The sequence below is a fragment of the Choloepus didactylus genome, chromosome 19, assembly GCF_015220235.1.
Source record: "Choloepus didactylus isolate mChoDid1 chromosome 19, mChoDid1.pri, whole genome shotgun sequence".
In the NCBI taxonomy this organism is placed as follows: Eukaryota; Metazoa; Chordata; class Mammalia; order Pilosa; family Megalonychidae; genus Choloepus; species Choloepus didactylus.
In genome coordinates, this window is record NC_051325.1 from 34,264,649 (window position 1) to 34,384,451 (window position 119,803).

General features: G+C 40.2%; 1 protein-coding gene across 4 annotated transcripts; it reads left to right on the top strand.

Moving 5' to 3' along the window:
• Positions 1–21,707: 21,707 nt before the first annotated feature.
• Positions 21,708–108,603, top strand: CSNK2A1 (casein kinase 2 alpha 1). Of its 4 annotated transcripts, XM_037811387.1 has the most exons (14): positions 21,708–21,834; positions 73,068–73,275; positions 75,132–75,243; positions 79,702–79,803; positions 80,324–80,374; positions 81,618–81,677; positions 83,152–83,235; positions 97,082–97,192; positions 98,251–98,352; positions 99,530–99,630; positions 100,403–100,551; positions 101,720–101,806; positions 105,642–105,790; positions 107,967–108,603. In XM_037811387.1, the coding sequence occupies exons 2-13, from the start codon at positions 73,175–73,177 to the stop codon at positions 105,755–105,757; spliced, it is 1,176 nt and encodes a 391-aa protein (XP_037667315.1). In that variant the 5' UTR covers positions 21,708–21,834; positions 73,068–73,174; the 3' UTR covers positions 105,758–105,790; positions 107,967–108,603. The 4 variants fall into 4 exon arrangements, with proteins under 4 accessions (XP_037667315.1, XP_037667313.1, XP_037667314.1 ...); XM_037811385.1 differs by having other exon boundaries at positions 105,642–108,603; XM_037811386.1 differs by lacking the exon at positions 21,708–21,834 and adding an exon at positions 64,438–64,457 and having other exon boundaries at positions 105,642–108,603.
• The last annotated feature ends 11,200 nt before the right edge of the window (positions 108,604–119,803 follow it).

Genomic DNA, 119,803 nt, shown 5'->3' on the forward strand with positions numbered 1-119,803 from the left:
CTGTTCCCCGGCCGGCGAGGGGAGAAACAAGGGATGAGAGAGAGAGAGATGCAGACCACGCAAACTGACCTGGCTGGAAGTCACGACTCGAGCCACACGGCGGTTGCGAGAGCAAGTCTTTTACTGAAGCTAGATAAGCATTCTCTGTTACAGGTTTCCACGCGGGGCAGAGTGCCTCGCGGGAGAGCAGCCTCGATGTGGCCGTCAGGTACGGCTCCTAGTGGGCTGTCTCCCCGAGGTTCGCTTGGGCAAACTCTTAAGTACTCTACTCATAACCAATGATCTAGCGCCGCGCATATGCACTCAATTGGCAGATAGGAATAGTGAGTGTGCACGTCATAAGCGGAAGCAGGATATGGGCGCCATCTTGGCTCATTCGATGGGCGGGGGGACTTTGGAGCAGGTTTACAGCGCATGCGCTATGCCCGTCCCGGGAGACGGCTCTCCACATCTCCCCCTTTATTATTTATTTTTGACCCAGTGTCTCCAGTGATGAGCGTGCTCCCATGAACCCAAATGGTTCACAACCTCTTTGGTGCTTTGGGGAGTCTGGACTAGGTCTCAGCCATTTAGCGGCGGAGCCTCTAGCACCGACCAGAATGCTCACCTCATATGGAGACAGGAGAGTCCGTGAGCTGGAAACAACATGACTCTCCCTGCAGTGCTTTGCCTTGCAACTGGGGGACAAAGGCGGGGGCAGGGATAGCATTAACCAGAGTCGGAGGCGTCACTAGGCGTCCCTATGCATTGGCTAGAGTCAAGTCTGGCCACAACTATGACTCTGCCTTAGGGACCTACCTGAGACAAAAATTATGACTGCTGGCGTCGCCCGTTATACCCGGGACACAGCTGCGCGCTTAGCTACAAACCTCGCTCCCGAGTGCCCCGCCCGAGGCGGCCAGGATGGGGTATGGCCATCAGAATGGTCGCTGTTGGGGGTATCAAAGGTGGAGGACATAGCCATCATAGTGGTAACACGGTACTGCCGCGCTTGAAACAGGCGTTCTAGCAAAGATTTAACAATGACTAATCCCACCAATAGTCCCACCATCAAGAGAATCCAATTAGTCAAATTGGGCCAAGAGAACCAAGAGGTGACTTGGTCCCACAGATTTTTTACAGTCTCGCCCAGTGTGGAAAGGTCGAAACTAACAGGCTTCAATTTCCTAATGTTCTCAAGTCCCTGAAGGTCGGATTTCACTTGGTCGGAGAGATTGGTGAAGTTGGGGAGATAAGTGTCCTTGAGCCACTCGGCGACATCTTGCTGCTCCTCTGTCAAGTTCACCCTAACCGGGGTGACACAAAGCCTCCCGAATAACCATCGGGTATCACACGTCTGCTGGAGAACTCTCCAGAGTCCATCTATTTCTAGTCCAAGTTCATCTATCTCCGCTAGGAGTTTCTGAATGGCCTGGAAATTTAAGTTCAGCATCTGATTGTGGCGGCGTAGCACGTCTCGGGTAAGGTATGCCTCTTGGACGCCGATCCTCTTTTTGGGCAACCGCGGGGTGGTCAGTCCTACTATTATCGTCTTGTCGGTCGTCGCCATCATCAGCAGGGTCGGAGGCTTGGTCTAATGGTTCAGGTTGTATATTCGTTGGCGTTTCTGACAGCTGTTCCTTGGATTCTTCAGGTGATGTCACGGTTCTCACCAGTCTTTCCGGAACCCACACTGGTTGACGTCCTGGTTCCTGGGGAAAAACACAAACAGAGCCTCTGGCCCAGCTGAGCACCGGGTCAGGGCCTGTGTACTCGGGCGGGGGGTACGGCAAAGGTTGCCCCTCCCCTGACCGGCCCATCGGGGTTTCCGGGTCTGGCAGCAAAGGATAATTACATTTACTGGGCATGGCCACTAGAGGGAGCTCTCGGCGAGGTCCTTTGGTGGGACCGCCCAAGGCGTCAGTTGGGAGCTGGGGTGTCCCTGGGGGTGCAGCGGTAGACATTGGCGGGGCGGAAGGCCGCACGGGTGTGGTGGGAGGCTCCTCCCACTCAATTAGCGGGGATGCTTCCGCCTCCTCGCCAGTATCGCTATCTGACTCTGAGTCAGAGTCACTGGACTCCGGCGGTTTGCCCTTATAGGAGCCGTCCGCTGACGAAACTGACTGGGTTTCTTGGAGCGCGCACCGTGCTTCTTGCAAGGCAGAGGACGGGCTTAGGCCGGCAGCCGATTCTAGTTCAAGGACCGCACGGACGGTCTCCCATATGGGTACTAGAATCGGGTCCATACACACGCCCGTCTGGCGCGCTCGGTCTATGTCGCGACCGAGCTTCATCCAAGAGGGTAGGCTAAGGCTGCCGGTGCAGGCAAACCAAGGGGCAAAAGTATCAACATCATCAAGAAAACGCTGAAGGGAGCTTTTCCTGACCGAGATACCCCGTTGTTTCAAAAGGTTCTTTAAGGGAGCTAAGAGAGGTGAACTTCCGGACTGCCCCATGATTGCAGTCGGCACTATACTTCAGTCACTCGGAGAGCTCTTCCGAGTCCCCCGGGGTCACCTGAAAACCCACGGGCCCTAACTATCATGTAATAAGACGCACTCACCTTCTCGCGTTGATCAGGCGCGGGAAGTCCGCCGTAAGCTCGATGCGCAGCGCTGCTCTCCTCACAGAGGGACCGTCGAGAGCGAGGCAGGAGGAGGAGCGTTCCCCGTACGGGCCACCACTTGTCCGGCGCCGCCCCGCTCGACCCCTGTTCCCCGGCCGGCGAGGGGAGAAACAAGGGATGAGAGAGAGAGAGATGCAGACCACGCAAACTGACCTGGCTGGAAGTCACGACTCGAGCCACACGGCGGTTGCGAGAGCAAGTCTTTTACTGAAGCTAGATAAGCATTCTCTGTTACAGGTTTCCACGCGGGGCAGAGTGCCTCGCGGGAGAGCAGCCTCGATGTGGCCGTCAGGTACGGCTCCTAGTGGGCTGTCTCCCCGAGGTTCGCTTGGGCAAACTCTTAAGTACTCTACTCATAACCAATGATCTAGCGCCGCGCATATGCACTCAATTGGCAGATAGGAATAGTGAGTGTGCACGTCATAAGCGGAAGCAGGATATGGGCGCCATCTTGGCTCATTCGATGGGCGGGGGGACTTTGGAGCAGGTTTACAGCGCATGCGCTATGCCCGTCCCGGGAGACGGCTCTCCACACCCCGCCCCCTTTAGGGCTCAGACCTTCTAAGAAGGCAGTTTGATGCTGTCACCTGGAGGTGCCTGTAGAGGGCTCAAACCCACCCCAGGCAGCCCTCTGTGGGGTGGAGTCCCCATCACAGCTCTTCCATCTTGTCACGTTTCCTGGGGCAAGTTAGTCTCCTCGTCCTGCCTCCCGCCTCCCTGTGTTCACCTGCAAAATAAGGATGAAAATACTATCTACCTTAGATGGGCACAGCATTTTGTGGTGATGAAAATGTTTTGGAACTAAACAGAGGAGATGGTTGCACAATATTGTAAATGTAATAATTACTACTGAATTGTTCATTTTAAAATGGATAATTTTACGTTATGTGAATTTCACCTCAAACATCAAAAGAAAAAAAAAAGTCTGTGCAGGCACAAATAGACATATGCATTAAAAAAAAATGCTATCACCCTAAAAGTTGTAGTAAGGATTAAAAGGGCAGGAAATATCAAGCACTTAAAATAGTGCCTGACCCAAGAAAGCGTGCAAGAGCTATTTTTATTTCCATTGATATTTAGCACCCCAGAGCCTTGCCCAAGCTGCCACCCTCACTGCCAGCTGCTGCGCCAGCCTCTGCGCTGGGTTCCAGTTTCAGCCTTTGCCTGTGCCCCCCTCCCAGTGTCAGCTAGAGGGAGGGCGAGTGCCTGTTAGAAACCAAGTCTTCTGCTCAAAACCCTCCAGCCGCTCCCCATCCCACGTGAGTGGGAGCTAAACACCCTACAGCAGCCGGTGAGGCCCTCCATAATATGCCCCCTACCCCACCCCCCTCTGCCGGCCACTCACCCTGCTCAGGCCCCCTTGCCTTCCCCACCCCATGCAGGCACCCCACTTCCGCCAGGAGCACTAGCCCCCAGGTTCTCACAGCTGCTCCCTCTCCTCCGTAAGGTCTTTGCCCAAACTAGTCTCCTCAGAAGGACCCTCCCTGACCACCTTCCATAAAAAAGCTCTGCTCCAACCACCCATTACCCCCACAACCCAGCCTGGTTTTTTGTTTTTTGTTTTTGTTTTCATTTTTTGATAGCACTCATGACGGCCTGTTGTTCTACTGTACACTGATTTGTTTTCTGCTTTTTGTCCTTCTTCCCCATGAGATTGGAAGCTCCTTGAGAGGGACTTAGTCTCTCTTCAGAGGGATTTTGTTCCCTGCTGGGAGCCCAGCCTGGCACATGGTAGATCCTTATAGATACTTATTGAGTGAATGAATGAATGAATGAATGAATGAATTTCCGGGACAGTGCCCAGTGACCCGTCAATCATTCAGCAGGGCTCAGAGTGTGTGAGCCACAAGGGCGGGGGGTGAGGAGGGCTTGGGATGGCCCCAGTGGCCCCAGCATCGCCTGGCACAGGAGGGACAGGGCATCTATCAAGGGGACTTTTGGCCGGTTCAGGGTCCCACCACTTGCCGAGTGTGGAGTGTCTGGGTCTGGGGCCAAGAGCCTGGCCCACCTCCTCCCCACCCCACCCCCAGCCCTCTCCCTTGGGACTCTGGACTCTGCTTCCTCCCCTTGCAGCTGCTCCTTCCGCTTCCAGCCTCTTCCTTTCCTCCTCATCTTGGCTCTAAGACATCTCCTCGGGCCTTTATCTTCCCTCAGCTGCCAGCGGGCCGCCCACCCCCTCCTCCCTCTTCTTCCTTGCCTTCCTGGCCTCGGGCCCTAAAGCCCCAGCACCCCATCCCGGGCTCTCCCTCACCACCAACTACCTGGTGGGGGGCCTCGGGGAATGGGGACCAAAGGGGAGCAGCCCGAGGAGCCTCATGTCCCTCCAAAGGCCTCTCAGCCCCTGACTCCCTGTGTGACCTCAGCAAGACCCGGCTCCTCTTTGGGCCTCCAGAGCTCCAGCTGTCCACGCAGAGGCCACCTCAGAAATCAGAACACCTGTGCCCCAGTCCCAGCTCTGTCACTCACCAGCCAGGGACGCCTAGGCAAGTCTCAACCGCCCTGTTCCTCAGTTTCCTCGGCTGAGAAATGGAAGTCAAGACAACACCTACCTCAAAGTGTTCCTGGAAGTGTGAAACGAGGAGTATGTTCTTTAACAGTGCTTGACCCACAGATAATTTGTCTCAGCAGAGGATGCAATGTAATCACGTAAATGGTTGAGCCCTAACCACCCTTCGCTGTGTCATGTTTCTGCCCCAACAAACCCAGAACTCTGAGGGATAACCTCCCGGTGGCCTCTAATCTTTCCCAGATTTATCTACAATCGTTATCGTTAACATTACATATTCTTTAATGTCCTCAGGTTCCAGAAAGGCCACACGGTCAAGAGCCTATCTCCTCTGAGACAGGGATAAGGTCTCAGAGAACACTCCAGAATAGTACCCTCCAGCTGAGCCCACTGTCCCTCAGGGGTCTTGTGATAATCCAAAAATGGGACGAGTCATTCTTTTCCCATTTTATAGACCTGGCAGCGGGAGCCCAGAGAGCTTCAGGATGCCTGACTCCAAAACCCAAGCTCCATCACTGCCCCTGGCTGGCAGACGAGGGTCTCTGTCAACCTTCTGGACCTGCGCCCAGCTGAGAGCCTCCTAGGGACTTCCTTTGAGCTCCCCGACTGGGGGAGGTGATTCCCCTCCCCAGTTGTTCCCAGGGACCTGCCTATCCTTTCAGGTTGGGGACGGCTAATATCAGATCAACTTCACCCCCTCCCAGATTCCAGAATAGGAGAAGTTGGTGCACCTGAGCGTCTTGGGGAACAGGTAGCCCCAGGCTCAGATTTGCCTGTAAATATTATCAACAGCTGCTCATGGGAGGGGCCCTTACGCCCATTTAAAACTGTGGCTCGGAGGGCTCAGAGAATTTACTTAACCAAGGGAGTTGACTTGCCCGAGGTCACATAGCCAGGAAGTCGAAACTCCAGGTCTGTCTGAGTGCAAAATGCGTGGTGTCAGTCTTTGAGTAGCTGGGTACCTTTGGGTGACTTTGTTCCCAGCTCTTGTCCTTGGTTTCCTCATTTCTAAAATGGAGATAACCTTCATGGGACGTATTGAGTGGTGAGGAATAAACTGGAGGAGTGTTTAAGGAGCCCAGCCCAGCACTGGGCACATGTGTGCGGCATCGCTGCAGGACTGGGGGCTGTGAGTTCAAACACACCGGGGTCAAGTCCCAGCTTTGCCACTTTTGCTCATGACCTCAGGCAATTTTTCCACATTTCTGAGCCTTGCCAGGCCCATCTGGGAAACGGACTGTCAAGCCCTTTCTCACAAACACAGTACTGGTGCCAAAGCTTAATTTTTAAATTAAAGTTAAAAGCATGCTTCACATGCAAATAAAAAGTGAGAATGTGCCGAAACTGTATGAAGCTCATTAGCATTAACTCATCACAGGATGGTGAACTGATTCTAAGAATGTAGGAGGGTCTGAAATGTGAATAGTCAATGAAAGACAAAATGCTGAGGTAAGACTGTGAAGTAAAACACAAAATTTGTTGATGTCCTACCTTTGAGGTGATCTTTTCTACTGGAAAAATATCATTCGCACACATAACTTCTCCATGTTTGGGTCCTAATAAATAAGTAAATGGCAAGTCAAAGATCCATGCCCCTAGAGAGTCAGATAACCCTTGGGTGGGCCTGTTGGACAAGGCTCCGGCACGTCACTGAAAGGACATGCAGTCCCCCTTTTGCATTATTTCCTAGTTTGGGATCATTTTTTTCCTAACCTGAGGATGCAATGCAATAATGAGGTAGATGGGATTTATAAATTTCAAAGCCCTGAATGCCCCTTGGCTTTTTATTTGTGCATGGTCTCTGCCCACCAAACCCAGAACTCTGAGCAAGTCCCTCCCAGCAGCCCCTCACCTCTCCAGTTGAGATGGACAGTGAGCTAGGAACACTATTTGCAGAAATGGTCTTATTCATCTTTATCTTCTTCCAGAACACCTGAACTTCAGGAGCGGGACTAGGGTGAGGCTGCCAAGTCCCAGGCTACTGAACAGCACACATCCCTCAGCACCCTGTATATGGAGTTCCTGTTAATCTACTGACTATCTCGGCAGGTCTTTAGTTTCATTTATTCTACAATTGTTTCCTGAGAGCCTACTTGATGCCAGGCACTGCACTGGCACTTGGGATAAAATAGTAAACAAGGGAGACCCAGTCCTGACCCTTGAGGGCCTGGAATCTAAAGACAAGTCCAATTATTTAACCAAGATAGAGATTAAATAATTACAAATCATGATAAGCACTAAAAAGGAAAAGAGCAGGGATTCATGTAAACGGAATTGCCTGTTTTAGAGAGGGCTGCCAGGCCAAGCCTCCCTGAGGATGTGACATTTAATTTGAAGCATGAAGACTGAGTGGATGCCAGCCAACAGAAAGGCTGAGGGAAAAGGCATCCCAGGCAGAACATACAGCATGTGCAAAGTCCCAGATGCAGGAACAGGCTTCAAGGAACAAAGAGAACAGTGTGGCCATTATTTAGAAAGTGGCAGGAGATGGGGTGGGAGAAGGAAGCAGGGAATGGGGGGCGGTGGGGGGCAAGAGACCTGGGTTTTATTCTAAATGCAATGGGAAGATATTGAAATGCTTTGAGCAGAGGCCTGTTTTCCCACCTGTGAAATGAAGGAGTGTGGTGCTAGTTTCTACCTCAGGGCTCCAACCAGGGGCTCTCAAAGTGACATCCCTGAACTAGCAATATCACCTGAGACTTGTTGGAAATGCAGATTCTTAGATTCCTACCACAGAACTACACATCAGACACTCCAGGAGTGGGGCCCAGCCATCTGTGCTTTATCCAGCCTTCCAGGTGGTTCTGATGTGCCTCAAGTTTGGGAACCACCCCTCCAGGAATTCATAATCCACAATTTAGAAACATGACCCAGTATTGCCACCTGGTGGTGTTTCCAGAGAACTACAGCTTGGCCCCTGCGTTCAAAGGCAGTCCCTTGACTCCAAGGAAAACAGAACACTTTCTGCCCAAAGGCCCCAGACCACGTCATGGATGGAGGGTGGCCTTAGAGTGTGTCCATACCCTTTTCTCACATGCAAGGACATAGACACAGTAGGGCTTCCCCAGTGAATAACTCCTGCCGCATCGGGGATAAAACCCAAGCTCTGGACACGTCTGAAGTCTCCTGACCTCTTGCCTCTTCCTCACTCCTTTGCAGCCACACTGGCCTCTTGCTGTTTCTCAAACACACCAAGCATGTCCCAACTGCAGGGCTTTGACATTTTCTGTGCCCTCTGCCTGGCATGCTCTGCCCTCAGGTACTTGCACTGCTCGCTTCCTCCCACCATTCAGATGTCTGTTCAAATGCAACCTCCTGCCGAAGCCATCCTTGATTGTACTGTCCAAGGATCCCTGTCCTTGTCTCTTTCTATCGATGACCTTGCCTTATTTTTCTTCATACCTGACATTATCTTATATATCTATTTGATTTTTATCTATCTCGCACATGAGACGGTGAGCTCCAATAGGGCAGAGATGTTTGTTCTTTTCACTGCTGTAGGTGTTCAATAAACATTTACTGAGTGAACAAATTCCTTACTCTGTGCAGCAGGTATTATCACCCCCTTTCCCATCGATGGGGAGACTTGAGCTCGGCAAAATGACGTGACTCACTCGGGTTCCCACAGTAAGTGAGTGGCTGGGATCAAGATTTGAAGTAGGATTTCTGGAAGCTGAAGTGTGAGCTGTGCCCACTCTGGCACCTTGAGGTTTCCTGGGGCTGGAGAGACTTTTCAATCAGGCCACCACGTCTCCATACCCAAGATCAGCGAAAGTTTGGCTGCGGGTTCAAAGGGACCAGAGATGTAGGGTGAGCCCCAATCGTGGGGGATGGCGGGCTGGTATAGAGAAGAGAGGAGCAGGGTGAAGGGATGCAGACATCCTGCAATGCATCCCACAGAGTGTTCAAATCTCCCTTTGATAATTCATGTAGGTGAAAACCCTGTTTATGATGATCTGAGCCAAGGTCTGAATTCCATTTTACATGTAGTCACAAAGCAGGTCTTGCTTGGTTTTAATATATGGTGTATCTTCAATGAGAGAATTTATGTCCACATAAATTGGGGACAGTGTGGATTGTGTTTGGTTCAGAACTTTACCTTGGAATTTCACGGCCACGTGGTCTTACCTGGTCCTTGAGTTGCCGATGCAGCCCCCCTGACACCGCCGGCGGGCACGTGACTCCACCGAGAGCCGCGCCTGCGCACCACTTCCTTATGTCTTCTCCCGTATTGTGCCCGAGAACCTAGGTAATAATTTATTCTAAATTACTTTCATTTTCGTTTCTTTTATATTACAAATCGAGTATTAATGATCCTTAAATTATGTGTGATGGAGGTTTTTATTATTATTATTTATGGATTTCACTTGAGAAAAGGAAAAGAAACATTAAAACTATTGTTAAAGGGAGCCTCGGGTCCAATAGGTGTTCATCCCACTATTATGCTGCATGATAATCACAGCAGCAGCAAGCTCCGATGAGGGGCTGGCCCCTCAGAAGGCATCGTGTGAGGTAGATGATGTCCATGCATGACTGCGTGCACAAATCTTACATCTCACAGCTCCTCTACAAGGTGTGTAGAGTTATTCCCAGTTTACAGACAGGGAAACTGAGGTTCAGACACAGTAAGACCCCTCAGTGGGGCTAGAATTTGAATCCAAGCAGTCCACACTCCTAACCACTCAGCTACCTAGCCTTGGAGCTCCTGGTGAGTTCAGCATCCCCAGGCAGGCCTGGAGAAACAGGGCAAAAGGGGGCAGGGGGCAGTTGGTGGAGCAGAGGGTTTGGGAGCCCTGCCTCGAGGGCTAGAAGGGCTGGGTTCCAAACCTGGCTCTGTCATTTACTTGTGTGTCATTCTGGGCCAGTCACTCCCCTTCTCTGAGTCTCAGTTGTCTCAGCTGAAAAATGGGGGTGATGTCACCAAAGTCCCTCCCCATGTCACCAATGAGGAAGCTATGACAATTTGTGCAGGGTTAAATGGTATGTGTGTTTGTGTGCGTGTGTGTGTGATGGGATGATCCTCTAAGGACACTCCTTCCAAGCCTGGGACTCACAGTTCATCTGGGAAAGGCCAGGGTCACCTGCCATGATTGCCCACTTCCCAATCCAATGCCAGCCACATGACCCCACAGGTACAGAAACATCTGAATACCCCTGATAGGCTGGGAGAGCTATGGGTCTGTCCTTGGAAGCATGGGCCTCAGTTTCCCCATGATGGACTCCAGCTCAGAAACAGGCCTGAAATTTATCAACTCCTCTCCATCTCCACTGCTTCCCTCCTAGTCCAGTCACTGATGCCTCTCACCTGGACCACCCACTACTTCCCTCCTGCACCCCATTCTGGCCAGGTTATTTCCCCATCCAAGAGCCAGAGAGAGCTTTTATAGTGCAAAATCACATGAAGTTGCTCCCCTGCTTAAAGCTTCCATGGCTTCCCATTGCTCTTATGCCAAACTCCTCTACACGGTGCACAGGACCTGCCCACCTGTCACATGCTCTCACCATGTCCCCTTCAGTCCCGTTCGGGCCACACTGGTCTTGATGTGCCTTTAATACACCAGGAACTTCCCCATCTAGGACCTTGGCCCCAGCTGCTCCTCCTCCTGGGCCTGCCCTCCACACCACCCCTCCTGCCCCTTCACTGGGCAAACCAGACTAGCTTTCCCTGCTATGCTCTCTCCTGTCCCACCCACTGGCTTCTCCTAGCTCTATTCCCGGTTTCCAGTGATGGATTTGTCTGATTAGCTTCTCCCCACTTGACTGAGCTCAGAGAGGCCAGGGACACTGACTCCTTTCCTGCCTGGTGCTCACAGCAGATAGGGTGTCTGCCCCAGAATAGGTGCTCAGGACACACCTGCTCAATGGCAGACTGCAGGTGGGAATGGACGGCCGCCTGCAGGAGAGGGACAGCCCATCTCCTCTGCCCAGTGGGCTGATAGCCAAGGCAACTTGAATGGAAGGAGAAAGCTGGGAATAAATGGAAGACAGAGGGATGCCCAGGCACAATTCAACGCGCTGTGCAACATGAGCCTTCCGGGGCCAGACACCACGCTATGTGCGGGAACAGCGGAGGTATGCTGGGGCCGTGAGAGAACAAACTCCCAGCCACACTGCCCAACTCACTGCTCACTTGCTGTGTGAACCTGGGCAGCCACTAAACCTCTCTGAACCTCAAGACCCCTGACCATAAATCAGGCTAATGACTCCTGCCACCCTCTTCCACTTTTAAGAACCCTTATGATTACGTTGGACCCAACCAGATAATCCAGGATAATCTCCCTTTTTTTTTTATGAATGAGGGAATTTTCCAATCACTTAGAAATGGTACTAGTAGATTCTCAACAAATATTAGACATTATTTCATTAGCAGAGTTTTAACTATAAACATTTCTATTAAAATTATTTTTAATGTTTGCCTCCATTAAAATTAGCCACTGTTTTATATTGGTTGTATATTATTTTAATCTACTTCAATGTAAACATCATGTGCATGTGAGTGTACTAGTTATTTTCTTAATTCTATTTACAAACATTCCATATCCACCAAACAAATCTTTCTATTTTAAGATAAGAGTGTAAGTGAACCTAATTCCATCAGCAAACTTAATTCTCCCTTCCCATATAACATAGCCACAGGTTCCAGGGGGATTAGACATGGATGTCTTTGGGGGGCTACCACAAGGCTCCTTGTAGATGAAGCAGCAAGAGAGCACTCCCAAATGTTAACTGATATTTGCATTCATAAAAAAATAATAATGATTACAATAGTTACATGTGTAAGAATGCTATAGAGGAGGAATTGAGGAACAAACAGGGAGGGAGTAATCTGGTCTGGAAGAGTTATGAAAATATTGAATTAAGATTCAAAGGATGCAAAGGAGTTACCCAAGTGAAGAGAGAGAGACAGAGGAATCAGCATGTGCAAAGGCCCTGAGGTCAGGGTGCGTGGACAGAAGACGTCCTGGGACTCAGCATGGGAGATAGGTGTGGGGTCCTGGAAGTCAGGCGGGCCTGGCCCCTCGCTTACTTGCTGAGTGTTCTGACTCGATCTGTCTGGCCTCTCTGAACCTTAGTCGCATCTGTCCAAAAATTTTGAAGTCACCTTTCACTTCTTTCTCTTGCGTCCCACATCCAATCCATTGGCAAATCCTTCAAAACATATCCAGAGTTTGACCACTTCTTACACCTCTGCCACTGCCACCTGCTCTGAGTCACCTCCATCTCTCCCCTGGATGACTGCAGCCTCCTTCCTGGGCTCCCTGCCTCTACACTACAGTCAAAGAGACCCACCTGAATGTAAATCAGACCCAGTCCCTCCTCTTCTCAAACCTCTGCCACGGCTCCTGTCTCACTCCAGGGTTCTCCATGATCGGGCCCCTCCTCTGCTCTGACCCACCACCCACTTCTCCTCTCTCTGTCTCAGCCACACTGGCCTCCTTGCTGCTCCTCCAACTTGCTGCTACCATCCTGCCACAGGGCCTTTGTCCTCTGTCCTTTTGCCTGGGACAAGCTCCCCTGGATGCTCCCATGACTTCTTCCCTCACTTCGAGGATGGCCCTGCTCAACTGGCCCCTCCTCGAGAGACCATCCCTGAGCATCAGATCCAAAGTGGCTCTGATTCGCACACGCCACCACCTGTGCTCTAGCCCCTTTGCTGCTTTATCAGTTCACCCCTTCCATGTTTCAGTCCTCTATTAACCCGCATGGCCCCCCACCTTGTCTTGAATATGTGGCTCCCGGCTTGCTTCCTATCATAATTCTTGGTGGTCCCAGCTCCCTTCTTCCCCCAGGATCATGCCTTTTGCCTGTTCTAAAATTAGTTTCTCAGTTCTCCCAAGGATGGCACATAACTAGTGCCATTCTAGATGCAGAGGAGAGAAGTTAGGTCATTACAGACCACAGATGACTCAGGGCATTGGGGTTCCTACTCCCTGTAACCCCGAGGAAACTGCAATTCTGTTTGGTTACCACTGCTGCATTACAAGTTACCCCAATATTAAGTGGTTTAAAACAATCACTTCATCTTGCTCATGATTGTATGAGTCTGGAATTTGGGAAGAGATCAGCTGGCAGTTCTTGCTTGGTTGCAGTCTGACGCTGGCTGTGGCCACAGCCATCTGAAGGCTGGCTCCCTGGCCGGCTGTTGGCTGGGCACCTATGCATGGCCTTCCACTGTGGGTTTTCAGGGCTGTCCAACTATTTCCTTCATTACTTGCACCCCCTCAGTGATCTCAATTTGAAGTAGTCAGCTAGATGACCATCACCTCCTATCTTTCCCATTCATTCTCTCCAGTACCCCAACTCCAGCAATCCTCCAGCTCCACTGGGATCTCTAGTCCACTGACCACACCATCTTTTCCCTGTCCTGCACTCCCCTCAAGCCCTTCTTCCCTCCCCACCCAGATTAGAGCCCTTGGTGTATCTTATCTCCATTGTGCTGCACACCCCCAAGATTCCCCTGCCCCTCTCTGGCTAAACACCCACTGGTTGACTCCCACCCTCTATCTCTCTATGCTCGTTCCCCTGCAGTAGAATGTGGCTGGGGGAAAACCCACCACTATGTGGCTTGCTCTTACTTTATTAACGAGACAGCTGGCCTCAGTGGGGTCATCACAGTGCCTGACAATTACACTACAGTTCCCTTGGCCCATTCATTCTCCCCAGGCAATCACTTCCTACCTTCTCAAACCTCCATCACCTCCTCCGCCATTCTCACTCTCAGAGGAGGACCTTGCTTCCTATTTCACAGAGGGAATTGTAACAATCAGAAAATATTCCCACAAGCTTACCCCTCTACAGCTACCCACTTCCCCACATTGGTGACCGAATACTCTGCCCTCTCTTCAGAGACCATAGACAAGCCACTGTGCTTCCAGCCACAGTCATATCCTCCACTTGTGTGATCCCATCCTTCTCTTCAGGGACTTCGTTTTAGCCCCTCTTCTCTTGCATCATCAATTTTTTTCCAATCTGCTGAATCACTCCCATCAGCATAAAAAACATGCTAATATTTTTGCATTTAAATGAGAAAACACCTCTTGACCTCATGTTGCTCTCCGCCTACCACCCCATCCTCAGTTGACAGCAAAACTCTCAAAAATTGTCTCTACTCACTGCCCTGGTGTCTCCTCTTCCTCTACTCCCATTCTCCTTTTTTAGACTTTATTTTGACATAATTTCACTTACAGAAAAGTTACAAAAATAGTACAAAGAATCCCCATATACTTTTCACCCAGATTTTCCTCACAACTACTACCTTTGCTTTGTCATTCTTTCTATCTCTATCTCACTATCTCTTTCCCTTCTGAACACTTTTACAGTACGTTTCAGATATGATTCCCCTTTACCCCTAAAAATTTCAGTGTGTATTTCCTAAAAGCAAAGACCATCCTCTTCTATAACCATAGTATAATAAGCAAAAATCAGAAAATCAGGTTTTTTTCATTGATAAAATACTATTATCTAATCTATAGACTTTATACAAATTTACCAGTTGTCCCACTAATATCCTTTATAGTAACTGAAAACAATTATTTTTCTGGTCAAGGATCCAGTCCAGGATTTTCGTTGCATTTAGTTGATTCAGTTGTCATGTCTCTTCAGTCTTTTTCATCTAGTACTGTTCCTCAGTCTTTATTTGTTTTTCATGACCTCAACATTTTTTGAAGAGCACAGGCCAGTTATTTTGTAGACATAGACCTCAATTTGGGTTTGTCTAATGTTTCCTCATCAATCAGTTATGAATCTTTGGCAGAAATAAAATTGAAGGGATGCTGTGTCCTTCTTGGAGCTTCATATCAGGCGGCAGATGATGTCAATTTGTCCCATACTGTGATCACTTGGTTGATGTGGCATTTCTGGATTTCTCCACTATAAAGTTTCTATTTTACCTTTTGTAATCGGTAAGTATCTTGAGGGCAGATACTTTGTGACTATACAAATATACTGTTTCTCATCACACTTTAACCACTAGTTGTAGCATCCATTGAGGATTCTTTTCTGAAACAGTTTTTACTCTGATGGTTGCCAAATGGTAAGTTTTGAATTCTTCTGCATTTGTTGCTTGGCTTCCTACTCTAAAAAGAGCTCTCCTTTCTCTGTTTGTATGTATGTGTATATGTATGTATGTATTTATACCCTCTTGTCCTCTCTCTTAACTCTCTCCATTCAGGTTTTTGCTCCCACCATCTAAACTCTTCCTACCAAGGTAAAAGTGCTCTCCACTTTGCTATCAGTTCTCAGATCTCATCTTCCTTGGCCTCTCGGCAGCTGATCACTTCGCCCTCTGAAATGGTTTCTTAGTTCCCAGGACATTGACCCCACAGGCCACTCCTCTTCAAGTGCTTTTGCTGGTCCTTTGTCTCTCCCACCTCTTAATGTCAGACGCCTCTTAACATCGGCTGCCTAGCCCTTGGTCCTCTTCTCTTCTCTTTCTGCATGCTCTGTCTCCCTTGGGGATCTGATCAGTCTCATGGCTTTAGAAACCATCTCTCCATTGAGGACTCCCAAAACTGCATCTCCAGCCTGGACCTCTCTGACTCAGTCTCACATATTCAACTGCTGACCTGGTATCTCTACTTGGAAGTCTGATGGGCAACTCAAGTTTAACAAGTCCCAAATGGAACTTCTAATCCCCTCTCCCACCCCTGTTTCTTCCACAAACAAACAAAAATATTCTCTTCCTACAGACTTCCTCATTTGAGTTAACAGCAAATTCATTAAGTTCCTCAGGGACTGAAACCTTAGAGTCATCCTTAATCCCTTTCTTTCTCAAACACCCCATACCAACCTGCCAGCAAATCCTTCTGGCTTTACTTTCAAAATATCCCCCAAATCTAACACTGGTTCAAATCACTACCATCTCTCATCTGGATTATTGCAGAAGCCTCTTACCTTGTCTCCCTGCGTCAGCCCTGGTTCTCTTGGCATTTATTCTACATGCAGCGGCCAGAGAGATTCTGTGAAGACACAAAGCCGGTCCTGTCCTCCCTCTGGTAAAAACCCTCCAGTATCTCCCCATCTCACTCAGAGCAGAAGCCAAACGTCCTTTCAATGGGTTGCAAGGTTGTGTAGGACCTAGCCCCTTGTGCATCTCTCTGGCATCGTCTTCCCCTTGCTTATTCAGCTTCAGCCACCCTATCTCCTAGCTGTTTCTTAAACCCACCGGGCACATGCCCACTTCAGGGTCTTTGCACATCCTGTTCTCTCGACTTAGAACAATCTACTCCTGCACACCCTCAAGCCTCCATGCCTCGCCTCCTTCAGGTGTTTGCTCATGTTTCAGTAGTCTTTCTTTGATCAACCTTTTTAGAATTGCACCCCAGCACTCCTGTCTCCCTTCCCTGCTTTATTATTTCCCTCCTTACTGCTCATGACCATGTAGTATACCATACATCTTTCCTAAAACCTGAGGCCCATGAGAAGAGACTTTGTCTCTTTTGTTCACAGCCACATTCCCAACAATAAGAGCTCACATTGATTGCACACTTGCTACATGCCAGCATAATTTAAGAGCTTTACTGAATTCATTCATTTAATCCTGAGAAAAGCCCTATGAGGCAGGGATATTAGTTAGACATGTAATGATGTTGCATAACAAACCACCCCCAAATTCTGGTTTACAGCAGCAAACATTGGTTTCTCCCTCTCTTATCTGCAGTTGGCTGGGGTTTGGCTGATCTCAGCTGGGCTCTGCTGGGCTTGGCTTGAAGCCACAGTTTCAATTCAGGTCTGTCACGTGAGGCTTTCATTCTTCTGGGACCATGCCATTTGATGCTGGAGATTTGGAGCTATTGCTTTCCTAAATTGAGACAGGTCATTCTCTTTCTACAGGTTAGCTTCCTGTCATTCAAAAGAGATGCAGTTCATGAAAAACTACTATGTTAAATTTAATACAAACCAAACATCAAAATGCATAAATACAAAACTCTTCTTAACTTAGACTTGCCTACAGCAACTTTGATTGTTGGGACTCTGTTTCAAAAGATATAATTCACCAGTGACAGCCCCACCCCTCATGGAAGAGATCAGAAATTCCAAGCGGAACAAGCGGCTACAAGAAAGACCTCTCAAGGCCTAGGCTGGAACTTGCACATTGTCACTTCCGTCTACATTCCACTGGCCAAGCAAGTCACATGGCGAAGCCTAAAATCAATGCTGCAGTCATGTATCAACCTCTCTGAAGGGAGGAAAAAGTGAATAGTGGCTGAACAGTAATTTAATTTAACACAGGGTATGTAATGCTGTATCATAATTGTTTGCTTAACTATATGAGGAAACTGAGGCTCAGATAGGTCAAATGACTTGTCCAAGGTTATACTGCAGAAATGGAATCCAACCAACTTGGAGTCAAATTTATATTCACCCTGTACACTAGGCCAAAGAGTTTGGATTTCCCCTGCAGGTGATGCAATGCCATTGAAAACTCTTGAGCAAGAAAGGGACATGGTGGTTTGTGAACTTTCCTCCAGTGACAGTGTACAGGATGCACTGGAGAGGGAGGGAGGAAGGAGAGGTCCCCAAGGTGGTCACAAAACTTCAGGCCAGAATTGATAAGGCTCTGGATTAGGGTGATGTAAAAACAAAACAAAATGAAAACAATCTAAGTAAAAACCAAACATGAAACAACAACAACAACAACAACAAAAAAAAACAGAAATGAGGGACAAGTATTGAAGGACATTAAATTTTTTTTTTCTTCTTCATGGGGCTTTGAAATAAAATTTCACAATTGTGGTAAAAATTCAAATAATGCAGGCAGAAGTGTTTAAAGTAAAAGCTCCCTCCTCTTCACCTCTTCAGAGATAAACTCTACTAATAGTTGTGGTAGATCCTTTCTGACCTTTATCTAAAACTATGTAACACATATACATCTACCCATTTTTTAATGCATTCTTTTAATGTGTTTCAATCAAACTATTGTTTTGTTTCTTGCTTTTTATTGTGAAACCCTATCATCCTTATTCTTCTTAATGTCTTTGCCACTCACTCATTCACTCGCTGTGTGACCCCAGACAAGTTGTTTAACCTCTCTGAGGCTTGGTGGGCCTAATCTCTAAAATGGTGATAAATGTGTATCTTTGATGCAGGGTTGTTGTGAGAATTGAGTTTAAATATATAAGAAACCTCATACAGTGTCTGACACATAAGTGCTCAAATAATATTCATTTTCATTGTTACTAGCTACATGTATCCCATGTATAGCTATACCATAATTTATTGAACCAATTCCATAAAATGTAATGCTTACTTAGTTATACTTAGTGTGGTATATCATTGGCAAAAATGGCCACAATTCCCTTGATTCCTGTACACATGCCTCCTTACAATGTGACTGCTGTTTTTCCCATCAAGAGATAGAGTCTATTTCCCCCTCTGACTCTGAGCTGGCCATGTGACTGGCTTTGCTCAACAGAAATTCCATAAAAGTGATGCTACAGCTCTTCTGAGTCTAGGTCTCAAGAGGTCTTGCTGTTTCATTCTCTTCCTTTTGGAGGCCTTTGGGTGAGGAAGCCTGGGCTAGCTTCCAGGGAAGAAGGTTCTTCTCCATGGAGGAGAACCAAAGTACTCAAGCCAATGGCACCAGCCAACTGGTGGGCACATAAATGAGGTCATATAGGACTAACCAGCCCCAGCTGACTTGCTAACTGACTGCAAATGTGGGAGTGAGCTGGGGAAAGACATGTAGAACAGAAAAGAGCTGTCCCAGGTGAGATATGTCCAAACTGCCAATCCACAAAAACAGAAGCAAATAAATGATTGTTGTTTTAAGCTACTATGTTTCCAGGTCATTTGTTACATAGCAAAAGATAGCTAACGCACTTGGGTTCTTAGTGCTGTGATTAAGACCCTAATGGCCCGGGTTGAATGCAAGCTTTATCACTGGCGTGTGACTTTGGGCATGTCCTGTATTTTCTCTGAATCTCAGTTTCCTCCTTGGTACAATCGGATCCTTTTGGCTCCTACTTTATTAGGTTGATGTGAGGATTAAATGAAATGATGAACACTCAGTGTGCAGCACAGGGCCAGGCCCGGGTCAAGTACTCTCAACATCTTAGCTGTCGTTATTGTTGTTTGAAAGAAGATTAGCCTGAGAGTTGTTCTTGGAGGGGGGAAAGGGAGGGTGGTGTCAGGGAGATTAAATGTTAATGATAACAGAGATATTCAATGGAGGTTTCATAACTGAGAGAACATTGGGGGCTGGGGGCTTGTTGGGACCAGAGACCTAAACCAGACTGGCCTAGGAGATGCAGGGTTCAAGTCTCAATTATGTGCTACTTGAGTGTGAAGACTGTATGAGTGCACCTGGGCAAGCCCTCTGGATGAGACCATGGATGAAGGCTGGAACTGATGGAAGAAAGGCAAACCGATCCAGTAGGAGGGCTGAGATCATCGGAAAGGCACGAGGGATAAGCCTTCAGAAATGTCCCTGCTCCACTCAAAGGAAAACCCATACTCCTTACCATGGCCCAAATGCCCTTTACCATATTTCCTACCGTTTTTCCCCTCACAACGCTTCAAACTTATCAAGCTTTCTTTCCTCAGGACTTTGTACTTGCTGTTCCCTTCTCAGAGGGACTTTCTGAACCACTCAAGCAAAAGTTCTCCCCACTTTTGCTCTAATTCACATCTACTTGATTTTTCCCTCCACAGCACTTACTGATACCTGAAATTACTTTGCTTAGTCATTTGTTTATCTGCACATCATTTGTTTCTCACTCTAGAAGATAAGTTCCACAAGGAATGGGTGTCTGTCTTGCTCGCGCTACATCCCCAGCACATAGCACATTGTCTGGCTACTAAACAGCGAGTAATCAATAGCTGTGAGTTGAATGAATGTGAAAAAAAAGATGCTGAAAAGGGAGGAATGAGAGCAGAAAAGTCACGGTCCGAGAAGTAGGTGGAAGGTCAGTCACTTCTTGGAGGAGGTGCTTCGCAGAAACCTTGAGTTCATCTTGTCAAACCTCTTCAGTATCCAGATATGGATACTGAGGCCCAGAGAGGGAGATTGACAAGCCTGAGGGCACCCAGAGGGTCATTGCTATGGAGTCCCAGACCATTGGGTTAAATGCCAAACCCATCTGACACATTGAGGCCCTGTAAAGGTCACAGCCACCTCCCTGAGGCCATTACTATATTTCTGTACTCTCCTCCCTACCCACTCCCCATCTCCCAGGGGAGGACTGTTGTCTCTTTGGGAACAGAGGTGCCAGTCAGCTGACAAACTGTACAAAGAGGGCTGGAGAGGGTGGGAAGGCCCATCCCTCCACCAGACAGCTATTCAGAGACACCTGGGATAATGGTTGGTACCAAAATAACCCAGCCTCCTCACCTTTGTTCCAGCCCTCACACATCTGCCCCACCAGAGGTGAGGCTAACCCTTGAATTCCTCTCTGCAACACTTATGCACACCAGCTTTTAGCAGTGCCTGCAGGAGACAGGGTGGTCATCAGACCCAGCTCACAATCTGGTGGTGGAGGCACACCTAGGTACCAGTCAGGTTGCTGAATGATGGTGCTTGGGTCTGGGGGAGCTCAAAAGAGAGAGAATTTCCAGAGAAAGGACCCCTGAATGAGTTCAATGGACATACAGAAGTTAGCCATTGACGGTGGGGAAGTCATTCTCAGTAACAGAAAAAAATGAAAGTGCAAAGGGAAGGAGGCAACACAGATAAGTCCAGGGATAGTCTGCAGTTTTGGTGGGTGGAAATATCAAAGATTCGAGATGGGTGTGGTAGGTAGAATAAGAGGCTGGAAGGGGGGTGAGGGGAAATTGACCTAATTATGTTGGTCCTTGAATGCCAAGATAAAGAACTTGGGCTCTCTTTGGTGTGCAAGAGAGCCTGAAGATATTTCACCGAAAGGATTGCACGAGTAGGTTTGCACGGTAGAAAGTGACTTCTGATTGCTTTGGGGAGGTCGCCTGGGCAGTGAGGAGGGTGGACCAGATCGAAAGGAAAAAGCCCTTTATTCAGGATGGGCAACTCTGGATAGGACTCCCATAGAAGACAGGAATTGGGCCTTGGTCCCTAGAGGGCTTGTATTGTCACTTCCCAAACTCCTTCCCCACGCCCCTCCCGGGGTCCAACTTTACTTTCACTTCTTCCGAACTCGAAGTTTGAGCAGAAAAAGGTGCTGCTAGAATCATAACCCTAGACTAGGAAACCGAACAAGAAAAACTTCAATTCCCAGAATGCTTAGCGCCTCAGCTCTACAAGTCGCGCATGCTTATTTTCAAGAAAGGTGGGGCCGACTTGTAGGCTGCTGGGGTCTCTTCGGTAGAGAGAACTGCGGAAAACCTGGGAACCGCCATCTTAACTTAGGTCAAACCAATTGTATACTTAGTGGGAGGTTCGTATTTTCCCCCCAATAAGTTCCTACAGGTACTGAAATGAAATGCACTTAATTATTGCAAATCTTCTTATTATGGTTTTATTCGAGAACTCCTTCCATTTTACGCCTAGTCCGCAAATGAACCCTCAAGGAGACAATAGGACAGCCCAAGCATGGCTGCTCTCAGTGAGATTCGGTTGGGGCGGAGTCGGAAGTGGTCCTGACCCGCCTCCTGGTAGGAGGGGGGTTTCCGCTTCCGGCAGGGGCAGCTGCAGCCTCGCTCTGGTCCTTGCGGCTGGCCGCCGAGCCGTGTGTCTCCTCCTCCACCGCCGCCATATTGTCTGTGTGAGGAGAGGGGAGAGCGGCCACCGCCGCTACCGTTTCCACCAAAGGTACCGTGGGAACCACTAGGCAAGGTCCTTGGGGAATGGGGGTGGGCCTAGGGTGGGACGGCAGGGCACGACAGCCCCTTACACTCACTGCAGGCTTCTAGCGGCCCGTTGCTCTTCCCCGCTCCCCTCCACCCCCATCAGCCGAGGCTCCTGCAGCCTGTAGGGGAGGCCCAGGGCCACCCCCCAGGGCGGGGTGTGAGGCTTGGGGACAGAGGCCGATGTGAAGGTGGAAACCAGCTCTCGGAACCCAGCTTATTGCAGGAGAGAGGGATGGACTGGGGCGGGGACTAGGGGGCAACTTGGGTGAGGAGGGTCGCCAGAAGGGAAGGAGAGCGTGAGGGGTGGGGCCGGAGGGGGATGCTGGCGGAGGGTGCTGAGGGGAGTGGTGCCTGCTGGGTACTGTGAGGTGAACTCTCCCGCGAAGGTGAGCAGCAGGAATAAGGGCTTTCCAAGTGTCCCTCGGGGCGGGGCTGTGCTTGCCACCTGCAGATTGGGGTGCGAGATGGAGGAAACCCCGGGTGGGGTCCTGGGGAGAAAGGGAGAGGGGATCGCGGAGCGGGGCAGAACGGGTGGAGTTGGAGTTAGGGGTTGGTCCGGAGCCTCTGTGGAAGATGAGGGGTATGTAGAATGAAGGGTTGGCTAAGAGTATGTTAGCTAGTGACGTTTTGAAAGAGTAAGACTTTTTTGTTTTGTTTGCGTTTTTTGTTGTTTTCGTTGTTTGTTTTTTTCAGTGTTGGAACATTTCTGGGCTAGGCAGGTGATGGGTGGAGCGTCTGTAGTTTGTTTTTGGGAAGCCAAGTCAGGGTCAGCAGAAGTTGCTTCTTCACTCCCACTTTTGTCAGGAGGAGAGAGTTCTGAAAAGAAGGTGGCAAATTATTTGGGAAGACTTGATTACTTTTCAGCTGCTAAATTCTGTCAGAAGGAAGTGTGAGGAGAAGAAATAGAAAAAAATAAAAATAAAAAAACTAGGAAGGGAAGATGAGTTGGCGACCTCATTCCGTCTAAGGAGTGGCAATAGAGGCCAATGATTGAGAACTAGACTGCCTAGGTTCTTGAATATCAGTACCACTGTTACTTAGTTGTGTGACCCAATCTCTGTAGGCCTCAGTTTTCCTATCTGTAAAATGGAGGTGATGATATTTCCTAGCTCTTAAGTTTATGGTGAGGAAGAAATTAGATAGTTCATGTCAAGGGCTTACCACAGTGCCTGGCATGTAGTAAGTGCTCAAAAGATCTTCTGTGTCACTGTTAATAAAGAAACTAGCTGGTATATTTGGGGTTTCTCCATTCTGGGTAAAATCTGTGATGGTATGCAAGCCTTCAGAATATTAATCTTTGTAGTTGCTGCAGTTATAAGTCAATTGGCTTAATTGGCTTGGTGGATCTGGGGCTGAAAGACCAGTACTAATGCTAGTTCTACCCCACGTCATTTTGAAAAGTTCACCTGCAGTCTTACCTTCAACAGGATTGTCCTGTGACTTTGAAATACTTGGCTTTCATTTGCTGTTGGGGAAAGGGGTATGACTTGGAGAAAGAATGAAGCTTGGAGGCTGCTTAGATTGATTTATCAACTGATTACAAAATTAGGTCATCATGGTACGACCTTTAAACAAAAAAGTATGCCTAGGTATGCTCTTTTTTATAGAATACAGTGTGGAAAAGAATATTTAAGGGGGAGCGTGGACTAGTTTCTGAGTAATGGGTGCTTTGCTGTTTGGGTGTGAAGCAGGTGACAACCTCTTTTCCTCAGTGCATTTTTAGTCCTCTGGTTGCCTATCCACTCTCTTCCAGAATGAGTCCTTGCTTTTTTACTGTTGTCCTATCTCTGAACATATACCTTTACTTCCCATATTCTTTTGAAGAAAGGGGAGATTTTCCTTAGGAAATGAGTTTGAAACCTTACATAGGGTTTGGAGTTTGTAGTAGTCAGAATGCTACTCCACTCCTCACCCCCAAATATAGCCATGACCTGATCCCTGGACTCTGAATATGTTATGTTACATGGCAAAAAGGGGCTTTGCAGATGTAGTTAAGGTTAATGACCTTAAGGTAGGAAAATTATCCTGGATTTTCTTGGTGGGCTCAATCTAATCAATGAGTCCTTAAAAGGAGGGAACTTTCTTCAGCTGGAGTTGAGAGATGGGACAGAAGGAGAAGTCAGAGAGATTTAAAGTATGAGAGGGACTCAACCTGCCATTTCTGGAGGGGACCACATGGAAAGCATAAGAAGGAATGCGGGCAGCCTCCAGAACAGAGACTGGCCCCCACCTGAAGGCCAGCAGAAAAGGGGGATCTCATTCGTACATCTGCAAGAAACTGAATTTGGCCAGCAATCTGAAAGGCTGAAAGCAGGTTCTTCCCCATAGTTTTCAGCAAGGAATTTAGCCCTGTGGACACCTTGATATTGGCCTTGTGAGGCCCTAAGCAGAAGACCAAACTGAGCCCAACCAACTTTTGACCTACTGAAACTGTGAGATAATGAATTCGTGATGTTTTAAGTCACTTATGTTTGTGGTAATTTGTTAGGGCAACAGTAGAACACTAGTTCAGATTTTGGTACCAGGAGTGGGGTGCTGTTACCTAAAAATGTAGAAGTGGCTTTGGAATTGAGCAGTGGATGGAGGCCAAGAAAATTTCGAGAGGCATGAGAGAAAAGGCCTAGATTGCCGTGAACAGATTGTTAGTAGAAATATGGATGTTAATGACTCTGTTATTGAGGGGTCAGAAGGCAGTGTGGAGCATGGTGGAGAAAATCTAAACCACCTTAGAGAATACTTATGCCACGGTGACCAGTCTGTTAGTAGAAGTGTGAACATTAAAGGTCTGCCTCTGAAGGCTCAGGAGGAAGTAAGGTATGTATTATTGTAAATTGGAAGGAGCGTCCTTGTTACATGTTGGCAGAAAAGCTTAGCAGAATTAAGGGTATGACTCACAAATCTCTCACTCAAACCAGGGTCCTCTAGGAAGCTTAAGCATGTCGTCCCTTACCATCTTGGAGATGCCAAAGATAGAAAAGACATTATCTCTGAAAGATTTATGAATATGACTTCTGTGTAATGGAACGAACGCCTGTGAAATTGATGCATAGCCTGCAAGGTTTTTGAGAATTTTGTACCAGCAGAAATACTGCTAGCTTGGATTGAAAGGGACAGTAAGAAATGAAAGAAGCCTTTCAGACCCCCCCAAATTCAACTGGCAGAAAGCAGACTGATAAACTACTCCAGATATACTACCTTTCATTTAAAAAACAAAACAAAGAGGGGTGATGGAGAGTGTGGAACCCAGAGTCCAAAAGGCAGAGCCAAAAGCCACAGAGGCTTTTTCCAAGCCTTTGAAACATAATGGAGTTTGCTCAGCTGGATTTCGAAACTGCTTTGGGCCAGCAACCCCATTATATCTTCTATTTGCCCTTTGTTTGATCAGAATATCTGTAACTGTTATTCTCTGCCTGTCCCACCATTATATATTGAAAGCAGGTAACTTGTTTCTTTAGGAATTGTGCTCCAGGAGTTGTACTTAATGGATTATACCTATAGCCTCATCCACACCTGATTTTGATGATGAGCTTTGGGACTTGTTGAATTGATGAGACTTGAATGAGAGTTTTTTTGGACTTTGAGTTGATGCAATAATGGTATGAGACCTTTGGGGACCTTGGGATGCAGTAAATGTAATTTGTTTTGAGGAGAGACAAAAATCTTTGGAGGCCAGAGGGCAGACTGTGGTAGTCAGAATGACTCCCCAAAGATGCAAATGCCATAAATCCCTGGAATCTGTGAATGTGATATATTACATGGCAAAAGGGGCTTTGCAGGTGTAATTAATGTTAATGAGCTTGAGATAAAATTATCCTGGATTTTCTGGATGAGCCCAGTCTAATCACATGACCCTTTAAAAAAAAGAGAACTTTCTTCATCTGGAGTTAGAGAGATGGGGCAGAGGAGAAGTTAGAAAGATTTGAAGCATGAGAGGGGCTCAATCTACCATTGCTGGAGGGGGCCACATGGAAAGCGTAAGAAGGAATGTGAGCAGCCACCAGGAGCAAAGACTTGCCCCTGCCTGAAAAAGCCAGCAAGGAAACGGGGACCTCTTTCCTACAATTGTAGGATTCAGGTTGAACTCAGGTAACAACCTGAATGGTAGGAAGGTGATTTTTCACCGGAGTTTCCAGCAAGGAATACAGCCCCATGGACACCTTGATTTTGGCCTTGTGAGACCCTAAGCAGAGGACTTAGCCAAGCCCAATTAACTTCTGACCTACAGAGACTGTGAGATGATAAATTTGTGTTGTTTTAAGCCATTACATTTGTGGTAATTTGTTGCAGCAACAATAGAAAACTGATTTTATTTAAGAATCTTTAGGACATTTTTTTCCAGAGAACAAAGGCAACAAAGATTATTCTGTAAAGTGATTTGGTCCTGGAAGACTTCACAGAATAACTGTTGGGTGCACCCTCTCCCTCTTTCTTTTTTTTGTTTCTTTTTTTTTTAACTTGAAGAGGAATTTATTATAAGCATTCGAGAAACTAAAGAATAGGAGATACAGTAGAATCTCACGAGAGACTAGAACTAGGGTCTGAAAAAAAAATCCAGATAGAAGGCAGCTAGCTATTCAATCTCTGTCTTTGTCTCCCTAGGGGTAGCAGGCCCCTGAATTTGATTCAAACTTCTTTCTCCTCAGAAAATCTGCTAACTTATCTATTTATACATGGCCCACCACCATCATTGAAAATAGCAGCCCCAGCCATTATCTTTTAAATCTTTGCTATGTAACTCTCCCTCTTTCTTGATATTTAAATATCCTTTTACTCTTCTTAGATGTATTGTGAAGGGGCTAGATTACCAGCTTGGTAAAATGTAGATTCTAGAGCTCTAGACCATTTTGGTAGGACTTCTAAAAATGATGATTCTTTTATGTCTTTATAATAAACTTCTTGGATAAATGACATAATTTCTTCATTAATTTTTACTGGGTGAATAAAACAACAGATATATATGACAATCTTTTAAAGACATTTCCTTTTTTTTTTTAAAAGAAGATAGAAATAGGTGATATGTTGTTTGAATTGATAAACATGTATACAGTGATCTGTTCTCTCACACCTCCTATCCCACAGTTGTAAAATCTTTTCTCCCTATCATTGTTATTTGAGGTTGGGAGTCAGATTTGGGAATCATTACTATGGGGTGCGATTTCTGGCTTATTAAGAAAAGACCTTTTGTTTTTGTTTTGTCACATCATCCTATTGATTGACTTCACAAAGTGTGGACTCTAACTTTAATGACGAAGACTTCAGAAGATGGAGGAAATGAGACAGTTACCTTTTTTTCTCTTTTTTTAAATTGAATTTTATTGAGATTATAATCATCCAAAGTGTACAGTTGTTCACAGTACCATCATATAGTTGTGCATTCATCACCGCAACTCCAAAAAAATAAAAATAAAAGTAAACTAGAACATGCAAAACATCCCATCCCCCCATTATTCATTTAATTTTTGTCCCCATTTTTCTACTTATCTGTCCATACATTGAATAAAGGGAGTGTGAGCCACAAGATTTTCACAATCACACAGTCACATTGTGTAAGCTATAAAGTTATGCAATCATCTTCAAGAATCAAGGCTACCGGGTTGTAGTTCAACAGTTTCAGGTGTTTTCTTCTAGCTTTTCCAATATACTAAAAATAGTTACTTTTTGAGTTAGTTACCTGAATGGAAAGATGATTGCAAAATCAGACCATTTCAGTGTATAAAGATTTTGAGATTTTCTGTTTGACTTTGGGGCTTAAAATAAGGGAAATTGGGCTCGTGAGGGTTAAGTGAGTCAACCATAGGTATCATGGCCCTAGAGCAAGCCTGTAAGCCCAGTCCAGGCAATGGAAACTCATGGCTTTCGAATTATACTCTCTGAGAATTTCCGCCTTGCCTCTTTTGTAGATATTACCTGGGGCAGATTACTTTATCTCTCCTTGTCTCAACTTTCTCATGAAGTTATTGTGAAGATTAATTGAGGTAATGAATGTGATACGTTTAGCACAGTCCTAACACAGTAAGTGCCCCCAAAATGTTAACTGTTACAACATTCATTATAACTGTTACAACAACTGTATGACAGTATGTTCATAAATAGTATGATGTGATTCGCCATTATCTGGGCTTAGGTAAAGGCTTAACTTTTTAAGTAGTATAACACATGACAGTGGATTTTAAAATGAGAACCTGTTCTCGCAATTCATCAGGTGACCTATGCCAAGTTGTTCACCATCTTAGTTTCACAAGAGTAATAGTGTGTTCATACATCCAAATTTCTTTGAATTCTATTGTGGGTAATCATTTGGTTGTTTCTTAGTAGAAAGAAATCTAGGCCAATTAGCTTTTCATATGAAGAAATTCCTTTAGGATTATTAAGGAAAAGAGTTTTTCTCATGTAACAAAGGATAGATTTGCATTGGGTTAAAAGTTTAGGGTGAAAAAATTCACAGTATCTTGTCAGATCTTGTGAGATTCCACTAGGAGTGGCATTTCACTGGTTTCTACAAATTCTGTGTCTTTCCAAACTTATATGTAAGGAAGCTACTTAGCAACAGTTGCTATAGTGGGCTAGCTTCTTTTACATTAGTGATGATAGTGTTTTCCTGCACAGAAGATATTGCCGTATCCAAAGTGAGGGTTTTAGGGTTAAATACCAGGGTACAATTAGATTAATTTTTATTTAATTTTTAAATAATTTCAAACTTACAGGGTAGTTGCAAAAATACTTACAAACCCCAGCATATCCCCCACCCCCAGATAACCAGATCCTCCAATTCTGACATTTGCTACCTTTGCTGTATCATTCCATCCATCTATCATCTATCTTCCCGTCTATCTTATCCATTTATTTTTCTGAATGTTTGAGAGCAGGTTGCACACATCTTTCTCCTTGAACTCACAGTAGTTCCATATACATTTCCTAAAAACAGGATATTCACTCTTAAATCACCTTAAGTGCAGTTTATCAAGTTCAAGAAATTTAACGTTGACATGAAGCTTACAATTCTGTATTCCAGTTTTTTCTTATATCCCAATTATGTCCTTTTGAGCCTTTTTCTCCTTTTTAAGATTGCATCCAGTATCATGCATTTAATTTTGTCATTCTCTGTTTAGTTTCTCCTTTTTTTAACTATGGAAACATACGTAACAAAAATCTTCCCATCCCAATCCCTCCAAAGCGTACTATTCAGTGGGATTAATCACATTCACAATGTTGCAGTACCCTCACCACCATCCATTAGCAGAACTTTCCCTTCACCCCAGACAGAAACCCTACATTCATTTTGCACTTAGCTCCCCACTGCACCTACCCCTAGCTCCTGGTAATCTGTACTCTACTTTGTCTTGATGAGTTTGCATATTCCCTGATATTTTCTTTGTGGTTACTATGGGGCTTAAATTTAACATCCCAAATCTGTAACAGTCTTGTTTGTTTTGACAACAGCTTAACTTCAATAGCATATATAAACTATGTTCCTATACCCTCCGTCCCCCCACTTTTGTAGTTCCTGTCACAGATGACATATTTATACATTGTGAGTCCAAAACAATTGATTTTCATTGCATTTTTTGCATTTGCCTTTTAGATCCTGGAAGAAGTAAAAAGTGGAGTTAGAAATAAAAGATGCAATAATACTTATATTTACCCATGTCATTATCTCTGTCAGAGATCTGTTTGTTCATGTGGCTTCTTTCAGTTATGTAGTATCCTTTCCTTTCATCCTGTAGAAAGTTTAGCATTTCCTATAGGGCCAGTCAAGTGGTGATAAAGTCCCCCAGATGTAATTAATACATCTGGGAATGTATTAATTACTCCATCATTTTTGAAAGACAGTTTTGCCGGATAAAGAATTCTTGGTTGGCAATTTTTTTGCTTTCAACTCTTTAAATATGACCTCAGCTGCCTTCTTGCCTCCATGTTTTTCAGTGAAAAACCAGCACTTAATCTTGTTGATGCTTCCTTGTATGTGACATGTTGCTTCTCTTACAGCTGTCAGAATTCTCTTTCTTTGGCCTGTGACAATTTGATTAAAACATGGCATGATATGGGTCTATTTGGGTTTATCCTATTTGGAGTTCATTGTATGACTTAGATATGTATATTCATGTCTTTCGTTAAGTTTGGAGTGTTTTCCGCCATTTCCTTGAATATTCTCTCTGCCCCTTTCTTCCTTCTCCTTCTAGGACTCCCACAATGTGTATATTGATGCATTTGATTGTATATCACTAATTCCTCAGGCACTATTCATTCCTCTTCATTCTTTCCTCTTTCCACTCCTCAGAGTGGATGATTTCAATTGTCTTATATTCATGCTCACTGATTCGTTCTTCTGCCCACTCCAATCTGCTCTTGAACCCTTTACAGTTTTAATTTCTGTTAACTGTGATCTTCAGCTCTATTTGTTTCTTTTTCATAATTTCCAGTCTTTACTGATAGTCTCTGTGTGGTTATCTTATCATTTTTCTGATTCCCTTTAGTTCTTTGTCCATGTTTTTCTTTAGCTCTTTGAGCATATTTAAGACCTTTTTTTTTTTAAAGTCTTTGTCTGGAATGTTGTAGGTCTCATCCTCCTCATTGATGATTTCTACTGCTTTAATCTTCTCCTTTGCTTGGGCCACCACTTCCTGTCTTTTTGTGTGTTTTGTAATCTTTTGTTGAAACCTGAACATTTTGATATTTTATTGTGTTATGGCTAGAATTTAGGTAGTGCCACATCTGTTCCTTAAGTGTGCATTCACCTAGTCTTATGACAGAGCTTTCCTTGAGTGCCACGATCTAACCCCCTCCCCCCCGCCAAAAAAAAAGGTGGAGGGGAGAAGAAGGGAAAAAGGAAAACACTTTTCCCAGTCATGACAGATTGACCTGTGTGAGTACTCCCCTTCTCCCTTTCAGAGCTTATCCATGCAATAAGTTTGGGAAATAGCTCCAGGCCAAAGCATAGGCACCTCCCTGATCCTTTGTGCACATGCGTCTTGTCTTGGGCATGTGTGTTTGACCCTAGCATTCACCCCATTTACACAGATACAAGTGTCCTGTCTTCCCTAGGAACAGTTTCCTCAAGGTCCTGGGCAGCAATAACTTGCATGCCCTACAGCCAGGAATCCCTTGCCCCAAGCAGCGCAACTTGACTGCTCTCCCACTGCCTTTTGTAGGAGAAGAGCTCTGTGAGCCACCTTCTGTCTATACATAGGGTAAGTTCTGGGACAGTAAAAGCCCTTCAGGCCGCAGCTAGACAGATTGGGCCAGGCATACATGCTCCCAGTATGTGTTACTCTGTCTCCCCCCACCCCAAAACCGGGTCTGGCTCTGTGCCAAGTTGGTGAGGCTAATGGGGAGTGATCAGCTAGGGAGGGCGTCACAAGATCCTACCTTTTTTGATATAGTACTCACTCTGTTACTGCAATACTTTAACTGTTTCCAGGAGCTTTTAGAAAGACGTTTCTGCCAGTTTTTGCTGGTTGTTCAGCGAGTGTTTGGAGGGTCAGAGCACTGAAGTGTTTGACTTCACTATTTTGATCTGGCCCTTCCCAGCCTGTTGAGGAGGATTCTTCCCAGCTTTCTTTCAGCACTCTACATTCTAGATTTCTTTCTTTGTAATTTTACACATGTCCCATCTTGACCACCCTTGTATTGACTGCTTTTGTTTTTTTCTTTTTTCTTTTTCTTTCTTTTTTTACATTTTCTGATCTTGTAGATTTTTTGACAGGATTTTATTAGCTGAAATATTTTAATCTGTTTGGAAAAGTGAGCACTTGGAATTTTTCTGAAGCTATGGCTGATGCAATAATGGGCATTTCTCCATTTTCCTTAAGTTTGCTAGCAGTGTTTTCAAACTTCAAATTTTCGTTAATGTTCTATAAATTTTAAGAAAACCACCCTGTTAAAAATGAATGGGTAAATTATTTTCCTAAAAAATGGAATCGTATCACATCAGAAAGTACAAAATGACCATTTTGGGATATTGAATTTATAACCAGTTGAAATATGTTACTCATTCAAGAGACCCTGGGTGCTACTATATTTCAGATGGGTGTTGTGTGAGGATCTCCAGATTGTCTCTAACCTCAAGTTTACAATTGACATTTTGTAATAATGGATGTATCATACCATAACTCTCTGAGGTGTTTTCTTATGAAAACTCCTATTTGCTTTGTATCTTTGGTATAGTTTCTGAAACAGCTATAAATATTTTGGAGTGGGGGTGGGGGGTTGAGAATTTCTCATCCTTAATGAAATTCTTTAACTGGGGTCGTTGAAGGAGGGAAGACAGCCGAGTAGGAAAGAACTCCCAGCTTTGAAGCGAGACAGACTGAGTTTGGGGAAGGTTATTTACCTTCTCTGTACCTCTTTCTCTTTTTGAGCCTGGATTTTTTCATCTGTACAATTGGAATCAAAACTGCTTTAGGCAGCTTACTTATTAACTTCTTAGCTTCAGTTTCTTCATCTGTAAAATGGGGATTAGTAGTATGTACCTCATATGGTTCTTGGGAGGATTAATAACTAAAGTATCTAGCACAGTGCCTAGGATTTGGTAAGAATTATACATATATTATAAGCTAATGTTATCTCGGGGTTACTCTGAATATTAAAGAAGATATTTATAAAGTGCCTAGCATAGCACATAGGTACCTGACTAATATTAGTTCTTTCCCTTCCCTGTCAGTGAAGACAATGTGTTCATGGCCACTGCTGCTACTCTTCACACCTTACTTTCATTTTCTGCTGCCAGGAGTTCTTATTTTTAGTGAGGCTTTCTGACTTGTACTTCCTGTTTCTAGTATGGCCTACTTTGATGGGTGCAGTACTGAATTCCTGCTGCTTTTAGGGGTGTATCAGTATATAATTCATGCCCAGTTTAGAGTGTCTGTTACTCGTGTACAATGTATATTGCTGAAGTAGTTTTCTAGTCTTGGTGAATCTAGGATTCTCTTATTTGTAGATGAAGTGAATATTCCCACCTCAAACTCAGGAAAAATTCTAGATTCACCTACCTTATAGATCTGTGAACCTGAATCAGAGATCTTATTCCCAAAGCTTCTTTGATTGCAGTCTAGGACTGACTTGTATATTGTATGTTAGGGTTATGTTTGAAAGAGGACTTCCTGCATTTACATCTTCTCTACATTCTGTTCTCTAGGTAATCTACTTCTTAAACCATAAACTCCCTAGGCAGTACAGGAACTCGTTTTTTATCAGTTTAAAGTAGTTCAAGTGTTTTGTGTATTTAGACTATATATAGAATAACTGCATATGGCCATGTGCTTTGGAGTTGTTCTTCCATCTTTTAAACCTGATTTTTATACAAAATTGTGGCCTGAGAAGAGAGAAGAGAACTCGCTGTTGAAACTCACTCCTTTCCCCCTACCCCTTACCTCCTAGGCTTTGGAAATTTAAAGCAGTCCATTTAATTCTAGTATTTATGGTATGCTGTAATGAATCATCTTGTAAAATTTAGGGAAATGATGTTGAATTAGTGCAAACAACCTGTCTAGGCTTCCTATTTGAAACAGACTTGGATTCAAATTTGGCCTCTTTCATTAGTAATCATTTAATCTCATTTAACCTCTGAACCTGTTTATTTCTAAAATAGGAGTTTGCACCTCATACTATGCCTGGTTTATGTGAGACACTGAAATGGTAGGACTAGTTATTACGTATATAAATGCTGGATTAGAGTTTAAATTACCTGTGGTTCCGAAAGGAATTCAATTTTTTGGTTCCAGAGAGTTGTGACCAGTGGAATAAGCTTAAGATTGTGACATTATTTTGCTATGTTAACTGTTACAAAGTTATACAGATGTTAATTCCTTCTGCCCTGCATTTGCTGGGTTCTGTATTATGGGAGACAATACTAAAGATGAAACTTTGTCAGGTGTTTGGGGTAGAGCTCTGTTAATCCAAATCAAACTGCTTGGGTTTCCTTGTAATAAAAACCTCCTTTCATTGGACAACCTCCCGCTATTGTTTTATCATTTATGTAACATAGACACTTTGATCCCTTTTAATGGCTTAAATGTGGAGAAATTAAAGTCACACAAAGGGCCCAAATGCCAATGTTTTTTGTTATGCTGTACCTCCTATTTGTTTTTTGGAAATACTTGAATGTAGTATCATTTAAAACAAGAATGTTGTAATTTTTGTAGGTAGGAATAAAAGCAAAAGGCAATGGGGCATGTTAGCATGTAATTTCTTAAGGTTAAATATCTTGAGGTTTAAGCAAGCACTAACTTCCTGAGTTAGCAGGTATTATTGTGAATATTCATATTTCAATTCTAGGCCCTCAGTAGGGCCAGAAAAAATTATACTGTTGGCTTTGAACAGTCAGTTCCTTGCTTGTTCAGTGTGTACTTGAAATTTTAGTATTTGAAGGTTGGGGAACTGTCAAGGAGCTAGTTCATCTTTTGAGCTGTATATTTTCCCCCAATTAAAAAACAACATCACATATGTGACATTAGATTGATAGGTGAGAGAGAATATTGTAGGCCATGGTTACTTCCTTGAGACAGGAAAAGAGAGTCAGTATAAAGTGGATAAGAAAACATAACTTCATTTAATCTTATATTTATTTTTACCTTTAACCTTTTTTTTTTTCTTTTTACTTTTTTGGCTTATTCTTCCAGGCTAGGATTAGGAGGTTTAGTTTGTGTTTGTGATTTTTTGTACCTGTGACCTCCAAATAGATAATCTCCCAGAAGAAGTGGTTGCCCATTAGTGGTATATCTGGACAGCGTTTGAAAACTGCAAGAGAAGATTACATTTCTCTTGAAATAAGGGGAGTTGTGAAATAGTTTTCTCAACCTACTGCATGGATTTTGACTGTTGGCTCATGATCTCTACAGGTTCTTTAAACCAGAATTTCTCAACCCGTATACTGTGATATTGGGGAGGGAGTGGTTACAGAAGTGCTGAGACACTAGTCCCCTTGGTGCCAATCATGCAGAGCACAGGGCATCCAAGCCAATTACTTTAGGTCAGGAGCAGCCTGGATCATTTACTCCAGTGTGCTGTACAAATACTTTTTCTGTGGGTTTTGACTTTTAAAAAAAAGTCTGAGAAGCACTGGTTTAGGTGTTAAGAAAGTTCAGTAATTGGGTGTCTTTTAAGTCTTAATATTCAAGAGGCTACCAATCTTAAAATGATCTTTAAGTTTAGAAAAGACCATTTAAAGTGTCTTTCTGACCCATAACAAGTTTTTTTTCCATGTAGGATTCAAGGGATATACTTAAAAATACAAAACTCCAGTAGCTTTAAGGTTAGACTCTTGTGAGGAATTCAAGTTCTTATTTTTTTAAGCAGTAATATGAGGTAAAAATAAAGTTTGCTTTTGAAAAACTGTTTTCCTCCCCTGACTCTGAATGCCACTTTATCTTCTCTGAAGCTGACATTTTGTTAATCATTCACCAAGCTCAGGACTCAAGACCAGGGTACATTGTTGTCTTCTCTTCCTTCTGGAAAGTATGGGATAGATTCGGTTTGAGAAATTGAATATTTTAATAATGTATGTAAATTATCAAATTAACCTTTTAAAAATGGATCTTTTGCAGTGTTAACCTTTAAAAAAGTGGATTCCCTGTTTGTCTAACTCAGCAATTCTTAATTCTGGTGGGGGTGGGGTTTACAAATTCCTTTGAGCATCTAAGCTGTGGACCTTTTCTTTTAAAAATGTACATGTACATGCTACTTTGTCTGTACTTTCAGGGAGTTCATGGAGCTCTGAGCTCATTGATGAACTCTGTTTTCAGTGTCCTAATTTGTATAGTCCAAGTAATAGTTTCCCCTTTTCATTACTTTAAGCACATAACATTTGCTTTATATATCACTTGTTACATTAGTATTCTTTCAATAAATATAGACCATTTTCTATGCCAGCTCCTGTCGTAGTGTCTTGAGGATACAGAGGCACTATTTTCTCCTCTTCAAACTTTGCTTAGCTGCGAGAACCATACAGTGTAAGTGGTGGGTGGAAGAAGTAAGCAAAGAATGCTGTTGGAGTACAGAGAAGGGGCCTTGATGGTTAAAATTTTCTTGTAAATCCATGGTTAGTTCTGTACTTCTTTTTTTTTTTCTTTTTGTTAATAGTCTCTAGTTTGTATTGATTGTATTTTTTTCCCCAATACAACCCCATTTTTAACACCTTGAAAGGTTGACATTCATTTGTTCTACCTCATGTAAAAACATATTTGTACATTTTATCACAGTTATTGAGCACTCTAGGTTTCACTGAGTTATACAGTCCTAATCTTTATCTTTCATCTTTCCTTCTGGTGTCCCACATGCTCCTAACCTTCCTCTTTCAGCCATACTCACAGTCATCTTTGTTCAGTGTGCTTACATTGCTGTGATACCATCACCCAAAATTGTGCTCCAGATCTCTCACTCCTGTCTTTTTCTGTCTGTAGTGCTCCCTTTAGTATTTCCTATACAACAGGTATCTTGTTCACAAACTCTGTCATTGTCTGTCAGAGAATATTTTAAACTCTCCCTCATATTTGAAGGACAGTTTTGGCAGATAGAGGATTCTTGGTTGGTGATTTTTCTCTTTCAGTATCTTAAATATATCACCCCACTTCCTTCTTGCCTCCATGGTTTCTACTGAGAAGTCCGCACATAGTCTTATCAAGCTTCCTTTGTATGTGATGGATTGCTTTTTTCTTGCTGCTTTCAGGATTCTCTCTTTGCCTTTGACATTTGATAGTCTGATTATTAAGTGTCTTGGCGTAGGCCTGTTCACAGCTTTTCTGTTAGGGGTACATTGTGCTTCTTGGCTCTGGAATTTTATGTCTTTCATAAGAGAAATGTTGGTCATTTCCTCTGTTATTGCTTCTGCCCCTTTCCCCCTTCTCTTCTTCTTTGACACCCATGACATGTACATTCATGCATTTCATGTTGTCATTCAATACCCTGAGACGTTGTTCATATTTTTCCATTCTTTTCCTTATCTGTTCTTTTGTGTGTAGGATTTCAGTGTCTTATTCTCCAGTTTTTGAGTGTTTTCTTCTGCCCCTTGAGATCTGTTGTTGTATGTCTCCATTGTGTCTTTCATTTCTTGTGTTGTGCCTTTCATTTCCATAGATTCTGCCAGTTGTTTTTTCGAACTTTCGATTTCTATCTTATGTTCGTCCAGTGTTTTCATTATATGCTTCATCTCTTTTGCTGTGTCTTCCCTAAACTTTTTGAATTGATTTATCATTAGTTGTTTCAATTCCTGTATCTCAGTTGAAGTGTAAGTTTGTTCCTTTGACTGGGCCATAACTTCATTTTTCTTAGTGTAGGTTGTAGTTTTCTGTTGTCTGGGCATCTTGTTTCCTTGGTTACCCCCATCAGGTTTTCCTAGACCAGAATGGGCCTCAATTCTCAGAAGGGGGCAATATTCAGTATCTGGTTTCCCTAAGGGTGTGTGTTAGAAGACTGACACACCCTTTGAGGCCTCTAGCTGCTGTGCTTTTCATAACCTGCCAGCAGGTGACATCTGTCAGCCTGTCCCTCCTGACTGGTGTAAGGAGGTGTGGCCTGTAGTTTCTGTTTTGGATGTTTTCCCACAGGCTCTGGGGTCTGGTTCTGAATGGGAGGCCGGTAGTAGGGCTGGGCACTACCTCCTTCCTTTTAGGGAAGTTACACTCCCTAGGGAGTGATCATCAGCATTTAAATAGGTTCTTTGTCTCTCTGACTCTGCTGACTCCACCCTTGTCTGGGTCATTGTACTGTGAACTGAAAATGGCTGCGGCTTTCTCCATTGAGCTGCCCAGGTTGAGAGAGAAAGAGGAACAGAAAGTCCTCCTTCAGGGCCAGTCCACGGCCCCCCCAAGCTTCACCCGCCAGCCAGAGAAACCACCTGGTCCTCTGGGCTCCCCCTCCTGGTACAGAGAAGTCCTCCAGCTCTTTAAGGTCAGTTGTCACTAAAACCCTTTGTCTGTTTGTTGGGGATTTGTAGCTTGTGTTGAGGAGTCCACGTTTGTTAGTTAAAACCCCAGTTGGAGCTGGACTGAGGTATATTCGATTGTTCAGAGAGTGCTGCTCTCTATCACAGTGAGGCTTTGCAGTTTGGGCTGGTATGGGGGGAGGGGGCTCCTGGCTCGGGTCCACAGTTTCTACTTACAGATTTTATGCTGTTATCTCAGGCATTCCTCCCAATCCAGGTTAATGTACGATGTGTGGACAATCATGGTTGTCCCCCAGCAGTTATTCCACATTATTTTCTAGTTGTTCCTGGTTGTTTATTAGTTGTTCCAGGGGGATTAACTACTTTCCACTCCTCTCTATGCCGCCATCTTCTTCCATCTCAAGTTCTGTACTTCTTAATTGGCAAACAGTGGATTGTAAACTACTCCAGGATGCTTAAAAATAGTTCTGATTGAATTAGTAATGGCAAGGAGCGCTTGGTTCTAAATTGAGAACTTAAATGTGTTTGCCACTGCATGTGATAATGCTGGAAGTTTTCTTTGCTTATATGTGTTCCCATTTGCTATTTTTCTAAAAGCAGGATTGCTAACTCAAGTGTCTACAGGAGTCAGGCAGGCAAAAATAAATGATGGAAGCTATCCAGGTTTACATGTGGCATCTTAAGTGCATGGGTTTTGGAGCCCTTTGTTGGACAGCCACAGTTCAGCAAATCCAAGTGATTTTTGTCATGCAGGAATGCAGAATCATTGTTACCAACAACCTGCCCTCCCTCCCTTCCTCCCTTCCTTCCACTGAAGGTTGATTTTTTTAAAATATTCTTTAAATGTTAGCAACCAAGTGACTTTAAAAATAGTTGTGAAAAATCTCAATATATAAAAGTAAAGAATAGAATCCTACCACCCAGTTTCAACTTAATAGCTGATTTACTTTTTAAAAGTATTACATGAAAAGCTTTTACATGAATGTTCATAGCAGTATTGTTTATAATAGCCCCAAAGCAGAAATAACCCAAATGCCCATCAACTGATGATGGATAAACAAAATGTGATATATTCAGACAGTGGAATATAAAAAGGAATGGAGTCTGATGCACATTGCAAGGTGAATGAACCTTGAAAACATTATTAGAAACCAGACACAAAAGACCACATACTGCGTGATTCCTTTTATGTGAAATGTCCAGAATAGTTAAATCCAGAGAGACTGAAAGTAGATTAATGGTTGCCAAGGGATGGTAGGAGAGAGATAGCGGCAGTACCTGCTGACAGGTACAGGATTTCTTTCTGGATGAGGGAAATGCACAAAATTGTGACTGTACTAAAAGGCACTGAATTGTATACTCTAAAATGTTAAATTTTGTTATGTGTATTTTATCTCAATGCCTTTAAATTGAAAAAAAATACTGTGTGAGCCAAATGAAACTTATATTTGGCCACCTGTTTACAGTCTTTGCTATAGAGCAGAATGTATAGGCTTTGAATCTAGACAACTATTTTCAAATCACCACCTCTCTGACATTAGAAAAGTTACTCAGTTTTCTCCTCTTTAAAATAGGAAAGACGGTACCTAGGTTCTAGGTTTGTTCAGTTCAAAAGTGTTAAATATAAATCCCAAGACTTGGTGACTGGCCTGGCATAGGCAATCATATGATATCCTTAGCATTGAAAGCTGTCCTATGATTGCTGCCCTCAGTTCCGGCCCATTTTGCATTGTTGACAGGTCTAGGAATGACCAACCCTATTAGTTACTGCTTATTGATCACCTGCAAGGATTTTGGTTATCTGTTATGTAATCTACCTCCATGTCAGTAAAGCAGGGAATGGGAAGAGTTGATAATCCCTATATTCTCCAGTTCCCTAAGTGCAATCAGATAGGTAAAACGACATATCGAAGGTGACATCTAGGTCTTAGTGGTTTCAAAGTTATTGTTCTTTCTAAAACCTCACGATGCCTTCTAAAATCCGAGGTTTGTATCATTCAGTAATAAGAGTACTGAACTCTTTCTGTGGCTCTATCAAGGTCTTTCAAGCACTATGCTCATCACATGGCTAAATCATGTAGCCTGGGGCCTCATAAAATTTTTGGCTCCAAGGAAACATCTCTCACACATTCTGACTAGTTTTCGCATCTCTTTGGGAAGTGATGGTATTATCATTTGATTGATAGGTAACATTTGCAGTTAAGATTGAAGAGCATCTAAAATAAGCCATGAACCATATACAGGGAGTCAAATATCCATTGTACAGCCCGACTGCTCTTCTCAATTCAGAAAAGAAAAGGTCTGAAATATGGCAAAAATCAGTATAACTGACAGTGTAATACTGTCTTCTTACTCAGTTCAGCAAACACGTTGTTGAATCTAGGCACTGTGATAAACACTTCACGGTTCAGGTCTTTGAATGTATAATCTATTAAGGAGAGAGAAACAGGCAAACAAAATGCATTCAGTGTAACTGAGAATATGGGGTTTGGCCCCAGAGAGGAAGTACTCAGCTCATTTTGGAGAGGCATGGTAAGACTTCATAGTGGATATAAAACTTGGTAGTTCTTGAAGGCTAAGTAGAATTTCCCCTAGCAAACAGTATTGGAGGGCATAATCAAAAAGTCAGGGCACAAAGAGGGGGTGGGGGGAGGAGGTGTGGAGCAATGATTTAATAATGTGAGCTGTGCAATACAAAGACAGTATACAGCAGAGGTCACACAGTAGCACACTGGTAGCCAGTTACAATAAAGACTGAATTTATGGTTGTGGAACTATTTAGGGCTTCCATTTCTTCTTGTGTCAGTTCTGTTAAGTATTTTCCTCTAGGATTTTCAGGTTTAATGCCATAATGTTCATGGTATTCTCTTACTTTTTAATATCTGCAGGATCTGTAGTGATGTTGATGTTCACTTTTCCATTTTTGATATTGGGTATTTACCTCCCACCTTTTTTAAAAAAATCAATTTTATGAATCTTTTCATAGAACCAGTTAGCATTGTTGATCCTCTCCTTTATGTTTGTTTCTTATTACTATAATTTTGGTTTTTACTTTTTCTTTTTGCTTTCTTTGGGTTTATTTTGTTTTATTTTATTTATCTATTTATTTATTTTTATTTTGAAATAAATTCAAAGTTATAGGAACAGTTGTGAAAACAATACTAACCCCATACACAGAATTCCATCATACCCTGACCCCCTCCCCCGATAGCTCAATCCACCAACTTTAACATGCTGTCACGTCGCTATTTCTTTCCCTCCCTCCCTCCCTCCCTGTCATCCATCATCTATTGCTCTGTCTTCTGAACATATGAGTGCTAGCTGCACACATCCTTGAACATACACTGTAATTCATGTATATGCTTCCCATGAACAAGAACATTCTTTTATGCAATCCCATTAAGTGCAGCTTAGAAGTACAAGAGATTCAACAATGACACGAAGCCTACATTCTATATTTCCTTTTCCTTATGTCTGAACTGTGTCCCTTTGAGCCGCCTGTCCTGTATCCTCCAATCCCATCCAAGTTCATCCTTAGCATTCAATTGTCATCTATTTAGACTGCCTTTTTTTTTTTTTTTTTCCAATTGTGGAGACATATATACAGCCTAAATCTTCCCATTCCAACCCCTCCCTAGCCTTCCATTAGTGGGATTAATCACATTTAGAATGTTGTAATGCTCTTTCCCATCATCCATTACTAGAAATTTCCCTTCACCTCAAACAGCAACCCTACACTCATTTCTTAACTCCCCGTTGCCCCTTCCCCCATTACTCTTAACCCAAACTCTACTTTTCATCTCTATGGTTATAGTCTCTGATAATTTCTTTGTGTTTACTGTGGGGCTTAAAATTTGCCTCTTAAATCCGTATCAATCTTGGATTTATCAGTCTCAGTCTTTATTGTAACTGGCTACCAGTGTGCTACTGTGTGACCTCTGTTGTATACTGTCTTTGTACTGCGCAGCTTAAAATTAACCTCTTAAATCCATATCAATCTAAGATGGCGGCTAGGTGAGAGGGCAAAAATACACCTCCATGAAAAACACTAGATAAAAACCAGAAAGTGACCCAGAATACCGGTTATAGCAATGCGCCAGCTGGACGAGGTCTTCTAGTTCCACAGAGGCCGTATACTTGGTGAAACTGGGAGTCTGCATTCTGAAACAAGTGAGTAAGCTGGCTGGAAGACCCGCAGCCATGCGGCGGTATGGGAAAGCCAGGGTTTGGCATTTGGAGACTGACAGGCTCTTTAAAAAAAAAAAAAAGAGGGGGAAAACCCAGGAGCGGCTGCAGCTGCAATAGTGGGAACCACGCAGTAAAACACAGTAGGAGGGGCCTGGGCCGGCCTCTCGGTGTCTGGCCTGGAAGATAGCCCGCTGCAGATACCCTTGGGGCCGGGGGAACGGAGGGGAGAGCTAGAAGCAGAAAGAAACCCCACAGCTAGCAGCTGGCTCCCCGGAGGGCTGGATAAACTCCTGCCCGGGACCTTGCCCACAGCCCAGAGCCCCACCAGTGGTCGTGGAGCTGGGAAGGAGGAACTGTGCGAGGAGGGGGTGTGTGGAGATGCCCCGTTCGGCCATCTTTGCATCAGGCTGAAAGCGGCATGGCACGGCGGCCCAGGGCTTCCCTTGAGGGACGGCGCGCACTGGTGACGTAGCACGGCATTCCCTCAGCAGAGGTCCTGGAGGATTGCGGCTAGGCGGGGGGACCCGCTTGGAGAACCCAGGGACACTACGCCAAGTCCGGTGGTTTGTGGGACAGCGAGAGAGAGGGTCTGGGGCTGAAATGAAATGAAGGCTTAGACTCCTGCGGCGGCCTTGAATCCCCGGGAACCTGGGGGATTTGAATATTAAAACTGTCCTTCCTCCCTGGCTACCCGTACACACGCCCCACATTCAGGGTGGATGACTCCAGCAACACACCCAAACTGAGTTCTCCATCTGAACCCCACAAGAATCATTTCCCCACACACCTCGGGGACAAGGTGGAGAACTGACTTGAGGGGTATAGGTGACTCACAGACGCCATCTGCTGGTTAGTTAGAGAAAGTATGCCACCAAACTGTGTTTCTGAAAAATTAGATAGGTATTTGTTTTACAACTTGAAAGAACCCTATCAAGCAAAGCAAATGCCAAGAGGCCAAAAACAACAGAAAATCTTAATGCATATGATAAAACCAGATGATATGGAGAACCCAAATCCAAACACACAAATCAAGATAATGGAAGAGACAAAGTACCTCACACAATTAATCAAAGAACTACAATCGAGGAACAAAAACATGGCAAAGAATTTGAAGGACATCAAGAAGACCATGGCCCAGGATATAAGCGACATAAAGAAGACCCTCTAAGAGCATAAAGAAGACACTGCAAGAGTAAATAAAAAAATAGAAGATCTTATGGAAATAAAAGAAACTGTTGGCCAAATTAAAAAGACTCTGGATATTCACAATGCAAGACTAGAGGAAGCTGAACAATGTCTCAGTGTCCTAGAAGTCCACAGAACAGAAAATGAAAGAACAAAAGAAAGAATGGAGAAAAAAATCGAAAAAATCGAAATGGGTCTCAGGGATACGATAGATAAAATAAAATGTCCAAACTTAAGACTCAGTGGTGTCCCAGAAGGGGAAGAGAAGGGTAAAGGTCTAGAAAGAGTATTCAAAGAAATTGTTGGGGAAAACTTCCCCAACCTTCTACACAATATAAATACACAAAGCATAAATGCCCAACAAACTCCAAATAGAATAAATCCAAATAAACCCAGTCCGAGACATATTCTGATCAGACTCTCAAATACTGAAGAGAACGAGCAAGTTCTGAAAGCAGCAAGAGAAAGGCAATTCACTACATACAAAGAAAACAACACAAGACTAAGTTGTGACTACTCAGCGGCCACCATGGAGCAGAAGGCAGTGGCATGACATATTTAAAATTCTGAGAGAGAAAAATTTCCAACCAAGAATACTTTATCCAGCAAAACTCTCCTTCAAATTAGAGGGAGAGCTTAAATTTTTCACAGACAAACAAATGCCAATAAAAGACCTGCCCTACTTCAGATTCTAAAGGGAGTGCTACCAACAGAGAAACAAAGAAAGGAGAAAGAGATACAGAGAATTTTAACAGACATATATAGTACCTTACATCCCAAATCACCAGGACACTCATTTTTCTCCAGTGATTATGGATCTTTCTCCAGAAGGGACCATAAGCTGGCATATTTTGTTTTATTTTTAAATACATTGAGATGTTATGTAGCTTCTTAGTTTTTTAGCTTTCTTTTCTGATATTATCCACTTAAGTCTATAAATATCCTAGTTCTGACTCAACAGTATCTCATATGCTTTGCATTATAGTATTTTTTCATTGTGATGCAGTTGAAAGTAGTTTTTTAATTCCATTATAATTTTTAATTTGACCAATGGGTTATTAAGAGGTGTATTTCTTAATTTCTAAAAATAGGGGAGTTTTCTATTTAGCTTATCATTAGCATAATTGCATTGTGGTCAGATAACATTCTGTTGTTTCAGCCTTTGAAATGTGCTGAGACTTGCTTCCTGTCCTTTTGTATAGTCAGTTTTTAAGTGTTTCAGATGTGCTTGAAAAGAATGTGTCCTTTACAGTTCTTGTCTACAGTGTTCTATATCTGTCATTAATTGTATTTTTCAAATATTCTGTCTAGCTTTCCTTTGGTTAATTGCATCTTATATCTTTTTTTTCCATTCTTTTACTGAGAACCTATTTATATCCTGTGTTTTAAATACATTTCTTTTACACACATATGATTGGATGTTTCTCTTTAATTCTATTTTTTGAAAATTAATATACAGTAAAATTGACTCCTTTTTGTGTGTGTACTATGAATTTTACCACATGTATAGGTTCAAGTAACCACCACACAAGGAGGACATGAACAATTCTGTCACCTTCCTCATGTTAGCCTGGTAGTCACACACGTCCGCCAACCACCCTAACCTTTGGCAACGACTGTTTGATTCTCAGTTGCTATAATTTTGCTTTTCAAGAATGTCTTTTAAATGGAATGAAATAATATGTAACATTTGGAGACTGGCTTCTTTCAGTCAGCATTTTACCTTTGAGATCTAATACAAGTTTTGTGTATCAATAATTCCCTTTTATTGCTGAGTCATATTCCATTGATGTATGGACCACATTTTTTTTATCCATTCACATTTATTTATTTATGATTTTTATTCTAGAAACATATACAACCTAAAATTTCTCCTTTTAACCACATTCAAGTATATAATTAAGTGCTATTAATTACGTTCACAATGTTTTGTTACCATCATCACCATCCATTCCCAAAACTTTTCCATCACTGCAAATAAAAACTATTCAGTTTAAGCATTAACTCTGCATTGAGTTACTGGCTGCTAGTAACCTATATTCTAGTTTCTGACTCTATGAATTTGGTTATTCTCATTATTTCATATCAGTGAGATTATACAATATTTGTCCTTTTATATTTGGCTGATTTCATTCAACATGGTATTGTTAAGGTTCACCCATGTTGTCGCGTGTATCCTAACTTCATTCCTTTTTAGGACAGAGTATTCCTCTATGTGTGCGTGTGTGTGTGTGTGTGTGCGTGCATGCGTGCGTACACCACATTTTGTTTATCCAGTCATCAGTTGATAAGACACTTGGGTTTGTTTCATCTTTTGGCAGTTGTGATAATGCTGGTGTGAACGTTGATGTGCAGATATCTGAGTCTCTGCTTTCATTAATTTTGGGTATATACCTAGGAGTGGCATTGCAGGATCATATGGTAGTTTTATACTTAACTTTCTGAGGGAGTGCAGTATTTTATATTCCCACCAACAATGAACAAGTGTTCCTATTTCTCCAATACTTGCTATTTTTTTAATAGTAGTTATTGTAGTGGTTGTGCTTTTGATTGGTATTTCACCAAGAGCTGCTGGAGTTGAGCATCTTTTCATATGCTTTTTGGCCATTTGTATTTCTTCTTTGAAGAATGCTTATTCAAGTCTTTTGTCCATTTTTTATTGGGTTGTTTGTCTTTTTGTTTTGAGTGGTAGGATTTCTTTATATAGTCTGGATATTAAACTCTTATCAAATATGTGGTTTCCAAATACTTTCTCCCATTCTGTTAGTTGTCTTTTTACTTTCATGATAAAGTCCATTGATGCACAAAAGTTTTTAATTTTGATGAGGTCCCATTTATCTATTTTTTCTTTTTTTGCTCATGCCTTTTTGGTGTCAAGTCTAAGAAACCATTACCTAACATGAGGTCCTGAAGATGCTTCCCTATGTTTTCTTCTACGAATTTTACAGTTCCAGTTCTTATATTTAGGTTATTGATCCATTTTGAATTGATTCTAATATGTGGGGTATTTTTGTGCACCTGGGGTAAATTCCACTTGATTATGGTGTACAATTCTTTTAATGTGCTGGTGGATTCAGTTTGCTAGTATTTTGTTGAGGATTTTTGCGTTTATATTCATAAGAGATATTGGCTTGTAATTTTCTTTTCTTGTGGTATCTTTATCTGGCAATTTTAGTATTAGAGTGAAGTTGGCCTCATAGAAACAGGGAGTGTTCCCAACCCTTCAGTTTTTTGGAAAGAGTTTAAGCAGGATTGGTGTTAGTTCTTCTCAGAATGTTTGATAAAATTCACCTGTGAAGCCATCTGGTCCTGAGCTTTTCTTCGATGGGAGTTTTTTGTTGACTGATTCAGTCTCTTTACTATAGTTACTGATTTGTTGAGGGTTTTTATATTTTTTTGAGTCAGTGTAGGTAGTTTACATGTTTCTAGGAATTTGTTCATTTCATCTAGTTATCTAATTTGTTGACACGCAGTTATTGGTAGTATCCTCTTATAGTCCTTTTTATTTCCATGGGGTTGATAGTAATGTCCCCCCTTTCATTTCTGATTTTAGTTATTTGAGCCTTCTCTCTTTTTTTCTTTGTCAGTCTAGTTAAAGGTTTGTCAATTTTATTGATCTTTTCAAAGAACTAACTTTTTGTTTCATTGCTTCCATTTTTTTTCTATTTCATTTATCTCCATTCTAATCTTTTATTTACTTCCTTCAGTGCACTTTGGGTTCCGTTTGCTTTTCTTTTTGTAAATGCTTCTGTTGCATATAGGTCTCTGATTTGAGGTCTTCTTTTTTCATGTAAGTATTTAAAGCTGTAAATTTCCCTTCAGCACTGCCTTTGCTGCATCCCATAAGTTTCCATTTGTTGTGTTTTCATTTTCATTTGCCTCAAGATATTTCCTAACTTTTCTTGTGATTTCTTCTTTGAATCTTTGGTTGTTTAAGAGTATGTTGCTTAATTTCTGCATATTTGTGAATTTTCCAGTTCTCTCTCTGTTACTGATTTCTAGCTTCATTCTAGATAAAATGTATCTAGGAATGAAGCTAGAAATCATTCCTCTGATACATTTTATGATTTCAGTATTTTTTAATTTATTGAGACTTGTTTTGTGCCCTAGCATATGGTCTGCTTGGTGGATGTCCACCAAGCAGACCATGTGCATTAGAGAAGAATGTGTATTCTGCTGCTGTTGAGTCAAGTGTTCCATATATGTCTGTTAGTTGTAGTTTGTTTATAATATTGTTCATGTCTTCTGTTTCCTTATTGTTCTTCTGTCTAGATGTTCTATCGATTGTTGAAAGTGGTGTATTGAAGTCTCCTATTAACGTACAGCCATCTGTTTCTCCCTTCAAATTTGTCAGTATATACTTCATGTTTTTGGGAGTTCTACCATTAGGTGTATATATTCTTATAAATGTTATATAGTCTTGTTGAATTGACCCTTGATCAGTATATAGTGACCTTCTTTGTCCCTTCTAAGAGTTTTTAACTTAAAGTCTATTTTATTTTGATATTAGTTCAGCTGCTCAAGCTGTCTTTTGGCTACTGTTTGCATGGTAACTTTTTTTCCATCCTCTCACTTTCACCCTCCTGTCTCTTTGAATTTAAGGTGTTTCTTGTTAAGCAGCACATAGTTTTTTTTTTTAATCCATTCTGCTAGTCTTTGCCTGTCGACTGGAGACTTTAATCCATTTACACTTAAAATAACTACCAATAATGCAGTACTTTCTTCTGCCATTTTGCTGTTTTGTTTCCTTAAGTCTTATCACAATTTTTGACCCTCACTTCTCCCATTAATGCCTATTTTCATATTTATTTGATTTCGTTGTATTGTATCTTTTTGAGTCCTTTCTCATTTCTTTTTGATACAGGTTTCATATATTTTCTTTATGGTTACCATGGGGCTAAAATTTAAACATCCTAAATCTTGTCAGTTACATTTGATGTGAAACCAACTTAATTTAAATTATCCCTTCACTTGTTGAAGGACCTTTTGTTTTCCTTTTTTTTTTGGTGATGTGAATAGAGCTCCTGTTACAAATGTTTTCTTTTCATTTTCTTTTTTTAGTTTTTATTTTAGTAATATATACACAACCTAAAATTTCCCCCTTTAACCATTTTCAGATGTATAATTCAGTGTTGTTAATTACATGCCCAATGTTGGTGCAACCAGCATCACTGTCATCCATTACCACAACTTTTCCACCAACCCCAACAAAATTCTGTACCAGTTAAGAATGTAAGTTTTCATTTCTCTAGGGTAAATATGTATCAGTGGAATTGCTGAGTCATGTGATAAACTATAGGTATTATTTGGATTGTACCAGTTTTCCTACAAGTGTCCTTTTTTCTATTCCAGGATCTAGTCCAGAATACCACATTACATTGAATCATCATGTCTTCTTAGTCTCTCCAGTTTGTGACAGTTTCTCAGTCTTTCCTTGATTTTCATGACCTTGACACTTTGAAGAAGTCTGGTGAGATATTTTATAGAATGTCCTTCAATTAGGTTTGTCTTTTGCTTCCTTGTCATTAGATTGCATTTACAGATTTATGAGAATACTGCAGAGATGAAGTGCCGTTCTCATCCCATCGTATCAGAGGTACATGGTATCAACATGACTTATCACTGGTGATATTTAGTTAATGTCTGCCAGGTTTCTCCACTGTAGAGGTACTGTTTCTCCCTTTCCATCCTTAATTAGAATGGAGTTCTTAAGTCCAGCCCACCCTCAAGAGGAGGAAAATTAACCTCTATCTCCTCAAGGAGGCATATCAAAGAATTTGTGGACATGTTAAAATCTCCACAGCAATAAATAAATACTCTGGAGGAAATACTTTGAGGCTATACAAATATCCTATTTCTCCTAATTGTTTTACCTACTAATGTAGCATCTATCAGTGGATCTTGCTGCAGCAGTTACTGTTGCAGTCTAAATATGATTTTCTATTTCTTTATTTCTTCCTACATGTATTAGTTGGAATTCTTCTGTATGGAAGATTTGCCCTTTCCCTATTTTAAAATTTATTCTGTCATTTATTTGTGTGGTATACTCTTGGATATTTATTTTATTTTGGGGGGTTACAATCCAGTATTTATTTTGTTGTTCATATTGTTGCAGCTTTGGCTCCTTTAGTTGGGCTCTCATGTCCCTTTGACTATAAGATGTGCCAGAGTATCTTACATTTTTCCTCCCTTGTCCTAGAATCAGACATTTCTCTAAGGAGCCCTTGTTCCTTTTATTGAAGAGTGATATTTAGAAACTGGGATGTGGACACTAGGTATGCTCATTGCTACTGGGTGTTGAGGCTTTTTCTAGTTTGCAAATGCTTTTGGAATGCAAAACACCAGAAATGGATTGGCTTTTATAAAAGGGGGTTTATTTGGTTACACAGTTACTCTTAAGGCCATAAAGTGTCCAAGGTAACACATCAACAAGTGGATACCTTCACTGGAGGATGGCCAATGGTATCCAGAAAGCCTCTGTTAGCTGGGAAGGCATGTGGCTCGTGTCTGCTCCGAAATTCTGGTTTCAAAATGGCTTTCTCCCAGGACTTTCCTCTCTAGACTTTAGCTTCTCTCTAAAATGTCACTCTCAGTTGCTCTTGGGGCATTTGTCCTCTTAGCTTCTCTGGAGCAAGAGTCTGTTTTCAAAGGCAGTCTCCAAAATGTCTCTGTAAACTACAGTTCCTTTCTCAGCTCCTGTGCTTTCTTCAAAGTGTCCATCTTGGCTGTAGCAAGCTTGCTCCTTCTGTCTGAGCGTATATAGTGCCCTAGTAAACTCATCAAGGCCCATGCTGAATGGGTGGGGCCATACCTCCATGGAAACTATCCAGTCAGAGTTATCACAGTTGGATGGGGTGCATTTCCATGGAAACAACCTAATCCAAACGTTCCAACTTAATCCCTATTAATATGTCTGTCCCCACAAGATTGCGTCAAAGAACATTGGCTTTTTCTGGGGGACATAGTATATGCAAACCAGTACACTGCTTCTAGGCCGTTTCAGTGAACAAAGCTAAGAATTTGAATCTAGTAAAGTCTACTCTTTGTAGTATACAGTTCCATGGGTTTTGATAATGCATACAATAATATATCCATTACTGTACTATACAGATAAGTTTCATCGCTCTGGGGCACTCATGTATTCTCTTCTGTGGTTTTGCTTTTTCCAAAATGTCATATAAATGGAGACATACAATAGGTAGCCTTTTGGGTCAGGCTTCTTCACTTAACAAAATGCATTTAAGATTCATCCATATTGCTGCACAAATGAACAGTTTGTTCCTTTTTATTGCTGAAGTGTATTACATTATGTGATTGTAGAATTGTTTATTCATCTTGGTTGTTTCCATTTTTTGGCAATTATGAATAAAGCTGCTGTAACATTTGGTTAAAGGTTTTATGTGAATGTAAGTTTTAAATTCACTTTGGTAAATATCTAGGAGTGGATTCCTGAGTTATGTGGTTAGTATGTGCTTAACTTTATACGAAACTGCCAGACTGTTTTCCAAAATGTCTGTACCATTTTGTATTCCCTCTAGCCACGAGTTTCTGTTACTCAGCTTCCTTACTAACGTTTTGTATTGTCTTTTTTTTTGTTTTTTAAATTTTACCCTTTTTAATAGTTCTGTAGTGGTATTTCATTGTGATTTTAATTTGCGTTTCCCTAATGATTAATGATAATGTACATCTTGTCGTATGCTTATTCATATATCTTCTTTTGTGAAGTGTCTGTTCAGTTCTTTTGACCATTTTTTAATTGGTGGTTTTCTTATTGTTGAACTCTATATATTATGGATGCAAGTCCTTTATCAGATACATGATTTGCAAATGCTTTCTGCCTGTCTGTGGCTTATTTTTTCCTCTCTTAACAGTGTCTTCTTTCAGAGCAAAAGTGTTTTAGTTGATGAAGTCCAATTTATCCTTTTTTTTTTCTCTTATATGGACCATACTTTTGGTAACATGTCTAAGAATTCTTTTCCTAAACCCAGATCACAAAGAGTTTCTTATAAAAGTTTTATAGTTTTACATTTTACAATTAGATCTACCATCCTTTATGAATTATTTTTTGTAGAGATGTGAGGTTTAGGTAAAAGTTCATGATTTGACGTGAATGTCCCAAGTGTTCCAGAACCATTTACAGAAAAGATTATCTGTTCTTCATTGAACTGTTTTTCCACCTTTGCCAAAAATCAGTTGGCCATACTTGTGTGGATCTTTTTCTGGACTCTTCATTCCATAATCATTCCACTGATCTATATTTTTATCCCTTTGCTAATACCACACTGTTGTGGTAACTATAACTTTGTAATAAGTCTCAAAATCAAGTAGTATGATTTTTCCAACTTTATTATTCTTTTTCAATTTGTTGAAATTTGTTTTAATACCTCACTGTTTTTTTATCGGTGTAAGTCTTTGTCTTTTAACTCAATAATTTATTCATTTATATTTAATATAATTACTGTCATTTCATTTTAACTTTTTCTTTATGTTTCTTATGTTCTTCAGTTCTGTTTTGTTTTTCCTCTCCTTTTTTACCATTCTTTTGGATTCTTTTTATTATTCCACACCCCTCCCCCCCGCCCTTTCTTGTTTGGAAATACATGGTGTTTCTATTCTTTTCGTAGATTCCATTGTAGATATTATGACTTGTGGCCATAACTTATCAAAGTCGAATATTAATCAATAACTTTATTCTCTCTTCATATAGCAAAAGGAACAATATAATATGCTATTGCTATGCATTTTAATTCTTCTTTTTTAAAACTCTGTTCTATGTCATCAGTATTTGTTTGGAGTTTTCCATAAATTTATCCCTTTTGTTATCCATTTTCTTTCAGTATATACTGTAGTGCAGGTTTGTTGGTCACAAGGTCTCTCAATTTTTATCTGAAGAGATGATTTTATTTTATCTTTTTGTCTTCAGAGAGTTTTGATGTCTATAGAATTTTTAATTTGGTAGTTATTAATTTCTTTCAGCACATAGAAGGTATTTAACTGTCTTGGCTTCATGGTTGCTTTGGGGAAATAATCTGTTGTAGTACTGCATCTTTGAATGTAATTTGTCTTTGTTTTTCGTATTTCTTTATCTTTGATTCTTCTGCTGTATTACTATTTTGTGTCTGATTATGTATTTCTTGCTATTTATCTTGTTTGGAATTCACTGGCTTCTGTGGTATGTTTGATATGTCTGGTTCTAGGAATTCCTCGGCTGTTACCTTGTCAAATATTGCCTTTGACCCATTCTCCTTCTAGTATTGATTAAAAGTAAAGCAAGAAACCTTTTCATGGTATTCCCTTCTCTTTTCCATAATTTTGTCTTTCCTGTTGTGTTGTGGGTAATTTCTAGCCACTTTTCTGATTCACTAGTTTTCTCTTCAGCTTTGTCAAATGTGCTGTTAAATTGGTCCATTTCAGTTATTTAATATTTTATTTCAAAGTTCTGTTGTCCTTTTTTTTTTCTTTCAAAGTCTGCTCTTTTTTTTAAAAAAGTGTCACATTCCCTGTAGACATCCATAAGCTTATCTTTTATTTCTGTAAGCAAAGTTGGCATAGCTGTTTCATAGTTTTAATCTGGTAAGATCAGAAGTCTCTGTGGATCTTTTTTCTGCCAGTTCTTGCTCTTGGAATCTTTTCCTTGAAAGCCTAGTTATCCTTGATTACAAGCTGGACATTGTACTTGCAAAATTATTTGTAGGAATCATTTGAGGCTCACAGCAAAGGTCCATTTCTCCACAGGGAGATGAGTTATGCCAGGTATCTATGGACATTATTCATCCAGGGACCACTGTAAGACAGGTTTGTCTTTATTCCCTCCAATAGGGCTGTAATTCCTCCCTAACTGTTCTCCCAGTTACCATCAGCCTGATGGTGTAGTCCTTTGGAGTTCCAGCTTGTTGGGGATAGAGTCTCCTATTAGACTCTGCACCTGCTGAGGGGCCCTGGGTTTTGATTTCTGTAAGATTAAGGTTCTAACTCTCAAAGGCCCTTAAGGCTTCTTTGCTAGCTCGATTCTCTGGATTCTCATTTTCTCTTCACTTTTGGCTATAATTCCTTATCTGCTGACTTAAGAATGTATGTGTTTGCATGTTTAATCATTCTCTTTAGTTTCCCTCAGTGGGAGGGTTGATCCAATAATTTAGCCCAACATAACTGAAAACAGGAAAATTGCTTGCAAAAATTCTTCCTTTGAGCATTAAGAACCTCCAACTACATGTTCAGGAACTGTCTACACCCCCTAGCTGCTTGTCCTATCTAGGTATTTTGCTTTCTGATTTTTTATTTTTGGGGGGAATGGAGAGAGGCAGAGAAAGAGATCTGAATTGCAGTGGTTTTGGATTTAATTATATTTCTTGCAGTTACATACAATAATGCTAAGAGTACAGTGGACTAATACTCTCCAAATTAGATACAAAAGAGTTGATCTGATTGCTTCCTATAGGGGATAACAGGTGTGCTAGCTTTTTGTCATTTTAGGGTAAAAAAATTATAGACCTTTAAAATTCTTAACTTGCTTAAAGTATTGTTCTTTCCAGCGTCTTATTTTAGTGTTATTCATCTGGATAACAACTATGCATCCTTCAAAACTAAGCTTAAATGTTATTTTCTCCTTGGTAGCTTTTCCCCAGACATCATAGGTACTTCATGAATATTTGTGAATGATGGGTGGTTTTAATTCCCTTCAGTGCCTCTGTAACACCCTGACATATCTTTCAAGAACTGATCACTTGAGATTGTAATTGTCTGTTTTCTTTGTCTGAGGGCAGAGACCTAGAGAAAGAACCCCTTCCTGACAATCAGGCACACATTTCCGTGGTACATATTAAGTGTTCAATAAATGCTTACTGAATATACATTCAACTTTTGCCTTGAAAAGAGGAGAGAATTGGAAATTAAGAGTAACTTCAGAGACTGAAACAGATAATTCAGATACTGTTTGCTACGAATGCTTTTTTGTGTTCATTTGGCCAAAAGGACAGGTTCATATGATCAAACTTTTATCTTTGCTTCTACAAAAAGAGAAAGTATACATGGTTAGGCTCCCCCTGATTTTGTTCCACATATCTTATTTCTTACTAGTTTGTGCAGCCTCACAGGAAAAGTTCATTCTCTGTAGCAGTGCGTAAGGAGTGTTTTTTCTTCAAACAGCTGCTTTTCCTCTAAGTTAGACAATCAGTGCAATCTAAGCATGTCTCTTTCTTTACTATAGAAATCTTTTTCCTATCTGAATGATCATAACATATCTTGTTCATTCACTGTGGTTGCTCTAGGGGCAGGAAAGGATTTTTTTTTTGCTTTTTTAAGATGGAGATCCTAATATTAAAGTTAAAAGAACTGATAAAAGTGTATTACAGTTTAAACACCACAATTACATGGAACTTTGAATAAGAAGTGAGATATGGTAGGTCTGTATAGGTTAGAATGAAATAGCAACACATCCCAAAGTAATTTGGGGGGAGAATAAAAATATATATTCGGGGCACCCCGGAGGAGCTGGGGGAGGATGCGGAGGTGTTGGACTTCCTCGCCTGGATTGTTGCTGATGTTCTCACAAACATTGGGGACTGACAGCTTGACATGCTGAGCCCTCTGTCTTGGGGCTTGCCCCTATGAAGCTTGTTACTGCAAAGGAGAGGCTAAACCTGCTTATAATTGTGCCTGAGAGTCTCTCCTTGAGTACCTCTTTGTTGCTCAGATGTGGCCCTCTCTCTCTAACTAAGCCATCTTGGCAGGTGATCTCACTGCCCTCCCTTCTACGTGGGACCTGACTCCCAGGGATGTAAATCTCCTTATGACTCCGAGGATGAATCTGGACCCGCCATCGTGGGATTGAGAACATCCTCTTGACCGAAACGGGGATGCTAAATGAAACAAAATAAAGCTTCAGTGGCTGAGAGATTTCAAATGGAGTCGAGAGGTCACTCTGGTGGGCATTCTTACACACTACACAGATAACACTTTTTAGGTTTTAATATATTGTAATAGCTAGAAGTAAATACCTGAAACTACCAAACTCCAACCCAGTAGCCTTGACTCTTGAAGACGATTGTGTAACAATGTAGATTACAAAGGGTAACAGTGTGATTGTGAAAACCATGTAGATCTCACTCCCTTTATCCAGTGTATGGATGGATGAGTAGAAAAATGGGGACAAAAACTAAATGAAAAATAGGGTGGGATGGGGGGATGCTTTGGGTGTTCTTTTTTATTTTTATTTTTTATTATTATTCTGATTCTTCCTGGTATAAGGAAAACGTTCAAAAATAGATTGGGGTGATGAATGCACAACTATAAGATGGTATTGTGAACAGTTGAGTGTACACCATGGATGATTGTATGGTATGTGAATATATTTCAATAAAACTAAATTTAAAAAAAATACACACACTCCAACTGCCAAGAGAAATTAAAAAAAAAATAGATTGGGGTGATGAATGTACAACTATGTGATGGTACTGTGAACAGTTGACTGTACACCATGGATGATTCTATGGTATGTGAATATATCTCAATAAAACAAAAAAAAATGCCACCTTTGAGTAGAAATTAAAATTTCAATAAAGCTGGTAAGAATACAAAAAAAAAGTGTATTACAGTTTAAAAATTGAATTGACTTTTCAAATTTAAAGTTCCATAAAATCTTTTCCAGTTATGATACTAAGAAATTAATCTGTAAAGATACATCAGCATAAATGACTATTACACTTGCATGGTTTTCTGTTTATTGGACCATTGGTTAAGCCTCTAATTTTCTCTTTAGTTGCCAAACTGAAAAGTAGGAATTGAACAGAGTAGAAGTGATTACAGGGAGGGGCTGAAGGGCAAGAGGAATTTTTATTGAAATTAAGTCTTCTGTGGTTTATGTCAATAAACTAAAGATTTTTGGCAATACATAATTATGCCTTGTGGGTAAATGGAGTTTCTTTTCATCTTGTATCTTTACTGAAGAATAGGTCATGCAGAGCCATGTAATTTCTCATCATAGGTGTGGTCTGACTTTAGTAGGGAAAAATTTGTTGACAAGATACTTTTTCATAGCTGATTAATAGACACTGAACAAACAGGTCTTAGCCATGCATTCAAGGTCAGTCTGAGTGCTTTTAGACAGAAGTAGTGGTCTGAAATTATTAGCCACTGAAGCCACCTTCTTTTATGTAATTAAATATGATCAGTAAGGACTAAGGTAATTGTGATGGTTAGGTTCATGTGTCAACTTGGCCAGGTGATAGTACCCAGCTGTCTAGTCAAGCAAACACTGGCCTAACAATTGCTGTGATGACGTTTGTGGCTGGTTAATAAACCAACAGGCTGGTTTATTAAATCATCAGTCAATTGACTGCAGCTGTGACTGATGACTCACCAAAGGGCGTGCCTTCCACAATGAGAGAATGCAGTTGGCTGGATTTGATCCAATTAATCAGTTGAAGACTTATAAGGGAGACAGTTAGAGGACCTTCACTCTTCTTCGGCTGCCCAGTGAAGTGTTTCCTGAGGAGTTCGTCGAAGGTGCCGGTTCGTTTCCTGAGGAGTTCATTGGACATCTTCCTTGGAGTTGACAGTTTGCTGACTGCTCTACAGAATTTGGACTCGTGCATACCCACAGTTGTTTGAGTCACTTTTACAAATCTGATAGTCAGAGACACCTCTCATTGATTCTGTTTCCCTAGAGAACCCTAACTAATACAACTTGGTACTGGGAGTGGTTCTTGGGAAACAGAATGTTGAAATGGGCTTTTACAATTTGTTTTCTACTCTGATTAGATTCAAAGGCACTAATGACTCTATTTCCAGTAATCAAGAGGGCACTGACAGTCCATGGCATGAGTTGGCAAAGGAGATACGCAAAATAGTACCGTTTGATTCTCCTAATCATGCTCTAGTACGAAGCAAAGCTCTGGGTGACTGTTTTCGACATCTTCACAGAGTTTTGCACTATTAAGAGATATGATGATGTTGGCTGGCTGCTCTTAGATACTTTGGATAAAGTTGTAAGAGAAAGGGATGAGCTAAAGGCTTCAAATTCAAAACTTAAACGCCGTATGACAGATGTAAAGGTTTTTATGTGTGCCCTGAAAGAAAATCTTGTTTCCTGTGCCCGCAGACTGGAAGTTTCTGAAAACCAGATGCAGAGTGTTTGCTAATGCTGCCGCAACGCAAAACACCAGAAATAGATTGGCTTTTATAAAAGGGGGGTTTATTTGGTTACACAGTTACAGTCTTAAGGCCATAAAGTGTCCAAGGTAACGCATCAACAATCAGGTACCTTCACTGGAGGATGGCCAGTAGTGTCTGGAAAACCTCTGTTAGCTGGGAAGGCACATGGCTGGTGTCTGCTCCAGAGTTCTGGTTTCAAAATGGCTTTCTCCCAGGACGTTCCTCTCTAGGCTTCAGGTTCTCTCCAAAATGTCACTCTCAGTTGCTCTTGGGGCGTTTGTCCTCTCTTAGCTTCTCTGGAGCAAAAGTCGGCTTTCAAAGGCCATCTCCAAAATGTGTCTGTAAGCTGACGCTCCTCTCAGTTCCAGTGCGTTCTTCAAAGTGTCCCTCTTGGCTGTAGCTCCTCTTCAAGATGTCACTCTCAGCTGCAGCTGCACTGAGTTCCTTCTGTTTGTCAGCCCATTTATATGGCTCCACTGATCAAGGCCCACCCTGAATGGGTGGGGCCACACCTCCATGGGAATATCTCATCAGAGTTATCACCCACAGTTGGGTTGGGCACATTCCATGGAAACACTCAAAGAATTACAATCTAATTAACACTGATAGGTCTGCCCACACAAGATTACATCAAAGATAATGGCGTTTGGGGGACATCATACATTCAAACTGGCACAATAATTTAAAATGGAAATTATTAGGATAGGCAATATTTTTCCTGTAAGTCAGATTTTCATAAGATATGCTTTTATTATGAACAGTGGGTAGATTTGGTTTTCAGGATAACCAGGACACAAGCATTTTCCCAACTTCCAAATGAGCTATTGTAAAAATTACTATCATAAAATTTCTCTAATATTCTCTTAATTTAAATTATTGAAAAAGAATGACAAATCTTAATTGTAGCTGTGTTATGGCAAAAGGAACAATTGCCCAAGAACCCTTGACTTCGTTTTCCAGTTTTCCTGGTTGTATACCACAGGAGCATAATTGCCTAGGGGCACCCCACCTTTTTTAGGAAGCTTCATTTTCATTTCATTGTTTAAAAATAAAGGAACACTTCTTCAACAAATGGTATTAGGAGTAAGTTCTGAAAGCAGCAAGAGAGAAGCAGTTCACCACATACAAGGGAAACAACATAAGACTTAAGTAGTGACTGCTCAGCGGCCACCATGGAGGCGAGAAGGCAGTGGTATGACTTATTCAAAATTCTGAAAGAGAAAAATTGCCAACCAAGAATTCTTTGTTCAGCAAAGCTCTCCTTCAAATTTGAGGGAGAGCTTAAATCTTCACAAACAAATGCCAAGAGAATTTGTTAACAAGAGAACTGCCCAGAAGAAATACTAAAGGGAACCTTACCAGCTGAGAAAAAAAGAAAGGAGAGAGAGGTCTGGAAAAGGGCACAGAACTAAGAGTTTTGTTAAGGATACATTAAAGTATATAAAGAGAGAGGGGGGAAAAATATATCTGACAAATAAAAACCAAAGGATATGACGGCTGATTCAAGAACTGCTTTCACAGTAATAACATTGAATGTGAATGAATTAAACTCCCCAATTAAAAGATATAGATTGGCAGAATGGATTTAAAAATATGAACCATTAATATGTTGCTTACAAGAGACTTGTCTTAGATGCAGAGACACAAAGAAATTGAAAGTAAAAGGATGGAAAAAAAATATTCCATGCAAGATACAGCCAAAAGAAAGCAGGAGTAGCAACATTAATCTCAGATAAAATAGGCTTTAAATGCAAGGATGTCAGAAGAGACAAAGAAGGACACTATTTACTAATAAAAGGGACAATTCAACAAGAAGAAATAATAATCAAAAATGTCTGTGCACCCAATCATGGTGCCCCAAAGTACATGAGACAAACATTGGCAAAATTGAAGGAAGCAATAGATGTCTTCACAATAATTGTGGGAGACTTCAGTGCATCACTGTCTCCTATAGACAAATCAACCAGATAGAGGACCAATAAGGAAATGAAAAAACTAAACAATGTGATAAAGGAATTTGATTTAACAGACATATATAGAGCTTTACATCCCAAATCACCAGGATATACATTCTTCTCTAGTGCCCATGGAACATTCTCCAGAATAGATCATATGTTGGGCCACAAAACAAGCCTAAATAAATTTTAAGAGATTGAAATTATTCAAAGCACATTCTCTGAAAACAATGGAATACAACTAGAAGTCAATACCATCAAAGATTTAGAAAATTCACAAATATCTGGAGGTTAAACAAAACAGCCCTAAACAATCAGTGGGGTAAAGAAGAAATAGCAAGAGAAATTGCTAAATATCTAGAAATGAATGAAAACAAGAGCACAACATATCAAAACTATGGGATGCAGCAAAGGCAGTATTGAGGGAGAAATTTATAGCTCTAAATGAATTCATTAAAAAGGAAGAAAGAGCTAAAACCAAAGAACTAATGGAACAACTGAAGAAGCTAGAAAATGAACAGCAAACTAATCCTAAACCAAGCTGAAGAAAAGAAATAAGGATGAAAGCAGAAATAAATGACAGAACAAAAAAAAAAAAAACGAGAGAATAACTAAAACCAAAAGTTGGTTCTTTGAGATCAACAAGATTGACAATACCTTAACTAGACTGACAAAATCAAAAAGAGAGAAGACCTAAATAAACAAAATAATAAATGAGAGAAGGGACATTACTGTGGATCCCAAAGAAATTTAAAAAAATCACAAGAGGAGACTATGAAAAACTGTGTGCTAACAAACAAGATAATATAGAGGAAATGAACAATTTCTTGGAAACACATGAATAACTTAGACTGTCCAGAGAAGAAGTAGAAGACCTCAACAAACTGATCACAAGCAAAGAGATCCAATCAGTCATCAAAAAACTTCCCATAAATAAATGCCCAGGGCCAGATGGTTTCACAGGGGCATTCTACCAAACCTTTCCAAAAAGAACTGATACCAGTCTTACTTAAAACTCTTTCAAAAAGTTGAGAAAAATGTAACACTACCTAACTCATTTTGTGAAGTTAACATCACTGTAATACCTAAACCAGATAGAGATGCTACAAGAAAGGAAAACTAGAGGCCAGTTTTCTTCATGAATATAGAGGCAGAAATTCTCAACAAAATACTTGCAAATCGAATCCAGAGACATATTAAAAAAAGCATGCACCATGACCAAGTGGGGTTCATTCCAGGCATGCAAAATGGTTCAACATAAGAAAAGTAATCAATTAATATAACCCATTAACAAATCAAAAGGAAAGAATCAAATGATTATCTCAGTAGATGCTGAAAAAGCATTCTGCAAAATCCAGCATCTTTTTTTGATAAAAACTCTTCAAAAGGTAGTAATTGAAGGAAACTTCCTCAATATGATAAAGGGCATATATGAAAAACCCACAGCCAGCATAGTACTCAATGGCAAGAGACTGAAAGCCTCTCAGAAACGAGACAAGGATGCCCACTGTCACCACTGTTATTTAACATTGTGCTAGAAGTGCTAGGCAGGCAATCCAGCAAGACAAAGAAATAAAAGGCATCCAAATTGGAAAGGAAGTAAAACTGTCATTATTTACAGATGATATGATCTTATATTTGGAAAACCCTGAGAAATTGATGACACAGCTACTTGAGCTAATAAACAATTCAGCAGAGTAGCAGGATACAGGATTAATGCGCGTAAGTCAGTAATGTTCATATACACTAACAATGACCTAACTGAAGAGACACTCAAGAAAAAGATTCCATTCTCAATAGCAACTAAAAAAAAACAAGTACCTAGGAATAAACTTAACCAAGGATGTAAAAGACTTATACGTAGAAAATTACATAACTTTACTAAAAGAAATAGGAGACCTAAAAAGATGGGAAGATGTCCCGCATTCATGGATAGGAGGCTAAATGTCATTAAGATGTCAATTCCACCCAAACTCACCTACAGATTCAATGCAATCCCAATCAAAATTCCAACAACCTACTTTGCAGAGTTGGAAAAGCTAGTTAGCAAATCCATTTGGAAGGGGAAGATGCCTCGAATTGCTAAAAAACCTTCTAAAAGAGAAAAACGAAGCTGGAGGACTTAAACACTTCCTGACTTTGAATCTTACTATAAAGCCACAGCATGGTATTGGCACAAAGATAGACATATTGATCAGTGGAATCGAATTGAGAATTTGGAGATAGACCCCCAGATTTATGGTCTACCGATCTTTGATAAGGCCCCCAAAACCATTGAACTGTGACATAAGAGTCTTTTCAACAAATGGGGCTGGGAGAGCTGGATATCCATATTGAAAAGAATGAAAGAGGACCCCTACCTCACACCCTACACAAAAATTAACTCAATTTGGTTAAAGACCTCAATATGAGACATTACCATAAAATTTCTAGAAGATAATATGGGGAATCATCTTCAAGACCACAATGTATTAGGAGGTCGCTTCTTAAACGTTGCATCCAAAGCACAAGCAATGAAATAAAAAATAGATAAATGGGAACTCCTCAAAATTAAAAGCTTCTGTACCTCAAAGGAATTTGTCAAAAAGATGAAGAGGCAGCCAACTCATTGGGAAGAAGTATTTGGAAACCATGTATCTGACAAAAGACTGATATCTTGCTTATATAAAGAAATCCTGCAACTCAATGACAGTGGTACAAACAGCCCAATTATAAAATGGGCAAAAGATATGAAAAGACATTTCATTGAAGAGGAGATACAAATGGCTAAAAAACACATGAAAAAATGTTCATCTTCATTAGCTATTAGGGAGATGCAAATTAAGACCACAATGTGGTATCGTTTTATACCGATTAGAATGGCTGCCATTAAACAGACAGGAAACTACAAATGCCAGAGAGGATGTTGAGAAATTGGAACTCTTATTCATTGCTGGTGGGACTGTATAATGGTACAGCCACTCTGGAGGACAGTCTGGCAGTTCCTTAGAAAACTGGATATCGAGTTCCCTTAGATCCAGTAATTTCACTTCTCAGTGTATACCCAGAGATCTGAAAGCAGTGACATGAACAGATATTTGCACACCAATGTTCATAGCAGCATTATTCACAATTGCCAAGAAATGGGAACAATTCAAACATCCTTCAACAGATGAGTAGAAAAATAAAATGTGGTATATGCACATGATGGAATACTACGCAGCAGTAAGAAGGAACAGGGTCGTGAAACATATGACAACATGGATGAATCTTGAAGACATAATACTGAGTGAAATGAGCCAGACACAAAGACAGAGATATTGTATGTTACCACTAATGTGAACTCTGAAAAATGTTAAATAAATATTTTGTATTGTCAAATGTAGGGGACCTAGAGATAGGCAGCAACTAGTGATGGGGGAATGATAATCTAATAGGAACAGATGAGCTATTGAGGGTAATCTCAATATTATAGGAATGCTCAGAAATGATCGTGGTTTGCAGATTTTTGGGTGGTATGGTAGGAACATGTTGGAAGCAATGTAGTTTTTTTAGTTTATTTGTTTTTCTTATTCGTTTGCTTTTTTAGGGCTTATTAATTTTCTTGTGGTATGGTAGGGACATGTTAGAAGCAATAAAGTTATTTTAGGTAATTTGTTTTTCTTTGTTTTGATTGAATTTTTTAAATTTTTTGATTAAGTAAAAAAAGTCTACTGCTTTTCAAAAATTAGCTTCAATGTAGTTATTTTAGGTTATTTGGTTTTTCTTATACCGTTGATTATGGTTTGTTCATTTTCTTGGGGTATGGTAGGAACATGTTGGAAGCAAAGTAGTTATTTTAGGTTATCTGTTTTTCTTAATCCTTTGTTTTGTTTGAAATGTGTTTTTGTTGTTTGTTTGAAGTTTTCTATAAATAAAGTTTAAAAGTTAAAAAAAAATAAAAGAGGGTCATTCCGCAGTCCACCCACTGTTGGAAAACAAATGTCCTCTAAATAGGTTTTGATATTTTTTCCACAATAGCTAAACAAACAAACAAAGAGAGCTTCATCAAAATCACTAGAATGTGCAAACTCATAGAGACAAAGTAGAGTGCAGATTATGGAGAGGAAAGGAGGAATGGGGAGAGATTGCATTATGGATATAAGGTTTCTGTTTGGGGTGATGGAAAAGTTCTGGAAATATATGGTGATGAGGGTAGCACAAAATTGTGAGTGTGATTAATCCTTCTGAATGGTATACTTGAGATAGGTTGAGATAGGAAATTTTATGATGTTTATGTGTTTCCACAATTAAGAAAAAATAGCAACTAGAGACAATGACAGATAAATGCAATACATGGTATTGGACTAGGTCTAATGGAGGAGAAGAGTCAAAAGGACATTATTGGGACATTTGAAGAATTGGAATATGAACTAAGCTTTATGTCAGTTTAAGTTCTTGAAATTGGTAATTGTGCTTACGATGGTTACTTAAGTGAATATACTTATTCTTAGGAAATGTACATGGAAGTATCATGTGTTTAAAGAGCATGATATATATGACCTCTCTTTTAGTTCTTTGTCCATGTTTTCTTTTAGCTCTTTGACCATATTCAGGACCTTATTATTTCAAAGCCTTTGTAATATCCGAGGTCTGATCCTCCTCATTGATGGTTTCTACTGCTTTAGTCTTCTTCTTTGCTTGGGCCACAGCTTCCTGGTTTTTTTTTATGTTTTGTAATCTTTTGTTGAAAGCTGAACATTTTGATATTTGTGTTGTCACTAGAATTTAAGCAGTGCCACGTCTGTTCCTTAAGTGTGTATCCAGCTAGTCTCATGACAGAGCTTTCCTTGAGTGCCAGGATCTAACAACAACAAAAAAAAAGGTGGGGGGAGAAGAAGGAAAAAAAAATACAACACTCTTCCCAGTCTTTACTGATTGACTTGTGTGAGTATTCCCTTTCAGAGTTCATCCATACAGTGAGTTTGGGGAATAGCTCCAGGCCAAAGCATAGGCACCGCCCTGATCCTTTCTACACACGTGTCTTGTCTTGGGCATGTGTTTGACCCTAGCATTCACCCCATTTACACAGATACAAATATCCTCTCTTCCCTAGGAAACAGTTTCCTCATGGTCCTGGGCAGCAATCCCTTGTATGCCCTACAGCCAACAATCCCTTGCCCCAGGCAGCACAACTTGACTGCTCTCCCATCACCTTTTGTAGAAGAGCTCTGTGGACCACCTTCTACATCCAAGGCAAGTTCTTGGAAAGTAAGTCCCTCAGGCCGCTACCAGAGAGATTGGGCTAGACATACATGCTGCTAGTACATGCATGAGGGTTTCTTGCTCCCACTGAATAGCATGCTTTGGAGGGGTTGGGATGGGAAGATTTTTGTTGTGTATGTTTCCACAATTGTAGAAAGGAGAAACTAAAAAGATAATTAAAGGCACTATTTGATACTGGATGGTATCTTAAAATGGAGAAGAAAAGGTTCAAAAGGACGTTATTGGGATATAACTAAAAATTGGAGTACAGAGTGAAAGCTTTATATCAGTGTTAAATTTCTTGAACTTGATAATTGCACTTAAGATGATTACAGAGAGGATATATTATTATGTGTTCAAGGAGCCTCATGTGCAACCTGCTCTCAAATGTTGAGCAAATAGAGGGGGCAGGGGGAGGGATATGAGAAAGGTGGCAAAATTTTTGTTCAAGTTGGTGGATCTGGGTATCTGGGGTGGGGTATATTGGAGTACTTGGTATGGGCTTTGTATTATTTTTGCAACTGTCCTGAAAGATTGAAATTATTTCAAAATTAGAAGTTTTAAAAAGAACTTGAAGAAAAAAATAAATGAACACTGATCATTTAGTCAACAAATGTTTACTGAGCATCTTGCAAAATGCAAAGCCTTGTACTGGGTACTATAGAGTAAAAAGGTTAAATCATATGTGGATCTTGACTTCAGGGAGTTAATAGGGTCTATTAGTCCAAGAGTGTATTAGGGGAATTATAGTTCAAAAACTAATCTATATAAGGTAGCAAGTGATAAATTCCATAGGAATGAACAGACTTGAGCCTTGGAGGCCAGGAGAGTTGTCTTAGAATCCCAACTCCACTATTGGATCTTCTTGGTCATTACTGGGTTTACTTAGGCTGTTTTCTTATCTGTAGATTAGGGCAAGTAATGCCTGTCTCATAGCATTGTTGGGAGCATTAGATTAGATATTTAAAGCTGAGAATCTCTTTCAGCTCCAGACTTGTAATATCTTACTACCTATTCATTATCTCATTTAGAATGTTTCAATGCCTTTTCTTAAAAAATTTAATTTTATTGAGATTGTTCACATACCTTACAGTTATCCAAAGATCCAAATTGCATAATCAGTTGCTCACGGTACCATCAAAGAGCTGTGCATCCATCGCCACAATTTTTTTTTTCAATTTTTAGAACATTTTCATTGCTCCAGAAAAGAAATAAAGAAAGAAAACTCAAATTCTCCCATACCCCTAACCACCCCCCTGCATTGTTGACTTCTAGTTATAGTGTCATACATTTGTTCTAGTTCATGAAAGAGATTTCTAATATTTGTACAGTTGATCATGGACATTGTCCACAAGATTCACTGTTTTATACATTCCCATCTTTTAACCTCCAACTTTCCTTCTGGTGACATATGTGACTCTAAACTTCCTCTTTCCACCTCATTCACATACCATTCAGCACTGTTAGTTATTCTCACAACAACTGTCCATTTCTAAACACTTAAGTTCAGCCTAGTTGAACATTCTGCTCATAATAAGCAACTGCTCCCCATTCTTTAGCCTTGTTCTATGAGTTTACATATTATAATTAGTTCATTTCAGTGAGACCATGCAGTATTAGTCCTTATGTCTGACTTATTTCACTCAATATAGTGCCCTCAAGGTTTCTTCATCAACCTGTGGTTTTTTGTTAAGACGGTTTTGTTCTTTCCGTCCTAGGTAAACAATTGATGGTTCCCTGTATAGTCACATATTTATGTATTCACCACCATCACCACTATTTTATATAAGGACATCTCCATTTCTTCCACAAAGAAGGAGGAAGAGTCTAAGAAGGTAGAGAGACAGAAGAAAAAGAACAACAAAAACAAAAACACGACAGCTAAAAAGCAACAAAAGGAAAGATAGAATTAAACTAAAGTAGAATAAAAGAGTCAGACAACATCACCAATGCCAAGATTCCCATACCCCTCCCTTATGTCCCCCTCTTAGAGGCATTTAGCTTTGGTACATTGCCTTTGTTACATTAAAGGAAGCATAATACAATGTTTCTGTTAACCATAGTCTCTAGTTTGCATTGATAGTATTTTTTTCCCCAATACCACCCCATTTTTAACACCTTGCAAGGTTGACATTCATTTATTCTACCTCATGTAAAAACATATTTGTACATTTTATCACAATTATTGAGCACTCTAGGTTTCACTAAGTTATACAGCCCCAGTCTTTATCTTTCCTCTTTCTCTCTGGAATCCCACATGCTTCTAACCTTCCTCTTTCAACCATACTCAAAGTCATCTTTGTTCAGTGTACTTACATTGCTGTGATACCATCACCCAAAATTGTGCTCCAAACCTCTCATTCCTGTCTTTTTCTGTCTGTCTGTAGTGCTCCCTTTAGTATTTCCTGTAGAACAGGTACCTTATTTGTAAACTCTGTCATTGTTTGTTTGTCAGATTATTTTAAGCTCTCCCTCATATTTGAAGGACAGTTTTGCCAGATATAGAATTCTTGGTTGGCAGTTTTTCTCTTTCATTATCTTAAATGTATCACCCTACTTCCTTCTTGCCTCCATGGTTTCTACTGAGAAATCTGCACCTAGTCTTATCAAGCTTCCTTTGTATGTGATGGATCGCTTTTCTCTTGCTGCTTTCAGGATTCTCTCCTTGTCTTTGAGTTTGATAATCTGATTATTAAGTGTCTTGACGTAGGTCTGTTCAGAATTTTTCTGTTTGGGGTACGCTTCGCTTCTTGGATCTGTAATTTTATGTCTTTATAAGAGATGAGAAATTTTCATTGATTATTTCCTCTGTAATTGCTTCTGCCTCTTTTCCCTTCTCCTTCTGGGATACCCATGACATATATATTCGTGTGCGTCATGTTGTCATTCAGTTCCCTGAGACATTGCTCATATTTTTCCATTCTTTTCCCTATTTGCTCTTTTCTGTAGGATTTCAGGTGTCTTGTTCTCCAGTTCCTGAGTGTTTTCTTCTGCCTCTTGAAATCTGGTGTTGTATGTCTCCATTGTTTTTCCTCTCTTTTGTTGTGCCTTTCATGTCTATAGATTCTGCCAGTTGTTTTTTTTGAACTTTCAATTTCTACCTTATGTTCGCCCAGTGTTTTCTTTATAGCCTTCATCTCTTTTGCCATATCTTCCCTGAACTCTTTGATTTGGTTTTTTATTTGATGTGGCATATTTCTTTGAAAATAGATTGTTTCTTTAAAGTGAAACAGTATTTCAAATGTATTTTGGTTGAGGTGTAAGTTTGTTCCTTTGGGCCATATCTTCCTTTTTCCTAATGAATATTGTAGTTTTCTTTTGTCCAGGCGTCTGGTTTCCTTGGCTACCCCAATCAGATTTTTCCAGACCAGAATGGGTTCAGATCTCAGAATGGGGTTATATTCAGTTTTAAGCCTCCCTGCAAATGTGTCTTAGAGATTGACAGAGTTTCCTGTGAGGTCTCTAGTTGCTGTGCTTTTCCTAACCTGCCCAACATTTGGCGCCTGTCAGACTGTCACTCCTGTCTGGTGTAAGAAGATGTGGCCCCTTTAGTTTCTCTTTTGGCTTTTTCCCCCCTGGCTCTGGGGTCTGGTTCTGAAGGGAAGACCAGTAATAGAGCTGAGCCCCAAGTCCTTCCCCTTAGGAAAGATACACCCCCTAGGGAGTAATCTGCATTTGAATAGCTCCTTTGTCTCTCTGACTCTGTTATCTTCACCCCTGTCTTGGTTGGAGTGCTGGGAACTGAAAATGACTGAGGCTCTCTCCACTGAGCCCCTCAGGTTGAGAGAGAGAAAAAGGGACAGAAAGTCCCCTTTCAGAGCCAGTACATGGCACCCAGTTTCACTCGTCGACAGACGAGTTTTCTGGTTCTTTTAGGTCAGTCGTTAAAAGTCTCTGTCTGCTTGTTATGGGTTTGTAGCTTGTATTGAGCAGTCCACATTTGTTAATTAAACCCCAGTTGGAGCTGGGCTGAGCTATATTCGCTTGCTCAGAGAGTGCTGCTTTCTACCACAGTGAGGTTTTGCAGCTCAGCCTGCCATGGTGGGAGGAGGTTCCCGGTGCGGTTCCATAGTTTTTACTTACAGATTTTATGCTGTGATCTCACTCATTCCTCCCAATCTAGGTAGGTATACAGTGTGTGGACAGTCACAGTTGTCCCCCAGCAGTTATTCCAAATTGTTTGCTAGTTGTTCCTGGTTTTTATTAGTTGCTCCAGGGGACTAACTAAATCCCACTCCTCTCTATGCCGCCATCTTGCCCTCTCCCTTCAATGCCTTTTTAACATCAAGTCCTCCAAAACCTAACTTGTGAGCCCTCTTCCAGAATTTTTTTAAAGTGTACATATGGGTCAATTTTGTGCTTAAAGCTCTTTAATGATTTTCTATTATCCTGAGTCTGGAGATAAAATCCTTAATGGCATACTCTTGGTGCCTAGCTCCATGTGATTATTCAATTAAAGTCTTACCCCTGTTCTGTCTTGATCATTATTATATTTCCACATCCTACATGGTACTTTTCATGGTTGATGTGGAGATATTTAAGGGAGGAATACCGGAAGGAATGTAAGAAAGAACCCAACCAGTTAGAAACTAAGGGTCTGCCTATATTTCCTTCTTGTTATGCCACATACAAATATTTGTACATATTCACAGAGGTACAAGTGAATGCTGTTTCTGAATAAAATAATGTGGTTTTTTTGGTTAATTCTTTTTCTTTCCACATCCCCTTTTTATCCTCATCCCATCATCTCCATCCCATTGGGCACCATTTTACTTACATGAAGTTGCTGAGCCACTGTTCAAGAACCCCATATGATTAATGAAGGCCAAACATTTGAAATTCATCTGAATACCTCTCATACTATTAGGAGATTATTTGACATGCATGGCAGTAAAATGAAGCACCTCTTTGGGGTACTGCAAAATAGTTAGCTAGTCATCCTCCCAGTGGAGAATCAAATCCACTGGTTCATAAATTAGGTCCCAGCTGGTGAGGCCCAAAGCTGCAAGAGTCATTTAAACAAATACTTGAGAATCTCAAGAGTTTCATTAGTATTTCATCTTGCTCTCCTCTTCAGAAAGAATGCTAAGGCCTTAAGAGGGCAAATGAAGATAGATAAGAATGTGCTACATGGTCTAGTAAATAATCTGTAAGAGTTGGGTGATATTTTACATGTGAGTCAGGTGACTCACAAGTATTTCCAGGGAGATATGAGTCCTTGTTTTGTAATGTTATCTCCACCCTTGAATTACCTATTAGAGGCCGAGTATTAACTACCTCTCCTGTATTTTTTTGTATTCTAAAGGAAGCTAAGATTGAAGACTCCAGCCTTTTGAAGATAAGTTTTTGGTTATTAGTTTTCACTGAGGAACTGTGGCACAGTAATGATTTAATAATGATTTACATAGTTTTGGTATTTCTGAGCCCTTTCCGGGAGATCATCTCACTTGCTCTTCCCTTCAATCTGCAAATGCAGTTAGGCAGGTTTTCTGAATTGGAGTAGAAGCATAACTGAGGTCTTACAGCCAGTTAGGGATTTGATCCCAGGACTGCACTACTTTTTTCATCACCCTATTGTATCTAGTCCCAGTTATTCGATTCATGTTGATTTTATCAACTTCTTGAGTTGATAGAAGGGTTTTGAGATCCACAGGTAAAGGGTGTCTTACAGGTTAGATATAAAATATCAACAGAAGAGTAAAGTGCCTGTAAAAGAATGTAGAGATCAAAGAGAAAAATGTTTCTCTCAAAGAAGAATCTGAGAGTTTTGAAGTTGTGTCATTAAAAGTCAAATTCCTGGGGGTAATATTTCTATATCCTGCTGGTTTGATGCTGTTTGTACTCTTTGGGCTGATTTCTTGTGCACGCCCACACGCTCAACATTTATTTTCCAATCTAGTGTCTTTTGCTGCTGAAAATGCAGGCATAGTAAGCACTAAAAAGTCAGTAATCCTTCAAGACAAATGACACTTGTTTCTTTGGGAAGAAGAAAAACAACGAGAAAAGCCACCTGGGTTTTTGTTTGTTTTGTGTGTGTGTTTATACTTTTAACCAGTATTAGATGAAGATAAATTAATCACTCAAGATTTTGTAAAACCAAAAAAGTAAAGACTTGGAGATAATTTTAAAGACTGTTTCAGTTTACATTTTAATAAGTACTTAAATGCTGTCGTTTTCTGGCCATTGGGATTGTACATTCATGGGATCCCAGAGGGTTTGAGTGAACAGAGGTGAGTTATGGGAATTTTATGGATGGGAGAATTCGTAAGTAAACACATGGATCTTTTGATCTCGTGTAATGGCAGTAGGGATGGGGGAATGAACATCACTGATTATATTTGTCACACTTCTGGAATATAGCTTTAACCTCCATCCCAGTCTCTTTCTTTTCCTCTGAAAGCCTTAAGTCACTGAAATTATGGGCGTACTGAGGCATCTCTTCCGGCTTACCTTCTTTAGACATGGTAACTAAGCTCCATCTTAAATACAGCCTTTGAAAAATGCAATTTGTCATAAGCTCGTCTCTTTGGTGCTGTCTTAGGCACAATTCTAAACACTACATTGTTAACTCATCAAATCCTCACCACAAATCTTATCCCTATTTTATAGTCTAGGTCCAAACTAACTGGGTTTGAAGCTTGGCTCTTCCATCAGCTGTGTGTCCTTTGGCAAGATACTTAACCTTTCTTTCCCTCAATTTCCTCATCTATAAAATGGGGACAGTTGTAACTTCCTCACTACTTCTTATGTGGTGAAGATTAAATGAAATAATCCATGTAAAGCACTTGGAACATTGAACAATACCTAGAAAATAGTGAATGCTTGTAAATAATTAGCTATTGTTGTTAAATATATAATTACATGGTAAAAGAATCACTGATACAGGAATCAGAAACTTGGTTTTTGATCCCTGCTCTGCTATTAACTAGCTGTTGATTTGAAGCATTGTCTTTCAAATGGTGATGAAGGCTCTACTGATTATTATATAAGATTCCCTAAATGATTTGGATCAATATAAAATGGCATTGAATTTCAAAGTATGAGAACAAATCTTTGCTCTCTTCCTGGTTTTATCAAATATTAGTCAGACTGACAGTTTGTGCTCTCAGCTTTGCCACCATTCTAGAGCCTTTTTAGCACCACTATTTGAGCTGAAGAAAGCTATTGAAAGGAAAGTGCTGTTTCCTTTTATTAAATGTTTGAGTAGTAGTAATGCTGATGCATCTATTCTCAATGCCATTTTTCCCTTCCAGGCTGTCTTATAAAGAGAATCCAAACTTTCCTGCAGAGATAACAAGCTACTTTGCAGAACATGATTAAGACCATATTATTAAAGTATATTTCTGAAGATTTTTTTTCCCCATGATAATAGGAAATGCTGTGGTTGACACACTTGAGATCTTTTCATTGGTTAACAGATGGGGGAGACCCAGAGGTATATTTGAAACCATCATTATTTGTAAGGTGTTTTTTCCTTCCCATATCATTTTTTTTTTTTTTTTAAATCAACTGTATGAAAAAAAAGTTAAAAAGAAAACAAACATACAATAAAAGAACATTTCAAAGAGACCATAACAAGGGAGTAAGAAAAAGACAACTAACATAAGATAACTGCTTAACTTCCAACATGTTCCTACTTTACCCCAAGAAAGTTACCTAATACAGCAACATTTCTGTGAACTTGCTCCTACTATATCCATCAGAAATTAACAGACCATAGTCATTCCTGGGCATCCCCAGAACGTTAAATAGCTTATCTGTTCTTCTTGGATTATTGTTCCCCCTTCCTTAATTGCTCTCTATTGCTAGTTCCCCTACATTCTACATTATAAACCATTTGTTTTACATTTTTCAAAGTTCACATTAGTGGTAGCATATAATATTTCTCTTTTTGTGCCTGGCTGATTTCGCTCAGCATTATGTCTTCAAGGTTTATCCATGTTGTCATATGTTTCACGAGATCGTTCCTTCTTACTGCCGCATAGTATTCCATCGTGTGTATATACCACATTTTATTTATCCACTCATCTGTTGAAGGACATTTGGGTTGTTTCCATCTCTTGGCAATTGTGAATAATGCTGCTATGAACATTGGCGTGCAGATATCTGTTCGTGTCACTGCTTTCCGATCTTCCGGGTATATACCGAGAAGTGCAATCGCTGGATCGAATGGTAACTCTATATCTAGTTTTCTAAGGAACTGCCAGACTGACTTCCAGAGTGGCTGAACCATTATACAGTCCCACCAACAATGAATAAGAGTTCCAATTTCTCCACATCTCCTCCAGCATTTGTAGTTTCCTGTTTGTTTAATGGCAGCCATTCTAACCGGTGTTAGATGGTATCTCATTGTGGCCTTAATTTGCATCTCTCTAATAGCTAGTGAAGCTGAACATTTTTTCATGTGTTTCTTGGCCATTTGTATTTCCTCTTCAGAGAACTGTCTTTTCATATCTTTTGCCCATTTTATAATTGGGCCGTCTGTACTATTGTCATTGAGTTGTAGGATTTCTTTATATATGCAAGATATCAGTCTTTTGTCAGATACATGGTTTCCATTTTCCCATATCATTTTTAAAAATAATTCTGTAGCCTTTGTGCATTTTGTTTCTGCAGTTGAAGAAACAGGTCTGAAACAAGGTCTTACCCCCAGCTGCCTCTGAACTCAGTGACTGCCAGATCTCCAAACATCAAGTTCGACTTTGTCCGCCAACCTGTCTGACATGTCGGGACCCGTGCCAAGCAGGGCAAGAGTTTACACAGATGTTAATACACACAGACCCCGGGAATACTGGGATTATGAATCACATGTGGTGGAATGGGGGTAACTATTTCCATTTATTTCACTGTACTCACCCAAAGTGCTGACTCTTGTGGATTTGTTGAGTAATTTATGCTAGGAAACCTCCCTCTCTATAAACCTATAAACTTCAAGGTTGAAGTCCAATTGATGTTTCTTTTGAGCTGAGTTTTGTTGCTGATTTTTATATTCTGTGTACAAAGCTGGTAACAAAGAGTTATCTATCAGCTTGCCTCTTAAGCTAAGGGCTTTGTAGTTGGGCGTGAATTGTTACTTGAAGACTTCAAAAATACCAGACTCCTAGATAAAAGTATTTTTGAGGTCAGAGAATTTTGTCCCATGATGATACTGAAGGATGAAACAGTTCTTCAGAAAAGTATCCTTGTTGTGATAAGCAAAACTATAACTTTAAACATTTGCCCTTATCACAAGACTAGGCATGAGTAACATAGAATTCAGCCCAGATTTTATCTTGAATAGTTATAGTCTGCCTGAACAGCTATGTTTGCCCTGCTAATTCTCTGTGCGGTCTCATTTGCATATTTGAATTTCCTATCCCTTTGTGATATATATTTAATTGATTTTTCTTAAGTGTAAAAGAAAGCACTTTAAAATTTCATAAAAGCTATAGCTCCCATAGACTACATTTTATATCTATCCCTATGTGATTTCTACAGCCTATACGTGGCTGAAGACAGTTTGTCTTATACATTGCCATAGGTTGTATTTTTAATCCTGATTAGGTCAAGATTCTTAGTTGTAAATACATTCCCTGTTCACAAAGAGGCACTAGATGCTCTAAAGATACTACCAAGAACCAATGAAACAGTACTAATAAATATCATTACTGTTGATAATCTAATAATTTCCTTCTTGTCTCACAGGCTTTGGACCCTAGTTGATGCCTGTGTTTCCTACTGCAGAAATTTTAAACACTATCTTAAAATTGGGTATTTTCCACTTAGTTTTGCTAAAGTAGCACTAAGTAGCCCTTTGAGTCATGGGCATGGTGTCACATGCTTGCTTGCATTTGTTTTGTATGCCCTCCTACAGGACAAGAACTGAACTTAACCAGAACTAAGAGCTTCCTTCCCCTAGATCTGCCATCATTATTATATTGCCCATTAGTTCTTAGTACCTTTTGCCTTCTCTATTCATTCGCTTTATTTTTAGCTGCTTGAGAAAAACCAATGGCTGATTTGTTATATACTGGATTCTTAGTGTCACTAGCAGAAGTAAATAGAATTTAGCCTTAATAAGGGAACTTGTTTGTCATTCTTTAGAGCAAAATCCTCTTAAGTTGGAAGCAGGGGCAGGAGAAAGTAGAGGAAGGGACCTGTAACTGTGATTCATGATCTGTAATATGATTTACAAACTCTAGGTCAAGACTGTATGTTTGAAAATCACTTAAACCTACAAAGAAGTCCATTAAAAATCAGTTGCTCCCAGAGTGTGGATGAATGGAAGTATTATTACAACATGTATTGAATTCTTGCTCAGTGCCAGCACTGGGCCAGGCACCAGTGGACAGGAGTATATAAAAAGGCATTGATACTTCTGTTCTTCAAGAGAAAACTGTCTCTTGAAGAACAAACCCTAATGCAAGCTAGTTGTGTGTGGTGTGCCAATAAAGATAATCTGTAAATAATTTCAAAGACTAATTGAAAAGCTTAAATTTTTTGAATTCTAGGATTTGGAACACAGAAGTTTTTAATTGGCCCAATTTAAAAACAAAAACCAATATGATAAAACCAATTTGAGAATTATTTGAAATAACTGTTTCTTTTACTCTTACCAGTGATAGAGTTGTCTAAGTTGGATTGGTGCTTGATAATTTAAACTTTTTAAATAATTGTAACTTTGACATATTTTGTTCACAGAAATCAAGATGACTACCAACTAGTTCGAAAATTAGGACGGGGTAAATACAGTGAAGTATTTGAAGCCATCAACATCACAAATAATGAAAAAGTCGTAGTTAAAATTCTCAAGGTGAGTGTAAGAAGAAGTTATGATTTAAGAGGTATTTGGAATATAGATTAAAAATTAATAGTGATACCTTTTTAAAATGCAGTTTTATTGAGATATATTCACAAACCATACAAACCATCCAAAGTGTACAATCAGTGACTCACAGTATCATCACATAGTTGTGCATACATCCCCATGGTCAATTTTAGAACATTTTCATTATTCCAGAAAAGAAATAAAAAGAAAAAAGAAAACCCAAATCTTCTCATGCCCCTTGTCCCCCCTATTACTGATCCATAGTATTGGTGTGGTACATTTGTTACTGTTGATGAAAGAATATTAAAATATTACTGTTAACCATAGTTCATAGTTTGCAATAGGTACATTTTCCCCATATACCCCTGTATTATTAACTCCTTGAAATAGTGTTGTACATTTGTTCTAGTTCATGAAAGAACTTATTTGTAGAGTTAATCATAGTCATTGTCCACCACAAGATTCACTGTGTTATACATTCCCATGTTTTAACTTCCAACTTTCCTTCTAAACTTCCCCTCTTCCACCACATTCAGACACCATTCAGTACTGGTAATTATTCTCACAATAACATGCTACCATCACCTCTATCCATTTCCAGACTTTAAGTTCAATCTAGTTAAACATTCTGCACATATTAAGCAACCCCAGTGATGCCTTTTTAAAATAGCACTTTAAAGGTTTTTGGAGTGCTTTACTCTCTTTATTATATCTGCTGAGATAGAGAAAATGAATACCTTTATTTGACAGATCAGGAAACTGAGGCAAGGAAGTGATTTGACTTAAATCATATAGCTAGATTGTGGCAGAGGCATGGAATAAAGGTTAGGTCTCCTCTCTCCTAAGTCTTGCCTAATACTAATTTCCTATATTTGTAGTTTTTCAGTAAATTAATTGTTACCTCTACTGTGTAAAGTTGAGGAATAATAAACTCAGGCCTTAAGGGGGCAGGCATATGACATAAATGCAGCTCATCTCACTCAAGTGCCCTTGCTTTGTGAGTTGTATGGACTGCGGCAAACTGGAAAGTACGTGCCTCTTCCAAAGGAGGTAGCTGCTACAGCTGATTGTTGTCCTGTGGTAATGCAGGTCCAGTGTTGCTTAATATTCTAGTTTTTGCACAGAGAAGCCAGAAATTAATAATTGTATATGAACTCTCCTGAGATAATTTTGCTTTACTTTTCTCAAAGTTGTTATGAAGATCAAATGCAAAATTATGTTTAGAAATATACTTTGAGGACTGAAGTTCTGTGTAATTGTGGGGGAAAATACATGATAGAATGAGGTGATCTGTTAGTTAGAGCCACATGAAAGGCACAGATACTGGGTCTGGTAGAAATTCAGAAGGCAGTGGTTAAGAAAAGCTCCCTTCAGCTGTTTTCAGACCCTGAATGAGAGGAGGATTTTGGATAGCATGTGGGAGGGAGTGGGGAAGCATGCTCTAGAATGTGCCAGGATAAGAAATAAGTGAAAGAAATGTTTTGTATGGAAGATGCTATCTGGCCCTACACAGGAGTTGTGCTTAGAAAGGGAGATTAAGTTGAAGACCTGCAAAAGATAATCAATTCATTTCCCTGCAGTCTTAAAAATTATATGACTTTATTTCATCTAGATATTTGGGAGCCATTGAAGGTTTTGAGTAGAGGTTGATTTGAGGTTTTTATCAGCTCAGTCTTTTCCTAACTATACCATGTATTTTACTGTAGCTATATAGATAAGTATTGATGAATTTCCTTCATAAACGATGTTTAAAATTTTTAATCTCTCCTATTAATTTAAAAGACAAATTGCATTGATCACACTAAATTAGGGTTTCAGTCACCTACCTGGTCTTTCATGAGCTAACTTTTTAAGTTTATAGATTTTACGGATGTTATTGAATAAAATTTTTATAAACCAGTAGCTTTTGCCTTAGACCAGCAATTTGGAAATAGTGGTTTAGTTGAAATAGGAAACAGATTGATAGGTTAGTCTCTGGAGGGTGGAAAGATCTCCCAAATATTCTAGCAAATCATAAAGATTTGAATGGTTGTAGCAAATTGACTTTCTAAATTAAACATCTGATAGTATCTCTCTTCTATTTAAAAACCTTCATAGCTCCCCATCACATAAAGAATAGAATCCCAACATCTTAGTATGTTATAGATGCATATATAAGATACTGACTAGCATGGTGCTGTGGCTTAATTGCTCTTTCATGCCTTTTACAACCCTTTCCATATTCTTTTCGCTCTGCCTGGAAGATCCTTGCTTTTTCTCTCTTTGTCAACTTGAGGAACTCCTACTCATCCATCACAGAATGCATCTCAGCTACTCATTTCCTCTGTAAGATTCCCTCTGAACCTCTATGTAGGAAGTTGCTTATCTATATAACCATAACATTTAACCCTTGCTTCTGTTAGAACTCAGTACACTGGGTTGCAGTTTTATGTTTATTTTCCTGTCTCACCTTACTGGGCACTTCCTGGAGCAAAGAATATATTTTCTTTATTTTTGTTATCCAAATTATTAGCACAAAGCATAGCCCAGATAGGAATTCGTTAAGATTTATTGGCTAAATAAGGGAAGAGAAGTTTTCAGGATGTTTGAGGAATAGAAATTTAAGTTTTGGTGAATACTTGTTTCAGATATGCTTTTGAGCTACATAGGAGGCAGTTAAAAGGTGAATCTACAAATAGAGTGTGGACTTTGTGCAACTTACTATGAGTAAAATATCTTCCATTTATTGGGGTCTGCTCTGCATTAGCTCCTGTAATAACTGGTGCATACGTTGTAGCAACTCTGCAAAGCAAGTGTAATCCCATTTCAGCAGTGATAAAAATGAAGGTTCAGACACATTAAGTGCTTTTCTGAGAGCTGCACAGTTACAAAGCCAGGTTTTGAGGACTGTGTTTCCAAAGGCTGCTTGTTTTCTGTTGTACCATACTTCCTCTTGGAGATGTTTAGGAGTTAAGACAGGGTTTAAAGAGTTTACAGTATTATTTTGGTAGTTCCTAGACCTGAATCATCAACCTGGCAAGTATTTAAAAGATTCCTGGTCCCATTCTCTATAGATTCTGATTCAGCAAGTCTAGGTGGATCCTGGGGTACATTAAAAAATCCAGATGATTATTGATTATCAAAGTTTAGTAAACACTCATCTCTTTAGTGAAGAGATATACTTAAAAAATTTCTAAGAACTGTATACAGTGCATCTGAGGTTACAGATACCCTAAGACTTCCGAGAAGGTCACCAGCATATATAAGTCTGGTCCAGTACAGCAGCCACATGTGGCTGTTGAGCACTCGAAGTGAAGTTGGTCCAGACTGAGATGTGCTGTGAGAGTTAAGTACACCCCAGATTTCATAGGCTTAGTGCAAAAAAAGAATGTAAAATAGCTCATTAGTGATTTTTTATATTGATTTGCATGTTGAAATAATAAAGATTTTGGATGTGTTGTGCTAAATAAAAGTATTCACATTAATTTCATTTATCTTTTTTTACTTTTTTAATATGGCTACTAGAACATTTAAGATTACACATGCGGCTCACATTATATTTCTATTGTACCAGTACTGTTTTAGACTATTCAACAGGAAGGCTTTGTGGAGGAGGTACTGTTGGAGCAAGGCCCTCCTCAGAAAAATGAAAAAAATGTCTATACCAGAACAGATGTGGAAATGGTGGATGAGAACAAAGGAATGTGGAAGATGTGCTCATGGAACTTTGCAGACTAGTCTTTTTTAGAATGGAAGGATTCGTTCACAGGAGTGTTGGTGATAAGGCTAGACAGATCATCACTTTGTGTTATATCACAGTCATACTCGGAGGTCTTTTCGGATACCTCATTTGATTCTTGTGACAGTCTTGTGAGATAGGTGCTCGTTTGTCATCCATTTTATATACAGTGAAAGACTGAGAGGGTTATGTAACTTGCCCTTGGGTACATAAGCTAGCAGGTAATGAAGGTAGGATTCATATTTGGCAGTCCGATGACAGAGTCTGCACTTTACCCACAAAGTTTTCCTGCACAAAAGTGGTTTGGTCATCCTTGCACTTGACCCTGACCTCTTCATCTCTATACAGTGTTTTTAGACCTGGAGGAAGGAATAGAAAGCATCCATGTTTCATCCTAATTGATAAAAATTTTTGCCAATACACTTTAGTATTACTAACCATTTAAATTACTAGTCTCTAAGGTTTTTAAAAGTTAGGAGTAATTATGAAATTAAATGCTAATTCTATATAGAGGTCTGGTCTTTAGAATGCAAATCTTTTTTCTTTCAATTCAGTATTTGCTAAGTACACGCAGAGTGCTTTGCACAGTACCAGGAGAAGGGGATTCAGAGGTGCGCCCGATACATTTCCTTCCTTCAAGGAGCAGACCTATGTAAGCCATTTATGAATTACACTACCTGCTGAAATAATCTGAAATAATTTAACTCGCATTTTTATCCTTTTAGCCAGTAAAGAAGAAGAAAATCAAGCGTGAAATAAAGATTTTGGAAAATTTGCGAGGCGGTCCCAATATCATTACACTGGCAGACATTGTGAAAGACCCTGTGGTGAGTATAGTAGGCGTAAGCAAGGCCCACCAGGGCTGAGGTGGTGTTTGTTGCAGAGCACAACTGACCTCTTTCTGTCTCCCCTCTTTCATTAAGTCCTACTTTAAAAGTGCTTAATCAGATCTACCATTTAACTAGCTTGGGTCTTTCTTTCTGAGGGACCTCCACCCACAGACTATTTCTTATTCTTCTAGGCTAAGAGACTGATAGCACTGGAAACTGAAATGTGTTAATCCATTTTGCAAACTCAGGTCTGATGCCGATGGGCGATGGGCCCATTGTTGGTCTACCTAGAGCCTGGTGAGACTTCAGCTCCATGTCTTCTGTTTGAAATTCATCCCAAAAATGCCCTAAGTGTGGTGATGATCAGAGTGGGGAGGGCTTGTAGCAATAGAGGGTTATCTACTACTGAGATAAGGACTGCCAAATTCATCATACAGAGTCCGCAAATGTCATATCCACCAAAGCTACCAGGGCTAGTGCCGATATGTAATGTGTGTTTTCTTTTTCTTTTCCCTAGTCACGAACCCCTGCCTTGGTATTTGAACACGTAAACAACACAGACTTCAAGGTATAATGTATAACCAACCATTTCAATTCTTGGGTTTTTAAACCACCTGGAAAGCCTTTACTAGGGATGATGCTGTTAGAATGCTTCTAACTTGGTTAGAAACTGCTTTTCATCCTTACAGTGCTAAATTATGAGATACAAAAAAATCCTGTACAAGTAGTGACCACTCACCACATTTCAGTATTTTTGCTTCTTTATTTATTTAGTGCTCTTTTTAATGACCAACCAATATGTTTACTTCTCACCACTTTTACCACTCAGTTGAAAGTTTTCACTGATGTCCACCTTAATGAAGGCAACAGTGAATGTTCAGTCACGATGCGACCTTATGGCAATTCCCTTTAAAACAACAGTGGTCAAGAAGGAATGTGTTGTGTGTGTAAAAGCAGGAACTGCTTATACCTTAGAATTCCTAGGACACTCTAAGCTATAGATTGTAAAAGGAAGGGTGAGGGGGTTTCAAATTCTTCTATAACATAAACCTGTACAACAGATATCTCTGAATTCCAGCCTATCCAGTGGCCTCCTTATTTCAAACAGTTGTAAATTCCAGCACAACAGAAGGATATAGGCAGTTTCTTGGAGTACACATTATGAAGGTATTTGACCTGCCTTTGCACCAATCCACTATCAAGAAGGTTATATATCAATAAATGGGGGAATTCTTTTGCTGATAGGGGGGAAGAAAAGGAAAGAATTATTTAAGAATGAGAAGGATAACTTCAGGAAAAACTTTGAGTCCATCACTAACCTTTTAAAGATAGGTCCATATTCTCTGCATTTCTTCAGAAACTGTAAAGGACAGTATTGTGTTCACAAAATTTACTGTCAAATTGATCTATTAAATTGACTCAACAGGTTTGGCAGCATGCCAATCTGCATGCCCACTGGTGATCTATAGTGCCAACTGGGTAAACCAAAGATATGTTGATTCCCTCCTAATGAAGCTATTTGCCAAAATGTCTTTTATAAAACGTGAACTAAATTACAAATGTATACTAATGCATGTTTTCTGTGTAAGCTGGTATATTCCTGACAGTGGATTATAGTTTCAGCAATAGGAGTTTAAGTAGTTCTTCACTTTTACATATAAAGACCCAAAGTCTCTCTTTAAAGTGAATGTTATGATGGAGTCATAGAGGACGATGAAAGTCTTGGTTTGAATTACTACAAATGAGAATTGAGAAATTACTCTCCTGTCAGCATTATTTCATGGCTCCAATGTTTTATTTCTCTTTAACAGCAATTGTACCAGACGTTAACAGACTATGATATTCGATTTTACATGTATGAGATTCTGAAGGTAAGGAAACATCGGAAACTAAAAAACTTAAGATTGATCTTCCCTTTGATAATAGTTCAGCTGACAGGGAAAAGGCCAGTGAATTAATTTTGTAAGTATATTGAATGAATATATAAGTTTTCGTAAGTTAATAGCATTAGAACCCTTGTGCTAATGTAAGGATTATGAAATAAGGTCTAGTAGGAGTATAATTTAGGGTGCTTTCAAAATGGCATTTGGAAGAGAGCTGGGTTCCCTTAACAAATATTTGTAAACTCTATCGTGCCTGTAAGTTACAATTATTATTATATTGTCAAAACTTGTAAAACAAAACACCACCACCTGGTCTGTGACTTCTAGTTACTTTATTTCACTTAAAAAATTCAATGAGCAAAACAGTAAACTTTAGGCTCACAAAGGGTCATTGTCCTAAGGATTGTGTAAATCTCTGAGTAAGAGATTGCTGATTGAGAATGGACTTTGATTTCTGAAAGTGGAATTACCAAATGCCTTGCTCCTAGTAGTCAAAAGAAATGAAAGAATTGCTAAGAATTGGCTAAAGTTTCTTATTAAATGAAGTTTGACATAAAGCCTGTTGTTTGAGACTTACAAGTACATCAAGGGGACCATGGCAGCTGAGATACTCGATCTTTCTATTGGCTCAGGCAGTCTTGTGGCAAGCAGGGCTTCAGAAAGTTATGAATATGCTTACCTAGCTCTGGGAAACTTCAGGAAGTACAAGAACTTGAGTGACTGACAACAGCTGACTAAAAGGCCGGGATTAGCAAGCCCCAAAGGTTATACCACTTAATTCACCTGAGTTTGAGGTTGGAAACTGTAACATTGTATTTGATGTCATGAATTAGGGGTTGGCAAACTTCTTTAAAGGCTTTGTGGGTCATAAGGTATTTCTCACACTGTTCTGCTGTTGTAGCACAGAAGCAGCCATAGATAAATAATATGCAAATTAACAGGCGTGGCTGTGTTCCAGTAAACATTCACAAAAACAGGCAGCAGGTCAAATTTGGTCCCTGGGCTTTGGTTTGCCATCCTCTGTTGTAGACTTGTTGTTGTTGTTGTTGTTGTTATTGTAATTGTAGACTCTTATCTTCTAAAGAATTATTGTTCTTCAAATAAGATGTGTATACAGACCCATTTTCTTCTTTTGAAGGGCCTGTGTTTGTGAAAACAGTCCAAACTTTGGATGAGAGGGAGAAATGGGAAGGAATTCAATTGGTGTATATGTTGGGTTTTTTTGAACAGAAGCAATGTTGAAACGTTGTGTCAGGAACAGATCTTGAACTCTAGAGACCTGTGTTTGCTTGACTGTGGGATCTTGGGCAAGTCTCTAAAGAATAGCCTTTGGAGCAATTGTCCTAAACCTGACTTCCAGGGGTGTTATGAGGCTAGAAGAAAAGCATTTACATGGAAGAAAAAGTAAAGGACTTTAACTGTTATGCAAACTAACTCTTCTTTCTTACCTGTTCCTTCCCAGGCCTTGGATTATTGTCACAGCATGGGAATTATGCACAGAGATGTGAAGCCCCATAATGTCATGATTGATCATGAGCACAGAAAGGTAAAGTGATAGATTGATGAGTCTTATTTATCTGCATAATGATGTTAACAGCCCATCTTCAACACTTTATCCCTGGTACCTGCTAAGCACTTAAATATTTGGTAAAGGAATGAGTAAATTAACAAATCATCACGTTTAAACCATTATTCATATTCCTAGGAATACTATTAAGAAGTAAGGCAGACTAGTATAGCAGGCAAAGCATTAGTCATAGGCAGGGGACCTGACTTCTAATCTTATTTATTAAATAACTACTTTCTTAGAAACATCTCCCTCTTCATTTGTCTCTCTCTTCTTACCTGTACAATGTGTATAATATCTGTCCTGTATATGTCCCTAGGTTATCTTGAGAATTAAGTGTGTACAGTTGTGAAATGATGCAGTATTCAGAAAATGTTGCTTATTAGCCAGTGTCATGAGGTCCCTGACCTCTGCAAGCACTTTTACATGAGATCTGTACTGGCTACTTGCTTTATAATGTATAGTTTTTTTTTAAGGTGAACAAGCTCTCCTCTTGGAGGTATAATGACTCCATGTCTTATAGGCTTTGGGGATGGGATATGAGTGGTTTGTTCATTCATTCAGCTAATATTTTTTGAACAGATGATATTTAACAGTCACCATCGTAGAGACTAGGGATGTATGAGCAAATGAAACAGCCAGCCTTCAAGTAGCTTACATTTCAAGGAGGCTTAGTGGGATAGAAAGTTTTAAGTGATATGGAAGAAATATAAAACAGAAAAATGGAATGGCAGAGGGTTTTACAGGTTTTAACAGAGTGGTCAGGGAAGATTTCATTGAGAAGGTGACATTTTAGAGAATACTTGATGGAAACCAGCCATGTAGTTTCTGGAAGATTCAGTGTGTTCCGGGCAGAGGAAATAGCAAATGCAGAGGCCCCGAGGCAAAACGTACCAGTATATAGAAGAAAATTCGGTAAATATTATGTTGAATTCTGAAAATTACAAAAGTGAATAAAACAGTCCTTATTCTTGAGGAGCCAAATTAAATGCCTCAAAAGGTAGGAAAAAAGGTAAGGAGATGTTCACCAATAGGAGTACAGGTTGGAAGCACAAAATGACATTGTGTTTTTCAAGAACTTTTAAGTCTCACTGGAACACAAGAACTAGTTTTTGGGGAGCTCTGTTTCAAACCAAGAGGTTTGATTTTCATGCTAGAGGTGGTAGGTAGCCACTGAAGGGGTTTCAGTAGGAAGTGACATGGCTGATATATATAGCACTAATACTTTGTATGAGTGTGGTGCCTTTGTTACAATTGATGAATGTTATTATAATTGTACTACTGACTATAGACTATAGTTTACTTTAGAGTTCACCATTTGTGTTGTACACTCTGTGGTTTGGTTTTTTTATTATTATAGGAACATATATATAGATATATATATACACACACACACACACACACTAAAATTTCCACTTTTAACCACATTGAAACATATATTTCAGTCATGGTGATTACACTCAAAATGTTGTATTGCCATTACCACCATCCATTACTAAAATGGTTCTATCACCCAAACACAGAGTTTGTACCAATTAAGCATTACCTTCCCATTCACTACCCCATCCTGGCTCCTGGTAACCTGGATTCTAGTTTCTGACTATGAATTTGGTTATTTTAATTATTTCATATCAGTGACATCATACAATATTTATGTTTTTGTGTCTGGCTTATTTCACCCAACATGCTCTCTTCAAGATTGATCCATGTTCCCACATATATCATAACTTCATTCCTTTTTATAGCTGAATAATATTCCATTATGTATATATACATACCATATTTTGTTTATACATTCCACTGTTGATGGACACTTGGGTTCCTTCCATCTTTTGACAGTTTTTGTGAAGAATGCTGCTGTGAACATCACTGTGTAGATATCGATTCGAGTACCTGCTTTCAGTTCTTTTGAATATACACCTAGAAGTGGGATTACCAGATCATATGGTAATTCTGTATTTAACTTCCTGAGGAATTGCTAAACTATCTTCCACAGCACCTACACCATTTTATATTCTCAACAACAATGAACGAGTGTTCCCATTTCTCCACATCATCTCCAACACTTATTTTGTTTTCTTAGTAGTAGCCATTCTACTACTGAATGGTATCTCATTGTGCTTTTGATTTGCATTTCCCTAATTACTGATGTTATGCATCTTTTCATGTGCATTGTGGCCATTTGTGTATCTTTTGTGGAAAAATATCTATTCAAGTCATTTGTCATTTTTTTAATTGGGTTGTATGTCTCTAGGTTGTTGAATTGTAGGAATTCTTTATATATTCTGGATATTAAACCTTATCAGTTTACAAATATCTCCCATTGTCTTTACTTTCCTGATAAAGTCCTTTGGTACACAAAAGTTTTTATTTTTCATGAGGTCTGATTTATTTCTATTTTTTCTTTTGTGGCTCATGCTTCTGGTAGAAAGTCTAAGAAATCATTCCATAATAGACGGTTCTGAAGATGCTTCCCTATATTTTCTTCTAGGAGTTTTATAGTTTTGGTTTTTAAGTCTTTAATCCATTTTGAGTTAATTTTTGTATGTGATGTGAGGCAGGTGTCCACCTTCATTCTTTTGCATATGAACATCCAGTTTTCCCTGCACCATTTAGTGAAGAAACTATTCTTTCTCAACTGAGTAAACTTGGCTCCATTGTCAAAAATCAGTGGCCATACATAGAGTAAAAATATATATGCAGGGTCCCCCTGAGGAGCTAGGGGAAAATGTGGAGGTGTTGAGCTTCCTCACCTGGATTTTTGCTAATGTTTTCACAAAAATTGAGGACCGGTGGTTTGCTATGCAGAGCCCTCTATCTCTGGACTTGCCCTTATGAAGCTCATTACTGCAAAGGAGAGGCTGAACCTGCTTATAATTGTGCCTAAGAGTCTCTCCCTGAGTACCTCTTTGTTGCACAGATGTGGCCCTCTCTCTAGCTAAGCCAGCTCAGCAGGTGAACTCACTGCCCTCCCCCTCTACGTGGGACCTGACTTCCAGAGGTGTAAATCTCCCTGGCAACACAGGATATGACTCCCGAGGATGAATCTGGACCTGGCATCATGGGATTGAGAACATCTTCTTGACCAAAAGGGGGATGCGAAATGAAACAAAATAAAGTTTCACTGGCTGAGAGATTTCAAATGGAGTTGAGAGGTCACTCTGTTGGGCATTCTTACACCCTATATAGATAACCCTTTTTAGATTTTAATGTATTGGAATGGGTAGAAGTAAATACCTGAAACTACCAAACTGCAACCCAGCAGCCTTGACTCTTGAAGACGATTGTATAACGATGGAGCTTACAAGGGGTGACAATGTGATTGTGAAAACCTTGTGGATTGCACTCCCTTTATCCAGTGTATGGATAGATGAGTAGAAAAATGGGGACAAAAACTAAATGAAAAATAGGGTGGGATGAGGTGGATGATTTGGGTATTCTTTTTTACTTTTATTTTTTATTCTTACTTTTTCTGGTATAAGGAAAATGTTCAAAAAATAGATTGGGGCAATGAATGCACATCCAGTGGTCCTGTGAACAATTGATTGTATACCATGGATGATTGTATGATACATGAATATATGTCAGTAAAACTTAAAGAAACAATCAGTGGCCATATATGTGAGGGTTTATTTCTGAACTCTCAGTTGGATTCCACTGGTCTATATGTCTGTCCCTATGCCAGTACCATGCTGGGTTTTTTTTGTTTTGTTTTGTTTTTAATTAAATTTTATTGAGATATATTCATATACCATACAGTCATCCAAAGTCTATAGTCAGTTGTTTACAGTACCACTATACAGTTGTGCATTCATTGCCATAGTCAACTTTTGAACATTTTCATTACCACACACACAAAAAAGAGTAAAAATTAAAGTAAAAAAAACACCCAAAATATCCCATGCCTCCCTATTATTCATTTACTTTTTTGTACTCAGTTTTCTAGTCATCTGTCCATACACTGGTTAAAGGGAGTGTGAGTCACAAGGTTTTCATAGTCACATGGTCATACAGTGTAAGCTATGTAGTTACACAATCATCTTCAAGAATCAAGGCTCCTGAATTGCAGTTCAACAGTTTCAGGTGTTTCCTTCTAGCTGTTCCAGTACACTAAAAACCAAAAAGAGGTATCTATATAATGCATAAGAATGACCTACAGAATGACCTCGTGATGCCATTTGAAATCTCTCAGCCATTGAAACTATTTTGTTTCGTTTCTCTTCCCCTTTTGGTCAAGAGGCTTTCTCAATCCCTCAATGCTAGGTCCAGGCTCATTCCCAGGAGTCATATCCCATGTTGCCAGGGAGATTTATACCCCTGGGAGTCATGTCTCACGTAGGGGGGAGGGCAGTGAGTTTACCTGCAGACTTCACATAAAGAAGGGGGCCACATCTGAGCAACAAAAGAAGTTCTCTGGGGGTGACTCTTATGCACAATTGTAAGTAGGCTTAGCCTCTCCTTTGCCGTAACAAGCTTCGTAAGGACAAGCCCAAAGTTCGTGGGCTCTGCCTTCTAAATGGGTAATTCCCAATGCTTGTGAGAATATCAGTAATTCCTCAGGTGGGGAAGTTTAATATTTCCATATTTTCCCCCAGTTCCTTAAGGGGGCTTTGCAAATACATTTTTATTCTCTGCCCAAATTACTCTGGGGCTTCACACTAACCTGTACAAACCAACCAGATCTCACTCCCTATTCAAAGTTCCATGTAATTATAGTGTTTGAATAAACTGACCATACAAGTTAAATTATATAGCATGCTACAGAAATATAGATTTTACGTGAAATAAACATCTCTTCCTTTGGTCTTACACAGAAGTTGAAGTTTTAAAACACCGTCAATATTGACCTTTTCCCTTTAGTCTGATTTACTTTAGTCCTAACCAAATCCATTTCATCCATATCTCTAATTGAAGTCTGATCTCTTTTTCAGCCTCTTTAACGTTTGTGGTATGGGGTAATGCTTACTACATTCATAGCTGCTGAACTCGGGCTCTGAGTCTCAGGTGTTATGTCACACAGATAGCCGAAGTTTCAGGAACCAACCAGGTTATACACAAAGAGCTTAGCATCTGAGAATTTAGAAATTTCCATTACAGCTCAGGAATAGATGTAATTGCTTTAAGAGCTTACAATCTAGGAACCTTTACATTAAGCTTTCCGCTGGTAACCTGTGTTCTCAGATGCAGTTCTCAGAGTTTGCACATTATAGTTAGTCCATATTAGTGAGGCATTTCTGGTTTATTTCACACAACATTCTGTTCTCAGGGTCCACTCACCTAGTTGCATACCTCACACCTTCATTCCTTCTTATAGCCGTTCAGTATTCCATTGTATGTATACACCACAGTTCATCATTCCATTCATCAGTCAGTGTACCCTTAGGCCACCTCCATCCATTGAGAATCATGAATACTGCCACCATAAACCCCGCTGTGCAAGTGTCTGTTCATGTACCTGTTCTCGGTTCTTCCAAGTATATTACCCAGTAACAGAGTTTCAGGACTATGTGGCAGTCCCGTACTTAGCTTCCTATGGAACCACCACACTGCCCTTCAGATGGGCTGCACCATTCTACATCCCCACCACAGTGATTAAGTACATCCAACTCTACATTTTCAAACAGTTTTATTCACACACCATACATTTCCTCCTAATGAAACAATCAAAAGTTCCTGATATAATCACATAGTTGTACATTTACCACCACAATCTATTTGAGGACCTTTTTATTTCTTCCACAAAGAAGAGGAGGAGAAAAAGAAAAAAAAAAAGAAGAAAAAAAAACCCAAAAAGGTCAGACAACACCACCAGCACCAAGAATCCTATTCCCCTCCTTATATCCCCCTCTTACAGACATCTAGCTCTGGTATATTGCCTTTGTTACAATTAATGGAAACATCTTACAGTTTCATTGTTAACTACTTTGCATTGATTGTATTTTTTCCCCAATACCATCCCATTTTCAGTACCCATCTTCACTAAGTTATACAGTCCCAGTCTTTATCTTCTTTCTTTCCTTCTGGTGCCATACATACCCATAACCTTCCTCTTTCAACCATACTTACAGTCATCTTTGTTCATTGTGCTTACAATATTGTGCTACCATCACACAGTCTTGTGTTATCCGTTTCTGGATCCATACCATCAATCCTCTTGAATATTTTCTACTCCTTCAACATCAAATGCCTGATCTCTACCCTCTTTCTATCTCCTGATATCTTGATTTCTACACTCTTCTCCAAACCTCACTCTTCTGTCTTTTCCTATCTGTCTATAGCACTCCCTTTAGTGTTTCTTGTAGAGGAGGTCTCCTGTTCACGAACTCTCTCAGTGCCTGTTTTATCTGTAAATATTTTAAACTCTTCCTCATTTTTGGAGGACAGTTTTGCCAGATACAGGATTCTTGGTTGGCGGTTTTTCTCTTTCAGTATCTTGACTATATCGTACCACTGCCTTCTCGCCTCCATGGTTTCTGCTGAGTGATCCACACTTAGTCTTATCAAGCTTCCCTTGTATGTGATAGATTGCTTTTCTCTTGCTGCTTTCAGAATTATCTTTGTCTTTGACATTTAATAATCTTAGTAAGTGTCTTGGAGTAGGTCTGTTTGAATCAATTCTGTTTGGAGTGTGCTGTGCTTCTTGGACCTGTAATTTTATGTGTTTCATAAGAGTTGGGAGATTTTCATTGATTATTTCCTCTATTATTCTTTCTGCCCCCTTTCTCTTCTCTTCTCCTTCTGGGACACCTATAACACATATATTAGTGTGTTTCATGTTGTCATTCAGTTTTCCCTTAGACCCTGCTCATATTTTTCAGTTCTTTACCCTGTTCTTTTGTGTGTACGATTTCAGATGTCCTATCCTCCAGTTCACTAATCCTTTCTTCTGCCTCTCCAGGTTTGCTTTTATATGTCTCCGTTGTGCTTTTCATCTCTTCTGTTGTGCATTTCATTCCCATAAGTTCTTCCATTTGTTTTTTCAAGCTTACAAGTTCTTCCTTATGATCACCCAGTGTCTTCTTTATATCCTTCATCTCTTTTGTCACATTTTCTTTCAACTGATTGATTTGATTTAGATTTGTCTGAACGTCTTTAATTAGTTGTTTCAACTCCTGAGTCTCTGTTGAGTTGTTAGTCTGTTCCTTTGGCTGGGCTGTATCTTTGTGTTTCCTGATGTGGCTTGTGATATTTTGCTGTCTAAGCATCTGATTTTCTTGATTAATTTATTCTGGAGGTTTTCCTTAGGGTTTTCTTGTTGATTGTCTTTGATTTCTACCTTTTCTTTGTTTCTCTCACTGGTAGTTGTCAGCTTGACTCTGACCCCCAGTCTTCCCCCAAAAGCAAGCACCCACCTTGGCCTGCCACAGGGATGGGAGGTAGGCACTGGGCACCTCAACAAGTTCACTGTGTATAGTAATATAAATCTGCTGACTTCCAGTGGTGCTCTGTTTTCCACTGGCCAGCAAAACCTGGGTTTGTTTTAGAGCCCTGCTTTAACAATTGGGTCTTCGTATTTTTCAGCCAAAACAGAGCCGGGCTTCCATCCAGGGTGTATAGGCCAGCTCCTGTGATCCTAAGGAAGTGTCAGGAGCATGTTTTTAAAAGTATTTCAATTCCCTTGCACCTTCCAGACTGTCCAGCAGATTCCGCTGTTTGGTAACTTAATCATTCTCAGAAGCTGCTTTGCCTCTGCGCACAGGCTGCGTCTACACAGGTGACCTGAAACTGTGGAGTTATGTGCCCTCACGTTGCTGGCCAAAATATGGCTCAATGTGGGGCTCCACCTTCGGCAAAGTACTCCCTCAGCTGACCCAGAACTCCAGGTGTCCCCCTGGCAAGGAAATGGCCTCTGGCTGCTACTTCCCTCGAGAGTGGGGGAAGGGTTTTCAGACCAAGGGCTGGAAACCCAATCTCTGTCCATGTTTTCTCAGTCTCTTTGTCCCTAACTGACCTGGGCCTTGAAATGTCCTCTTCTTTCCCCCAGGTCTTCAAATGGTGGGGTCTGTCTCACTGCTGTGAGAGATTTTATAGTCTGTGTCCCTAGTGGGAGGGGTCCCATCTGCTGATTCTATCCCTTTCCCACACTGAGACCAAGTGCGTGAGAGGGGAGAGGTCCGGCTCGTCCCAGACGAAAGATTCCTACCTGATATTTCTTCTCTTTCTTTGATATGGCATTTGCAAAGTCCTTCTCCAGTCTATATCCTCCTCCAGAGTTTCAAACAATTCAGAATTGTCGTTTTTTTGATTGAATTTCTGGGGAGAAGTTTTCAGTAGCTGTTTATGTCGCCATGTTTATTATGTTGACCATGCTGTTTTGATTACTATAGCTTTATAGTATGTTTTAAAATCAGGAAGTATGAATCTTCCAACTTCGTTCTGCTTTTCAAGATGGTTTTGACTATTCAAGAGCCCTTACCCTTCCATACAAATTTGGTGATTGGCTTTTCCATTTATGCAAAGTTGGAATTTTGGTTGGGATTGCATTGAATCTATAAATCATTTTGGGTAGAGTTGACATCTTAAACAAAATTTAGTCTTCCAATCCATGAACATGGAATGTCCTTCCACTTATTTGGGTCTTTTTTAAAATTTCTTTTAGTAATATTTTGTAGTTTTCCATAAACAAGTCCTTTTTGTTCTTCGTTATCTTTATTCCTAGATATTTGATTCTCATAGTTGCTATTATAAATGGATTTTTTCTTCTTGATATCCTCTTCAGATTGTTCATTACTAGTGTATAGAAACAGTACTGATTTTTGAGTGTTGATCCTGTACCCCACCACTTTACTGAATTCCTCTATTAGCTCTAGTAGCTTTGCTGTTGATTTTTCAGGGTTTTCTATATATAGGGTCATGTCATATGCAAAAAGGGAGAGTTTTGCTTCTTCCTTTCCTATTTGAATGCTTTTTATTTCTTTTTCTTGCCTAGTTGTTTTGGCTAGAACTTCCAGTCCACAGTTAAATAATGGTGGTGGCAGTTGGCATCCTTGTCTTATTCCTGATCTTAAAGGGAAAGCTTTCATCCTTTTACCACTAAGTTTGATATTAACTGTGGATTTTTCATCTATGTCCTTTATCATTTTGAGGAAGTTTCCTTCTATTCCTCATTTTCTTGAGTTGTTTTGTTTGTTTGTTTGGTTGGTTGGTTTATCAGGAAAGGTGCTAGGTGCTAGATTTTGTCATATGCTTTTTCTGCATCAGTTGAGATGATCATGTTTTTTCCCTTTGTTCTATTGATATATTCTATTACATTAATTGATTTTCTTATGTTGAGCCACCTTGCATACTTAGGATAAATCCCACTTGATCATGGCATGTAATTCTTTTAATCTGCTGTTGTATTTGGTTTGCTAGTATTTTGTTCAGCATTTTTGGTACCTTTATCTATCTGGCCATGGAATTAGGGTGATGTTGGCCTCATAGAATAAGTTAGGGAGTATTCCTAATCTTCAATTGTTTTGGAAGAGTTTGAACAAGATTGGTGTTAATTCTTCTTGGAATGTTTGTTAAAATTCACCAGTGAAGCCATCTGGTCCTGGCTTTTCTTTTTGAGGAGTTTTCTGTTGACTGATTCAATGTCTTTACTTATACTGTTGATCTGTTGAGATCTTCTGTTTCTTCTTGAGTCAGTGTATTCAGTAGTTTGTGTGTTTCTAAGTATTTGTCCGTTTCACCTAGCTTATCTAATTTGTTGATATACAGTTGTTCATAGTATCCTCTTATAATCCTTTTTATTTCATTGGGGTCAGTAGTAATGCCCCCTCCTTTCATTTCTGATTTTAGTAATTTGCAGCCTTTTTTTTCTCTCTCTCTATTTTATTTGTCTCCACTCCAATCTTTGTTATTTCCTTCCTTCTGCTCACTTTGGGTTTAGTTTGTTCTTCTTTTTGTAGCTCCTTTAATTGTGAGGTTAGATTTCTGATTTGAAATCATTCTTCTTTTTAAATAGCATTTATAGCTGTAAATTTCCCTCTCAGCGTTTGCTGCATCTCGTAAGTTTTGGTATATTGTGTTTTCATTTTCATTTGCCTCAAGATATTTCCTAATTTTCCTTTTGATTTCTTGACCCACTGGTTATTTAAAAGTGTATTGTTTAATTTCCTCATACTTATGAATTTTCTTGTTCTCCCTATTGTTGATTTTTAGCTTTGTTGCATTGTGGTTGGAGAAGACACATTGTGTGAATTTAGTATTTTTTAATTTATTGTGATCTGTTTTGTGACCTAACATATGACTTATCCTTAAGAATGATTCATGTGCACTACAGAAAAATGTGTATTTTGCTGCTGTTGGGTGAAGTGTTCGATGTATGTATATTATTGTTCAAGTCTTCTGTTTCCTTTTTGCTCTTCTGCCTAGATGATCTATCCATTATTGAAAGTGGTATATTGACATCTCCTAGTATTAATGTAGAACCATCCTTTTGTGTCTTCAAATGTGTCAGTATATTTGCTTCATATATATTTTGGGACTCTGCCATTAGGATGTGTATATTTATAATTGTTATGTCTTTGTGTTGAATCAGCCTCTTTTTCAGTATATAGTGATAGTTTTCAACTTAAAATCTGTTTTATCTGATGTTAGTATAGCTATCCCAGCTCCCTTTTGTTTACTATTTGCATGTTATGTTTTTTCCTATCCTTTCGTCTTTAGCCTACTTGTGTCTTTGAATTTAAGTGAGTCTCTTATAAACAGCATATAATTGGGTCATGCTTCTTTATCCATTTGGCCAATCTCTTTTTAACTGAAAAATTTAATCCATTTATATTTAAATTAACTACTGATAATGTAGGACTTGCTTGCCATTGTGCTAGTCTTTATAAATCTTATATCTTTTGTGTCCCACAATTCTTCTGTTAATGCCTACTTTCATATTTATTTCATTTTTTGTATTGTACCATTTTGAGTCTTTTCTCATTTTTTTTGTGTATATTTTTCATATATTTTCTTTGTGATTACCAGGGGGCTAAAATTTAATATCCTTAATCTGTAACAGTCAGATTTGTTTTGATACCAAATTAACTTAAGTAGCATGCACAGACACTGTTCCTTTCCCCACTCCGTGCCACCACCTTTTTGTTGTACTCATTGTAAATTATGTGTTTATACATTCTATGTCCCAGTGCATTGGTTTGCCAGTGCTTTTTAAGCATTTGCGTTTTCAAACCTATAAGAATTAAAAATTAGAGTTCATACCAATAGAATAGTACTAGCATTTATAATTACAATATTGTTACTTTTACCTGAGGTCTTTTTTCATTTATGCCACTTGATCCTCTTTCCGGATGTCTTTCCTTTCAGTCTGAAGAACTGACTCCCTTTAGCATTGCTTGTAGGGTAGTGGCGACAGACTTCCTCAGCTTTTGTTTTTCTGGGAATGTCTTAATCTTGCCTTCATTTTTACCCCCTCCTTTTCTTAAACATTTTATTCACATTACAGAGAGATTTCTTTTTTGTTTGCTTTTTTCCGATCATGAGGAGAGTGGTTGAGGAGTACTGAATCCGTCACTACTTTGATGACACAGTTAAGATTTCACATTTCCAGGTACCAAGAGTTCCCTCTAAATGCCACAATCAAGTCAGCCTTTGTTTACATTACTTTCTGCTGAGCACAGCAAGGCTCATTGGTATCTCTAAAGCATAATCACATCTCCAGATATTTCTCCAGGTAATGCAGCTGTTTGGAATTGAATGCTCCCCTGTTTTTGTCTTATAAACTGAACTGCATCTTCATACTTCATTCCACATTCAATCAAAGCAAGTGCAACCAGCACAGATACCCTTCCCTATCCTGCAACACAGTGTACTGCAACACAGCAGTCTGGCTTTTCATGAAATTTGTTTTTTAATATCAGTCATCTACTATCTGATTAGGGGGTGGTGCTCCCTCATCAAACAGCCAATCTAGAATGTGGATTCCTTCTTTTTCAACTGAAGCTTTGTCATATGTAGCATCACAAACTTGAACCAAAATTGTTACTCTTTACTTCTTAAGTTCCTCTGTGAACTTGTTGAGAGTAGCATTGGTAGGGTTGTGAGTTAATTATGTGAAAATGCATGTTCTCATGGGAGATCTCCACAGGGGCTGGGTGGTTCGTTATGGCAAATAAAAGACCAGTAAAATGCCTATTATCGAGCAGTGTTTTCTCTATTCAACTTGTTTATTCCTTAAGAAGTTTCTCTCTCCAAGATACATGGAAGGATTTAGAATCCACTTGAGTCCAAATTCAACTTCAGCCTCAATGACTGTAGGTGGATACCTTCGGACTCCAAAAAATCCAAACTTAAGCAGCCTTTACTCCATTCAGGCACTAGTGAGACAAGTTAGAAGTTTAGAATGCTTTCCACTTTTGTTTACTTGATGCTTAATTTTACTGGGGTCATTAAAAGAAATATGCTTGCAATTAAAAAAAAAAAAGCCAGCTATTTCTGAGGGTGGTCTCAGCTTCCAGAGTCTTCAAGGCAATGTTAATTATGGCACATAGAATCACCAAGCTCATGTGTCAGTGAAAATGCTGTGCTGAGCCTGGCAGAAGTCTGACTTCACTCTCAGAATCACTGTAAATGTGCAGCGTATATTCCAATGAAAAATGCTGGTGAGCTGGGGACTAAACATTGAAGTTTGGTGGTGGCAGGAATGAGGAGGCACCTCTCTTCTCAGTCACCTTGGTGGCGATAGCAGCAGTGGTGGAGGTAGCGGTGGCAGAGGTGACTCCCACCTCAGACTCGGTGCTCAACACCCGGCCTGGTGGCGGTGTATATCTACAAGCCCGTCTCGGCGGCGGTAGCAGCTGCTGCTGTGTCTCCTGCTGCCACCACTGCAGTGTGCCCAGCCACTGCTGCCACTCCAGCCGTCACCACACAGATAATTCACCTTCATATTTGAAGGACAGTCTTGCCTTCAAATTATAAAAAAATTACAATTATAAAATTCTTGTTTGGAAGTTATTTTCTTTTAGCACTTGAAAAATTTGTTCCTTTTGCCTTCTTGTCCCCATGGTTTCTGATGAAAAGTCATCACTTAATCTTCTGAGAATCCCTTGTTTATAAGAATTGCTTTTCTCTTAAAGCTTTTAGAACCTTATCATTGGTTTTGACAGTTGGACTGTTATGTGTTGGGGCTTGTTTCTCTTCAAGTTTATCTTCTTGGGGTTTGTTGGGTTTCTTGAACATGCATATTCATGTCTTTTTCAACTTTGGAAGTTTTGTGCCATCATTTCTTTCAGTAATCTTTCTGCCCCCTTTTTTTTTTCCTCTCTGGGAGTCCCGTAATGCATATGTTGGCATGCTTGGTGGTGTCCCACAAGTCTCTCAGGCTCTCTTTGCTTTTTAAATTATTTTTTCTTTCTGCTTCTGCTCCTCAGCCTGATTCATTTCAGTCTCCTTGAATTCAAGTTCACTGATTCTTCTGCCAGCTCCTATTTGTGGTTGAAACCCTCTAGGGAATTTTTCATTTCAGTTATTATGGTTTTCAACTCTAGTAATTCTCTTTATTTCCTTTTTATAATTTCTATCTTCTTGAGATTCTCTTCTAAAGTCTTTGGTATGTTCAAAGTCTGGTCTTCTTCATTGATGGTTTCTGGATTTTTATGCTATACCTTTGGATGTGCTATAGTTCCCTGTTTCTTTGTTTGCCTTGCAGTCTTTTCTTGTACGCTGTGCATTTTAATATTTTAAAGTGTTAATTCAGGGTGGATAAATTCCTAAGCTGTCTGTTTGTTCCTTAAGTTGGTTTCTAGCTAGTGATATGACAGAGATTTTCTTGAGTGCCAGGAGCTAACAAAATCAAACCAAAGCAAAAAATAACCTTTTTTTTTCCTTCCAGTTACGACTAATAGACTGGGGTTTGGCTGAGTTTTACCATCCTGGCCAAGAATATAACGTCCGAGTTGCTTCCCGATACTTCAAAGGTCCTGAGCTACTTGTAGACTATCAGGTGAGAAGAGAATAGCAGGTACGCTTTGGTCACATATTTATATTGCACATAAATTGAAAAAATGTCATTTTGTGCCGTCTCAGTTGCTTTTGAATAGGCCATTTACTCACATCCATGGCTGTCCCTTTTATATGAAATATAAAATAAAAATCACCTCAACTCATCTGCTGTAAGTTATGTTGCTTTTTTTTTGTCATAATGTCAATAGAATACAATCAGGTCTCCATTTGATCCTAACTTAAGCGAAAATATAATGTGCTTTTATCAGAAATCCCTGATCTAGTTTGAGAATTATAAGCTAGGTTTAACCTTAAGGATAAACTCAAAAATGTTCTCTTGTGGTTTTCCAAAATTGTATTCTAAATATAAAGGCCCCAACCTCCCTGCACACACATACACAAAACAAAGTGTTCTCTTTTTCCTCACAAAAAGAAAAATGAGCCACATCAGTAATAGTTAATCTAGAATTTAAGATTTGTTTTAAAAGTCTTTGGCAGTATCTTTCATGACACAGTGATGTTAAAAGACCTCCCAGGTAATATTATCAGATATTTTAAAAAGTTTCAGACTCTTTGTCCTAGAAGTTTCTTTTCTGGAGTCTTGAAGATAGAACCCTGAGTTCAAAAAACATTTTTTGGTTAAAGATGCTCTTTATAGCATTATTTACTTACAATAGTGAAAAACAAAACATCCTGTTATAGAGGAAGTCAAAGATTAAATAAATTCTGGAACACTTAACACAATAAAATATTAACGAACTAAAGTATAAAAGGTAGACATTGAAATCTTTCCACAGGCCAACAATTTGGAGACATTCTTATGTTAGTAAAATAAGCAATTTAGAATAGTATATACAACATGTGGGAAAGAATGCATAAAAGAAAAGACTGAAAATACATGAAAATGTTATTAGTGTTTTTTGGTTTTGAGTCAGTGCAGTGTTTTGGGTTTTTTTTAATTTCCTTTCTTTGTTAACAGTGAAAAGCAGTTTTTAATTTTGAAGTGACAAGTCTGGAGATTCAAGTTGATAACAATGACTTTTCTTTACTTTTATGCAGATGTATGACTATAGTTTGGATATGTGGAGCTTGGGTTGTATGCTAGCAAGCATGATCTTCCGGAAGGAGCCATTTTTCCATGGACATGACAATTATGATCAGGTGATATTTTGTTCACAATTGGGAACTTATGTATATAACCTGAAGATGGCCAGACCTGCCTACTCATTAGAAATCCCTATGGTTGTTGCAAAAATACAGATACCCAGCTACCAATTGAGGCCAGTTAATTCAGAATCTCTGAGGGTAGGGCTGTAGAATAATTTTTTAATTCTCACTTCTTCAACCATCCTGACATTGTTCCTCAGATTGGTGTTTTGAGAGCTACCAGTTTAGCATTTTGAAATCAGACTTTGTTGCTAGTCTTGTTAGTTTGCATTTCTCATTTTATTGTGAAATGTACATATAAAATAGTTTACAAAACGTACATACAGTTCAAAAAATCATACTGAAAAGTACAACCATGTAACCTCCATCCAGTTTAAGAAATAGGACATTATTTTAGAATCCCCTGAAGTAAGGTTTCATTAGAGTTTCATTAGAGTTTCATTAGAGTGGGCAGTGATTTCTTTATATATGGTATTTCTATGATCCTTTGACTTCTGTTCCTTTGTATCAAATAAGTTGATGTCTATCCATAAAAGTATACATGGCATTTTTTATACTAGCTCCACATCTCCCCTTGAAGATCAAGGGGCCTTTCCATTCAAGAGAACCTGGAATGATTCTAGGACCTTTTGGAAGGTACTGTTGCCTTATTGCCTTTGAGCACAATGGCCATTTTTAATGAGTCAAAGAATGTGATCGCCCAAATTTGGTTAAAGTTGACAACTCTATATTAGGTGCCATGCAGGATTGGGAAATACAGAAAAAAAAGAATAGTCCTTCCTCTCAAAGTGTTCATAGTCTGTCTAGTAAGGGAAGCAAACATGTAAGGAAATAAGGTGCAGTCATAAATGTCAGTGCAAAAGTGTGAACAATGTACAAAAGGCAGCAGTGTGAGTATGCAAAGGGAGCTTCCTAAAAAAAGTGACATCTTCAACTGGGTTTTGAGAGGGGGAAATAAGACTTCACCAGGGAAACATTTCTAGGGGAAGAAATTAGGTTATAAATGGTTAGCTTTTTCTTTCTAACACCCTCACATTGAGTTCATTTAGGGATTTTTATGTGGAAATCCACTCCTGCCATGCACAGAAATTTGATATAAACTGCCATAATTAATTGTTGATTCAATCGTGTAACATGCTTGTGATATGAGTTTTCATCTTTTCTATCCTAGTTGGTGAGAATAGCCAAGGTTCTGGGGACAGAAGATTTATATGACTATATTGACAAATACAACATTGAATTAGATCCACGTTTCAATGATATTTTGGGCAGGTAAGTCATAAAACTAAATGGGCATCTGTGGCTTGAACACTTTAGGTGTAAACTGGCACTTTGGATCCTCAAAATACTTGTTTTATTTGCCATCACAGCAAAGGTGTTGGTGGTCCAGTGCTGCAAGATGCTGCGTGAGCAGGCCTGTGACAAAAACATTGTGTTGAGTGGCCATTTTCTTAAATTCATTTACAAGAGTCTGAGTGTGGAGGTTATAACTAAGAGGTTTCCTGTGAAATTAATGAAATGTGGATTCTAGTAAGTCAGTTGAATCAAAAATCAAAATCTCTCTAGATTTAGCTTTCTCCAAATGGGAAAACCCTCTCCAAGAGAAAGAAATGGAAAATGCATGCTGCTAATACGATAACCACCTAATAGGAGAAGGTGGATTTTTCCTGATGCAAAGGCTTTTTCTGGCCAAGTGGCTGAGATTCCAGGAATGTGTGTAGGGATGGGAAAGAGGCCTGGTTAGCCTTAACCTAGCCACCTGTGCCCCTTGTTATACAGTAGTATTCTCATCCTATAAATTAATCTGAATTATGATTCTTAAAAGAATAAGAACCCAGATTGATCTTTTCTGCAATACCACTATTTATAGTCTCACCAGTTAACTTTGTTGTCTCCCTAGTGGCAGAGTGGTATGAGACTATTCTTTTGAGTTTTGATCTGTTTGCTGTTGGCTGGGCTCCTAGCCACTAAGGAAAATCTGGGAGGAAGATGGAGTTCTCTGCCCATCCTGGTTCATTTCTCATTCTCCATTTTGGCTCTGCAGACACTCCCGTAAGCGATGGGAGCGCTTTGTTCACAGTGAAAACCAGCACCTTGTCAGCCCTGAGGCCTTGGATTTTCTGGACAAACTGTTGCGATACGACCACCAGTCACGACTCACTGCAAGAGAGGCCATGGAGCATCCCTATTTCTGTGAGTCCAACTATCCAATCCACAGAGCCTATGCAGGCCCTTTCACCACTGCCCAGCAGACTACAAGGGAGGGAAGTATATGTGCTTTGAAGGAAGTTCTGGCCCACAGTTGCACAACACAGGGTTGGAATCACATCTCCCATTAACTTGCAGCTTTGTGACCTTGATTAAAGTTGCTTCATCCACAGTAAGCCTCAGTTTAGTCAAATGGGTTCATTGATGGCACCTGACTTGCAGAATTGTTGGGATGATTCAGTGGGAAAATAGGGAAAATAAGGTAGATCTTTACTACAGTTTGACAGGGAAGATAATCCAAGCAAAGTACCTGGCAGATGTGCATTCCTAAATTGTATTTCTCACTATGTAGGTGACATTTCTCAGTGGTGCTTGCTGGTGTGGAGTAGTGGTTTAGAACCAACAGCATTGTCATGTCTCTGGTAACCAGTCATTGGGAAAATGCATCGAGGTTGGAAATTTTAATGTGGTATAGATATCCTTGACTTACATTTGTAGATATAGCTAACTGTGCTATCTTGGATGAAAATGCCACTTACACCCACCCCATCCCCACTGATTTTTTTCCTTGGGGAGTGATGGTGTGATCTTGTGGTGAATCAGTTATACTCTTGTGCTGTCTCCTATACCCTGCGTAGGCTGACAGCTTGATTGGAATGGAGAGTGAAGTTCATGGTTATATCACTAACCTACACATACACAGCTTTGCCTTTCCCCTTATTGACACCATGCTCTGACTGACTGAGCTGTGGGCTGCAATAAAACCAGTCCACCCTGATGATACATATGAGGCATCATTTGATCAGCCAGATCATTTAGATACTAGGAACTGCTGTCTTGGTCAGGTTATATTATGTTGTCTCTACTAAACCGTAAAGGGACCAGTTTTGTTTTAAATGAGGATAATTACCTCACCTTCTTAGCTACCATTTGGTTTAAGAGTTGGTCTTTACCAAAGTTTGACAGGGAAGATATTTCTGTTTTATATTACTTGTCTAATTCACAGTGAAGGCAATTGTCACCTTAAGTTCTTCAGGGTTAAATATGGAGTATACATAAAATCCAAAGGACTATGGTGGCTGCTTTAAAGCCCCCAGACCATTAGTTCAATTCCTCAAACAAAACATAACCTAACCTTTTTTGTCTCTTGTAGACACGGTTGTGAAGGACCAGGCTCGGATGGGCTCATCTAGCATGCCAGGAGGTAGTACGCCTGTCAGCAGCGCCAATATGATGTCAGGTCAGTTCATTTGGTAAATTTACTTAACAAAACGTAGAAGTCAGTTACTGTTCTCAGTTCTCCCCACTCTTTGTGGCCTGATTTCTTTTGTACCTTCTCTCCTCTGTGACAACAGCCTTATTGACATACTGGCTCAGACGTGTTGGTGTGGCTCTCCCCACCAAGTTTCAAGGTGCTCTGACACCTGGTATACTTTAGTGACACCGCCTTGAGTAGGGTATCAGCCATGTCTTCCGAGCTAAAAACTCAGTATTCCTAACTGAAAATTTGTTGCAGGGGGTATGGGGAGACGGGTAGAGTTGGGGTTTATGTATGTGAGGACAGTTTTCTGATTTTCACCCGAGCAACTACAGTGTGCCTAGTAAATTGTAAAGATTTATATGAAATTGTTTTTTCATTATTGTTGAATCATTGTGGTTTACAGTGGTTTTTTGGTAGAAGGTACACAATTATTCAAAAGAAACCACAGACCTGTCTCCTAAGAATTATGTATGTAGGCAACAATCAAGTAGTTACACTTGTGGTAGTGAGGGCATTTACTCAGACACCCTCCAAGAATTGCTGTGTCCCAGTTCTTTTTAAAGAACTAGCTGCCTTCTAGAATTTATCCTTTCAGTATCTTTCCTATGTGCAAAATGATTTTCAAGGTTACTCATTGTAGCCTTATTTTATAATTTGAAAACAGCTAAAGTAGGGAGCTAGTTAAATCAATTATGGGATGCAGAACCATGTCCAAGAGCAAATAGTGTTCAAGAATATATAATCATGTTCTTATTTGTGGTTCTTGTGCTTATTCTTATAAAGTTATATTAATGTATATGCATAAAATATCTCTGTAAGGATACACCCTCAGAATGGTACTGTAAGTCATCTGAGTGACAGGGCAAGGGAGATTTTTCACTCTGGACTCCTTTTTTTGTTGTTTCCTTTATTTTCTTTTTATTTCTTTTTTTAAAACTTTTGAACATTTTCATTACTCCAAAAAATAAAAATAAAAACAAAAGTAAAAAGTATACCCAAAACATCCCTTACCTCTCCTCCCCCATATTATTCATTTACTTTCTGTCCCCATTTTTCTACTCATTTGTCCATACACTGAGTAAAGGGAGTATGAGCCATAAGGTTTTCACAATCACACAGTCACACCATATAAGCTATATAGTTACACACTCGCCTTCAAGAATCAAGGATACTGGATTGCAGTTCAACATTTTCAGATATTTCCTTCTAACTATTCTAATAAACTAAAAACTAAAAGGGGTATCTATATGATGCATAAGAGTTACCTCCAGAATAACCTCTTGACTCCATTTGAAATCTCTCAGCCACTGAAACTTTGTTTCATTTCTCTTCCCCCTTTTGGTCCAGAAGGCTTTCTCAATCACGCAATACAGGGTCCAGGCTCATCCCTGGGAGTCAGGTCCCACGTTACCAGGGAGATTTATACCCCTGGGAGTCATGTTCCGCACAGAGGGGAAAGCAGCAAGTTCACCTGCCGAGTTGGCTTAGAGAGAAAGGCCACAACTGAGCAACAAAACAGGTTCTCTGGGGGTGACTCTTAGGCACAATTGTAAGTAAGCTTAGCCTCTCCTTTGTCGTAACAAGCTTCATAAGGGCAATCCCCAAGATCAAGGTCTCAGCCTACTAAGCTGGTAGATCCCATTGCTTGTGAGAATATCAGGAATTCCTCAGCTGGGGAAGTTGAATATTTCCACATTTTTCCCCAGTCCCTCAAGAGGGCTTTGCAAATACTTTTTATTCTCTGCCCAAATTACTCTGGTTGTATTGGGGTTGTACTGGGGCTTCATGCTAACCTGTACAAACCAACAACATCTCACTTCCTAGTCAAGATTCCATGTAATTATGGTATTTGAGTAAACTGACCGTATAAGTTAAACTATATAGTATGCTACAGAAAATATAGATTTTGCACCAAATAAATATCTCTTCCTTTGGTCCCACACATATCTCCAGTTAAGTCTGATCTCCTTTTCAGCCTCTTTAACACTTGATTTCATGGGGTGATGCCAACACTCACAGCTGCTGAACTCTGGCTCCAAGTCCAGGGTCCACACAGACACCCGAAGCTCCAGGGACCTACCACATCACACACAAACAGCTCAGCATCTCAGAATTTAGATATAACTGTTACAACTCATGAACAGATGTGACTGCTGTAAGAGGTCACAATCTAGGAACCTTCACATAAGCCTTCCCCTGATAACCCATGCCCCGAGATTCAATTCTCAGAGTTTGCACATTATTATTAGTCCATATTAGTGAGGCATTATAATGTTTGTCTTATCATTGCTGGCTTATTTCACTCAAGCTATTGTCCATGGTCTGTTCACCTAGTTGAATACCTCACAACTTAATTCCTTCTTGCTGATTCCTCATGCAAAAACATTCTTATATTTGTACAATTAATCACACTCATTGACCAATCTAGGTTTCACTAAGTTACATAGTCCCAGTCTTTATCTTCTATCTTTCCTTACGGTGTCATACATGCCCCTAACCTTCCTCTTCCAAACGTATTCACTGTCATCTTTTTTCAGTGTCCTTACAGTATTGTACTACCGTTACACAGTCTTGTGTTAATCCGCTTCTGGATCCATACAGTCAATCCTCTAGAACATTCTATACTCCTTCAACATCAAATGCCTGATCTCTACCCTCTTACTATCTCCTGATAGCTTGATTTCTACACTCTTGTCCAAACCTCTCTCTCTTGCCTTTTCCTATCTGTCTGTAGCACACTCCCTTTAGTATTTCCTGTAGAGGAGATCTACTGTTCACGAACTCTCTCAGTGCCTGTTGTATCTGTAAATATTTTAAACTCTTCCTCATTTTTGGAGGACAGTTTTGCCAGATATAGGATTCTTGGTTGGCGGTTTTTCTCTTTCAGTATCTTGAATATATCATACCACTGCCTTCTCACCTCCATGGTTTCTGCTGAGAGATCCACACTTAGTCTTATCGAACTTCCCTTTTATGTGAAGGATTGCTTTTCTTTTGCTGCTTTCACTTTCTTGCTGCTGTGCTCTTTTGAACTTCTGTATTTTGAACCATGTGAATATATTATCTGTTCAAAAAATTAAATAACATTTTGAAAATTAAAGAACTGGCTGATGAAGGGTAATCCGATAGGTTTTTCTGGCATTTACAGGGTTGGAAGAAACCAAACGGAAATAAATTCCAAAACACTGTTCTGGCTTAGAGATGGGAAAGGCTCCTTTCTCCACTCGTAATGGCTTTCAGTAATTTTGAAAGCTGCCAGCTAAAATGGCTCTTCCAAATGAGGCAACTTGGTCTGAGAGCACATGAGCTTTGACTCCAGTCCTGTGCTGTTCAGTATGATAGTGACAAGCCATGTGTGGCTATTTGAATTAAAATTGAATAAAATTAAAGATCTATATTTTCAGTCATGACAGACACATGTGGCCAGTGGCCACTATGTTAGCACAGGTTATAGAGCACTCATTGACCAATCTAGGTTTCACTAAGGTCTCGCTGGGTGGGTGTCTCACGTTTTTTTTGGACTGTTTTGTTGGACAGTGCTGCCCTAGACAGGCTTGGGTTGGAATCCAACTTACTGGCTGTGTACTTGTAGATTTCTTTATCTGTCTCCCAAAATTTATTAGAACCTGCCATTTTAACTTGAATTTCCGAATATTAGACTTGAAGTATATGTAAAAATCTGACTAAAGGTAAACAAACCCTCAATAAAGAGAATTACTGAAGAATGTCACTTTTGAGATAGGTGCTCTAAAAACTAATAACTGAGATTTCAGTGGTTAGTGTCTCTGGCTTACTCTCACCTGTTTTCTTTCAGGGATTTCTTCAGTGCCAACCCCTTCACCCCTTGGACCTCTGGCAGGCTCACCAGTGATTGCTGCTGCCAACCCCCTTGGGATGCCTGTTCCGGCTGCCGCTGGCGCTCAGCAGTAACGGCCCCTTCTGTCTCCTGATGCCTGAGCAGAGGTGGGGCAGCCCACCCCTCTCCTTGATGCAGCTTGCGCCTGGCGGGGAGGGGTGAAACACTTCAGAAGCACCGTGTCTGAACCGTTGCTTATGGATTTATAGTAGTTCAGTCATAAAAAAAAAATTATAATAGGCTGATTTTCTTTTTTTTCCTTTTCTTTTTTTTTTTTTTTTTTTTTTAAACTTGAACTTTTCATAACTCAGGGGATTCCCTGAAAAATTACCTACAGGTGGAATATTTCATGGACAGATTTTTTTCTCCCCTTCCAAATCCAGTTTCTAATTACTTAAGAACAAAGATGAACCAGCCTCAATCCCGGCTGCTCCATTTGGGTAGAGATTTTTTCTTCCCATTCCCAACATTGCTCCCCCATTAGCTCACACTTTGGGGGCGTTGTATTTCATGCTTTTCTCCAGAGATTACCAAAATGTAACTTCTCAAGGGAGGCAGGAAGTATGGAAGGAGGAAGAGAGAACCCAACCTATAAGAAGCAGTGTATTGCTAATTACTTATATCACTATACTCCAAAAGTGGTTCAGTGGGGTTATCCTGGTAAATCTAGTGGAAATATGCTTGTTACATTGAGATGTTGAAAATCTATCCAAAGTGCAGACCGGTCCTAAAAACCTCTGTTCATTATGAATCATGTCTTTTGAACTAACCCTAAATCCAACTTACTTAAAATTTTAATTTCAAAGTTTAGTTTAAAATGTTAATACTTTCCATCCCAGGCTCTTTACCTTGTCCTCTCCACCTTTTATCCCCTAACACGCTGTGCTCTATAAATGATAGGAGGGAAGGCAAAATCGTGTTCAGTTTTCTTTGACTTGGCCATTTTGAATTCAGTTAGTTACTGGGCATACGTTCTTGCTTTTTTTCAAAAGAAACAACATGGTCTATGTAGGTTTCATGCTAGCAACTCTTTAAGAGCTAAGGGGAGATGTGGCCACCCTGAATTTCATTTTTAGCTTTCTACCCTCTTTTCCTGCTGCCTTCCCCTTCCTTCATATGGCATCCTGTGAAGACCTGCCCCCCTCAGTCATGTAAATGTGATCTGAGAGGCAGGAGCAGGGCCACTATCTCCAATGAAACTTAAAAGTAGACCTGTAATTGTGGGAAAACTATAAACTCTCTTGTTACAGCCCTGCCACCCCTTGCTGTGTGTGTATATATAATACTTTGTCCTTCATATGTGAAAGATCCAGTGTTGGAATTCTTTGGTGTAAATAAACGTTTGGTTTTATTTATCAAGGTTAGATTTAAGTTCCCTGTGTAAAGGTCTCGCTGGGTGGGTGTCTCACGTTCACATCTGAGCGGCCTGCAGCCCTATACCATAGGGGCTTCCCATAGCCCCCATTTTTATACACCCCTCGTTTGACCCCTGGTACTGGGCAGGGCAGAGAGGCCTTAAAAAAAGCACCACAAGCCAAAGCGTCTCTGGGGATTAAGGATCCTTTGCCATAAAACTCATTTTGTGTCTCAGCAGTGCAGGGATTGGGGATAGAAAAAGTCGCCAGTTTTTGTGTGTGTGTTTGTGTGTAAAGTGGATTTTCCACTGTAATCCAACCACCTAAGTTTATCAGGTGCTTCACTAAGGAAGCCTAGTTTTTTAAGCACAATAGCAAAACCATCAGCTCTGTACTTTCTTCTGTTTCATTACAGTAGCTGCTTATGGGGACTAGGAAAAATTCTTCCAACATATTTTAAGGCCTAAAATCTTAGTTCCCCTTTCTCCTACCTTTATAGATTCACAAGCCTTTCTCACCTGGGTGTCATAGATAAACAATTGTTTAGGGAGTTGAATTTAATGAACTTATTTAACTTTGTAACTCATCTTTGCTTTAATAACTTTATCAAGGTGGTGGCTTTAGTGAATATAATGGAAAACTATAGATCAAGCTGAAGCCTCCTTTCATAATGCTTCTTAACCAGAGGGAATCTGAAGGAAAAACATTCTGACAGTGTGGCAGGGTGATTTTCTTCCTTGTGGCCACTTACAGTGGATATTTATTGTACTTGACCCTTTTATGCCCTGGAATGCTGTGAGGGTTACCGTGTTGAATTTGTGCAGAAGCTAAAAGCACCAGATGTGCCAGAGATGCAATTTGTGATTATGTTTGCACTGGATTGTGATTTGAACAGGACACTTATGACTAATGAACTCTTTCTTTTGAGGTGGTGAGGGGTTGTAAATCAAGACTTCACACCCCACCCTTGTAGCTCAGAGAATCTAGATGTAGCTGATGTGGGGAGCTGCAGACAGCTGGACGTCCTAACACCCATCAGACCTTGCAAGAAGCTGAAGGTGAATGCAGAGAACTCTGAAATGCCACCCAAGAGCCTTTTAAATTAAATAAGTTTTTTAAATGCTACTTAAGGAGTCACTGCAGAAGCATGGGAAAAAAAAAAAAAAAAAAGACCCAATTGGGTGGGGGGGTGGGGGGGCAAGGGTTTACAGAGTAACAACTTCTGTGTTGTTGTAAATTACCTCATCTGTATACCTTGTATTGGGACACTTTATTTCTCAGCACTACTTGTGTCTGCATTGCTTAGATGGCAGGAAATGGAACGCCAATATAAGACAGTTGTGTTGGCAATTACTCTGAAAGGTTTTTTAAGTATTTTTTAACTTTGTTTGAAGTGGCCGTTTTTTTTAAGTTTGAGTCAGAAGGCCCCTCCCCCCCTTGATTTATTGGTTGTAATTGTATTGTAATTGATATAACTAAAACCTAAATCATAACTGTGCTGGGAAGAAGTTGTGCCATGAAGGTCTTTAATTTTTTTTTAAATAAAAACATTTAAACAAATGAAATGTTCCTGCAGCCTGAGCAACATGCTTCTCCAACCGCCACCATGTGTGATAGATGGCTTTGAATTCAGTATTGGGTTGATGGAGATGTTAAGTGGGATGGATTAAGGTTGGTTGAGGAGCACTGATGGCTGGGAATTTTTGACATTAAGGTCCAGTGAAGGGAGCTTAATGTTGCCAAATAGAACTGGTCTCATCGCAGCCCTTGTCACACACTTAGCTACTTGGCAAGTTATTTAACTTCTGAATCAGTTTCTCTGTAAAATGGGGCCACTACTTTCTTGGGATTGATTGAGAGTATGTCTAGTGTCTAGCACCTGTTAGGCCCTTGATAAATAAACCTAAGTCTGGCCCCCTGGTATTAAGTATTAGTCCACAGTAAGATCTCTGACAGAGGCCCTTCAAGCCTCCTCAGGACCCTTGTGTTCAAGGAGGGAGTTGTCTTCTGAGGTTCTTTTTAATTCTGTTGTTGATTTATAGAAAGTTTGAGTGGCATTTAAATGAAAGGTCCCCTGAGACAGCTGTTGTAGCAGAAAAGGCCAGTGAGTCAACGTGTGGCAGTAAGTCCTGTGCAAGGTCAACCTTAGAGATATCCCAGCTCCTGGAGGCAGTTTGCAAAGCTTTGGGCCTGGTCTGATGTTACTGGTGAGTTTGTGGGAACATATTTGACAGCTTAAGTAGAAACCATCAAAAGAGTTGATAAAAGAGGTGAAACCAAGTTTACCTGTTTATTAACACCAAGTGGATTGTCTACAAGAATATACTTGAATTGCTATTTATTCTTTCTCATTTAGCCACAGTAAAAAATTGAAACCAGAGAAAATGCCAGTATCCCAAATTTCTAGTTTCTCTTAAGTGTTCATTGCATACTATTTTATGGCATCCACATGTTATTGACGATTGAGAAGTGTGGTTTGGATACAAGAAATCTTTGTGTAGGAACTTGCCTCTGAAATGCTCTTCTAACTTACAAGAACTTTTAATTTCGAACATATTTATTCCGATTTTATAAATGAAATAAATAGGAAAATTACATCATTAGAATGGGCCTGTCAGAGCCAGGGGAATATATTTTGTAAAAATAGATATTCCAGAGTATGGCTAAATACCAAAGTTCTAAAGTAGGTAGAGAAAACTGAATATTGGTTGACAAATTTAGGGATTTTAATTTCATCTTGCTTCACCTATTGTCATTGTGGTTATAATTTAAATTACCATTTGAACTTCTCTCGAAAAATCTGGTTTTGTCACCACTACCTACAGCACATTCTCTCCTGTGATTAAAATTTGGTTTGCAAAGCTGTTTATTACTCACTAATCCTTGCCTACCTCCCTGCTGGTAATTGCCTCCTCCCTTGTTCCTCAGCTTTTAGGGACTGCAGTTGATCATAAATGATATGCATTCTTGAGAGAGGCTGTGTTCCCAGGGCCCTTTACTAGTTAAGGAAAAGGGTAACCAAAAGGTTTTCAGAGACAGGAATCTGCATCTAATAACCTTAATGCTAACTGACGCTCCACCCTGTCTGAATTCACCTCTTCTTGCTTCCCCCATTGTCATCACTACTTCCTTGCCCTTCTTTTTCCTCATAACCAACTACTTTAACTGTCATTGTTTTTTACTTTTTGATTGTCTCCCCACCCATATGTAAACTCTCCTGATCACAGGAACCTTGTTTATCAAAAACCTGTTTAAAAAAAAAAAAAAAGTGGGCCAATATCTCTCAGGTTTGAAGAGGATTTAATTGAATATATAGAAAATGCTTAGCACCATACCTGGCTTATAGTAGATGCTCAATAAATTGTAGTTCCCTCCACTCCCACTGCCACCCTCCTTCCCACAGCCCCCCACTGTGATAAATGAATGAAAGTAATGTTATGTAAAGAGCATCTCTACCATTATGAGAACCTTATCTTAGGTTTGCAGCTATAATTATAAGCCCCAGGGCAGACTGAATTAACATGGCAAAAAAAAAAAAAAAGTTTGTTTAATGAGCCCTTAGTGAAATCCTGGGTAGCTTAAGGCTAAGTAGTAGACTTAGATGCTGAAATCTCCATGTTTTCTACCATTTGTATGCAATAATATGAAATTGAGGCTATTCTTCAAGTAGAACAGATATCTAGAGCGTGTCTCAAGAGAGTCTGGTTCTAGTGTTGATCTTATGCTGGTAATCCTTTCTAGACTTTAGTAATTGCCTTACTGTGATTCCGTGCCTACATTTATCCACTTCAGAAAGGCAACATAGTGGAACTGCAGATGTCCTGCTTTGAATTCGGAGTTTCCCTGTCTGGCTGTGTGATTTAGCATCAGTTACTTAATCTCTCTGGATCTTTTCACAAGTGATTTGACCTAGGTGAACTCTAATGTTCCCAGGGTTTCCTTTTTTATTGTCCTTAAAATATTGTCATACAGTATTTCAGATATATAATAAGCTTTAACACACCTACTTACCTCCACCTAAGTCTATTTTATCAATACAAGTGGGGTTCCTTGCCTCTTGGCCCTTGCATGGTCATATCCTCCTCTTTTCCTCTCTGAACCAGAGGTTCTAACATTTTCTTCATCTGTAAATTTGGGGTGAGGGTGGTTTTCAGATTAGATGATAAATGCCTGGAAAGTGCCTAGCACAGTGGCTGGCACATAGTAGAGTTGGACAAAATTTTGGTTTCCACTCCTCTAATTGCATGTGCAGTAAAAGAATGACATATCTATAGAGATGCCATAGATCTGTGCATTTATTGTGACAATTTTTCAGCAATAAAGTGTCTTGTTCTAGGAAAAAAATCCTATACATTAAATATGACAGGACAGATGCCAGTCAAGTTTCTAATTTGCACAAAGGCCAGAATTACTTCTCCCTCTTCTCTGAGATTCTGTTCTCTGAATTTTTAATTTCTCCACTGAAAGGCAAATATTTTTGCACTGTAGCAAAACAAACTGAATTTGCCTCCTGGTGGCCATAATCACCAGGGATTCTTACTGACCTCAATGTGAGAAGCTTTTCCACAGGGAGCTCCAGATAGGAGCTTACAGGATGGCCAACCCATTTCTTGGAGAAGTTCCTGAGGGGATTTGGTATTTCTGCATCAGCTTCACTCTTGCATCACCTGCTTTTGCACAGTTTTCTTGGCTCCACTAAAAAGAAAAAACAGCAGCAGCTTGTTAAGTGGTTTCTTGATCCCACCCTGTGAGTCAGTCTCAGCTATAGACAAATATTTCTAGCCATATCTAGAAAGGAGGGAGCTTGCTTGGTATGTGTTGAAGAGTTTCAGGAACTCTACAGTGAACTTCCAGAGAAAAGTCCTCAATACCACACGCTTATAAATACCTCACTCTAATTCCCACAGCTCCATCCACTAGTTTTCCTCATCCACTCTCCTGTCTGACTGCCTTTCTAGAGCTCATTTGTCAATAAAGATGCCCTTTAATTCAACAAACATTTGTTGGTGTCTGTTAGCCTGGCCCTATGCTAAGCACTGAGGATTGAGAGAGACGGCATAAGCCCATGGAGAAATGCTTGTTATTGTTAAATTTGTGCTAACAGGATAATTTCAACTGTGTAAAAAAATTCCACAGTAAAAAATGTTTCCAGTCATCGTGGACTGAGCTGAGTCAGGTACCCACCTCCTACTCCAGATACATGAAGATACTATCTAAAATAACATAGTTTACTTTGAAATAAATAGCCAATTTCAAAAAAAAAAAAAAATTGGAAATTCAAAGTAGCAAGAAGTGAAGGTAAGAGGGTATTAAAGTCATAGTGGTCTCCAGGACACCAAGCCTGGGTACAAATGGGCCTCAGGGGAATAGCCTCGGTTTTTCAAGGTAGGAACAGAAGCAATACCTGGGCACTTGAAAAGGCTGCCTCCCTGAAAAAAAAAACAGAATGGGAGGAAACAAAAGATTAACTGTAGTGGCTGCTTAGGAAGCAAGGTCAATGTCACTGAAAAGCCTTGATTGGGAGGGTGAAAGGAGTCCTGAACTCAAGGAGAGGGGAGACTGGTCAGGAAAACCTTCCCAGGGCAGAGGCTTCCTGAGCTGGCACCCAGTCTTAGCATATTGGAGCTGCCCGGTATCAAAACCCATGTCTCCTGGCTCAGTTCTGCTTCCTAGACTACCATTGCACAGCTGTGCTGCCAGAGAACCCTGTCCAAGTTTCCAGCCAATCATCAAAGGTAAACTTTCTTTCACTCTTTCTCTCACTTTCTGGTCCTTTCAACAGATCTACAGGTAAACTGGTCCTACTCTTCTAGAAGATTCAGCTAAACAGCTCTGCTTCAGGTTGAGGGTTGGCTGGGCTTGGCTCCTTATGGATTTGAACTCAGGTTTGCTATACTTGGTTCCTTCTGGGTCCCATACCAAAGTAGCAGCAGCAGCCGTCCAGGGCCTCCTTTTCTCATGGTGAATCGCTGGAGCACAAGAGACCAAGTGAAATCACACAAGTACATTTCAAACCTCTGCTTGTGTTACATCCACTATCCTCCCACTGGTCAAAGCAAGTCATATAGCCAAGCCCAACATCAATGGGGCAGGCAGATACACTTCCCCCCACCTGCCTCCCATTGAGAGCACTATGCAGTTACATGGCAGAGGGTGTGTATGCATAATCTTATTACAGGAAAGTAAAGAATTGAAACCAGTAATGAAGTTGACCATGTCATCTCAGTAGGAATGTAAGGCCCCATATATAACATCAATGTGAACATATGCAGGGAAAGCAAGACTGAAAGGTTTTATACCATCTGTTAACTGGTTATTACTGAGGAGTGAGAATCATAGGTAATTTTATTCTTTTTAATCATCTGTTTTATGTATGTTTTACATGAGTTATGTGTATATGTATTCCTCAGTGAGTATTCATGTTTTCAAACTATATAAATCAACTCAAGAATCAGGCTTTGAGGCTCTCCAGCCAGAAATATACAAAATCCTACTATACACAGGGAGCTTCTGGGGGTGGCAATGTTCTGTTTATCCAAGTGGTAGTTACATGTGTGTTTATACTATAATTATTTGTTAAACTGTACATTTATGTTTGGCGCACTTTCAGTATATTTGTTCAAGTTCAAATTTTTAAGAGTTTAAAAAGGAAAAGGAAAACTAAGCAAACTAAAACAAAAATACAGTTAACTTCAGGGAAAGGGAGAGGAGTTGTGAAAGAAAGGAACACCAAATACACTGCTGGCTCAGCTGTGACTAACATTTACATGGTCATAATAATAGAAACACTGAATATTGATCTAACCAAAATTGCAGAATAATTTATAATGAAAAGAGTGAATGGTGAACATGGGGGCATAATAATGAAAAGAATGAATGGTGGAATGTGCGCATGTGTTAGGGATAAGCAGTTAAAGAGCACTAAACCCCCATCTTTTGTAGTGGAAAGTCTGCAAATAATACCTAAAATTCAAAGGTCAACAAGTTGTACTATGTGCATGTTATTTGGATAAACTAAAACTGCTAGAGAGTTAGTTCTGAGAGTGGGAAATTGGAAGAACATAATATGTTTATTACTTTAATAAAAATATAAACCAAATTGGAAAAAAGTAAATATTTATCTTGAATGCATCCAGTCCTTCCCCATTCCAGCTTCTAACTCCTTCATCCAGGCCACCATCCCCTCTTGGCTGGATTACCACAGATAACTGGCCTTGAGGCCTTTCTACCTCTCTATCTCCACCCTGCAGCCAAATAAATCTTTCAGAAACATCTCTTCTCAATCCCTTGCTTAACAGTCTCTCAGGGCTCCAGTTTGCAGACAATGTTGGTTGTCTCCTCTACAGCCATTCATTCATTCCTTCCTCTTTGTTAACAGAACTTGGGGGATGGAGGTGGGGGATGGTCACTCTGCCCCTGTGTGACTCAGGGGTAATTGTGACTGGTTGCTCCACTGCCAGTGACTGGTTTAGAGGTGTGCACATGAGGGGAGGTCTTCTGGAAAGGGTTCTGGAGAGCCAAGGTCAAAGGGCAACCACCTGGCCCCAAATCTCAGAAGATATAGGTGCCAGATGGAAGAGGCAGGAGCCTAATTAACCTGGGGTAAACACAGCTGGATACTGCTAAGAAGAGCGGGCACTGGTAAGAGAGTGGGCCTCAGATGGCAGGGGTCTTCACCCTCTTCAGGGTTTTTCACTATAAATTCCCACAAAAAAATTGAAGAATGTTTTAATAAAATGTCCCTTGTACAGATCTGGGACAAGGGAACACAGTGGCTGTGGAAGGACTATGAGATGCCACACAGACTCCTTCCCTGTCTCCCCTGTTGAACAAAAGCCTTCATCTGTCGGAGGAAGGGCAACAAACACTGTCCCCTGACACTAGTGACACTTCATAGCATCTGGGGGCAGGAAATGGGGGGGGGGGGAGGACTACCTCTGGGCAGAAGCAGGAAGATACACATGCTGGGCCTAGAATTACAGCTTGAGGAAGGGACAGGAGCACTAAGGCCATGTCCCCAAGAACCAGAGGCACAGTGCCTAAGATAGAATGACCCCCTTCCCCCAGCTACCATTACTAAATTAACTAGCATCATGTCAAGTGAAAAGTAACAGTAGAATACTGTTGAAAGAAGAGCAAGAGAGGGACAAAAGCAGGGAAAGAAGACCCCCTCTGAGACACAGGGAAGACCTAAAGCTAAGAATGGAGCAGACATTGATGGAAAAAACCTAGAAAACCAGCCTGCACCCTAAATACAAAATCTTATTAGAGGAATTTGAAGCCTGTGGTGTATCAGAGGTAACCAAAACAACAATATTAATATGGTGAAGACTCAACAGAAAAGGTAAACAACAGGCAAGATCAGAGCATAATCTCAGCAGAGAGATGGAAGCTGTGAGAATCAACTGGAATTGCTGGAAATGAAAAACATACTAACAGATGAAGAATATCTTTGATGGACTCATCAGTAGAAACAGCTAAGGAAAGAGTGAGTGAACTTGAAGATAGTTCACTCATAATATGATGAATGAAAACCACACTGAAACACAAAGGGGAAAAAAAAAGTGGGAGGAAAAGACAGCAACCAAGAGTTATGGGAGAATATCAAACATTTGGGCATATGTGTAACAAGATTCCCAGATGGAGAAGAGACAAAAAAGGCAAAGGAAATATTTGAAGAAATAAAAGATTGGGAATTTTCCAAAATTAAGGACAGACACCAAGCCACAGATCAAGTAAGTTCATAGAACAGCAAGCAGAATAAATTTAAATACACACTAACAACCAAGCACATCATATTCAAAATACTTAAACAAGACAGAGAAAATCTTAAAAGCAGCTAGAGAAAAAAACATTACAGAGGGACAAAGTTAAGAATTACAGTAGACTTCTCATCAGAAACCATGCAAGCTGAAAATAAGTGATATCTTTAAAAAGCTGAAAAGAAAAAAAGAAAAAGAAAAACCTGCTGACACAGAATTCTATTCTCAATGAAAATATCTTTCAAAAATGAAGAAATAAAGCCTTTCCCAGACAAAAAAAAAGGGAGAGAGAAAAACAAGGAATTCATTGCCAGAAGACCTATTCAACAAGAAATGTCAACGGAAGTTCTTCAGTAGTAACAATTGTGTATTTATAGCATATGTAAAAAAAAAAAATACAGATAAATTGTGGTATATCCATTCAACAAAATACTACACACTATAAAAAGGAATAAATTTGATACATGCAAGAACATGGATGGATCGCAAAGTAATTATGCTAAGTGAAAGAAGGCAGACAAAAAAGACTACATACTGTTTGATTCCATTCCTAAAATTCTAGAAAATACAAACTAATCTATAATGAGAGAATACAGATTAGTGGTTGCCTGGAGGTAGGGGAGAAGGGGAAGAAGGGAAAGAGAAGGGAAGAATTTTAAGAAGAAAAATGTAGGTCAACAACAGCACAAAGAACAGGAGGGAGGAATTAGGAATCTATAATAAGGAATAATATTATTTGAATGTAGACTGGTTAAAGATGTATATTGTATGTAAACCCTAGGGCAGTCACTAAAATTCATCTCTTCTACCTCTTCCCCACCCTGAGCCCCAAGGTTTCAGATGGGGCTCTACTCCTGACTCAGTGGTAGAGCACGAGACTCAGGCTGAGCCAGTCAGCACATGGCATTCCTCTGGCCACAGTGACTTGGTCAGGCCTGGGCAGATGACCATATCAGAGCCAGTGAGACATCAAAAGACTGCTTGGAAATGCTTGGAAATGCTGTGATAAAGACCCTCTATTTCACAGGGTAAGACATAAAAAGTATGTGAACCTGTAGCTCTAGTCATGCTATGACCCTTGGATGAGAGCCTGTTGGAGAATGCAGCCAGCATTGAATTAGGGAGCTGAGAGACGGAGAGAGGTGGGGTGTAGAGGGGTGAGAACTTTTCAGTTATGTGCACCAATAAATCTCTTTGCCTGAGCTTATTTTGGGTCAGATTTTCAGTCACTTGAGGTCTGAATAGGCGGTTAGTCGTCTTTTTGCGACATAAGAAAACACTACAAATTTAGCAGCTTAACACAATGCACTTACTATCTGACAGTTTCTGAGTCAGGAGTCCAGATATGGCTTATCTGGGTCTTCCACTCAGGGTCTCACCAGACGGAGTCAAGATGTCAAGATGGTCTTAATTGAGGCTTGGGGTCCTCTTCCAAGTTCACTGTTGGTAGAATTCAGTTCCTTGTGGTTGTAGTTCCCCTTCTACAATATGGAAATTAGCTTCTTAAAGGCCAACAGAAGAGCATCCCTGATGCTTTGAATTTCTCTTGCAGGAAAGGCCTAGACCCTCTTTAAAGGGCTTACTTGATTAGGTCAGCCCTCCCCCACACCCTCCACACATGCGCGCGCGCGCGCACACACACACACACACACACACACACACACACACACACAGAGTACTCTCTTGATTACCCAACTAATTAGTTACCTTAATGGCTGCAAAATCCCTTCACCTTTGTCATATAACAAAACCTAATCATTGATTGAAATCCCCTCAAGTTCACAAATTCTGCCTACACTCAAGGGGAAGGTGTTATACTGGCATATGCACCAAGGGGTGGGGAATCTGAGGGACCATTTTAGAATTCCGCATACCACAGAGACCTAACTGATGTCCCTGTGCCCTATCTTATGAACCAGTCTTAGTTTCTGGGATTTTCAGTGAACTCCCAGACTACTAGTTTGTCCCCTGTCTGAGTTCTTTTCTCCTGGTTTTACAATTACCTGGTTACATGTCTCTTGCCCATTAGAAGCTGAGCAACTCCAGGTCCCAGCTCACATACAGGCAAAGCTTTGGTTCAGTAAGCATTTGTTGTATGGATAAATGGAGGTGATTCTTACATTGGAAATGAGGATTAATCTAGATGACCTTGAAGACCCCATTCAACATTAAAATTCTTTCATTCCACCCTGCCAACTTGATCCAATCCAAACTCTTGAGTATGGTTTGAGAAGCTCTGCATGACCTGCTCCTGCACACTTCTCTGCCCTCATACAGAGCAAAAGTCCACCTTCACTTTCATGCTCTGCTGCAAGAATACTGAACTATTTTCAGTTTCTAGATTATGATTTGCTTTCTATTAGCTTCACAACAATGCTCATGTTATTTTCTCAGCCCCTAGACTGCTCTTTCCTACATCATCATCTCCCTAGGAATTTTTCCTTGATCACACTCTCCTGCCCAGATGTGGGATTGATACTCCTCTTTGGGCTTCCACAAACCTCTAAGCTTCCTCCCACTTTCCTAGAACTTGTCACCCCTTGTAAGTGGAAGAGTCCATCTCCCTCACCAGCCTTAGCTAACCTGGAGGGCAGAGAAAAAAGTTTAGTCATGTTGGGTCTCAGTGCCTGTCCATGAATATTTGTTGGGCAAACAAATGAGTTCAATATCACTTCATCTGTGACTTGGAGTTTTCTAAGGCGTTCGTTCTTCCTGGTGTCCTTGGGCCCATGGCAGGCTAGCTGGCAGGATCCCACCCACAGATGGGCTCCAAGGCCAGGCCATGGGGTAATGGGCATGACCATCAAAGTGCTCGAATCATAGCCTGGCATAGGCTAGTTCCCTTTGGCCCAGGAAGGCTTATTATTACATTCTTACCTATAGTTCCTTTGAAAGAGAGTGGGTGTGGAGAATTACGAGGCAAAATGGCAGGTGTTTCTGGTCATCGTAATGAAGGGCTTATTTAGCACTCCATGGTAATGAAGTGCAGTTAGGCAAGGTGCAGCCCAGAAGATAGGGTATCAGCCTGGGACAAGGGCTAGGCTACGGGGTACCTCGTTCTTGACCTTCTGCACACTTGACAGTAGCTTGGCTATCTTTCCCTTTCTCCTGAGAGTCAGCCAACTTCATTTTCAGAGGCTAAGAACATTGTGTATTCACAATGAATACACAACTGTTAAGCCCTAGAGCTGTGATGGTAGGGAGAGGAAAGGGCAGTTGGGATCCAAGAGACCTGGTCCTAGTCCCAGACCTCTTGTTAGCTTGGTAGGTGGCCTTTGTAGGGTCACTGTCCCACCATTAGCACAGGCAAGAATCCAGCTGGCTTGCTGGCCAGCGTGGTAAGCAGGAGGAAATAAATACCCCAAACTGCTTAAGCAAGTTACTCCCAAATTGGAATGACTTAATTCTTTCTTCAATAGGCAAAAGCATCTTTTAACCTCAACAATGATTTAGATCAAAGACTAGAAATATTTTCAAACTTCCAGTGTTAACATTTTTGCATTAAGGAATCTATGTAATCTTATCAAGTTTGTATTAACACATTTAAAAAAATCTGTGATTCAATGTATTTATAAGTTTAACTTACTACATTTACAAGAATTGCATTAGAACTTGAAAGGCTTTGTTTGAAAATCATGATACTTAAAAAAGGAAATGGAATGATTAAATTTATAAATGCAGTTTCAACTGTTCCTAGGAAAATAATTAAGTTTATTAATGGAACCAAATAAGTGGTGTTAAAAGTTTACTAGATCATGTAAAATTTGTTGATTGAAGTGATAAGTTCAAGGAAGAACTAGGCTTTGAGATTTAGTAAATTGAATGTTAGTTTTAAAAACCAAATTAACTTCCAAGTTATCTTTTCTGCTCATAGAAACTACCCAGAGAACCTTTAAAAAAAGGATTTACAATGTACTGTGGACCATGGAATCTAGACTGAAAAGGATGATGAACATGAAGCCAGGAGCCAGTGAGTTCCACGGACGGGAGGTCTCAAGAGAAT

What these genes read in the sequence shown, in the direction of transcription:
- CSNK2A1 (XM_037811385.1), top strand. Translation starts at nt 73,175, where the DNA reads ATGTCGGGACCCGTGCCAAGCAGGGCAAGAGTTTACACAGATGTTAAT. An exon ending in TAAACAACACAGACTTCAAG is followed by an intron (nt 80,375 to 81,617) that starts GTATAATGTATA and finishes TCTCTTTAACAG; the next exon opens with CAATTGTACCAGACGTTAAC. An exon ending in TTCAATGATATTTTGGGCAG is followed by an intron (nt 99,631 to 100,402) that starts GTAAGTCATAAA and finishes TTGGCTCTGCAG; the next exon opens with ACACTCCCGTAAGCGATGGG.